At 33.6% G+C, this 126,270-nt stretch overlaps 6 protein-coding genes across 9 annotated transcripts; 3 read left to right on the forward strand and 3 right to left on the reverse strand.

The window, feature by feature from the left end:
* Positions 1–6,547: 6,547 nt before the first annotated feature.
* On the reverse strand, positions 6,548–41,369 carry RabGGTa (Rab geranylgeranyltransferase subunit alpha). 2 transcript variants are annotated; one of them, XM_023170130.2, is made up of 6 exons: positions 41,217–41,369; positions 40,918–41,153; positions 40,666–40,871; positions 40,242–40,473; positions 38,802–38,896; positions 6,548–6,969 (listed from the first exon to the last, which is right to left on the reverse strand). In XM_023170130.2, exons 1-6 carry the CDS (start codon positions 41,217–41,219, stop codon positions 6,785–6,787), a joined length of 957 nt encoding a protein of 318 aa, XP_023025898.2. In that variant the 5' UTR covers positions 41,220–41,369; the 3' UTR covers positions 6,548–6,784. The 2 variants fall into 2 exon arrangements, with proteins under 2 accessions (XP_023025898.2, XP_074029900.1); XM_074173799.1 differs by lacking the exon at positions 6,548–6,969 and adding an exon at positions 30,984–33,105.
* LOC141481731 (lipase 3-like) lies at positions 13,330–14,733 on the forward strand. The gene has a single exon (XM_074173798.1). It carries the CDS (start codon positions 13,393–13,395, stop codon positions 14,581–14,583), a length of 1,191 nt encoding a protein of 396 aa, XP_074029899.1. The 5' UTR covers positions 13,330–13,392; the 3' UTR covers positions 14,584–14,733.
* On the forward strand, positions 25,206–36,076 carry LOC111513894 (lipase 3). The gene is made up of 4 exons (XM_023170118.2): positions 25,206–25,471; positions 29,931–30,179; positions 30,962–31,294; positions 35,496–36,076. Exons 1-4 carry the CDS (start codon positions 25,276–25,278, stop codon positions 36,011–36,013), a joined length of 1,296 nt encoding a protein of 431 aa, XP_023025886.2. The 5' UTR covers positions 25,206–25,275; the 3' UTR covers positions 36,014–36,076.
* A 2,597-nt stretch (positions 41,370–43,966) lies between the features above and the next one.
* On the reverse strand, positions 43,967–46,636 carry CSN8 (COP9 signalosome subunit 8). The gene is made up of 4 exons (XM_023170139.2): positions 46,415–46,636; positions 46,292–46,362; positions 46,050–46,231; positions 43,967–44,491 (listed from the first exon to the last, which is right to left on the reverse strand). Exons 1-4 carry the CDS (start codon positions 46,469–46,471, stop codon positions 44,241–44,243), a joined length of 561 nt encoding a protein of 186 aa, XP_023025907.2. The 5' UTR covers positions 46,472–46,636; the 3' UTR covers positions 43,967–44,240.
* Positions 46,637–47,246: 610 nt separating this feature from the next.
* On the forward strand, positions 47,247–101,998 carry pcm (5'-3' exoribonuclease pacman). Of its 3 annotated transcripts, XM_074173800.1 has the most exons (25): positions 47,248–47,494; positions 47,551–47,991; positions 53,409–53,573; positions 57,261–57,428; positions 57,548–57,668; positions 60,022–60,182; positions 61,094–61,213; positions 61,274–61,392; positions 73,006–73,198; positions 73,340–73,513; positions 76,452–76,742; positions 76,816–76,979; positions 77,955–78,077; positions 79,014–79,290; positions 82,589–82,736; positions 82,793–83,081; positions 84,934–85,123; positions 85,555–85,858; positions 85,914–86,271; positions 88,705–89,068; positions 89,647–89,703; positions 89,916–90,077; positions 93,731–93,946; positions 98,959–99,258; positions 101,627–101,998. In XM_074173800.1, the coding sequence occupies exons 1-25, from the start codon at positions 47,420–47,422 to the stop codon at positions 101,711–101,713; spliced, it is 5,067 nt and encodes a 1,688-aa protein (XP_074029901.1). In that variant the 5' UTR covers positions 47,248–47,419; the 3' UTR covers positions 101,714–101,998. The 3 variants fall into 3 exon arrangements, with proteins under 3 accessions (XP_074029904.1, XP_074029903.1, XP_074029901.1); XM_074173803.1 differs by lacking the exon at positions 89,916–90,077 and having other exon boundaries at positions 47,247–47,494; XM_074173802.1 differs by lacking the exon at positions 89,647–89,703 and having other exon boundaries at positions 47,247–47,494.
* Positions 101,999–104,744: 2,746 nt separating this feature from the next.
* Positions 104,745–116,551, reverse strand: LOC111513844 (uncharacterized). Its single transcript, XM_023170069.2, has 7 exons — positions 114,740–116,551; positions 113,669–113,855; positions 112,101–112,307; positions 111,676–111,848; positions 108,191–108,354; positions 105,276–105,361; positions 104,745–105,184 (listed from the first exon to the last, which is right to left on the reverse strand). Exons 1-7 carry the CDS (start codon positions 116,401–116,403, stop codon positions 104,867–104,869), a joined length of 2,799 nt encoding a protein of 932 aa, XP_023025837.2. The 5' UTR covers positions 116,404–116,551; the 3' UTR covers positions 104,745–104,866.
* Positions 116,552–126,270: the final 9,719 nt, after the last annotated feature.

A 126,270-nucleotide genomic window follows, 5' to 3' on the forward strand; every position in this document is an offset into this window, starting at 1 on the left:
TCAATAAAGGTCATTATAAAAATTATTCCTCGTACGATTATCTACAAAAAATATCTCTTGCATTTTTCTGTACTAGACGGACTAGAGCGCTGATAAAGCGAGTAGAATGCACTCACATAGGGTATTGTGTACCGTGTACATATAAGGCGTCAACTCTATTGCTTTTTATCAATGTAATGAAGTTTCCTTGAAACTTCTACTCGGGTGTACATCGTGTTGTATGGAAAACAAATGATACATTCAATATTATCATTAACAAATATATTATTTATTTATCAAACAACTTTGGTCAAAATACTGTTGTCAATTTTTGTGGTTACTACGATACCAGTGAAAATATCAAAGCGATGGAACAACGAAGACTTTTCTACATCTTGTGAAGTGCACTTCAATAAATCGATGGAAGTTCCTATCAGTGAAGAAAAATTTTCATCTAATCGATTTAACAATCACATGATGATGCACGTCTTAATAGTGGAAAGAGCAATTGAAAAATCAATGAATAATACTACAATTATCGTTGGCAAAGACATAGATCTATTGGTACTTCTCATAACACGCACACAAATACTTGATCAACCTACATCCATACCAGGGAAAAACAATGTTGAAACAAAAATATTCTCGACTGAGAGCCTCAACAAGTATCCACACTGCAAGAAAAATTTTCTCTTTCTACATGCTATGACCGGATGTGACACAACTTCAACACTTTTTGAGAAACGAAAAATTAAAGTCATGAAGATGTTTGAAAAAAGACCCGATTTACACAATTCTGTAGAAATATTCCAACAAGAAAATTGCGCTTGAGATGCCCCTGTCAATGCTGAAATACATTTTCCACTAGCAATGTACGGTGCTCCAAAACTTCTTCATCAGCTCAACGGCATATTTATCGAGTCTATTATCAAATACAAACATGGCTAGGAAAAAAAATTGATACAGAACAGTGGGGTTGGGAGTTGAAAAATAATATATTACAACCAATAACAACTTTATTACCACCAGCACCCGATGATCTACTCAACACAATCTTTTGTAATTGTACAAAAGGTTGTGGCGGCAAATGTGGAAGTAAAAAAATTGGATCGAGATGTTCTAAAGATTGTGGACATTGTCGTAGTCGGTCATGCTTAAACGCAGAGTCCACTAGTGAAGAAAATGATGAAAATGTTGATTAAAATACAGCAATAAGTCCACTCGATGTTTTGTCGGCAACTATTGATGAAGTTGAAATTGAAGATATCGACGACGAATGAATATAAAAAAAAATTATATACAAACATTTTTTCCCTATTTTTCAATGTACAAATAAAAAATTATTGAGCATAGTCCGAAAACGGTTTACTTTACAGAAAAATGCAAGAGACATTTTTTGTAGATAATCGTATGAAGAATAATTTTATAATGACATTTATTGACTTTCGAGTCATAGGTCACGAGATATTCCCAAAAAATTTCTTTCAATATTTTGTAACATTCAAGTAAATGCATAGTATAGTATTAAAATTTCAAACAAATTTATTTGTTTAGATAGTGAACACATTTCTAATTCAGAAGATAACTTACGTTGTCCATGAGAGCTCAGCGTATTTTATGAATCTGATATTACAAATACGGTTGATGTAATTGCTGAATACCAATCTTTTTGTTTATTATTCAAATACCTTGTAGATAATCAAATCAATGTAAATACCGAAGAAATATTACCATTTCAAATGATCTGGAAAATGCATTTCCGAATGTAGCCAAACTCTATTGAATTTCTATCACCTTCGACACAAATAGTAAAACTGCTGAACGCACTTTCAGCGGATTGAAAAATATTAAAACCTATGTTAGATCCACAATAGGTGAACAAATGTTGAACGATTAGGCATTATTGAGCATTGAAACGGATTATTCAAAAAACATATATTTTTCTGTCGTATTGGACGAATATAAAAACATAAAAAAAGACGTTTACGTAAATTGTAAACAATGACTATTTTGAAGTCTGGGTTGATGGTTTATTATTAGTATCATATTGTTGTTTTGTTTTTGTATATGATGTATTCTATTTTATTATTGTAATATTTCTTTTTTTATAGTTTTGTGATATTATTTCGTGTCTTAATGGGAAATACAGTATTACTTTAAAAACCTCTGATTTTTTACTAAATCTTGGCGCCTAGTTATGGTGTGCCCCCCGCCCTGAAATTTTAGAATCGCCACTGTTCACCATGAAACATTGTCAACCACCTTCAAACAAACGAAGAGTACATGAAGTTCATATTGTAACGAATTAAATAATTAACTGTCTTAAACGAATTCATTTTTAACAATATTTCACTATCACAACTAATTTATATACAACACTTAGCAACTAACGCTTAATTTATCTTCACGGTTAGAATTCTTTCTTTAATCGCACGATTCACTTTCTAGATACCGACTCCCTCTCTGAGCGAGGACTCGACCTTTTATATTGGTAACGAACGTTGTAGATACCTCTAGCGGTTTCGGTACTCATCTATTCTTTTCGTGGCGATTCGTCGATCGCATTCCTTTCGCCGTGAGTCATATGTTTGGTGTCTGAGATAACGGTATAATTGTCGTGTAGAAAACATGGTGTGCTCAAATCCAAGAAACAAACGGACATTGTTTGGCCTTGGGACATGTCAAATTCAAAACACAAAAATCATAAAAATTGGTCCAGCCATTCTTGAGTTCTCTATTATTTTTATTATCATCATTATTTGTATTGATAAAATATATTATTTTAATGCTTATTATCCTACTCCCGATGGAGACAAATTCAAAAACACAACAATCCATATTTACTAACCTTTTGAACCCTGTCGAGTTTTAGGAGACTATCGAACAGCAATTCATTTTTATACAATGCATTTCTTTAATGTCCCCCCCATTTATTTTTTGAACGGGTCAACTCAAAAAATTTAAATTTGGGATAACGGAATTAAGGCATGAATACATTATTTTGATGGCGACTGGGCGCCATATGGGAAAAAAAATTAAATGGAGAGGGGGGTTCCTGACGAATACTTCACAACCATAGAATATGTAGTCAATATCTTCACCTACTACTAAATGGCGGAACATTTAGTAGTAGAACGGTATTTCTAGAAATATTCCTTTTTATCTGCCATATGGCAATTCCAACAAGCCGATAAGGTTTGTTAAGTTATTTTTTGTTTATAAAAACGACATCATTGTTCAGTTAGAATATTCTAATTTAGTTTTCGGTTTTACTAGTAGAAAGGTAACACGTCAACAATCTCTAAAATGGTCAATTATCGTCCATTGAAAAAAAAATTTGATCTATTTTTATTTACGGTGCGAAGCGTAACTTTCACGAAAGGATTTTCAATGAAAGTTTTCCGAATCGTCCTGTCTGTAGAAAATATTTGAGGGAACTTACATCCAAATTCACAACTACCGGTAGTGTACATAACAAAAAGCCCCCAGGTCATCCGTCCATTCCGGAAGAACACCAAGTACAAATACTTGGCGAGATAGTAGTAATTCCTGCACAGTCTACTTATTCCGTCGTGAATGTTTGTGAGGTGTCTAATTCTACTGTGTGGAGACTTTTGAATAGGAATAGGTATCATCCATACAAAATAAAATGGTACACCAATTAACTGAAGATGACCCCGAGCGAAGAACAGAATTCTGCGAAATCATGATGGAAACCATTGCAAAGCATCCTACCTATTTCCACAATATTTGTTTTAGTGACGAATGTACATTTTTTTTAAACGGCAATGTTCACAGACAAAATTGCCGTTATTGGAGTGACACAAACTCTTACGTTTTCCGGGATATTGTATTCCAACAAGATGGAGCACCACTGCATTACTTCAGACAAGTAAGAAACTATTTGGATACTACTTTTCCCGGTCGTTAGATGGCCGTCAAGGTCCTACAGAATGGCCAGCCCGCACGCCAGATTTGAAACCTCTGGACTTTTTTGTGGGGCTATTTGAAGCAAAAGGTTCGGCGTGAAATATCGGATAGGCTGTTCATATGTCAAAAAGTTCAAGACAACCATTTCGAACATCTTCTGAACTGACCTCAAGCTTATTACCTCATATTATGTAGTTAAATTTCAATGTATTCAGTCAATTATTAAAAGTTCCGCCATTTTATACTAGTTGAAGATATTGACATTATATTCTAGGGTTATGAAGCATTTGTCAGGAGCCCAGTTGCCAAGTTTCCTCTGTCAATTTCGCTTCAAAATAAATTATTCATACATTAATTTCATTATCCCAAATTTCAATTTTTTGAGTTGACCCGTTCAAAAAATAAAAGGGGTGGGACATTAAAGAAAGATATAAAAATTAGTACCTACTACAAACAGCGATTACATAGTGACGAAAAATAAATGTAAATCTAAATGGTGACTAGTCAATAGAGGAAGGAATATAGTGAATAAATACACAAACGAATCATCATGTTACCAAAACTTCAAGCATGTTAATCTTCACCGGAAAATATTTGTTATATATGTTTTTTGAGAGAGCTTCTGAATGTTGTTAGCGAGACACCAGCAGGTAATAGAGACAAACTTTTCATTTCATTATTTCAATGATATGAAATTACTGACACTCACAACACAAGAGATCGAACAATGATATCTGTAATTCTTTGTCATATGAAACAAGCAAAGATCACAATTACGTGTAGTTCGTTTAGGAATTCTGAATACTATGAGTTAGCAGTTCAGGAGAGATTATTTCCTTACATACTATTTTTAACAGAATCATTAAATCACATATTCCCACGAATTTCCGAAGAGAATTGCAAAGCATTTTGGTAGATGTAAGTTAACGAAGATAACGTTTTTGCAAAAATTTGTTGACACCAAATGAAAGTGTGTAATGAAATACTAAAAAAAATTCTTCTCTTTCTTTCTATTTCGAAAAATGAGAGCTCTGAATCACGAAAACAACGTATTCAAAAAACACACTTTAATGTGAGATTCACACATGAAAGTTTACGAAACCGCGACACGAGTTTCGCTATACGATAGAATCTTCGGGCGTCACAATAGTATTGTAACTCTTGAAGGTGCTATTGTATAGCGAAACACGTACCGTGGTTTTGTGAACTTTCAAGTGGAAACCTCGCATTGAAGTGCGTTTTTTGAATACGTTATAATGGATTTTCATCAAGTATCGGTTAGGTCTACAATATTTTTCAAGAAAACATAATTTATTTGGGAAAGAAAGGTTTTGTTTTTCTACTTCTCCATCTTCATAAAACAAATGTGGGACTCTTCCAAAGCAAGGAAGAAAGCAATCAAATTGAAAAAAATTACTGTATACATGATTCGTGCATGATTAGTTTACGCCAATAGCGTTTATTGAAAGAAATTCATCAGAACTTAATAATTTTAAACAGTTTTTCCGTATACCCTTCTGACATGGTTCTTATATATCCTTGGAGGCACACCACGTGAACTTTGATGTCGGCATTAGAGTCAGGTTTGACGGAAGTAATTTCAATGAAAATTGTGGAACCTTGTGAACAGCCGATGTAATTAATACACGCCATCAGTCCCAGTGGTCAATGCCAACTAAGATTCCAAAAGTCAGAGTCAGTATCAGGGTTGAGATATGTGTGATAGGGAGAGTGAATGTCACCCCTAGTGTTCATCATTCACAAGCCGCTTCCTTCGTATGAAAGATATATTCCGTTGATTTTTCCAGTCCAAAAATTGTAGTGTCAGATGATGAACAGAATAGGCCATGGGCGAAAAATGTAACTTCATAATGTAACTTCATTGTCTACTTTTTTACCTAGTTTACCATGTGGTATTCTGTGGACATACATTATATTTATAGCCATCAGAGGTGGTAACATGTGGCGTTCAACTCGTTATCCTAGTACTGTGATCATTTCCAAAAAAACTGCTACATAGAAATGAAACATACGAGCAAAAGTATTCAAAAACCTCGTGAAAAACCAAGTGCCACCATGGTTCAGTTGGGTAACAAAAACCCCTTTTCATACACTAGATACATAATATTCCCCATGAATTACAAACTCCTTCTGAAGAATGAATAAAAATTCCAAATGCATGAACATTATTTGCATTTATAATAGATCGCCTTGAAAAAAACATGCATCGAAACGAGCATACATAAATTATACCAATCAAGTAATTGCAGTTCGACAGACTGCAATAGTTATAATTGAATCAAATTGTTGAATCGTTTGGATTTCTGAGAATACTAGCGCCTGGTCTGCCTTTACAAGGATAGCAGAACATGCATACATACATTTTTGATTCTATAATAGTGTCACATAGGCTCGTCCATGAAAAAGGTTCCCGTTTCAACCTGAACGACGAGCTTTTGAATACAGAGGGGCTAAAAGTTTCACCTTCTAGTAAGTTCAATAACACTCCAGAACATTCTAGGGTATTCAAAAGCATTCCACAAAATTCCGGAACACTCTGGAATGTTGTGGAATATTCGATAATAGTCTGAAACATTCGTTCAATTCTTATAATGTCTAATGAAAATAAAAAATCATATCACATTAATGAAAGTATAATGAATTCGGTTCCAAAAACACAAGAACTCTAATAAGATTGAGGTTTAATCCCGAATCAACATTCATAATCACATATATGTAGATAAAAGTTAGCAATGTGCGAGATACCCTGTACATACAAATCAATAAAATCCATAAAACTACGGAAATTAAAAATCACATTTGCTTTAGCCACTTGGAGGATATAAAAATATGAGAGAAATCATTTTCATAGATGCTAACACTTTTGGTCTACTATCGTCTTGTTTTTCTCGTTGGCACTTTTCAGATAGTCCTCGTACTGACCCTTTCTCATAGGATCCAGTTTAGCCAACCTTTTGTAAAATTGGACTCTTCTATCGACGTAATCAGGATCATTGAGAACTAGGCTACCAGTTAGCCAACACTTGGCCATTATAACCCCTGCAACAGACATTAATTTAAGATTGCTTAACTATTTGAAGTACATGATAACCACAGAACAGTATAGACTGCTCTAAGAAAATGAAATCCGGGCTGATAAGCTGTAGTCCAATTGGACTTTTATCAAAAGTTTCGTCTGCTACTGCGGCAGGCATCATCATCAGTGGTATGTGTGTTATCTGTGAGGACGAAGTCATCGTACATGCCACTGCTTATACCGCGAAGTATCAGCAACTACTATCACTCAATGCACATACCACCGATGATGTCTGCCACAATAGCAAACGAAACGTTTTTGGTATAGTCGAAGTAAAGGATATTGTGAATTTTATGACTCTGAAGAGTCATAAAATTAAATTTGAAGTCATGTTACTGTGACGAATAGATATCGGCGAATGCGGGGATGGTTATCGCCGTCGTGTTTAGTTCAGGAACTAATCGCGATTTGAGTGTTGTAATAGTTCTTGACAACGCTGCCTATCAGCTCATCAAAATACCGAATAAAAATTTGAGGAAATGTGAAATACAAAGTTTTTTAATGGATAACAATTTGTATTTTGAAGATCACTATACCAAAACCCAACTACTTGAAGTTTTACAGACAAAAACACATGAAAAAGTGTATGTATGCCCTTGGGAGTATTGCTGAAAAGTATGGACACACCATACTGAGATTTCCCACCTACTTTTGTGTTTTCAATCCCATCGAGTTGATTTGGGGAAAATTGAAAATACGCATCATGCCTAACAATAATTTTCCAAAATTTGATAAGAATGTAATAGAGCTAATTAAAGAAGTATCTAATATTACCGAAGAAGACTGGCTGAAAAGGATTAATATTATTGAAGCGGAGCTGTTGGAAGGTAGGTTGCACTTTATCGTTTACTTGAACTATACTAAGTACATGTTATTTTATTTGGTCGTGACTCCGTCTGTGAAAGCCTATGTTTTTATATTATGAAGTGTATTTAGTAAATCTTGAGTCATAAAAATAAATTCAACTCTCTAGGCTCTCATTTTGTCAATGGAAATGGGGGTCGCGTTCCTTAACCTTTCTTAGCCCACGCACCCCTAGACAATCATATTTAAGTACAGCAAAAAATAACTTCTTCAAATGAGATGGTTGGTACTGCTTTTCTGTAACTACGAGTAACTTAGTCATAATCTCGAATTGGATTCCAATTGTGATATCATTCTGTACTTGTTTTTGATATACAGTGCATTCCATTTGAAACGAGCCACCCTAAATAACTTGGTACAATGATTTTCAGAAAAAATAAAAAAACACGTCAACAGCAGGACGACACATTTGATGTTACTTCCCTATCGCACTCCCAGAGCATATCACCAAGAACAGTTTATGAGCTGATTTTATATCATATTATAAACTGAACTTCGCCTTTTGCTTTGGGCCAAATTCATATCATATGTGTATTTTTTTTTTGTTCTATGTATGTAAGCAATAAAGTCGTTTATTATTATTATTATTATTATTATTATCAGAAGCTCCATAATGAGCAGATTCCAACAAAGTATAAAACATACGGTCTGAAGCTTATGGTTCGAGAGCTACAAATTATTTGAGCTGAAAACGAGCCACCCTGAATTACTTTTGAAACAATGATTTATAGGGAATCATAACCTCTGAAAATGTGTGTATCTTCCAATTAAGGTATAATATGGTACCGAAATCTGGTTTGGAGTTAGGTAATACGAGGTCCGGCTATTAAATAACGAGACTGGTTACGAAAAAGGGTTTTATTATGAAATTTATTCTAATGCTCCCCTTAAATATACTCTCCCCCCTCGCCATACACCTTTCCATACGTATTTTCCATTGACCGAAGCAGTGCTGGAAGTCTTCAGTCTTCTTTGGTGAGGACCTACAGGAGCTTTGCTGTTTTTTCAAATCGGGTCCCTTTCAAAGCAGATTTTATCTTCGGAAACAAAAAAAAGTCGCACGGTGCCAAATCTGGCGAGTACGTCGCGTGTTCGAGCACTGGAGTGCGTTTATCTGCCAAATACCGCTTCACAGATAGCAAGTTATGGGCAGGTGCGTTGTCCTGCAAAATCCACGAGTTATTCTACTACAACTTGGGCGAACTCGTTCTCGCAGTATTGCCAAAACTGACAAATAGTTAGTCTGGTTAATATTCTGATCCTCTGGAACCCATTCAGTCATCACGATACCGTTAATGTCGAAAAAAACGATCAACATTGCCTTGAATTTTGATTTGGACATTCTTGCTTTTTCATTCTGGGCGATTCAAGCGTCTTCCAATGCATTGATTGCCGCTTTGTTTCAATATCGTATTGAAAAATCCACGTTTCGTCGCAAGTAATAATGTTTTTCATCAGTCCGCGATCCTCTTCCAACCTTTCAAGGAAATCTGAGCAGACCTGTTGACGCAAGAGCTTTTGGTCAGGAGTCAGGTTTTTTGGTACCAACTTCGCACAGACTTTAGTCATGTGTAGTTCCTCGTGTAAAATTTTTCTAAGCGTTTCTTTATCGGCGTGTACAGCCTCGGCAATCATCCGGATACTCATTAGACGATCTGCACGCACAATTTGGTTGATTTTGGTCATTGTTTCCGGAGTTGAAACAGTGCGCTTACACCTCTCAAAAACACGCGCACGAGATACAGAATTGTCCCCATAAGCCTCTTGCAACAATGTACAAGACTCCTGTTTTTCGTCACACATGGTTTTCGGCACGTGAAAAAAACACGTTCGTCTGAAACCACTACTGCACAAATACTATAATAGTGACGAAAACGTGAATAGATTTCCAGATACCCAACGCACTACTCGTTTTTCCCCACCCCTCTAGGGGCGCAGTCTGGTTATTTAACAATCGTACCTCGTAGTTGGAGGCTTCACACACTTTAACGTAATCTCAATTACTTCAATACAGGGTGGTAAAAAATACAGTTTTTTTATTTGCTTGAAACAGTGACTGAAAGTTGATTATTTCAAATGGAACATCCTGTGTATTATTACAAATTCAGAAAGCTGAAATTTGATTTCATTCTATGTGTATCATGCGTATACCTAACTAGTCAAGTTTCGGAGCATGAGCATTTAATTGTGAAAATGTCCCTTCAGAATGGTATTCTCATTCAATATTTTGTGAGCAGGCCATGCTTACTATTTGACAGTAACGTTGTGACATTCTCCTAATAATATTGACTTCAGAAGTTTCAAATACCTCCAACACGATGGAAGAAAACTATTCAAACGAAGTTCTTAGTAATTTTTTATTATTTTTGGACAGTGCGATAAAATTATAAGCAGAACATATAGAAAGTAGTTCAACGAAAGGTATCCGAATCTACTCCTAATGAACTTCAAGAAATTAATGCGATTTTAGAACAATTTCAATACTGAAAACACGAAAAAACTTGAAAGTGAAAATATTGATATGAATAGTTATGAAAAAGTAATAAAATCAAGTGGAATATTTCAAAATATGTTCGAATCGCTGGCCGTTCACTTCCAAGCACTTGCAGTGATTCGGTATGTAGCTGAAGCAAACGGTTTTTAACCCAGATATAGTTGACAAGATAATTAGAAAATGCAAGTTTAGGGAAGCACTTCGTAAATCTTCGACTTTTCAAAAAGAGGAGAGTAATAACAAGTTTATAGTAATCCCATATGAACCCCAATACACGAGAGGGCTTCAACAGATATTCGATAAATTAAATATGAAAGTTGCATATAAAACTTCTTATAAATTGCAACAGCTTCTTGGTAATCCAAAAGATAGACTAGAAATCACAGAAAGGTCGGGGATTTACGAAATCAGTTGTCAAGATTGCAACAGCAAATACATCGGCCAGAGCCGACGAGCGATTAAAACCCGCTTCAAGGAGCATTTTTCACACATGAAATACGGCAGGATAGAAAAATCCAGTGTCGCCCAACATGCTCTAGACAAGGACCATAGAATTGGTGAAAACAATCTGAAACTGATTAAGCATGTGCATGACATCAGGCTACTCAATGCATGTGAGAGTCTAGAAATAGCAAAATGTAAGGACAGCATGAATGGCGATAGGGGACCCATCCCGTTCAGCCCGCTTTTCAATCTTCTGTTAGGAAGAGAATAATTACTAAGAACTTGCAGGTAGTTAATTACCGAGAAATTCAATATTGGACTACAGGTATACAATCTCAGGTAACAAATTTTAGTATATAAGGATTAACCAGACTAGACTAGGTATCAATTTTCTTCTCCTGAGGATGCTAACTTTGTTGGCGAAACGCGCGTCGAGTGCAAAAATATCAGTTTGGTGTTAGAGCAACTGATCTCGAAAAAAATTATTCAACTTTCACACCAAAGGTTCCAATCTCATCGTTAAAGTTTCTTGATACTTTCCAAGTTGATCCAAATGCATTGAAATTGTTCTGAATACGTATACATTTCTTGAGGTTCATTAGCTGTAGATTCGGATATACCTTTCGTTGAACTTTCTACATGTCCCGCTGATAATTTCATCACACTGTCCAAAAATAATAAACAAATCCATCGTTTTGAAGGTATGTGAAACTTCTGAAGTGAGAATGTCACAACGTTAGTGTCAAATAGTAATCATCGCCTGCTTACAAAATACCGAATGGGAATCCCATTCTGAAGGGACATTTTCACAAATAAATGCTCATAAGTTCGAAACTTGACTAGTTAGGTATATGCATGATATAAGTACATAGAAAGAAAGCAAATTTTAACAGCTCTCTGAATTTGTAATAATACACAGGGTTTGTTTGAAGGTGATTGACAATGTTTCATGATGAATTTCACGAGTTCGAACTTCCATTGTCTACTATATAAAATGATTTGAAATCCCTGAAACAATCACCCGAAGACGATTGTAGATACTAACAATCGAAACGTCGTGAACTAACGTGACTTGGAATCACTCAACTTTCTATTTTTATTATCTTTTTTCATTTCTTTATTTTCATTAATTTTTGTTGAATTGTTCTGTTTTACTTGTATTTTATTTCACTATTATTTCATTTCAGGTTTATTTTGCTTAATACAATTGTTATTTTCAGCTATTCATTTGTATTTCTTCTTTTTTAGTTGTTTCAGGGATTTCAAATCATTTTGTATAGTAGACAATGGAAGTCCGAACTAGTGAAATACACAGGGTGTTCCATTTAAAATAATCAACTTTCAGTCGCTTTTTTAAGCAAACGAAAAAACTGTATTTTTTACCACCCTGTATTGAAGTAACGGAGATTTTGCTGGAGTGTGGGAAGCCTCCATGTATCACCTACCTCCAAACCGAATTTCGGTATCATAGTATTCCTTACCTGAAAGATATCCGCATTTTTACAGGTCATGATTTCCAAAGAAAAAATTTGAGTGTAATTCATATTTCGGAAATGGTAACAGATAGGTATAGGAAAACATCAAGGAAATTTGTCGGGTAATTGTTGTACATTCCAAAAATAATATTATATACAGGGTGTTCCGTTTGAAAAATCAAAGTTGCTACTACTTAATAATGGAAGTGGCAACACCTAATTGTCGAAAATATTTTAGTTGGGTAGAGAATATCCGAATATGCTCCCATTGAATTTTTAAAGTGATCCAGTGTCTGGTTTACCAGAAACGTCTAATGTGCCATCCATCGTGAATTAGCCTGTATAAGTAAAGTAAAGAATATAGCCTTGAAAAAACTCACAGTTGACTTAGATACTTGTTTCTAATGAAACGTAAATTATTTTTATACAATGACTTGTCATGTTTTGCTACAAAAATCCATTTATTCAATTAAGTTTTGTCACTGTGCTATGGGTAATGTTATTTGAGAAGTGTAAGTTTGAAATATATACAGGGTGTTTCGAATTCGATCCTCACCAATGGGATTCGGAAACTATGAGAGATTCGAAGATGGGGCAAAGTTGCGCATCTATGTCGTTGAGAAAGTTCTGAAATTCCTAGTATACCCGAAGACATCCGGAAAAAACTGAAATTTCGGCTTTATTTTTCGAAGGCATTTCCACATTGCCACTGTTTCCCTTCTACATATTGGTGTTTTCAGATTTGATATCCGACGTTTCGTCTTCCGGCCACCATCATCAATTTTTTTTATGGGCGCTACATTGGATTCTTTCTGTTTTGAATAGAACCAGATTTTATCTTCTCAATGATGTATCTCAAGTTATCATTCTTTTTCGAAAGATTGGAGATTAGTGCGTATCAATATAAATAATCCCTATCGCTTAAAGATGATTGATTATCGATAGGTAAAACAATAAAACCATTGTTCGTCAACTTTGTATCAAATAGAGGATTTCTCAGATAATCCTACCATCCATCACATTTCTTGCCCAACATATAAGATGTTCACTTATGAAAGTTACGTACCATTATTGATAATATTTGAAAAACGGTAGTCGATATTATAGTGATGCATTTCCTAGGAGGCATATTATTCTCAGTACTTTACATTGAATTCGTAACATCATATTCAACCGAGTATGGAGATTCTATTCGAAGACAAACATTGCCGGAACTCGTAGCAAGTGAAGGTTATGCAGTGGAGAGTCATTACGTGCATACCCCCGATGGATACATTCTAAACGTCCATAGGATCCCACGCGGAAAAACTGGCAAGTCGAACAAGAAAGTAATATATTTGCAACATGGCATTCTTGATTCGTCGACCGGCTGGGTACTGCTTGGGCGCGACAGATCTCTTGGTTACATATTAGCAGACGAAGGATACGACGTTTGGATGGGGAACGTCAGAGGTAATGTTTATTCCCGAAACCACACCACGCTTAATCCTGACAAAGATTCCCAGTTCTGGCAGTTCAGCTGGCACGAAATGGGTACGATAGATCTACCAACGATTATAGATTATGTATTGAATCAAACGAGTGCCGATGGAATTTACTACTGCGGTCACTCCCAGGGAACTACTGTTTTTTACGTGATGGCCTCTTCCAGACCAGAATATAACGCCAAGATCAAGGCTCATGTGAGTTTGGCACCAATAGCATTCATGAAACACGTGACGAGTCCTTTGCTGAAAATTGCAGCATTCTGGGATACGCCTCTAGAGTTTTTGTTGAAACTTATTGGTATGAACGAGTTTCTACCTGCGGAAGGATTTATGAATATGATTGGCGAAAATATATGCTCCGAAGGTGTTGGAACTGTACTATGCGAAAACACCCTTTTCGGACTTTGTGGATTCAACCCGAAGCAAATGAATACCTCGCTGATACCTCTCATCATGACTTACACGCCTTCCGGGTCTTCTACGAAACAATTTCTCCATTACGCTCAGCTTATGAACTCTGGGAAATTCCGCCAATATGACTACGGATTATTTGACAATAAAAAAGTGTATGGCACTTTCGCACCTCCGAGTTACGATTTGAAGAAAATAACAGCTCCGACTTATTTGATTTGTGGTAAGAACGATTGGCTAGCAGAACCAAAAGATGTCGGCAGACTGGCCACCGAAATCGGAAACTGTCGAGGAAAATTTCTATTATCTGACAATATGTTCAATCATCTAGATTTTCTTTATGCAATGGACGCTCCAACAATTGTATATCCTAAAGTAATCAGTCTTTTCAGTCGACATTAGTGAATCTAGAATTATTTCAAAGGGCATACCTTCAAAGATTACTTTTTGAAATGTACTGTTCATGTTTCGTCCATATTTCTCCTATTTGGGTAATTATTCACAGATTCAAGAGATTGTGTGTAAATGAGGAAAATAAACACTTCTAAATAACTAATTTTTATTTTTCCTACGATGTCAATGTGAATCAACGAGGGTAATTTTTACAAAATCGATTTCAGCAACATCAGAGGACTCAGCTCAAATATAAACTCAATGAACCAACATCTGCAATCAAATGGTTCTCGTATTATTGCACTCACAGAAACCAGAGTCAGTGCTTCAACAAACCCCGTCAATTTTCTATATCCCGGCTGTGATTTACACTCCCGATTCAGATGTAACTTTGGAATACCTACCTATCTCTTTCTATCAGAAGCGATCTCTCCTGTCAACGAGAGGAAATGCTGGAACCCCAAAACTGTGATGTTATGTGGTTCAAAATAATATCACAGAAGATCACCAAATTCATATGCTACGTTTATCGACCATCTAGCGACACACAATATAGGGCATTTTTTTCTTCAATTGAAAACACCATTGACTTTCTGCAAATCAATCATCCCAGTGCCGAAATTTCCATATTCGATGACATCAGTGTTCACAATATTAAATGGCTCAAATTTTCAAATATCAACGACTAACAAGGTCGCGAAGCTGAGGCTTTTGCAATAAGCAGCGGACTTACTCAGATTATAAATGAGCCAACCAGGATTCCTAACCGTGATGGTGAATATGCTAGTCTTCTGGATCTATATCTATCAATCAATCCAGAAATTTACAGTCACCGTAAGGTCTCCATTGGGATGTTCTGTCCACAAACTCATTTCAGTGTTGAGTGAATTACCGATGAATTACCGATGAAAATCCATCAACTTGTGCTTCTGAAGTCACAGAAGTTATTCTATCATCCATGGATGCATATATTCCTTTTTCAATGAAACGACATTCTAATGGCAAACCTTGGTTCAACAAAAATTGCGAACATGCTGTCGCCTCAAAAAATCTCGCCTACCGGCAATAGCGCAATAATCCCAGTAGTTACCGAAAACCGAAATAGGTTTGTTAATGCTCACAACAGCTGCAAACTAAGGATAAATAAAAGCAAAGAACTGTTTGCTAACCCAACGGGTCTAGATCCTTCTGGTCGGTAGCTAAAACTGTTAATCAGAACTTTACAAATTCCACAATTCCACCATTAACACAAGCAGATAGTTCAATTGCAACACCACTCATTGAAAAAACAAATCTACTAGCTGAACAATTTGCGTTCCACTCCACAATCGATTTTCTGGGAAAGGCACTACCCACTATTCTCACACTATAGAATCCACAATGCCGGAAATTACTTTTCGACAGCGTCTAGTCAGGCGAATTTTGAAACAGCTCAATGCCAACAAGACGTCTAGCCCTGATGAAGTGCCCATCATCGTACCTAAAAAGTGCGCAAATGAACTCGCCCCACTATTTTGCAGACTTTTCAACCTGTCTTACAGGAAAGGGGTTTTTCCTTCTTGTTGGAAGATTGCTTACGTTCAGCCTATTCCCAAAAAGGGCAAAAAAACCTTCCAAATAACTATAGAGCAGTCGCTTTGCTATCAGTGATATCAAAAATCATGGAGAAAGTCGTAAACCAACATATCCTCAAATATTTGGAAATCTTCGACATCTTGAGCGATCATCAATATGGCTTTCGGAAACAGAGATCAGGCGACTCGACTTTCTACCGTATGTCACAGATATTTGGAATAACGCAATCGAGAAACATGACGAATCAAGAGCTGTTGCGCTTAATATTTCTAAGGCTTTTGACCGTGTGTGGCATGAGGGTTTGCTGGCCAAACTTCGATGCTATGGCTTGTCGGATCATTTTTGTGTATGGCTCTTCAGCTTCCTGATAGACCGTTCCCTGCAAGTGTCCGTCGATGGATATCTCTCGAATACTTTCACCATCAACACTGGTGTTCCCCAGGGATCTATATTATCTTCAATTTATAGGCATTTGGATTCCAGGACATCGGCTATGGAAGCACATCTTCACCGTCAGCAGGAGTTTGCATATCTTAATGAGGTTCTAGAAGTGATTTCGAATTGGAGTGAAAGTAACCAGGTTTAATTCAATGCTACAAAAATCTAGGCATCGGTTTTCTCTAGAAGATAAATGTCTCCGAACCGGATAAAATAATGTCAGGTCAGACAATTTCACTTTCTACTTCGATAAGTTTGTTGGGGAGTTAAAATGGACACCAATATGTCTTGGCACAGTCATGTCGCTGGAATTGCAAAGGCTGTTTCTCAAAAGCTTGGAACGCTGTTCCGAACCAGAAAACTGTACACACCTCAGCAACTTTTGATGCTTCATAAAGCTAGATCAAACCTTCTTTGGAGTATTATTCTCATGTATGGAGCTCTGCCCCCAAACATACCCTGGAGTTGCTGAATTTCATCCAGGAAAAAAACCATCCTCGCGCCTTATTGGAGACGGGAACATCACGTGCAACCTTGATAGCCTGGAACATCGGAGATGTTTCACGGGAAGTGTTCAAGACACTTAGCACATTTGATTCCACTAAGAGTGGTACATATCACAAATACGCGACGGACTGTGCACCTGTACACCTCGAACCCCACTGTTTAAGAACTCTTTCATTTGGAGAACTGTGTTTTTATGGAATAAACTTCCTGGGAACGTTTTTCCTAATGGTTTTAATCTCCAGCGATTTAAATCAAATGTAAATCGCTACTTTCGCACAGGCACCGCTCTGAGAACGCCTTAAGGAGTTTCCTGTGGCACTCATTTGGATATATTGATAAATATAGTTTGAAAAAACTAAAAAACACGCTTTTGCAGAACATCGAATTGAAAAGTTGAAAATATATTTTTTAAATAAGCTTAAAACAATAACGAACGCGCTTGATATACAAAAAATATCTCACATAGCGCCCACGCTTTTTTCACAATGACACTAGTATTTTTGTTCGTTATTGTTATAAGCTTTTTTTTTAATATTTTCAACTTTTTAGTTCGATGTTTTTTAAAAGCGAGTTTTTAAGTTTTTTTAAACTATATTTATTTTTCATTTTTTACTTTCGTATGCTATAAAAGCGTGTTTACATACATACATACATACATACATACATACAGGTGAAGCTAATAAAAGCGTAATAAAAAAGAAATCGATCCTGCTAATGCAAGGCGCACACATGACGTAAAGTTTCGTTGCAACTTCATCAATGAAAATAACAACAATGAAAACGTGAAATTGCAAAATGAGGACAATGTTGATTGAACGGATCATGTTCCAACAGATATTATAACTTCAAAAGTTATTTGTATTTCTGAAAGTAAATCTACAAAATCAGGTGCTTCCATGATTCGACCTACGAAACAAAAAAATTACCTAATAATTGTACGCAATAGTTCAGTTAGTCTTCACATGTGGATTGAAAGTCACTTTTAAAAATTCAACTGGATTAAATTTCGAATGCCGTTTAGAAAATTATAATTCTCACCTTTGGAAAAACCAATCAGTATTTATCAAACTGGTGAATAATAAAAATAAATTGAAACAACATTCGAATGTTACCTGGTATAAAATGTATGAAAACGAAAATTTTACAAATAGTATTTTTGTAATTTGTTTTCACTTGGTTTTTATAGTGACAACATTTGTAAAGATTTGATGGTCGCTAATTGAGAAAAAAGTTGGACTACTGAAATGCAATATGATTATAATTATCTTTGTCAATGCGACCTTATGATACACTGTTATGTTCATAACATTGATAAAATGAAATTGATTAAATTGTTCGAATCGAAATTATCAAAACTATAATGTCAAGTGACATCAGATAATATCTTGAATATAAATGAGCCGCAGCCGTAGAAGTAGCAAATGTTAATTTCGAGTATTCGTATATTCGTATATTTCCAGAAATGTTTTCAATGGCTCAAGTTGATCTTATTGAAATGATTAACACATATTCATTTCCTGAACATTATGCCTTATTCTAATAATAATGGCATTTTTTTCTAGTACCATAATCGAGATAGGTGGAAAACCAAAACCCAAACACAACGCATTCATGATTCAACACCAGACAGTGCTGTTTCGACCCGCTGTAGGTCTCATCAGTGGTGCAAGGCTGAAGCACAAATTCATTGCAGGACTCAACTGTTAAGAAACAAATCTGAGTAAATAAGGAATATAACATATTCCCTTACGATGACACCATTTATGGGATCTACAGAGAACTCAATCCTCGAATATCGAAGATAAACGAGGCTCCCCAAAGCGGTCAATTGCAAAGCCAAACTTCTTCATCCACAGCCGACGAGAATTGTCTTCTATCTTTCACTGCAAGGCAAAAAATTGAAAACCAGTGCCCAAACACAACGCATTTATGATTTAACATCAGACAGCTCTGTATCGACCCGCTATAGATCTCGTCAGTGATGCTTGGTTGAACAACAAATGCATTGCTGGACCTTAAAAATCAAGCCTGGATAAATGAGAATTATAACATCTCCCCTTCACAATTATGCCATCTCCATCCTCGAATATCGAGGCGGTCAGTTGCAAAGCCAAGTTTCAACATCGACGCCGACCGCCTAATTCTCTCTGCAGTTTTCACTGCTAGGCCTGATTTAATTATTGCACATATCTGTCGAATTAGTTCCAAAAAGAGTAGATGGACTTATCACAAATTCCATTTGAAATCGAGCAATTATCAGCGCCAGAAAGCGCAAAAATGCTTTGCATTACATATCTGAGAACCACACATGCATTTTCTACACAACGCAATGAATCCTTCAAGAAATGCTGAATATTTCGGCATTATTACACATCAGTGTAAAAAAGTAAGCTTTCGATATTCGCCACAGCACAGCACTGTTTGAGATATCGTTCAGCTTTTCTATCTACACTCATTACAATAGTCTTCCCACACACCTAAAAAAATTTAAACTGCCAATTTTCAAGCTACAAAAGCTATCATGCAACTAAAGTCTCGCATAAAATGCAAAAATTCAAGTCATTATGTAAGCATTATGAATTACCCCTCTTTTATTCTTTTTCTTTTCTTTGTTTTTTTTCTCTTACTACATAGGCGCTATAATTTTTTGTACATTATACTTTTGATGAAATTACTAAGTTTTTTTATATTGTAAAGGAGTTGAATGGAAGAGAAGGATTCGGCGTGTTGCACACGCTTGTCCCTGAATTCCGCTCCGGGACTTCACCAAACCCATTATATTTTTTCATGCTCTTTCTTTTTTTACCTTGGTAAATGAAAGATATTATTATTTTTTTTATATTCACTACACAGCAAACATGCGCAAGTGGGTAGTTGACTAATGAATGGATAATATGACTATTGAATAGGTAATGTGAATATAAAGATTCTGGGTGGGGTTCCATTAGAATCAATGTCGGAACATTTGGAAATTATGATTTCGAAATTATGTTTAAAGCATTGGTATGGTATATTGATGGATCCAAGATGAATTAAAGGGATGACATGGGAAATATTATGATGTTGCAGTGGGGGAAAATTTAGATTCTTCAAATCCTTAGGTTCAAACCCCAACCGACACTGTAAACTCTAAAGTCGTACACATTTTCAAGTTATCTTGGAATACCCTGTTGAACGGGCAATGGGCAGGGTCTTGGTCTATATCCATCGACATGACGCGGCCCTAAAAGTGCTAAATTACCTCCAACGACACTCTTACGGTATTTTTCGAGACACCGGTGTCTCGACCACCAGAGCAAGACGATATTTGTCGTGGAGTGTTCAGCTCCTTTCCGGAAAGAGGAGGAAAAACGGATAAAATATCGAGATTTTCTCTTCGAACTCCGCAGACTCTATTAAGACTACTCTGTCAAAATGGTTGTTCTGATTATTGGAGTCATTGGTGGAATGATGTCCTCTCTACTCTCGAATCTCAAAATCATAACGGCTTGCCGCACTAAGAAGGCCGTCATTCTTGGCTCACTGCGCTTACTCAGAGCACATGATTCTCGGGCCCACCTCGTGAGGTACGTGATTATTGCCTGATCAGTAATAATAATAAAAATAATAGCTTTATAGTCCAACGGTAACCCACAATACAAAATTATATTCGCAATGCTAAAAATTAAACAAAGAGAATTGAATGAAGAAAAAAACGATTACCTAAATTAAGTAAATATTCGCAACTCTAATAACGTTATGAATGGCGATCTGTCCTTGTTCATCTTTCACTGCCTGAACTACTGTGCATGCTGTTTTCGGCAAGTGCATTGGCTTGGGATGTGGGGGTTGAGCAAACCGGCCATCGGATGCCTGCTTCCACGTAGCCCCGCTGGATACGGGAATGGCAGAATCACTTGTGGTTCTGTTATTTCCTGACTGAATGGCATTCCAACGATGGCTTAATCCTTAGGTGTGTGTATCCGTGCCGAGAGGATGAATGACACTGAGCCTATCAGCTGTCTCTACGGAACCTTCGAGATGGCGCCCTCTCGTCGTAGCATCGCCTTGTCACGGTAATGCGGGGCTCTGCCGTGATTGATCTTCTTTCCCTAGCTACTCGTGGGACTTTTATGGACAGACTAAATGTATACATTCTTTCTGACGCTGAGTCTATAAAGGAGATGGATGTCGAGCTTACGACTCCAACTGACCTCCCTGTAAACTCAGATCATGAGCGAGTCTACAGAGGAGATGGATGTCGAGTTTACGACTCCAACTGACCTCCCTGTAAATTTAATTCAGGAGCGAGTCTACAGATGAGATGGATGTCGAGTTTACGACTCCAACTGACCTCCCTGTAAATTTAGTTCAGGACCGATAGCTGCGGCGTACGCAGAATCTGTCTTAGGTGGGGAAACAAACCCCCCATGAGCAGGTTAGCAAACGTTTGCGCTCAAGTGATGATTCACGAAAACCGGAGGTGAAAAAGCCCTGCACGACTGAATCTAAGGCATCGTCAGGTGTAGCTGACGTGCAAAAACCCTCATATGGGAAGGTTGTCGAGGGTATCAAGATGGGAATCTTGCAACTTGACTATCCGACTACCTCATTAACAGAGCATATACTTTGTGCCTGCCCAGCTGAGGACCGAATCAGGTCTTTAGAGTTCGGCAGAGCCGTACTCTTACCATCTGACCTGAAAGACCACTCACCATACAAACTAATTCTTCTGTGAGGGAACTCAAGCTATGCTCTGAAAATATTCGTTCTACAGAAAAAAACAATGAGGATAACGTTGGTGCGGACCTCAATGCTCACTGCAAGCCAATTTTCGAGAAATATGGCATCTTGCCTCTACTTTGCCTGTTTGTCCATTATGCCGTGATAAATATTCACAAAAACAGACATTGTTATTCGAACGTATCCGAATCTCATAATCATAATACGAGATCAACGAATATGTTCAAAATACATTTTTATCGACTTGACGTCCTTGGAACGGCAACTCCATTTGATATTGAGGTTCAGTGTGATTTTTAACAATTTTAGACAATTGTATAGTATATACTCTTTCTTTTTTATATACTTGTATTATAGGTATTTTTACTATTTGTCGTGTAGGATGAGCCTATGGAGGTATATGTATTTCATGTGTTTGTGTGATGTTCCTATTTATAGTGAAAGCATTGGTCTTTCTATTTATATTGTACATTACTTCAATTCTTGTTCCGAAAGGTGGAGCACTGACTTGCTACAAATGCATTGTATGGATATGTAACCGTGGCCAATAAAGTTCTATTATATTATATTATTTATATTATATTATATTATATTATATTATATTATATTATATTATATTATATTATATTATATTATATTATATTATATTATATTATATTATATTATATTATATTATATTATATTTATTATTATATTATATTATATATTATATTATATTGATCATTATATTTGTTCTTGCTCTGAGAGCAATGGACTGAGATCGTGAAACAGACCGTGGTACGTTAAATTTAATTTGTTCCAGAATTTTAGGACAGTCTACTCTCTCATTCACTAATCTGAATAAAAATATGGATGATGCACAATTTCTGCGATGTTCTAAACTGGCAAGTTCCAAACGTTCATATATTTCATCATTACTAATACCACTCTCAGGGTAAGAACCATCTATTCTTAATGAGGATCTAGAAGTGATTTCGAATTGGGGTGAAAGTAACCAGGTTCAATTCAATGCCACAAAAACTCAGGCATCGATTTTCTCTACGAAGATAAATGTCTCCGAACCGAATAATGTCACGACAGATAATTCCGCTTTCTGCTTCGATAAGTTTGGACACAAAAATGTCTTGGCACAATCATGTCGCTAGAATTGCAAAGGTTGCTGCTCAAAAGCTTGGAACACTGTTCCGAACCAACTCAGCAACTTTTGATGCTTTATAAAGCTCAGATCAGATCTTTTTTGAAGTTTTGTTTTCATATATAGAGCTCCGCTCCAAAGCATACCCTGAAGCTGCTGGATTCCATCCAGAAAAGAGTCATCCGCCTGATTGGAGACGCGAACATTACTTGCAACTTCGATAGTCTGGAACATCGAAGAAAGGTTGGAGATTTGTCTCTCTTCTATAGATACTTTCACAGGAAAGTATTCAAGTGACTTGGCACATTTAATTCCACCAAGAGCGGTACATAATAGAAATACGCGACGGACTGTGGCTTTCATCGTTTTGAGGTTCAACTCAGTACACCTCGAACTTCACTGTTTAGGAACGCCTTCATTTGGAGAACTGCATTTATGTGAAATAAACATATGTATGTGTAATACAAAAACGTCATAGCTTTAATATTATGCAGCGCATCTACTCTGCAAATTCCAATCTGTGAAGTCTTTCAACTCTACGGGTTCTATGGTGTTTTAAAAACAACATAACATTCCAGAAAGTTTAACTTAAGATTTGAAGAAGTTCAATGGATTTAGTAGTGTGTATGAAATACAGCAAAAACAAACTGAGATCATTGAAAGAAATAATATAAATTTATTTATATGTATGTCTCCAGGATACACAAGGGGGAGAATATAAGAAAATATTTTGTTGTTTAAAAGAAAGTTCACAAATCTTACGGAGGATGGAGTCTAAAATGTGTTTACTCAAGTCACACTTTATTGTGAGATTATCCCTGGACAGTACAAAACCGCAACACGTGTTTCGCTATACAATTGTTTCCTCAAGCGTTTTCATACTAGATCAGTATGAGTAACGCTTGAGGAAGCGTTATGGAGTTTCATCTAGTATCGGCCAGTTCCATCACGTATCTGAAGTGTTCAAGAAAGGAAAGACGATTATGATTTTTAGAACATTTACAATATTACAAATTGGATATGAACTATTTTTTATTGTATACAAGGTAGATCTCATATCTGTATCCAATAGCCATTTCAGGTGGATATCTCATTTTGAACTTGCTGATACCAGACGTATCAAAAATATTTGTAAAGCTATAAAATAGTTCAAACATTCGAATTTAAAAATAATAAAAAATAACTTGATAGGTAATTTTTAGAACCTCTGGTGTAGAATGAATTTATTCACCTCCTGATGGCGAAACGCGCGTCGAGAGAATATATTTTTTTAAATTGAAAGGGGTATATCTTTAGTAGAGATTAATTTTTGAGAAAGAAAAGATTTGGCTTTCTACTTCTTCATCTTTATACAAAAAAATTTGGGAATCTTCCAAAGAAACGAAGGAAGCAATCAATTTCAAAAAATTAACTATACAAAGATGTGAATATCATGCAGAAGAGTAACTTTCAGACACAAACTGGAAGAAAAGCCCTCATAAAACAGCTAATTTCATATAAACATTGAATTACACGAAAGAAAATACTTTCGAAACAAATACTTTTACATGAACGCTGAGTTATACAAAAAACACTTTTCTCTATCCAGTTTGTATTCCAAACATTCGTTATGGAATTGAATCAGATATCATTCACAGGATTGCTACACAATATTTTTGTTCTGATGTGAGAAAAGTAATTTTCCCAGATAAATGGAGAACAAATCTAGCAGTGGGCATCATGCAAAGTATATGTGTGGGATCCTTCAGATTCTATAACTACTTCAAAAGTGAAGTCATCAATTTTATGAATGAAATCTCACTATACTCTAAGAAACCTCTCTTATGATCAATGCCTTGAAATATTAATTTTTATAAGCAGTTATAATACTGAAAAGCATTCAAAACTGTGGCCTGAATAAAAAAATAACCTACTAGGTTAACTCTCATCGGGAAGTAGAAGAAAGGTGCGCAAGATGTGATTATTCTTTCTAAGTCAAATCGTCAGTCACAAACTAAGTAAAAGGTCCTAGAGGAACACTTCACTATGTTTACAAAAAGTATGACTATTTAGATCTGCCAACATCAAACTCGTCCAATTTTTGTAGAAAACTGTTTGGAAACTTTTATAGCAAGACAGTTAATTAAGAGAAAAATAATGTTTTTTACATAACAAATATCAGTCAAAACAAAGATATATCTATGCCAATTATAGATAGTTGAATTTTGATAAGAAGAATAAATAAAAATTATAATTTGTCCACTCAATTATTTAACGAAGTATAAATTGGGACATAGTTGCAAACTCGGCATTCTTTCCGAATCACTGTGAAACAGGGTGCAAAAATGCGGATTGCTTTGCTATTGTCTCTTGTGGCTATCTTAGCCGGTATTGGGTATGGTTCGGTGCTGAATTCTGCCACTGGAAACCTCCTAGATGCATCTTCAAAAGTATTGAACCCAGCCAAAAATATTCTGAACATCACCTCCAATATTTTGGACCCAAAGGACTCTAATTCTGACAAGAAACACATTGACAGAGGTGAGATATATTTGAGTGCACGAGTCGTCATCACTTTTCAAAAATTAAAAGCAGGTACCTACATATATAGTATGGTGAATAATCATTTTTACGATTCCATATAATTTCGTATTGTCCAAACGTCTATACACTTGAACTAGTGTTGTATGTCTTAGATATTTTTTAAATGAAATATACCATTATAAAACTCCATATATTTTTCAGCTCGAAAACGGTTACAAATTTGAATACCTTCAGCATAAGTATCATAAATTCGATTGTTACAGAAAAAAATACCAATCCAGAAAGACAACCCAAGACCTTTATACAAAGAAAGTAATTATTCATTAAACTCTTGTTGCTTTGTGAAGAGTTTATTGCAGGTAATTACTTTCTTCCTTACTTTGGAAGTTTCCCACATTTTTTTTTATAAAATGATGGTGAATGGAGTTGAAACATACTATAAAACAAGCATTTGCTAAAATATATTAAGGATATTAAGGATTCAATATCGATTAGTTTCTTCTTCACGATAGATTTAATTCTGAAAGATCTCAGATTTCAAAAATGGTGGATGTGGAAAATAATTCCATGAAAATCAAAAGATTAATAAATAAGTACTATTCAGATCATTCCCATATTGATTTCAATTTAAAAGATAGCTATTTCAGCAGTCTACCGGTGGCTCTTAAATTGTACAAATTTATTCATCTTTTGATTTTCTTCGAATTATTTTTCAGCATCTTTGCTGCAATAATGTTTCTCGATTTCATATCATTTATAGAAACACGTGGATTCGTTTTCCGATGGCATTCCCGTGTTAGGAATCACACGTTAAAAGGTAAGACCTCGTTAATCCTTAGCTCGCACAAGTTTCGACTTCTGAGGGTTGTCGTTCGTAGGGGTGCGACAGCTGGTTAACGGAAAAACAGATTTTGAAAACAGATTCCAGGATAGCTTCCTAAATTTCTGATACCGCAGTTGTCGGTTGATTAGTCAAACCACCAACACTGACATGAACACTTGGCAAGTTGACTTGGATATCACATCAATGAGTGGTTCCACTTATGTCTCGCTTGCGTTTAGGCAGTTATTTTTATCAAGTAGGTACTGTTCTTGGTTTTTCACATTTTGTCTTCAATCAAGGAGCGCCTGCCCGGTATTGACGATGCCCAATATGCTGAAACAGCTGTCTACCGATGGCTCTTAAATTGAAATCAATATGAGAATGCTCAAAATAGTACTCATCTATTTATCTTTTGATTTTCATGAAATTATTTTCCAGCAGCTTGACTGCATTAACTTTTCTTCTCGATTTCATATCATTTCTAGAAACATGTGGATTCGTTTTCCGATGGCATTCCAGGATAGCTTCCTAAATTTCTGCTACCGCAGTTGTTGGTTGATTGGTCAAACCACCAACACTGACTTAAACACTTGGCAAGTTGACTTGGATGTCACATCAATAGGTGGTCCCACTTATGTCTCGATTGCGTTTAGGCAGTTATTTTCATCAAGTAGGTACTGTTCTTGGTTTTTCACATTTTGTCTTCAATCGAGGACCACCTGCCCGGTACTGACGATGCCGAATAGGCTGAAACAGCTGTCTACCGGTGACTCTTAAATTGAAATTAATATGGGAATGCCCAGAATAGTACTTATCTATTTATCTTTTGATTTTCATGAAATTATTTTCTATTCATATCATACGAAATTTAAAAGTTCAATATCCTTGCAACAAACATGAAGTTTGTAATTCCCTAAAATATTAAAAATCCAAGTTAATTCACAAATATTCATGAATTTGAACAAATGTTATACTCAATTGATTTGGTTATGATTACTTTATGGAAGTGCTGATGGTGATTAGATAGATAGATAGATAGATATATTTATTTGATCATGTTATGTATAATATACATTTATGACAAGTCAGAAAAAAAAATAGGTGCAAGGTACAAAGTTTTCTATAAAATAAAATAAACAGTAAAAAATTTGTAACAAGTTTACAGGGTACATTATAACATATTCAAATTAAGTGTGGAGGTTCGGCGAGCATCTTCCTTGCGTCAAAAGTGTGTCTACGCACATGTTCTAAATATTCTGAAGTGGAATAAAAACAGTTTTTTTTTAAATATTTTTTATAACTTTTTTAAAACGAAACATTCATATTTTAATATTGGCAGGAAGTGCATTATACAATTTGAAATCATAGGAGTTTTTTTATGATTTCATCAGCCTGAAACGTTGAGGTCTAATATAATTGCTGTTACGTGTATCATGATTGTGTAAATTGGATTGCTTGAGAAACAAGGGGGCCCTTTTGTGAATATCTAATAGGCTTGAGTAAACATACAAAGAAGGCACCGACATAATTTCATGAGTGATGAATGATTCACGGAAAGAATCCCTAAAACCGATTCCAGCAAGAATTCTCAGAGCTTTTTTCTGTAATATAAAAATGCATTGGGCATCACTAGAATTTCCCCAAAGTAGAATACCGTAAGAAATGTGAGACTGTATGAGCGAGCAAAATACTATTTTCAACTTAGTGAAATTTGTTATTGGTTTCAGCTGTCTAAGTAAAAATAAGGCACTCGATAGCTTACTTTTCAAACTTGAAATGTGGCTTGACCAATTTAGCCTATTGTCCAGAGTAAAACCCAATAATTTGACACACTGGAATTCAGGTAATGACAGAGCAATAGAAACAATCATGTTTTGTGATTTTTCCTTATTCATCATGAGTTTGTTGACACTGAACCAGTGCTCCGCTTTTTCTTATATTTCCATAGACTTATCAACAAGAGCTGAATAATTCATAGAAGAGTATATGAAGGACGTATTGTCAGCAAATAGTACACTGTGACATGGCTTCATATAGTTGTAAAAATCATTGATGTAAATAACGAACAAAAGCGGGCCCCAAAAAAAATACAAATTGAGAATCATTAATGAAAAAAATAAAAAAATTACTTGGGAGGCCATGTTTCAGTATTTAGGCATAATTTTCAATTGTAAACAACTTTTCTCAATAACATTTTGCTGGTTGACTTGCAACCATTGAATTATCGAATATGCACCAACTTTTGGCAATGTTTGTGCTGAAGACTTCTGAGCCTTCAACATCTTCAACAAGACATCGTTCAGTGTCTTGTCTCCAATTATAAAAACACTAAGTTATTCCACTACATAGAGGGATATTAAAACACTGCTTTCAGAAAAAAAACGATTCAAATTATCGCAATATCCATGTTTTCCAGTTATTATTTGACTAACATTTCTATCAATAAATTTTATTTTATCGAATCAAGTGACATCGAAAAACCGATATGTCATACAGTGTCAAATGAGTTGAATAGGATTAGAAGTGCAAGTGAGGGGTTTTTGGGAAGTTAGATAGTACTCAAATAAGTCTTTGTTGTTTTATGATCTCATGAATACTCACTATTACTATTTGCTTGTTGATGAATTGAATTATCATCAATTTCACCATATATCTGTTATCAGCTATAATATCCCATGGACATTGATAACTAACGAAATAATTTTATCACAGTTTTCGAAAGCACGTTATTTGGTAACATCCCGACGCCGAAGGCGGAGGGATGTTACCTAAAATAACATGCTTGAGAAAGTTGTGATAAAATTATGAGTTATTTATCAATGTTCGAGGGATATTCGGTGAGAAAATTTTTTGCAATTCGAACAAAATTATTTATTGAACACACAGTTATTAAAAGAACAATTCGTATAATGATATAACTCCATAAATATTTTCCAAGTGTATTTTTTACTATTGACAGTATTTTTTGGTGTATTTTCTTCAATGATTTTGTCAATTGCCGCATCATTTTGAACACCAAAGCGAGGAAGTGACATTTTCGAAATAAATTGAATTACTGAAATGTCAAACAACTTTATTGTGTTGGTTGCTTAGCAATGTCATGACATAAGTGATAACTACCCGTGAAAACTATCCATGGGTAGTTATCAGTGTAATGATGGTTTCATTGGTTATTTCGACACACATGACTAGAAATAGACAAATTTGATAGGATAATTTTTTTGGCAAAAAATTTTCAACATAACGAATTATCAAATATTCCAAGTAAGAACCAATTTTCACGTAGATCATATTTTCAAATAAAAACATTACACTATGAGAAATCATAGAAAACGTCAAAAATGAATCAATATTTCAAATATATCATGAGAAATGGTAGATTTAGAAAACAAGAACCTCTCATATGTGGAGTATTCGATTCGAAATAAAGGAAAAAAAAATCGTAGATGTTAATTTTGTGACACTTTTTTTGAACTCAACTGTACATATCCTGATGCAAAAACAAAACATTTAAAAATGTATTTAACGTAGGTGTTCTGTCTGAAACGACATTTTTTTCTCACAAGACCAACTATATCATTTCACTAAATTGAAAAGAAATCTATGCATGCTATCATAAATATTTGTCAACAGTACCAGAAATGGTAGCAAAAAATGGATATCCTGTAGAAAGTCATTATGTCACAACATGGGATGGCTACATACTGAATCTTCACCGCATTCCTCACGGAAAAGGAAGCAAGAAAAATAATGGTAAAGTAGTTCTCCTTCAACATGGTCTTCTAGCATCATCGACCGATTGGGTTATTGCTGGTCCCGGAAAAGGACTTGGTTACATTCTAGCAGACGAAGGGTATGATGTATGGCTAGGCAACGCTAGAGGTGAGTGAGTGAGTGAAGTGTTCTTTTCCCTCACCAGAATTAAAATACTGTCTCTCGACGCGCATTTCGTTAACGAAGTTACCATCATCAGCATATGATTTTAAAATCAAGGCATTTAAATTTGTGTCATTAAACGCTTTCCTAGTGTGTTATTATATAGAGGTATCTCGATTCCTCATTAATATGTTAACTAATAAACAAGAGGTTCTTTGGAATGGAACCTTTGTCATTATTCATAGATATCGTTCCACAATTTTTTATTTCTAAACTTTTGAAGGTATCTGAAAGCCTGTTGTCAATCACCGGTTTCAGCAATTTCAAGCATTTCTCATTTATTCTGTAGCCCTTCTCTAAAGAATGTTGAGTGACATTAGACTTCTCTGATCTACGAAACCAAATGTGTTAAAAATATTGCCTGAAACGAGATATAAAATCAAACAAGTTGATACACAATTTTTTGACCAACCAAGCAAACAACATATTATAAAACTAAAATCAAGCAAAACAAATATAAACAGATCCATAAGAGTCTAGCAATACCCACAATTTCATTCTTCAGTTCTTGATGTCATCTCCCTTACAATTCTTCTTTACTTCTTTGCCCCATAATTTTTTAAATAACATCCTATATTTCAATAAATAAAGTAGGTATGGCTTTCAATATCTGTTGAATTTCACTTGATCATTGAAAGTTTTTTTGGAGCTGTTTTGCACAGTTCTTCAAAAAAATTCTTTCCATCACTCAAAATATTACTTATTTTATTCAAAATGTATATGTTCAGGTAACTTTTTTTCCCGCAACCACACAACTATGAATCCAGACAAGGAGTCTGAATTCTGGGACTTCAGTTGGCACGAAATAGGAATGAGAGATCTGCCAATGATGATCGACTACATCATTGACAAAACTGGCGTTGATGGAATTTACTATGCTGGACACTCCCAAGGAACCACTGCCTTCTACATAATGGCATCATCAAAACCAGAATACAACCAAAAAGTCAAAGTACACGTCAGTTTGGCTCCAATTGCTTTCATGAACCACATGACAAGTCCTCTAGTAAGAGTGATTGCTGCAGGGGAAAGGTCTATATCTGTGCTAATGGATTTAATAGGTGAATAAGATGCTTTAGATTTTTTCAATATTAGGTAAACTTTCAAGAGTCACCCTAAATTATTTATTATTTTCAAATGTAATGGAATTAGCCGATACTTGAAGAAAATCCATAACGTATTTAAGTAACACTTTGTGAGATTTTCACTAGACAGTTTACAAAATCGGAAACAACCACGTGACATAAGTCCATATCTTCAGAACCGGAAACAATTTGTGTCATTGCAAATGACGAGTGTATAACAAAATTCCACATTAGGTACTATTTTGTTTATTCTACATGTGAATAACATTGAGTCTGCAACCAAAATCAGTCATTATACTGCGTCAACTTTTTTTATTGGGAATGACATGTACGTGAACATTTATAAAACACAGATTGTTCGTATTTTGCTGTCGGCATGTCCAGCATATGCGGTCTCAGCCTATATCCATCGACATAACGCGGTCCTAAGAGTGCTTTATTGCCATCTACGGCACTTTTATAGTATTGTGGGGAATGAAAAGAACCGAATTGATTGTAACTATTCCTTCCTCTAATGTAGTACTTCTCAACCACCAGAGCAAAACGATATTCATCGTGGAGTTTTCAATGCAGACGGCTGTCATTTTTGGCTCATTGGACCATTCATTAATATATCTGCAGTTCACACAGATGGAATTTCACGAACATTTTAAAAGATTGGATTGACAATGCTTTTAATTGAATCAGGCAAACCGTTATGAATATCAATAGCATTGTATAAAAATTTTTGAAATACTGCGCTCTTGTGTATTGGGAGCATATATTTAAAGCTACATCTTGTTTCACTGTTATGTATATTCGACTCTACGAATTCGGATATCATATACGAGTATACCGGGTGATTCTCTAAGGTGGCTCTCCCCTATAACTTTTTTATTATTGGAGATAAAAAAACGAAATTTGGGGGTTGTGTATTATAGTTCAATTCACATTTTTTGTTTCATTTACTTGTTTTGCCGTTCTTCCGGTTTGACCGGAAATGATCCCAACTTTCGATTTTTAAATGGGACATCTTATATATTTTTACTTATTTCGATCGAGAATGACATTCTAAATCCAACAATACTTCACTTGTCAATATTTGACAAATAAAGTCATTATTATTCCAATTTTAATTTTTTGATCTAGAATGGCATGGATCGTGTGAATCGCTTCATTCTTGATCAAGTAACATGGAAAAACTACGACTTTGAGGCTTATGACTTCACAGTCTTTTTAAGAATTATTTCACAGTCGAAAATATGAATGTTTCCAGTTGACTTAATTTTTTCAAATGGAAAGGGTGTGGCTCGTTGGCTTTTTGGGAAAGATCATTTTCTTACGAATAATTTGATGCCACACACTTTCACTTTATTTTCTCTATTTTTCGGCTGCAAGAAACGATCATACCTAATAACAAATAATACGTATTCGGTATACTTATGCACTAAGTTCTGCAATAACAAGACCTATGTTAACGTTCCCATTGCATTGGAACCGAAATTTCTACAAGCTACGGCCATCCAAAAATTATATCAAATACAGCGATTGGCTTGTTTAAAAATCACAGGAGCCATGAGAACAACACCAACCGCGGCGATGGAATTAATTATGGATCTGACCCCTCTGGGCCTGTACGTTAAGGAGGTTGCGTTAATGGCCATGGTACGATTGCGCACGGTTGGTGTGAACCTCGAAATAGGAATGGGTCAATTGAGGCTGGGCCTATGGCGGGAAGCGTTTACTGCGCATCTTCTGCTGCAGACAACCAGTGATGCAACTGAACCCAGGTTTGTGTTTAATAAACCCTACAAAATACAAATAAAACATAACACAGAGTCAGATGCTACAAATGCAATACGCATATATACAGACGGCTCAAAAACCAAAGAAGGCTCAGGATGTGTAGTGTACTCCAGATCACTAAGCCTAAGGATTAAGTGGGGAATGAGAAAAAATACCAGCGTGGTCCAAACAGAACTGGCTGGTATCTCAATCACCACAAAAAAAATAACCAGGAAAGGAATTTCTGGTAAAAACATAACAATCTACACTGACAGCAGACAAGCCCTATTAGCCTTGAACAGACAACGTGTAACCTCAAGGCTAGTGTGTCACCAAGATTTAGCCAAAGCCTTGGTATATGATATCATTATCCTGAGGTGGGTTAAAGGGCACGACAGGAGTAAAGGTTATCGCATTGCCGACTCGTTAGCCAAGGAAGCGGCTGGACTAAGAATTTTAGGACCCAGTGGCACCTACGGCCTAATGACTTCGACAATTGTGGAACTAGCCAAATGTTACACCCATGCTCAATCCCTAAAGAGATGGGATTGAATCAAAGGATGCAATCTTGCCAGAATCACCTTGGGCGACCCTGGGAAGCTGGCGCCGAAGAAATATCTGGCGATGACCAGGAAAAATCTACGCTTAACAGTAGGTTATCTGATTTCTGACACCTATGTGTTCTGTCACCTAAGAAAACACCCCATAATATGGGGCTAGTGGACACACCTCCATAATATGGGGCTAGTAGACAAACCTCTATACAGGATGTGTAAACAGGAAGATGAGACTGTGAGGCATGTCCTATGCGAGTGCCCGAGTTATCGTCAATAAGAGAGTGTGTGTTCGGCGAGTCTTCGCCTACACCTGCCGATATAAAGGAGATGTCTCCCAGTGACCTGTCCACCTTCCTGGAAAGGACAGAATGGACGATGACCTAGGAGGACAACTCCCCAGGAAAATGTACAATGGGTCACATGTGGCCTAAGTGCTGTGGGTTTGCACTCACCCTCACTACTCTAGAGATACAGAGATATGTCAAAAAATGTAAATGGGACTATAATAAAAAAGTAATAGGGGTGAGCCACCTTAGAGAATCATCCGGTATAGGGACACCAGCTGACTTTATTTTGAAATTAAGACATAGCATTTGTAATATAAATCATTTTCACAGATTAATAAACCATTTTGATTCAATAAAACAAGTCGCTTATGTGATTAAATTTACGAATGTTATATCTAACAATATCTTCTGCACTAGTTCTGAAATCTTAGACTTAACTGATCTTGTGATGCACTGTTTGAAACCTTTGGTGTAGTAATGAATATTACTGGAGTTTTTTCCCAACACCAAACCGTTATTTTAACACCTCGCCACGTGTTTCGATTACCAAGTGATCATCTAGAAGAGGAAGATTAAACTGATCTTTGTTAGTGAGGACCGGTAAGTATATAACATTGCAAAAGGCAAAACTAGAATAAATTAACGAATTGCAATGTAGTAGTTTCATTTCTGTGTTCATAATGTGCTAATGCAGATATGAAGTTTCAAACATGGCAGATGATTTTTTCAATACATTGTTTATCTGGGAGTTGAATTTCAAATTCATGTCCAGGTAAAGTCCTCAATTTTTGCAGTGGGTCGAGGTTTTCAATACTTGATCATTTAAATTAATCTACGGTTCCGGACTATGAGCAACAGCATTATTTTTGTGATCAAACACAAGGATTTCTATTTTTGACTCATTTAAGAGAACTGAATGAGCCCTTGATATGGTAAAAATGAATCGCAGATCCAAACTGATTCTGTCGCACGCAACTTTGATATCAGTGATATTGGTGTTGAATTTTCTTGATGAATTCATTGAAAGGAATTACTGTCTACATTTGATATCTTACTCGATTTCCTGAAATTTTTTTTGGTTAATTTGAGATTGGTATAAATTAGAGTTCAAATACCCAATGCATTTTATGTTAAATAATAACAGTCATCACCATGCTACAAGAAATAAAAACCAGTTCCATGTGCCCATTGCTAAATCAAAAATAAAATATTCTGGACCATAATCCAAAAATGTTCAACAATATTAAGTGAATATGTGAAGGCATCAAAAAATATATAATTTAGAAAATATTACAAGCATACCTGTTAGGGAACTATTATAGACTATCAGATTTTTTAATAGTCATGCAAAGTTCTCTTTTTTTTTGTTAACTATTCATTTTAATTACATTTAAAATTTCTATATAGATTTGAATCGTCTATGTGGAAGTGAAGAACCATCATTTTTTGTTATTATTATAACTATTATTATGATAAAAAATGTATACTGTTTTGTTTATTCCTATGAAAGTGAATGATTAATATCAACAGAATAGAACAATGTGTAAACAAGAAATTACGATTTTTCAGGCAAAGATGAGTTTCTCCCTAAGAGTGGTTTCATGAGCATGTTGTCATCGGCAATTTGTTCTGGGGAGATAGGCGCCCTTTTATGCAGCAATGCATTGTTCGCCGTTTGCGGTTTCAGTCCGAAACAAATGAACGTCTCGCTGATACCGGAACTTGTGCAGCACTATCCTGCAGGAGTTGCAACTAAACAAGTTCTCCACTATGCACAGGAAATAAATTCTGGACGTTTTTGTCAGTACAATTTAGGTCTGATAGGAAATACTAGAAAATACGGCAGTATGGTACCACCTGATTATAACCTTGATGAAATTAAAACGCCAATTCACTTGATCTACAGTCAAAATGATTGGATGGCTGCTGTTACAGATGTCGAAAGGCTCGCTAAGGCCCTGGGTACTTGTTTGAAAGAGAAAATCTTGGTGACAGACCCCAAATGGAATCATTTAGATTTCACATTTGGTATTGATGCTCCCAGATTAGTTTACAAGAAGGTTCAAGAAATTTTCGAAAAATACTAAAAAAAAAAAATGTCAAAACTATCCTTTTCTGAAAAATAAAGTTGTCTTATCAAAACAACAAAACTGTTTTTATTGGTACTTAAGTTACACTTGAACTCAATTGTAACCATTGAAACGTAGAATTGTATTTTCATTGTGAGGTAAGGAAGTGTAGGTGTTAACTAAAACAAAAGTATAAGGATTCCTTGATGACGCACATTCTACAATATAGTAGTACATTGTCTTCTAATACTTTAATTTGTGGTAAAATAGTTCTGGGATCTGTATCTGTAGAGTAGGGAGGATGACTGTAAGCCCACAGCACTTAGGCCCATGTGATCCATTGTACATCCTCCTGAGGAGTTGTCCTCCTAGATCATCATCCATCCTGTCCTTTCCAGAAAGATGGACAGGTCAATGGAAGACATCTCCTTTATATCGACAGGTGTAGGCCAAGACTCGCCGAACACACACTCTCTTATTGACGATAACTCCGGACACTCGCATAGGACATGCCTGACAGTCTCATCTTTCTGTTCACACATCCTGCGTAGAGGTGTGTTCACTAGCCCCATATTATGGAGGTGTTTCCTTAGTTGACAATGGCCAGTCAGAATTCCTACTGTAAAGCGTAGATTTTTCCTGGTCATCGCTACATATTTCTTCGGCACCCGCTTCCCAGGGTCGCCCAAGGTGATCCTGGCAAGATTGCATCCTTTGATTCCATCCCATCTCTTTGGGGATTGAGCATGGTTGTGACATTTGGCTATTTCCGCAATTGTCGAAGTAATTAGGCTGTAGGTGCCACTGGGTCCTAAAATCCTTAGTCCAGCCGCTTCCTTGACTAAAGAGTCGGCAATGCGATTACCTTTTCTCCTGTCGTGCCCCTCAACCCACCTCTGGATAATGTTATTATCTACCGAGGCTTTGGCTAAATCTTGGTGACACTCTAGTACTAGCCCTGAGGTTACACATTGTCTGTTCAAGGCTAATAGGGCTTGTCTGCTGTCAGTGCAGATTGTTATGTTTTTGCGAGAAATTCCTTTCCTGGTTATTTCTTTTGCAGCCATTGAGATACCAGCCAGTTCTGTTATAGTTTTGGGATATTCAAAGAGCAGTAGACCCCAAGGGATCAGTGAAATAGCCTTCAGCATTACCTGATATAACATAACACACACAAACACTTACAAACTGTGAGTAATTTTATAAAAGGGGTTCCAATGATATAAATTACAAAACAATGGACCGGTTACAAAATCTTATGCATCATTATTATGAAGGCCACAGAATAGAAATGATTTTAGTTATGGTTGAAAACATTTTTCATTGTATTAAAACACATCTTGTGCTTATTTTCGTGAAATGATTGCTAACAAAGAATCATATAATTTCTAAGATTGTAAAGTGAGAATGCAATAAAAAGAAGAGGCATAGTAAATTTTCCTGGTACTCTGTTATAACAAATACGAAATTTTAATTGATAGGCCCTTCATGATAATCAATTCAATCCATCAAAACATAAATTAGAAAATTTATGAGTTCAATACAGTGGAGACCAGTTGATATTAAACTGAATATTTTTTAAGGTCCAGTTGTACAAGTTGAGTCCAGGTTCAGTTGAACCTCACTAACTTAGAAACTGGCTTAAATTTTGCAATCTGTTGTACAATTGAATGTTGAATGGAGTTTAACAAAAACGAAGATCTGAATAATTTTTTACTAAGAAGAAAGGATCAGATTACATCAGATTACATGTACATATTGTACCTCAGCTTTTTCTTGCATATTTATAGAATATAGTTCATTCCAAAAGTTTGAAATGTTTTCACCTGGAGCTTATAGCTATTATGTGATCTTGGAATCTTTCTATAACTAACTTCTTGTTAGTTTGTTAAGAGTTACTGTTTGGGAAATCTGACAATATTACTCTTATATAGAAACTGGTAAATTGTTGTTATACTGCAGTCTTAGTTATTTTTGTATATGTGCAGCTGGGAGAAACTTTCCATCCGCACAGAAAGGCAATGTAAAAATAGAATTATTCCGTATTTCACAGACCTCTCTCTAGCATTTCTAATGATATTCATGACTTGGATGAAGTCTTCAATCATTGGTTATTTCTATCAAACCCATATTTCAGAATGATTCAGAAAAAAATAATGAATTGCAACTTCAAATATAAAAGCCACTAAGCCCAGATGTATATTTCGGGGTTATTTAGATTACGTTCCTCTACTGATTTAAGCTTCAGATATCGATGATTAGGTAAATCTCCACTTATTTGGTGAAACGAACCAGATTCACCAGTGAACATGCATTTTACAATTTTTAATTTTAATTGAACCAAGCTAAAAATTTGAATCACACTTAAACTGTGATTGTACCAGTGGGCCTCAGAGTGATAAGTAAAAATAACACATATAGTTTATCTACTCTGAATGGAATAGCTTTGGCAACACTAGAATGAGTAAGTGAAAAAAAGTAACATCCAAATTTAGAAAAGTCAAAAATATATGAGTAACTCAAAGAAAGATAAAAGAGCAAATTTCAATGTATGGTTTCGCCATCCACTTTGAATTAAAAAAACTATTCCATTTCCAAGTCATTCATATTCAAATTGAGACTCCATTATATATTCGATTTGTGAAAGACGGATGATACTGATGGTAGTGCGAAAAATTTGCAACATAATTTCGAATAAATCAAGAGGAAAACATTGAACTATCAAGTATTGTTTCTCGAAAAATGATTAACCTCAGCAGTTCATATAGCTAGAAGCACAACTTAATAAATGAAAATTCATACTCACATTTACAATCCGGTTCTAATTCCTCCAACTGCTCCAAAGAATCCAAAAGTTCTTCACGACTTTGTTTTTTAATTGTGGGATGACTTAAAATCCACCTGATACACAAAAAACTATTTCAATAAAATTTTTCAACAACTTTGTTGTTTCATAATTTCATGATTTGTATTACTATCTTCTTTAATATATTTTTACTCTCTTATCTGAATAAAATTGTTTATTTTACTTTGACACAAGGCATTGACTTGAACAAATTAAGAGTTGTTGTCGAGTAATCAGCCAAAGACAATTGTAGATACTGACAATTAAGACTTCACCTTAAAAACTACATTATGAATATATTATTCATAATAAATTATATTTTATACTTTATTGATATCAGTAATTTATTTTATATTTTTTCCAACTCATTTTGGATTGAGAGGAGAGAGATTGATTAAACAATACAAAGGGATAGCCACTAAAGTTCTTCCACTTTTATTTACTATTTTATAACCTTATATACTATAATATAATTGCATTCAACAATATATTGTATTGAAAAACAAAATAGTGGTAGGTAAAAAGAAAATATTATAAAATACATTAAATATAGTATGTTCAAATAGAAAACGATGTTAATTTTGGATTTTAGAAGAATTTTTCAGAATGACATAATTTTTTAATTGACCTGACATTTGTAAGCTGATATCAAGGAATTTGAAGATTACAGAGAAAATATTTAGGGTGCCTTGTTTTAAAGCAGTGGTTCAAATGTCTTTGTGCAGAAAATATTGGAGTTGTTTTGTTAAAAATAAATATGCTGAATAGAAAAATAAAAAAACTTTTATATAAAAAGAAGTTACCAGAACATCCACTTTTTGATGGCCTATAGAGTTTTATTTTCAATTTTCTATGTACCTCAGGCAATTACACAGCATACTGCAACACTTGGCACAAATACAACGATTCACATATGTCACTAATTGCAACAAAAATGAAATGTAAGCAATATGCATAATTCAACAAGTTACTGACTAATTGGACTCTTCAGTGATTTCGGGTGAATTTTTCAGCAGATTCTCTATTGATTTGACTTTGTTCATTTTTCAAAAGACAGTATTGAAGTGGGTGTTTTAGGTAATAGATCAATTGTTTTTTTAATAAAATGTTTGATACTCGTTTAGCAAAATTATTTTGATAATGAAAAGAGGAAGGATATCAAGAAGTTTTTGTAGATAAATATAGTTTATAACAATTTAAATTCAACGTAAAACATCACAATCAGCATTAAACTTCCTTTTTGTGCATCTCCACAAAAAAGCAGTTCTAGTGAGAAAGATGAACAGTTTTTCCATACAGGCATTTGGATTTGCTACTCAGAGTATTGATTTAATGGAGAAAAGTAATATTAACAATAAGCCCCCTCTGAAAAGTTCACTCCGTCAACTACAAATTCCATACCTTAGGTAAAACCAAGCACTACTATCTGCTGGGTCAGTAAAGACAGCATTTTGAACAAGATTTAGTTCAAAACCTACACTTTCCTCATCTAGTTTCCTCAAAATGCTGCGATAATGCCAAGACGAATAATTAGAGAAGTTGGCATTCAGGCAATCAGTAGAAAATTGCAGCTCATCTGTCAAAGTGATGCCTATTTTGTTTACAAGAAGTCGTCTGTAGTCCCAACAGTGAACTAAAAATAATAATTCTAAAGACAAGTGTTTTTGTACAGTAAAAATGAAAAGTTATTACGAAAATGTCTTCTTTATGAAATATGATAGTTTAACACTTCAAACTTTTTTGCAGACAAAATTCCTCAACATGCTGCAGATACAAACTTTGCTTTCATGAATCACAATCATTGAAAATAGACTAGAATTCTTACAGTTTCTATCATCCATTGAAAGGTATTTTGAACAAAGATTGAACTCATTTTCCCAATTCGGTTTCGGATGGTGAATCAGTACCCAATATCGGTGGTGCCAAGCACCATATGACTTTGGATTAGATATAAGGCACTGTTCGGTAAGACTGATTTCATTCTCTAAAAATTTTATCAACTTTTCTTCTCCATCGACCTCATCTTTGTCACTGAAAGATATGCATTTAATAAGAATTTACCTAGTCTAGACATTACCTTTTCTCAATTTCCATTAGAATTACTTCTTTTCTATAGTTCCACAGGGTATAAATGTCAGGGTTACTAGCCAATAATTGAGTACAAAGGGAAAAGCTGCTAGGTACATAAGAATTCTTTTCTCGAGTTTCTAAAATTTGTGACATCCCCATTTGATATGCTGCTAGTTTTTTCTGCTGCTCTTTTTGTTTCAGAGCTTTCTGCTCCTCTGAAGTACGAACTTTAATGCGACCGTGCTGAAAGAAACAAAATTTATTTCGTCTATGAGAAAATGTAAAATGATTCATAAGGATACTTACCATATTATTTTTTTTATATTTCTATATGTAAATAATGAAAATAAAATTTTGTTATACTCTAACCTAAAAATCATTGACATGTGACATCATGTTTATGCTGACAAAAGACAATAGAGAGGCCTTTTCCATCCTTACATTGAAGGCATCATAACTTTGTTTGTTTACGGAAAGTAAGTTGGACCATAAAACAGTGGCGGTTGGTTTAGTTGATAATCGGTGGGATATTATATAATTATAAAATAAATTATTTTAGGTGAAAATGTATTCTGTTCAAATAGTTCCTTCAGGAAATCTGATTTATTATTAATGATTATAGAAATGGGGCCAGTTTTTCTACCACCTACTGAATTTTTATTCATGTATGGCTTTATAATGAAGCGCGTGGTTACTGGGTTAAAATTAAATTATTTCAAATGAACTAATTCATAATAAAGATAAATATCAATTTCAAAAGTAATGAACTTTGCTTCATAAAATTAGATGAAGAAATTTGTTATTCATTCTCCGATTTGATAAACAAGCAGTACGGTTTGTGAGGTCCGATATAAAGAATTTTCGATTAGAAATCATGGACATTTAGAATTACGATTGAGGTTTGATATTATTATGTGATTTCATTCAAAATTGGTATCTAGGGGTCTTTGTGGACCGATATTAGGAAAGGGGATATTTTTGATGTTTTTAATGATCATTTTTTCATCTTATTCTTATAAATAAAGTTTTTGAAACTAGGTTCATATTATTCCATTATTTGACATGTTTCAACCAAAAAGGGGTTGAAAAATGACAACCGTCATTTCTTATTGAATATTGTCTGTATGCAACGCGAGAGCCTCGTGCAGATAAAGAAAAATCAAAACGGAAATCATATTCTTTGTGTGACGTAAGTTAGTTGTTAAGTGAGCAGTAACAGATTTAACACCGGTTGCACAAGAATAACTATTTAGTATACAAACGAAACATTGAGCAGAAAGCTTTTTAATATGTTGATCACAGAATGAATATGACCTATGGCACACATATGAAAAACATATTTTTCATTTTTGAATACAGTTTTACATTAATTATTTTTCGTAATTATACAATTCGTCAGCATGAATTATTGAAAAAAAATAATGTCGGTCCACAAAGACCCCTAGATACCAATTTTGAATGAAATCACATAATAATATTATAACTCAATCGTAATTATAAATATTCATGATTTCTAATCGAAAATTATTTGTATCGGACCTCACAAACCGTACCGCTTGTTCATCAAATCTGAGAATAAATCACAAATTTCTTCATCTGATTATATGAAGAAAAGTACATTACTTTTGAGATTGACATTATTTATCATTGTTATGAATTAGTTCATTTGAAATAATTTAATTTTAACCCAGTAAATCACGCGCTTTATTATAAAGCTATACACAAATAAAAATCTAGTAGGTAGTAGAAAAACTGGCCTCATTTTTATACTTATTAATAATAAATAAGTTTTCCTGCAGAAACTATATGTACAGAATACTTTCACCTGAAATGATTCATTTTATAAATATATAATATACCTCCGATTATCAACTAAACCAACCGCCACTGTTTTATGGTCCAACTTACTTCAAATGTAAACAAACTCTCAACCTCTCATTACCCGCCACCCCCCTCGCCCAAAGTTGTACAGAAAAGGATAGCACGATACGCGTTTCAAAATACATGTATTGTATTGGTATAGGCATGGCAACTCTATGTCATATTATTACTCTGAGGCTGGAAACCATCGACATAATCTTATAGGTTATGTCGGTGCTGAAAACTCATTGAATCATTGAAAGTGACAATGACATGGAACACTCTTTGTCATTATCGCATACTGCAGACCTTCAATCACCAATTTCAGAATAAAAAAGTTCTATTTTACCAAAATTGCCCCTTTTTGGAATAACATTTCAAATTATATCAGCGCATCACTAGAGTTTTTATTATTGTTTGTTGTCAACATAACTCCAATTATTGAAACTCCAGCTATCCACAGTTCTCCAATTATTCGAAAAAAAAAAAAAAGAAGTTAAACTCTTCAGAGACAATTATCTTGCAAACGATGTCGAATAAGAGAGTTTTCTGATTATGAAGAAATGTTTGAATAGTAATTTTTACACTATACATGCCTATATCCAATATACTGTGGTCCAACTTTTGAAGTTAACAGTAATAAAATGATGTTCCAAATACCACATTGGTCAGTTCCTTTTTTTTTCAAACTCTAAAAACTTTTTCAGATGTTCTTTTAAAATAAAGTTTATTTTGGTCAAATCCGATTATCCAGATATCTGATTTATTTAGACTAGGGTTGATCCCAATTGGAGTTCTACTTCATCAGGAAAGAATAGTTAAGTAGCAAAATTTCGAAAATTTTACTTAGCTTTGTTATAGGAGATTGTACCTACATGTTTGTTTATTCTCACAAATATGTAAAACTTGCCAACTGAGATTTTTTAAATGAAACGTTACACAAACTACAAACATGGAATCAATTGCCCAAGACACATTCTATATGAAAAAATAGTTTCAATGGTCCACGTACATTTGACAATATCTCATTCTTTTCTAGTTTAATTTTGTAACCAATAGAACCATCAAAAACATTAGTTTTGTAGTGTTATTCAGTTTCATAAACAATTATGTAACAGTATACAATTTGCTGTAAATGATACAATATAAGGGATTGACATGTGAATAAAGGTAAACAGGTCCATAAAAAAAAGATGTCACTTACAAGTTTTTATTAGGGGACAAAAGATCTGAACATTTTTTTGAGTGGCCATAACTCTGAAAGTGTGCCAAGGTGCCAAGTTCTGACTTCAGACAGACACCTGATCAAATTGAATGTTGGTTAATTATTGAATATGAACTGATTTTCTTCATGAGCTTATTTAAACTGAATCAAACACTGAAACTTTGAATCGGAAGATATAGGTGCTAGTGCTACAAATAACACTACCCACTAATGAAAGATGAAAAATCACAGCTTGCACTTTTAATTCAATTCTCCAGGAATGACACAAAGTCTGTTAATTTATATAGTTGGTCTTCACTGCTAGTTTGTCCAATATGTTCAATGGCAAGCCCTATAGGGTGAATCATTTTTGTATCTGGTTCGAATGTCCAGCCCCGTTCTTTACAAGCCGGAATACAAACATCATGAGGTAGACCAGTCATTGCAGAAAATGTATCCAGGGTTATGGAAGAGTAAGCTTGGGAAATTAGATTGACTGCTCTAGTCCTCACAACATCTGAAATATTTAAAACAACTAGTGAAAAGAATGAAATATATAAAATTAGAAGAGTCCGTTCATATAAATCACAAGTGAAGACAGAATAATATCAGTCAAAAAAAATAATAGAAGGGAGCAAGATGCAGAGAGTAAGTATATATTCGTGATAACGGCTCATGCTAGTTAGAAAAAAATTGTTAAACTGATCTTCATCAGCTGATCATGAATCTGATATTAAAACATGGAGCTCTGGTCTGCTTGGAGAACTACTGCTACTGAAATGTCAAAAAATCAAATATTTCAGGTTATATCTTTTCCAGCAAACTACATCATAATTGTTTATAAAACTGAATGAAACTTCAATAATAGAATTTTCCATTGATTCTGAGTTAGTGTTACATTTTCTTATTCATCATATAGAATGTATCTTCCACTATCAATTCTGTTTCTACAAGAAAATAAAAATTTTGAAACATTCATCTCTCCCAACATACCTACACAATAGGTTCTGGTAAATGCCTACCGGAAAACAACTACTTTCCCGGCTAATACCACGTTGGATATTGAATTATATCTGACAGACATTTATGCAAGATACCTCACATAGAGTAGAATATAGAGTTTTATTTAAAAATGTTATGTATAAATACATTTATGGCAGGTCACAGTACACAAAAAAATATTGCGATAAAAATGAAATGTTAAACACAAAAGAAATATATAAAAATAACACAATAAAATTATTTGAAAATAATTATTGACTGATCAAATAATCATTTGATGCTAAAAAATGTGTCTGTCAGATATAACTCAATATCCAACGTGGTATTAGCCGGAGAAGTGGTTGTTTTTCGACAGGCATTTACCAGAACCTACTGTATGAGGTATCTCGGGAAATGAAAGTTTTGTGAAACATTTAGTTTCTTGTACATATGTATCTCTACTTGATACAGTTTTCATGATTTTGATCCATGTTTGTAGTTTGAGCAGTGTTTCATTTAAAACAAACAGATTTAACAAGTTGTATTATTAGGAGTTTTCTAAATTTGACAACATAATTTCCATTTTGAAACAAGACACATGAATCACATTTATGCTTGGCTTAAGTAAAACACGAATATGTGTGAACTATTTTCCTCCAAAAATGTTCAATAAATTATCAGACTCCTATAAAGACTTCAACCTGAATAAATTCAAATGAAGTGCTTGAAAAGGAAATGTTATTTTTTTTTGTAATTAGGTTGTTTCTTATCGATGTATCTTTTTGACTTAACTTTTGTGACATTGTCAACAAATGATAAAAATTGTAGTGAAGTCATAATATCATTCAGAGCATAATTCCAAAAAAGGTTATTCTTGCAAATTAGCAGCAGCAGCAACAGTTAGTTCCTGAAATAATCGATTTTCTAACAGTTTTGTCTTTGAAGTGGCTGAAAGTAGACTAGGTCGCCAACTTCTAACGGGAGATTCAGGATCACTAAACAAAATTACAGGGGTCTAATATACAATACAAGCGAACGTCTACAACAAATATCTATCAAAAAATTACATTGTCAAATTATCAAAAAGTATTTACCCTGTAACAGTTTCATAATGTCAGTCACCGTTTCTGACCAAGTAACAGCGTTTATAGCTTTGTATATTGAAGGAAAGTCTCGTTTCCACATACTCTGTCCTACAGCCCAAATATGTCCCAGTTCAGGATTTAAATTTTTGGTAACCTGTGGTATTCTTTTCCACAAATACTTGGCATTACATCTGAAAAAACGAACATACTTTGATACTCACATGCATGAGAGATATGTAATAACTACTCACAGATCATTTTGATACAAATAAATTGCCAGAAGTTGCCCATAAACTTGTGGAGAGGGAATAGTATTGGGGGCCTAGAATATTTTGTTTATAAATGAGTGGTTATTTTTTGTTTTCATTCATTACCTCAAATTCTTGTCTCTCCAAGTCTTGTGCTAATTTGTCAAGATCTTTTACAACCATTTTCGATATGGCAGAGACTACAGCTAGGGTTTTTTCTTTTTCTAAGTGAAATTATCAATAGTGATAGCAATAATCTGACTTGACAACATAAACTCGGACCACCACTTATTTAACTATGCTCTGACCATATACCATAGGTAGGTAAATGAATATGCTGAAGCTCGGACAATCAATCATAGACATGATAATTTATATGGACTGGGCGTGACGTCACCTTCACATATATTCCACTTGCGGAACACACAACGTCTTGGTCACTGCGTCACATCATGTGACAAAGCAAATCCCAAAATTTCACATGGAAATTACATTATTACATTGAGCATTTTGTTTGTAAACGACTACGTCCATGACGAAGTCGAGATCGGTGTGTTGATCCACGAATGCAGCGTGAAAGTGCTTTTTGAATCAACTGGACGTTATAATCATTCAGCGAAAAAAAGCGTTTTTATTTCATCCTGAAATCAGGGATAAAACGGTTTTAATCGTTGAAAGCTGTTGGACGGAAGAACTACATAATAATATAATACTTTGATCACGGACAAGCTTTTAGTTTACTTCCAGAGGATCACTATATACAAACTTTCTATTCAGATATTTGTTAGATTTTAAAACAAATTCTCAATTTCCAGGCAATAGCTGTCAAACACTGAACTAAAAATAATAATTAAGATCAATCGTTCAATGCTGTCAAAAATCCTGGTTAGGCCATGGTTAGTAACGGTTAGGAAATTGATTTTTTTGGAACACATGCAGCGAACCTTTTGTTTTACTGCGTTGGTCAACTTGCTTAGGGACTATTTTTAGACGAGTAAACACTTTTTGATAACACCAGTAAATAGTAAATACTTCTGGGTTTTTGAGATTTGTGTTTACTACGAAGGTGAACTTTTAAAAAATAGCTGCTAATTATTTACCCCAAGTTTTCAAATTCATACCAGTTTAAAAATGGGTGTTCCAAAATTTTTTCGTTACATTAGTGAAAGGTATCCATGTTTGAGTGAGTTGGTGAAGGAATACCAGGTGAATTAACCTGCAATGATGTTTATTCACTTCTCTCATAACCAATTTTCTTTAAGATTCCTGAGTTTGATAATTTATATTTGGATATGAATGGCATCATTCACATGTGCTCCCATCCCGATGATGGAAATCCACATTTCCGTATAACAGAAGAAAAGATCTTCAAAGACATATTTCATTACATAGAAGTTTTATTTCGAATGATAAAGCCTCAAAAGCTGTTTTTTATGGCTGTGGATGGAGTTGCGCCTAGGGCCAAAATGAATCAACAAAGAGGTCGTAGATTTAGATCAGCTAAAGATGCTGAAAAACAAGAAAATGATGCTCTTAAAAAAGGTGAAGTACTACCCGAGGAAGCCCGATTTGACTCAAACTGTATCACACCTGGAACTGTGTTCATGGCAAGATTACAGGAACAATTAAAATATTTTGTAGTTGAGAAAATTTCCAATGATCCTTCATGGCAGAAATGTAAAGTAATCTTATCAGGACATGAGGTAGGTTTTGATAATTGATCACCAAGTAACCAACAGTAACCTAAATGATAGCAAGTATGTTGAAGCAGTTTTCCCAATCCCAAACAGGGTCTTAGAAACAATAGATTGGTGCATACTTCTTTGAAAATCAAAGAAGTATGGAACTGATGGCGTGGGTTATGTTTGGTTTAATTATTTCCTGAAAGATATAAAACAGAGTAGGTAACACTGATTATCCCTCATAATATTTCAAAAACTGTAAGGGTATTACCTCAAGGAAGTGTATTTGGTTCCCTTTTTGATCTTTATTCCTAAATAATATAAATCTATACTCACCGTTAATTTATCAACCTATTAGCATATAGAATAGAACACATCCAGGCTCAATACAGATATTTATCATCACTTCCAAGTCCAATTATCATGTTCATGTGGTCTCTTACCTTTCATTTCACCCGGTGTATGCCACTGCTGCGCTAATTACAATTGCTGCCAATTTCCCTTCATGAGGAAGGGAGGGGTTAATTTTAATTTATCAATTTTTGCTCATTTAAAAAAATCATGCAATACTGAAACTTTCCATTTGGAATGCTGAAACGAACCAGTCTAACTGTGAGGAATTGTGCAATTGTGAAAATGGTCAGTAGTATGTATTTTATAAAAAAAAGAGTGAAAGTGGCTTGCCGTTTCAGTGTTGTTTTTATGTTTTATACCCGTGTATTATGTTTTTTTAAGCAGCTGAAGCTGTTCTTTTTTTATTATCCCATAGCAAAGCTTCGATTATTTTGCCATTATTGTGGCACTAAATCATCGGCACTGCATTGGGCATTTGCTGGTATGCCCTATGGCCAGTCCATCGCTGGTGAGAACAAACTTCAGAAGTAGCAGAAACACTGTATTTTTGGAAAGTTTCTTTCACTTTTAAAAACTACACGTCACGATTTGATCACCACAGACTTTATTTGAAAAAATATAATCACAACATGTTTCGCTAGCACAGTAGCTTTTTCAATTTGATGAATTACCCAAACCATTAAAAGTATCACCAAGTTTCATCGAGACCGAACTGTTGAGACATTTACAAAGCATAGTAGAAGAAATGGACCCATTTACTGACCAGCACTATCGTCAGACCTCACTCCTCTAGATTTTTATCTATGCGGATATTTCGAAGGAGAGGTCTATCGAGAGAAACCAACAAATCAACTTTAATTGAAGTTCAAAGGGAAATTGTTGGTAGACTACATTTATGCATCGCTCAAAATGGAAGATTGTTCGAACATGAATTGCAAACTTGTGTGTTTCAAAATTTTTTGATTTCATTTTGTTACTCGTTTCATCCAGAACTGAATAAAAAAACGTTATTGCTTCTATTTAGTGGCTTTTTCATAATTTCTTCAAGAATTGGATTAGATACATTTTCCATGAATATAAACTAGTCAATCCTTACAGTCTCTGAAAGTTCATAGTGTGGATGGCTGTATGTACAAGGTGTTCCATTTGAAAAAAAATGTCAAAAAAGTGATCCCGAATTTTGTTTACCTCTGTATGGAAAAAGTGTCGTTCGGTAAACTTATGAAAACGAAATGAAAATACACTATCTTCAAGGATATTCAGTTGAAAATTTTCCTCTATCCATTTGATTGAATAGGTGATATTTGATGTTGAATGGATTCATTTTTTGACATAAATTTCACTATAACGTCTAAACCACTCAGGATGAACCCAAACATCCCTATATTTTTGAGAAGCATTCTGTCCAAGAAATCGAATTGGATAAAAATTTTGAAATTGAAATAATCTTTATTGAAATTGAAATCTTCATTGAAATAGGAAACCTAATATACATATCTATGAGTGTAATGATAACACTAGCATAATGAAATATAAAAAAAAATGAATGTAAAAAATTTTAAATTTACACAATTTGAGATTTAAACTAGCATGTAGCCAGACAATGAACATTACATATAAAGATTTCAGTATCATATGTAAAGTAACATTTAAATAGATAATGAAATATAGGTACATATATACATTAAATTATTATTAAAACAGTTATATTTGGTTTCATTACATATACAAGTACCCTAGTGAACAATTAAAAACAATAGATGATAGCCAATAATGTCTCAAATAATTCTACATAACTATACAATTTGTATTCTATTACTTTTTTTTTAATTCTTCAAGTGCTCTTTTAAAAATCTTTTAAAATGGATTTTTTTTTATTTCTTCCGGTAATTCATTGAACTCGTGGAAGCCCTCATAAAATAACGAATGTATGGTACTTCCGAATGCCGTCTGTTTATATGTACCTATATTATTGGAATTTTTTTTTTGGGAAAGAAAATTTTTGGCTTTCTACTACTCCATCTTGATACAAAAAAAAAGAGGGAATCTTCCAAAGAAAGAAAGGAAATAATCAATTTGAAAATAAGTAACTCTATACATGGATGTGTAGATCATGCAAAGAAGTAACTTTCAGACACAAACTTGTATTATAATTATGAATGTTTTTATTGAATTTGATGTTATCTTTAAAATAGTCTGGTGCCATTCCATTTACAATTTTGTATAGTAGAGTCATTGTAAATTAGTAGAGTCTGCTTTCAACTGATAACCAAATCAAACAATCAAGCATACTTTTTATGGGAGTACGGCGATTTGTTTTCAAGATTACTCTCATTCATCGAATTTGTAGTTTTTGTAGCATATTTAATTTATTGAGGTTGAATAAAAATAATAATGACGCACAATAATCAAAGTGTGGTTGAATAATGGTGTTATAAACTGTTACTTTGGACTGCATTGACAAATTTTGTGCTATTCTACTGAAAAAATATAGTTTTTTCGATATCTTCTTATGTATATATTCAAAGTGATTGTCAAAATTTAAAAAATTATCCAGTTGAAAACCAAGGTATTTGACTGATGACACAACTTCAATTTTTTCGTTATTGATATTCTGGTTTATACCATCGATATCTAGAGAACTGTATTTATATTTCGTGGTGAATATCATTTCTTTTGTTTTTGTTATGTTTAACTTCAATTTGTTAGTGCATAAATACTCATTTACCGTTCCTAAAATCCTATCCATTTTATGAATAGCTTTATCTAAATTAATATCTCGACACATAAGCAACATAAGCACATAAGCAAATAGGTTTATGAACTCAGATTCAATAAATACTTAAATATCGTTCAAATATAAAACAAAGAGAAGTGGGCCCAGAACGCTACTTTGGGGAACATCTACATCAATGTCTTTTTCATTTAATAGTGCATCTGTAAAAGGGACTTTCTGTTTTCTATTGTTTTAATAATCACTGAACCATTCTAACACCTTTCTATCAATCCCATACTGAGCTAATTTAAACAACATAATTTCTCTATCAATTGTCTCAAAAGCTCTTTTTAGGTCTAAAAATTCAGCAATATCATATTTCTGGCTATCCAAGTTAGTTTTAATATTGTGTATTGTGAGCTGTAATGCTGTTTCACATGAGAAGTTTTTACGGAAACCCGATTGATTATCTATCAAAATTGAATTTTTAGTGACGTGATGTAATAACTGATCATATACAGCAACTTCCAGATTTTTTTCAATTGGGGGCAAAGTATTAATGGGTCGAAATTCACTGGTTTTATTGGAGTTTGCTATTTTTGGAATAGGAATAACAGTACTGATATTCAATTTATATGGTATTTTTCCTGTATATAGAGATGTATTAATTAAGTTTAGAATAATATGACCGATGGTTTCAAAGACCTCTTTGATCATTTTACAGTTCAGCATTTCATAAATGGAGAATTTATTGTCTAAGTTACTATTTTCCGCAAATCTCTCATAGAGAGCAATTCCAAGTTTTCGAATTTACAATATCGATGTACTGCACATAAATGTTCACAAATACTTTAACAAATACACACTTTAACTCGCCTCTGGTAGGGTATTTCTTACCCACTTGTATTAACAGATGTGGCTAATTGCAAGCAATTTACGGCTTAGTCACAATACGCTGAATCAGTTTTAGATTCCTATAATTCAATTTTCACTAACTTGAAACTTAAAACTAATTTTTATTGTCACACAGTTGTTCACGGTATTTTCACTGTCGTTTTGGTAAGAAATTTGAAAATTTTCTTCCGTAAAAATATATATGAGTTTGGTATGTCACACATTTATTGGACACTGTATATTAGTTATAATCATTAAAACATATCTTTCGTTAATCTCTACAACTTTTTGCCGAAACATTTTTTTAATATCTAATAGGGAAGCACCCAACTGTTGTTGATACACCCTGAATTTAGATAAATTATTTTTATCTTATTGGTATGTTCAAAAATTATAATAATAATTTTATTTAGATAAATTTAAAATCATAAGATGAGAATCAAAACTGAATATTAGGAATTACCTACTTCAATAAATAAATGTTATTTGAATAATCAATAGTGACGTTCAACTTCTCTGAGCTTTTGAAACTTATCTTATGAAAATGAGGAATTTATGTAAAAGCTTGTAAACATATATTTGCACTCTATCCTGATAAAGAAATATTGGAATTTTCAATAACTAAATTCCTTTTGAAAAAGTTTTGAAATTTTGTGTGTATCGTCCGCGACAGTCTACTATCAGATCCTCACTAAATTGTGGAAAATGTACCATAAAATCAGCCACCAAATAAAGTAATCGGCTTCGTCAAGAAGCTGGAGGGTAGAATAGATCAAGACCAATTTGATCTTCCTCTTGAAGATGATCACTTGGTGATCGAAACACGTGTGGAAGTGTTAAAATAACGGTTTGGTGTTGGGAAAAACACCAGTAATATTCATTACTACACCAAAGTTTCCAAACAGTGCATCACAAGTTCAAGTAAAAAGTATTGTTGAAAAGATCAGTGTTCAATTGAAACCTCAAGTGCCTACATCTGATTTTGAAAGAGTATATTTATTTATTTTTTAATGAGAAAGGGATAGTTTCATTTCAGTACTGTTATTTTGTATCATATAAGTAATTGGAAATGTCTTCTGATATTGAAAAAGTGGTTAATAGATATTGTAATGTAGAGCTGATAGTTGTTTCAGTATATCTTCTACTGTAAAAATGATTCGAATTTAATTAACATTATTTCTTCATCCACGCATTCATTTCATTTTGAAACTTTTATGTATGCAGTTCTTTAAGCTTACCCTTCAAGAATTGTAATGGTCATTAGGTCTAAGTATTCTTGCAACTGGACATTTCAATTTCCTGTCAAAAATTTAAAATTCATAGCTGGAAAGTTTGAAGTAAATCATTATAATTCATCTGAATTTGACAATTGTTTACTCATAGAACAGACCACCATAGTTGTTCATTTATTTTTATTTCAGGTGTACCTATATATAAATTCGATATAATGTTTTTTGAATTGTTTTTTCTTCAGACTCCAGGTGAGGGAGAACATAAGATAATGGACTACATTAGATATATGAGAGCACAACCAGGATATGATCCAAACACTAGGCACTGTCTTTATGGTCTTGATGCTGATTTGATAATGCTGGGGTTGTGTACCCATGAACCACATTTCAGTTTATTGAGAGAAGAGGTAAGGGCCTATTCATTCATTTCTTTGGTTAGTTACATCATATACAAACATAGATACAGAGATATTTATAAACAAGTCTCAGTGAGACGAATATAAGTATTCCATAACCCTATTTTATGATATTTTTAAAATTGCTGTTGGATCTAGAAATACACCAGAATATCCGAAAAAGTTCATAATATGTTTTTGACTTCATCTTCTTTAATCTTTATAAGAATTTTTAAAAAGTTCTTAAGAATTTTTTTTTGAATTCAGTATTTCTGAAAACTTGTAATTTTTTTGTAGTTCTTGATTGCTGACATATATTAACATAATAATTACATCTTTCTACAGTCTGATGATTCTTAATGAATATTTAATTTGTTCAACCACTGTATAGGATAATCTCATTTTGAGTGACAGTAGAACTGTAAATTTAAAACAATTCAACTCCTCCTCTATTTCTTATTTTTCATTTGATATGTTGAATATTATTTGAAAAATTAGGCATGGTTCCACCAATGACTTTAATACCAATCAACTTTCTTAAATTGTTTCAAAGTGCTGAATTGCAATTGATATTTAAACTGCCACTTTCCACTGCCTAACACCTGATAATTATGATGATGTTGAATATCAAGATCAGAAGAATAGGCTGTATGCCTTTTCATTTTCATGAAAACAAATAATCTTTCAATACTTGTTCGCATATTAAATATTTTCCGAAGTCAACAGTTTTATGAGTGATAGAAACGATAGAAATTCAAACACACAACCATATATCCCAAAAACGTATGATATTTGAACACTAAATAAACCAATACGATGATGATGATGATATACTTTATTGTGCATGAAATAAATCATGGTTACAAAGCTTGTGGTAGTGTACAGTGTACACTACCAAATAAAACACAGTGCAAACACCAATATTCTCCACATCTATAACGGTCTATAAAACTATAATCCGACCTCACTTTGAATATTGTCTTAAGTTTACTGTCATTACTAGATGTATTACTGTTTCACAAACTGTTGTATTTAGCACTAGCAGATGTTCATTCATTTAATCAAATAATTATGTAATAGGATTTCTGTTTCAAATAAAGATTATTATATAAAATAATTGTATAAAAGTCTCAATTGTATAAAAATATTTATAACAAAATTAAAAGATTGATAGAATGAGCATACCACTAGAAATTTTTTAAATTCAATGTGGGATTCTATTTTTTTTTATTTCGCCAGGTATGTTATCAAATATTATATATGAACGGGTCAACTCAAAAAATTGAAATTTGGGATAATGAAATTAATGCATGAATACTTTATTTTGAAGTGAAATTGACAGATGAAACTTTCAAGATGGCGACTGGGGGCCATCTGGGGAAAAAAATTGAGTAGAAAGGGAAGTCTTGTGACACATAATTTTGAAGCTCCTGACGAATACTTCACAATCCTAGAATATGAAGTTGATATCTTCACCTACTACAAAATGGCGGAACATTTAATAATTTCCTGAAGACAAACACTTTGATATCGATTTTTCTAGAAAAATTTTTTTTTGTCTGCCATATGGCAATTCCAACAACTCAATAAGGTTTGTTGAGTTATTTTTTGTTTATAAAAACGACAAAAAATGTCAGTACGACAATGAACATCATTGTTTAGTTAGAATATTATCATTTAATTTTCGGTTTTACTAGTAGAAAGGTACCACGTCAACAATCTCTAAAATAGTCAATTCTCGTTCATTGGAAAAAAAAATTGAAGCGATTTTTATTTACGGTGCGACGAAAGGATTTTCAATGAACGTTTTACGAATCGTCCTATCTGTAGAAAATATTTGAGGGAACTTGTATCCAAATTCACAACTACCGGTAGTGTACATAACAAAAAGCCCCCAGGTCATCCGTCCATTCCGGAAGAACACCAGGTGCAAATAATTGGTGAGATGGTAGTAAATGCTGAATAGTCTATTTATTCCGTCGCGAATGTTTGTGAGGTGTCTCCTTCTACTGTGCTGGGACTTTTGAAGAGGAATAGGTATCATCCATACAAAATTAAAATGGTACACCAATAAACTGAAGATGACCCTAATCGAAGAACAGAATTCTGTGCAATCATGACGGAAACCATTGCAGGCATCCTACCTATCTCCACAATATTTGTTTTAGTGACGAATGTACATTTTTGTAAACGGCAATGTTCACAGACAAAATTGCCGTTATTGGAGTGACACCAACATTCACGTTTTCCGGGAAACACATACCCAATATACAGAAAAAATTAATATTTGGGCAGGAATATTGGGAAACCATATTGTAGGACCTCTATTTATTGATTAAAATTTAACAGGGGAACTGTATTTGAATATGCTGGAAACTACTGTTGACCCTCTCATCACTAAAATCGTCGAAGCGAATCCTAATGAATTCGATATGGACATTGTATTCCAACAAGATGCAGCACCACCACATTATGGGGCTATTTGAAGCAAAAGGTGTACGAAACTGAACTTGCTTCAATATTGGATATACGGCAGAGAATAATAAATATTTGTAGAGATATTGACGTTACTGTGTTCGAAAATGTTCAGCGTGAAATATCGGATAGGCTGTTCATATGTTAAGAAGTTCAAACCATTTCGAGAATCTTCTGCACTGACCTCAAGCTCATTACCTCATATTATGTAGTTGAATGTCAATGTATTCAGGCAATTATTAAAAGTTCCGCCATTTTGTAGTAGTTGAAGATATTGACATTATATTTTAGGGTTGTAAAGCATTTGTCAGGAGCTTCAAAAAGATGTGCCTCAAGACCCCCCTTTCCATTTAATTTTTTTCCCAGATGGCGCCCAGTCGCCATCTTGAAAGTTTCATCTATTAATTTGACTTCAAAATAAAGTATTCATGCATTAATTTCATTATCCCAAATTTCAATATTTTGAGTTGACCCGTTCATAAAATGAAAGGGATGGGGGCATTAAAGAAATGCACTGCATATCTTATAGCAAAACGTACGATAAGATATATGTGTTTATTTGTGGCAATGTGAAAATGCTGTTAAAAAATAGCTGCTGCAACTACCCCAAAATGGATTACCAGACATCAGGTTAAAACCCTAATATTAATATCATTTGACCGCATAGCACTTTTTTCGCAATGTTGTTAGATGTTCATAGAGTTTAGGCTCGAATTTGACTTTGTTGTCAATGTGGATTGTTTTTTTTAGTATTAGAGGAAAGATAATTCTATACACGCTAGTTTAATACTTTTTCGTATTCTAATTCTAAACCTACCTAATATATATATCTGAATATAAATTAAGGAAAGAACCGGATCCAGAACCGAACACTAGAACCCACAAATCGTGACTTATGATTGTTTGCGTAATGCGAAACATGCTAGCCTCCTTATCTTGGACACACTGTCTATAAACTGTTAGCATTTCTTCTCTCCCATTTTTTACAATCTTGTTGGAGGATTTCTATTCATAGGAGTTGGCAAGTGCTTGTTTTGAAATAACTATTTTGTACTTCAACGGTATTCACAAGATGGAGCAAAGAGCTGACACTAATTCAATATGGTAGTCTACCGGCAAAGGTTGAATAGCTTCAGAAGTTCAAAAGACCCAAAAGTTTTCAAAATATTTCTTAAAATCCTGTATCGACATGTGAAGTCAATTTATAATTTTCTTTAATTCCAGGTGAAATTTGGAAAAAAATCTACAAAACGAATGAGTGTTCCAGAAGAAATTACGTTTTACCTTCTACACTTATCTCTAATGAGGGAATACCTGGAATTAGAATTTGCCCCTTTGAAAAACAAGTTGAGAGGATTCGATTATGATTTTGAAAAAATTATCGACGATTGGGTATGTTTATGAAAAAAACAAAAATTTAGTCACAAATATATTGTTTCATTTTATTTAATTAGAAAAACTTTGCGGACTAAAATTCACCATGAAAATCACTGCACATGAATTTCTTTTAGGTTTTGATGGGATTTTTGGTTGGAAATGACTTCATTCCACACTTGCCAAACTTACATATAGCAAATGGAGCTTTGCCTGTTTTATATAAAGCATACATGGACATATTACCGTCTTTGAATGGTAAGTATGTTCTTCATGTGTTGTAACTTGTAACCATTCCTTTTTTATTCAAGTAACCCTTTTAAGCACTTCTGACTCGATCCATTTCTTATCTAGTGTGTGTAACTCGTAACCACTTCTGATTTTATTGATATATTCTAACTGTAACATTGTTTCCAACAATGATATGTTGGTCAATAATTTTCATCAAACCTCCTCTCATTCCTTTCAAATAATGTAAATTCATCGAATGTATATTCAGAACCATAATCATATCGGAATTGCTAAGAATAAAAAAAAATATTAACGATAATCAGGATACAACGAATAGTTTTTGATCAAACTGTTTGAGCAAAAAATATCATTGAGTTTAAGGTTATTATGGAGGTGATTTTTATGTTAGACTAATTGGCAGTTCCAGTAAATGGAACAAGGAATGATACGGTCTTTATTTCTAAAAATTTTGATCAACTGTTCATCTGTTGCTATTTAAAACCGCAAATGGGTCTAATTAACAAAGAGTTAGGTACAAAATCCAATTACATAGAAAGCTAGGACTATGTATTACATGAAAAGATTTTATATATTATTACAGAAAAGTTACTTAACTTTCTGACATTATCTACTAATACGTTATTCAGAAATTTAGTTGCAAAGTAAGAAAAACATTCCTAAAATGTGTACGTAATATGATATGGTATGGTGAATGTATGGTTTCTTTAGTTGAAAGAATTATTATTGCACCATGTGGGGATTATACTGTAAAAATAATTAGAAGTTTACTAATCATTAATTCACATAATGGTCACATAAGAATGATGCACACAAATCTCATGCAAGCATTTTACATAAACTTCAGTTTTTATTTATTGTAAGTCTGTTGGGAAGTTGTAATAATTATCTGCAATTCCCAAGGTGAGGATAAATTAATGATTGCATTTGTTTCAGTTTTGTATTTCGAGATAGCTGGAACTGGAATTTATATAAGAATATCAATTTGAAAGGGCATATTATTCAAAGGAGATAGAGTTATCAATATACATGTCCAATTTTTTCTTCTGAACTGAACCGATACATTATAGAGATAAAGATGAAAATTTGTTAATATGCATAACCAAAAATTAGATCATTGATATGTCCCTAGAACTTGTGGTATCATTGAAATATTTCAAAAGAATCGTGTGTATGTTAGCTGTTTCCAAATATGATTTAATTTGTTTTGTTTTTATTCTTTGAGAATAAAGATAGAAGGTGTATTGGACATATGTCATTGAAACATTTTGGAAGTAAGTAAATGTTATCCATTTTCCATAACTCACACCTTTCAACCAATCACAGTTCATCAGAGTCATAACTTACTACTACCTTCGAGGCCAACCATAGATGACCAAATTCATAATTTTTCAGTTGTTTTTTCAACTACTTTCAATCATAAGTAAGCCTTAAGAGTTCACCAACTCAAATTTGGTCATTGGGCAGTTTGTTTTGAAATATGGAGTTTATAACTAAAAACAAGAATACAAATGTGTACTCTGAAATTAAAATGTGTGAATTTCATCAGACATTTTTAATGTAGCAAAGAAACTCACATTTCTGAAAAGTTCGTCACTCGATAACAAAAAAAGAGGGTTGTACTTGTGATGCACTGTTTGGAACCTTTAGTGTAGTAATGAATACTACTGGAGTTTTTCCCAACACCAAACTGTTATTTTAACATCTCAACACATGTTTCGATCACCAAGTGATCATTTTCAAGATCAAGATCTCAATCTTTGATTTTCCTCTTGAAGATGTGATCACTTGGTGATCTAAACACGTGTCGAGGTATTGAAATAATGGTTTGGTGTTGGGAAAAAACTCCAGTAATATTTAAAAAAAAAATGATTCAAAACTCATTTATGTTATTATATCATATTATATCTGTAAGAACTTGCATAGAGTAGGTGTTGAATTCTGAGCTTATTTATTGTAGTTAGGAATCACGTGTTAAGAATCACACGTTAAAAGGTAAGACCTCATTAGGCCTTATCTCGCACAAGTTTCTCAACTTCTGAGAGTTGTCGTTCATATGAGGGCGACAGCTGATTAACGAAAAAACATATTTTTTTTAAACAGATTTAATTCACACCAACTGCAGTTTTTTTTAATTTTTTCATCCACACAGTTTCCAAACTGTTTCAAATTGAATCAAATATGAAAAATTAAAAATATTTTTCAATACTTTTTTCATTGTTTTTTGTTATCATAAATGAATCTTTCTATGCCAAAAATAAATTACTGGCGAAAAATGACCTTCGGCTCGCGTCGATATACTAATTCTTCTGTTCAATTCAAATTTATAATATATTCAACTAAATTTTTTATGTTGTTCTAGGGTACATAAATGAAGCTGGTGCTTTGAATTTGGAAAGATTTGAATTATTCATGGAGAAACTCGGACAGTTAGATCTAGATAATTTTGAAGAAATAAGGGATGATTTGCTCTACATGGAAGAGAAAACTGGCAGAAAATACAAGGGACATTCCAAAGTCTCGGTGATTATTACTTTTTGTTTTTAATAATCATTATGCATTATGTATTTTTGGTTCTCTATTTTAGATCAATGAGATTCTATGATCGATGATTTCATTCATTATTTCACAGTTTTTAATGGTAATAATAATATTTTGAACCTTGTGAAATAATATATTCATCAACAGATTGATACAAATTCATTTTCGTTGGTTGTTAGCATTATACTTATTACAAACTAGTCAAACATAATCAAATAATCAGGAAGTTGAAATTATATAACCTTCAAAAATCATACACACATGTCAATACAGTTATAAATTAACCCATCCCATAATCTTTTCCATCTAGGCTCAGGAATAGAACATTCCTGTAACCTTCGAAACCCCTTTACTGTGTTTTAGTTTAGCATTTACTACTCTCATTGTAAGTCAGAAAACTCGATTCATTTTTGTGGTTCATTAAATTCTTATGAGTAATGGAGAAAAGGGTTGTTCACATACTCTTCAGAGGTCGCTTGGTATCTCAGGAGCTTCATTGAGGATACCTGATAATCCAGGAACCATTCATCCTTTGGCACAAGTCACATAACACCATTGTATTAGACTCCCTTTCTAGTTGCCTCTTTCAACAGGCCATGCCACCTCTTTTCTTCAGGCTTGAGACTGGCTTTATGGGCGGTGTACTTACCTGTAGTTCTCACTGTCTGCCAAGGCAGAGTTGTGATATTTTATTTATTAATGCATAATAAAATGTTTCGTATATCAAAGTCGATTTCCTATTTTGGGAAATCACTTTTCATATTTTAAAAATTGTTTGAATTGCCATAAGGGTCACATTTCTTTTTCATTTTGAATACAGCGTTGTAATTTTACACTTGATTGTTTTTCATATGTATATTCACATTTACATGACTGAACATATCTTTTTCCAGACAAATCTGAATGGGGAAGAGCTTGAAGATGAAAATGAAAGCAACGAACCTTCAGAATCTCTCGAATCAGAACATCCCAGAGATAGTGGTTTGGCAGCTTTAATAAAAGAAACTGAAACAGTGAGTTAGAATCTGAAATGTCAGGTGTTTATTTCAAAATATTGCTTCAATATTTTACAGTTTGCCATTTCTGATGAAGATGAGGAAACTGAAACGAGTCAGTCTGAAGAAGATGAAGCTTTCATCAATTACAAAAGAGAATATTACAGAAATAAATTGGAATACAAGCAAGTTACACCGTAAGTTAATCTATATATTATAATTGTATTATGATTATGTTTACAAAAAGTAGTGGATTTTATCCCAACACCAAACCGTTATTTTTAACACCTTAACACGTGTTTCGATCACCAGGTGATCATCTCCAAGAGGAAGATTAAACTAAATATACATACAATATTGTCCTTATTTATACCATAGTTATCTCTGCTAGGTAACAGTGTCTTAATTGTCTTAAATTAATTTTACAATGTTGCCTTATCTACTAGTCTTGTATTAATTCTATGATGTGGCCTTATCTAATAGCCAGGAAAATCTGACGATAAAAATGTTATTTCAACAAGCTATATAGTATATTATTAGATATTGGTCCACCATCGTTATTCATAATATTATTTATTTCTACATTTATTCTAGAAACAATATGTCTTAATGAACTAAAGTCTATGGAATGAATGTTGCAAAATATGATGGGTGACTGCTGATTTTTCTGGTCTTCCATATTATAGGTGTGCTAAGTGGGGTATTGGATATTATAAGGAAGAAAAAGTTCAGGTTAAGAAAGAACGAAATCTCGACTTTTAGAAACGATGAAAGCCAAGATAAATATATCTGAGTTCCATACCACCAATACACAATGATTTTTGGAAATATTTTTGAGGTATGAAGGTGGTATTTAAAACAAGTCATACACTACAGAGCCTTTTAGAAAATCCAAAGTCTGGAGTTTACGTGTAAGGAATCACACGTTAAAAGGTAAGACCTCGTTAGTCCTTAGCTCGCACAAGTTTCTCAACTTCTGAGAGTTGTCGTTCGTATGGGCGCGACAGCTGATTAACGGAAAAACAGATTTTAAACAGATTGAACAGAAATGTAAGGACTACGATGCAAAATATTATGGACAGACAAAAAAATCTATCAAAATAATATATAAAAAACACATAGCACGCCTAAAATATGGAAGACCAGAAAAATTAGCAGTCGCTCATCACATTTTGCAACAAAACCATTCCATAGACTTTAGTTCATTAAGATTAGTTAGACAAGTTAACAACACCAGGCATCTAGATGCTTACAAGAGTGTAGAAAGAAGTAAACATAATAATATTATGAATAACAGTGGTTGACCAATACCTAATAGTATATAGCTTGTTAAAATAATATTTGAATTATCTCATTCACCCTCCCAGAGCCGTTCCCACGTGAGTATATTTGGATAAAAAGTAGCCATTACTTCTGAATAATGCTTTGTAATATGCTTTGTGTAATAATAATGCTTTGTAAATAAGAATCATTATAACAATCGTTTCAGTACTTTCACTGTGTATCGATTACAGTTGACATTCAGAGTCGTTGCAAATTAACTAAATTTATCCATAGCAAAAATTCTAAATACATTTTTTCCATTCAATGTTTATTTCGCGAAAATGAGCTCTGTGTTATTTATACAAGGAAGAACGGTGGGAATCATCTAGAACACTCTTTGTAAGAAGAGGAATTTTGAGAGTAACATATATTTTTATTATGAAATCTGTGTACTTGATCTGAAAGAAATACAATCAAGAAGAATCTCCTGGTTCTTCAAACTGCAATACGCGACAAATATAAAAAAAAATTTTCTTTCTGCCCCTGAACAAAACTTCACCACTTCATGAAAGCAGAAGTTACATAATCACCTCATATAAAATACTGAGGGAATTTGTTAGAAGCTCTTCAGAAAAAATCGTAGGTGTTATAGCCTACTAGAATTTTACAATGAAACTCTGCTGTGATAAATGTTATGTATCTTTGTTATATTCAAATTATGTGCTTGGGAATTTTCTATTATTATACATTTTGATTTTTCTCAGTTTGTCAATAAGAACTTGATGTTTTGGGGCAATAATGTATATCTAGCTATTTATTTAACTGTAGTCCTGATCAAAATTTAAAAATACGATATTAAAAAAACAAAAATTGTATAACATAAAAGCATAATCAAAATATAAAGTAAAAACGAAACAATATTATATATTGTTCCAATAAACATATACATATGAACTAAAATCAAGCAAATGGTTTTTTTGGACCTAATAGCAATTGGCGTACAGCTGAGAATATTTCCATTTCTTAACACTCAAGTGATTGGAGAGAAAAAAAAACAGAATTAGTTGAAAGAAACAGTATTAAAAAATCTCATTGCTGTCTATTCACTTTTAAATTAACTAAGGATACAATTTCATCACAGTACTTTTCCTTCAGTATAGAGGACTGGATCCTCTGGAAGAAAAAAATATTAACAGCAGCGTTGGAAGCTCCAACCGAGCAACGTCTAAATTGGTAGCAAATTGCCAAAAACGACTCTCCTCAATAGGAAGACTTAACAAATTGTCTCTGGTCTGGATTCCTGGCCACACTGGCCTGGAAGGCAATGAGGCTGCTGACTCCCTAACGAAGGAGGGTGCTGCAGTAGCTTTATCGGGTCAGAACCTGTCATTGGCATCGCTTTAGGGTTTGCCAAATAAACATTGAACACCTGGATGGCAAAAAGACTTCTGGCAAAATCTTCCAGGATTGGGTCACTCCAAGGCGTCATTCACCCTTCGAAGCTTTAAACCAGTTGTTGGTATACAGTAGGGATGAACTACGATCTCTAACAGACCTCCTCACAAGTCACTGTGAGGAGGCCTGTTACCACCACCCTTGCAGGTTGCGGTGGAGGTCGAATAGACCCACTCACTTTTGACCTAACCTAACATTACCTACTTTTTATCCTAATATAATCACAGAATCGGAATCTACACTGGAGAATTATTTGTATTCTGTAGTTCACATGGAAATAATTGCGGGCAAAATCTATTGTATACAAAGAAAATCTGCAACAACTGCAGTAATAATAAAATTTCGACTGTTTATCAAATATATAACCCGTTTACTTGAACTATATTTCATGATCTAAAAAACACAACTCTGAATTGCACCCTTGCAAATCTTTGATCTGCCTCTTTTCCATTTTTTGTAGATGACATGTGTTTCAAGAAATTCGACTTTCAATTCATAATAAGTATTCTATAATCTGTTCACAAATGAGAGAGACTACAGCAGTATATCTATATATATATTTTAGTGCCATAGGCATACTGCATTCAAATTATTTACTCTCAATGAATTGAATAAATGAATTTATATGACGAAAATACAATATTTATTCTTGAAAAATATCATTCATTAAAAACAAAATAACAAATCTACTATGACAAATGTTCAAATGAAATCAAATCAAAATATGCTTTATTACCCAAGATATAAACATCTTATTGGCAAAGTCTAGTAAAGTAAAACATGTATAAGGGACAATTAACAAATATAAACTATAAAATAATGCTTAAACACCGGAGCAGAGTATATGGACAGAACAATATTAAGTCCAGCTGAACAGCTACAAATATAAGTACATGAATTTATGAATATTAAGTAAACGTAAATATATAATTCTACATAATGAACATTGATAGCCATTTTGTGTTGGTTTCAATAACTTGTTTACACAAAGCTACATGTCAATTATTCGATAGAGCCTTGGTAGAATTCGTCCACACTATAATAGGGCCTCCCAACAAGGTATTCTTTCACTTTCTTTCTGAATTTCTTTCCATTATATATTCGCCTTAAATTAATGGGAAGGTGGTTAAATAACTTCTTGCTATTGAAAATAATAGAATTTTGTGTAAGGGCTAGAGAAGGTGTGGGAAGGGAAACGGAGTAAGACTGACGTGTACTATAAGTTGCGGTGTTCCCAAATTGATTTTTATATTTTTTGTGGATAAGACACACTGTTTCCAAAATAAAAAGACATACTAAGGTCAGAATTTTTTGCTTCACAAATAATGGGCGGCATGAATCCCTGTAGCTAGCCTTGCATAAATATCTGATGGCTCTTTTTTGTAGAGGGAATACCATATTGAAACGAAATTTTGCACAATTTCCCCAGAAACAAATTCCATAACGTAAATAGGATTCAATTTGTGCAAAATAAACTGATCTTGTGATAGTAGTGTCCAACTCTCTTGCAACAACTCTCACTGCATGACATCCTGCTGCTAGTCTTTTACATAAGTAGTCGACATGGAAATCAAATTTTAGATTTTCATCAATGAAGAGCCCTAAAAATTTGTTTTTCTCCAAATTTTCAATTTTTACATTTTCCAAGTGTACTTCCCCTATGTTACATCTAAACGTGATCACCTTTGTTTTATCGATGTTCAATGATAAGAAATTGGAATCACACCACTCTTTAACCGTTCTTATGTCGACGATAATTTGATCAAGTATTGCTATGCCAGAGGATAGTGGTGGCGTCATGGAAACATGTGAATTTACCACTTATGTTAACATGGACCAAGTCATTGACATAAATGAGAAACAACACCGGTCCCAAAACGGAACCTTGTGGAACCCCACTGTCAATGAAGCGTTCCTCTGATGAAATTCCATCTAATAGAACATTCTGCCGCCGATGAGAAAGGTACGTCTCAAACCAAAGTAATGCCGATCCTCTAAATCCGTAAACTTCCAGCTTGCGAAGAAGCAGCATGTGGTCTACACAATCGAAGGCTTTGGTTAGGTCACAAAACATGGCCGCCGCAGATTCTCTGTCATTCAGATTGGTGTACAGGTTTTCCATGAGTGAAAATATGGCGTCTTGTGTACCTTTTGAAGACTGAAAGCCAAATTGGAATAAATTTATCACCTTGTTTTTCTCGAGGAAGGATATTACTCGTTTTTTTACCAGTTTTTCTATAATTTTAGACAAGACGGGTAGCAAAGCAATTGGCCTAAAATTAGCTGGGTTGTCAAGATCGCCTCCTTTATGTAGAGGAATGATTGTGGCAATTTTCAGACACGATGGGAACATACCTTTAGAGAATGAGAAATTTATTGCCTCCGCCAACACACTCAAAGCCCTTTCAGGAAGAGTTATCAGAATTTTTAAGGAAATGGCATCCCACCCCACCGAATTTTTATTTTTGATTTCACCAAACATTTCTTTTATTTCATAGATATCCGTAGGTGCGAAGAAGAAAGTAGAAGTTACTGTAATATTCTTCAAGTACGACATTGGGTCGTTTTTCACAATGATTTTTTCAGCTAGTTTAGTTGCCACAGAACAATAAAATGAGTTCAATTCATCTGAGTTAAGAGTTGGTTTTATTGACTCGGTCATATGCTTTCCTCTCAATTCATTGATAATATTCCATGTTTCTTTTTGTTTATTCTTGGAGTGTTCAATTCTGTTGAAGTAATACATATTTTTGGCATTTTTAATTACTTTTCTATATATATTCCTATACTTACTAAAATAGTTCCTGAAATCAGTATTATCGATATTTCCATGTTTTCGAATGTGATGCAGTGCTCGCATATTTTTTGCAGATACTTTTATACCTTTTGTAATCCAAGGTTTTTTGGTTTTGTTTTTTAAATTTCGAATGGGAAATGCACAATTGAAATTCACAGATAGTAATTTATGGAATTCACTCAGGGGGTCCTCAAAATGTAGGACGTTATTCCAGTCAGACTCTTCACAAAGTTGGGCAAACTTATTATAGTTGTGTTTACTGAAAAGTCTTCCTCGTCGTAAATACTTTTTGTTGACGTTTCTCTCGAATGATAAATTACACAAAATGGCTTCATGGTCCGATAAACCAGAATTTACAACCATACATTCAATGGCATTAATATTTGTACATAAATAATCAATAATCGTGGAAGAGAAATTAGAGATTCTTGTAGGGGTGTCTACGTGCATATGAAGGTTAAACGATGTCAATAAGTTAAGCAATAACTTAGTATTTGTAGATGTTGTATCAGAAAAGTTTATATTAAAATCACCTGTAAGAAGTAAGGATGCATATAAGGAAAGCTGATCTAGAAGAACCTCCAATCCCTTCAAAAAATTTGTTACATTAGATGTAGGGGGTCTGTATACACATATTACAAAAAGATTTAATTCAGCAAATCTTATAATTGAGAATTCAAACTCTCTTTCTATAATTAAATGATCCAATTCGTCAACCTTGAAGAAATTAGAACTTAAATAAGGCAAGGGTGCCTCCACCAATTGAGTTAAAGCGACAATATTTTGAAATCAAGCTATACTGAGGTAGAAATATTGGTTCTTCCAGTTTCAACCAATGTTCAGTTAAAAGAATTATATCCGGATATTCATATTCAGCTAACAATAATAATAGTTCATCAGTCTTGTGTCTTAATGATTGAATGTTTAAGGACAATACTCTGATCCTCGTTTCCTTGCTGCGCCTAAAAAAGAAGGGTCCTCAGAAGTTCTTGCAGACCTCATTTCTTGTACTGTTGATATTGTGGAAAGACGAAACTGATATGGTGCCTCGTTTTCGCACGTGAATCCTACTTCTAGTGAGGATGACATTGGTTCGATTTTATTTAACCCAAAATAGTTTTCCATATGAGCTTTTATTGCTTTTGATAGGAAGTATGTACCTTTATTATTGAGACTTGTTTCATAGCCCCTTCGAATGAAGTTTGATTTTCGGAGAATACTGTTGCATTCATGGAAATGTCTTTGGAGATTGTCTTGATGCAGTGCTTTTAATAAGGCTAGATTGTTATAATAGACACATTCATTCAAGTAGCTGTTGAGTTTGTAATTATAAGGCTCTGAAATTATGATGGTGTTGGTGTTTTTTAGATTATTGAGTAAATTGTTTTTGATGTTTTGAGTTAACTTTTTGGGTCATAAGATTACCAAATCACATTTTGTAAAATGTTTTGTGTTTTTTATAGCTGTTTCAGCCAGTGCTGCGTCAGGTGCATTGGGCTTTAATATTGCCTGGGTGAGGTAGTTTCCTTGCATTTGCCTATTCAGAGCAATTGCTAGATTTCTACCATAGGATCCTGATACAATTAGTATTTTCCCTTTATCTGATTTAACATCATCATTATGAAGGTGATTTATATTAACCTGATTATTTTGTTTATTGTTAATTAAAGTTTCCATTTTTTCATTAGAGATGTAATTATTTTCACCCATCATGTTACTCATCCCGAAAATTTCACTCGCCATCCTCGTTGATTTGCTACTGGAGTTTTCGGCATGTAGAATGCACTTTTCATTTTTTAGTTCAGTAATTTCCCTAAGATTAACTTCTCTTTCTTGTGAGAGGCACTCAATGGAAATCATCATATTATTTTTGATCTGAGATAATTCTTCAATTTCCAGTTGGAATCCAGCTATTTGTTTCGTCATTTTATCCAAGTCTTCTTGAAATCTTCTATTTTCCTGTTCAATGAGCAGCTTTTTATTCTTCAATTCAGCTAGGATACAGTCTTTTTCCCTCAGTTTCTTTATTAGATCCTCTTCTACACTTATTGCTTCGTCATGAAAATCTGAAGAAGCTCGTTTTAATTTCTGAATATGATTTTCTTTTTCTTTATTATCATTTTTTATTTTGTTCAGCTCTTCAGATAAACTATTAATACTTTTCTCCGACTCTAATTCCATTATCTCAATTGTGGCATCTCTTTCCTCTACCTGCCTTTTTAAATTTTGGATAGCTTCCTCCATAGCACTAACCCGTTCTTCCTCTGTATGCTTCTTTTTGGCACATTCTTTTGAGCAAAGTAATTTCGAACCTTCGATTAATGTATACTTTTTCATCTGGTCGATACAGCTTGCGTGGAACATATTGAAGCACTGGATACAGCAGACATTTTGACACTCTTTGTTCTTGCAGCATTTGAAGTTTGATGTCATTGAGAACTAGTCCTTATCCTCTTAATACCGAAAGCGTCAATGTTTCAACTTGCCTACAGGCACTGTACAAAGTCTTTCTTGCAGCACTTGAATTTACGCTCCAGTTGTGTAAATTTGTACGCCACTGGCAGATGTTTACAATTACTTTAAAGTCAATAAAAATATATCCTATGTCCGCACTTTTTATAGACAATAAATACTCACTTATCAGCGTTTTTTTTGCACACACTTTGATTTAGGTGGATCCACCTTATGCACAAAATCTATAATAACTGATCCATGAAGGATTAAATCACTTTTGATTTTCTTGCAATAGGTTCACTGCTCAATATACTTTTTTTTGATATACAACATGAGATAATAAAGTATATTGTTACTAGTAAAAACTCGCAGATTTGTGGAGCACTTGTTGCTCGGCTTCTCTCAGTACTGTCAAATATGTCCAGTAGTAACCAAGACATTCTCTAACAAATTGGTATTTAGTTGAAGGGGATTGAAGGCGGTATAAATATATATTCCTTTGAATTATACTGTCAACAGACACATCGCACCCGTCAATAAGACCGACTTGGCTTTTTAACAGGGTTATTCGTGATATTCTTCAGTTTACTCCGAGAGCGCGTTGAATAAACAGCTATACAACATGGAAGCTAGTTGTTTGGGAATCGTGAAGAGTCCGAAATTGTCACCATTAAATATAAATGAAAAAACAATTGTTATGAATGTATATAATTCTTTAAGAATACAATATCTGCCCGAAATGAAAAGTAAGGAGGAAGTAGTGCAAAAATGCGCGAGTATGACCGGTGTCAATAGATCGACAATTTTTAGAATTCTCAAGGAAAACAACAACTTTTTCGAGCCGAAAGTATCCACTGGTAGAAAGTGTTTGGTTATCGATGAAGAAGTGAAGAATTCTATTAGGAGAACAGTACACTCTTTTGGAATAAAAAACGAAATACCTACATTAAATAAAGTTTTGTCAGTTATTCGTGAAGACAGTTTTTTCCTGATATAAGAAGAACTCTTTCTATCTTGGAAAGCAAGATAGAAAGAGTATGTTAATAGAAAAATCAGAGATTGTAGAATGGAGAAGAAACTATTTGAGGGAAATAAAGAAAGCCAGAGCACTAGGTGAATCTATTTTTCATTTGGATGAAACATGGATCAATGAGGGTCATACTGTCTCGAAGGTTTGGCAAGATCATAACATCAAAAGTGGAAGACAAGCCTTTATGGAAGGTTGGTCCACTGGTTTGAAAATTACAGTTGGAAAAGGTCGTCGTCTTATCATCACTCACATAGGCAGCAGTGAAGGATTCGTGAAAGATGGATTGATGGTGTTTGAATCGAAGAAAAATGGGGATTATCATCAAGAAATGGATCTCACAGTATTCGAAGAATGGTTTAAAAACATACTTGTGAACCTTCCGCAGGGATCCGTAATAGTAATGGATAATGCAAGTTATCACAGTAAGCGAGTCAAGAAGCTGCCGACGTCGTGTTGGAAGAAAGCAGATATTACTGAGTGGTTACAAATAAAAGCTATTCCTTTTGAATTGACCATGTTAAAAGCGGAGCTCCTCAACTTGGCTAAACGTCATAAGTCAAAATTTGTCAGGTATGTCACCGATGAGATGGCGAAGACTAAAGGAATGTCGATTCTTCGGTTTCCGCCTTATCACTGTGAATTGAATCCAATAGAGTTGGTTTGGACTCAAGTTAAAGGATTCATTGCAAGGAATAATGAGACCTTCAAGCTGTGTGAAGTAAAGAAATACCTATACAGTGCTCTGGAAACAGTCGACCGAAAAGCTTGAGAAAAATGTATCAACAAAACAATCAGAATCGAAGCAGAGATGTGGGATCTGGATGATCGCATAGACTCATTATCAGAAAAAATTATTCCAGTAGTCATCAATTCTAATAAAATTGATTTATCCAGTGAAGAATCACTCAACGAATCCTTGTAGACTGTTTTCAGATTAAAATTTTCGCAATGTCTTATTTGAAGTAAGTATTCCCATTAAATCTATAAAATTGTTTCTGAATCAACTATAAAGTCCAATAAGGAATATGAATCTTCATTTCCAAACCAACAAGAATATATAAAGTGTATCTCTCAGTGCAGCCACACTTTTCTACTTCCTGAAAATGTCAAAGTCGAAGCCGAAACGTCGAACAGCGCAAAATTTTGAACGCGGTTCGACTCGAAGGCAGATGTTCAAATTTCTAACCGCGGAAATATATTCTATTTGTATACTTATCTGGTGATATTTCGAATACTTTATCCATCTTTATTATCATACCGACGATCAATTTGATATTATCAGTGTCAATGATAATAATAATATCAAATTCATTTACATCAAGAGACGAATCATAACTATAAATTATAATGTTTTGATTCAAATAGGTTGGATGAAGAAAATGGATAGAGTCTTTCAAACGTCACCAGATGATACATATTTCTTTTAATATGCAAAATTTTTCAAATTCAAGTTAATGACAAATTTGATTTTTTTTTCAAAAAGCTAATTTATCAAATGCAGTAACTTTTTGCCCTTTCTACATTTGTAAATTCAATATTCTGATTATTTTATAGATCTGTAGAAGGTAACAATTCTGAATAATAAAAAACTATTTCAAATATAAATGACTATTTAATATTACAATGATAAAAATAAAAACAACAACAATAAAAATTAATTGGCGCTCCGGGCCGACTTCATTAATTCCAGTGTCCCTCCCAAAATAAAATATTTAAACAAAATTAGTTTTCACCATATTTAAATGATCTCATCATACAGAAAATATCAATGGAAAATTTATATTAATACTCCCAGTCCGACGCCTATTAATATTATCTCAAACGTAATATCAGAAAAAATATCGAGCGGTTCTTTTGGCGGTATTTTCGCATTCTTTGTCGGTGTTTTCGAACTATATATTAATGCATTTTTATCATGTGGTCTCTCCAATAGACCTCTTTTTAACACGGTTTTATTAGCTTCACCTGTTTGTATGTATGTTTGTTTGTTTGTAACTCTCCTTTTCATTTCATATTTATTCCCGTTTTAATGCTCGGGATCTGTATTTGACAAAATTATCGACATTATTGCTTGATCTATTCGCGGACAGATCGCTGTACGTAGCCTCTTTGATATAATTCGAACCCACTTTACATGTATTTCTTCATTTGAAAAAAGTATTTTTTTTATAACACGCGCGCCTGCTGCCGTCCTTGGACTTGGTAGCTAACTTTCAGGCTCCTCTGGAATCGGAAAATATAGATGGTATTTTTTCTAAACAGTATACGGCTGATTGATCCCAAAGTTTAGATAAAATAAATATAGTTTAAAAAGTATAAAAAAACACGCTTTCATAGCATACGAAACTAAAAAATAAAAAATAAATATAGTTTGAAAAAACTAAAAATACGCTATTAAAGAACATCGAACTAAAAAGTTGAAAATATTTTTTTTTTAATAAGCTTAAAACAGTAACGAAGGAAAATACTAGTATTATTGTGAAAAAAGCGTGGGTGCTTTGTGCCATTTTTTTTTATATCAAGCGCCCGTCGCTTTTTTCACAATAATACTAATATGTTTCGTTCATTGTTTCAATCCCATTTAAAAAAGGTATTTTTAACTTTTTAGTTTGATGTTCTTTAAAAGCGTCTTTTTTAGATTTATTCAAACTATATTCATTGAGTTTGTTTTAATCTACTTTCATAAACTAAAATTCATTGTATATGTGACACTTATATTAGTCAAGTCATGTTAATATTGTATTATATTCAGCTATAATTGATAAAAATTTGAATGACTACTACTATAGGGAAATAATTATTTTCTTTCAGAGAAGTCATGAGAGACCAAGCCGAGGGGTATGTGAGAGCCATACAATGGAATTTGAATTACTATTATAATGGTTGCTGTTCTTGGTCATGGTATTATCCACATCATTATGCCCCTTACATATCAGACATAAAGGGATTCTCTAATTTGAAAATAGAGTTCGACCTAGGCAAACCTTTCTTGCCTTATGAACAAGTGAGGAAATGAAGTTTCTATATTTTCCTACAGTCATTTCTTTATTCCATAATATTATTATTTCATTAAACTTTTCATAAACGAATTGAATCAGTTTTATGGAGATATGATTTTTCCAGTACTAATCTCACCTTTTTTTAGCTACTGGGTGTTCTTCCAACTGCTAGCAAAAACCTCCTTCCTCGTTGTTATCATGAGCTGATGACAGAAGAAAATTCACTAATAAAGAAATATTATCCTGATGATTTCCAGACTGATTTGAATGGAAAGAAGCAAGACTGGGAGGCAGTTGTATTGGTGCCTTTTATCGATGAGGTAAATTGAAAATTAATGAATTAGTCATCAACCAAAATATATTCAGTCACTCCAAAATTGTCCATGAAATTTTTATGATTCAGATAGTTCATGTATTTTATCGGTTTTAAATTCATGGTATAAACAGGAAAATACAAGAAGCATTTTCACAAATGTCTTCTGTCAGGAAATTTGCACAAATGTCTGTTGGGTGTAATTCAAAGCTTTCATGATATTAGCTAGAAAATGTGTTGTTTAGTCATCAGACTTATTTTGAAAACAAATAAGGAATACATGTACCCATCATAAATGGTTTAAAAGCATGGCTAACAATGGAATGAAAGGTGTTGATTTATTTGCAGGACATTTCTCTGGTGTCTTTAGTAACATTAAATGAGGTAATCATGTTCTTAACTTTACGAACCAAGTTGAAATCAATTATATAGAATATGGCTATTTGACTATGGAGTTAATAGCAATAGCAATTCTAACTACTCCTGTTATCCGGATGGCATAACATTTTCTCAAAGAAAAGTATCTGTACAATTAATTATCTCCTGTACATTCTGTCCAATACTTCCCTAATAATTGAAGGCATAGCAAAAACATTATCTTTGAAGAGAGGCATGGGTTTTGTAAAGGAAAATTAACTGTTATCAACCTTCTGGTTTATCAAAAAATATTTTGGTTACTTTTCAAAAGCATAGTGAAGTACATCATAACTAAAAAATAATCTAAGTCAGTTGTCTATCCGGTGTATGAACCTGAATATTAGTAAATGTTCTTGTTTCCATTTAATCATCCTTAATCGTTTAATTTTATTTTGGTTGCAAAGTTACAAATAATAATTTTTCCTAGTCTCCAATTCATATGTCAATAACTCCACAACTCCAAATTCGAAATAGTAAAAGTTGTTTAAAGAATTGAAATACCTTTCAAGCATTATTGTTATTGTTATTGAATGTCGAACACTTGGTGTCCTAATTATGAAGCCTATATCAGTTTATTTGAGTGTGTAAAAAATAAATTTCTCGAATTACAACTTTCAGTTGAAACTAACAAATTTTTCTGATATTTGATTTATTATAAATCTGCCCACCCTTCACACTTAGATCTTTTCTCTTTGTTTAAATCCCTTCTGGTTCAGTTTGCTGCCCAGAGCCAAGAACAAATTATACATATTTCAGCCCTCGTTCTCATATGTAACGTTTAGCTAATTATGTAAATCTGAATGTTTTTGACACTTCAACTGAAATGTTTTAGAAGAATTGAAGGTAATCTCTGGTTTGATGTTTTGATTTACATTTAGCTTTCAAGTGAACTATGTTTTTGATTTATATTTTTATTATCATTTCTTGTTTCACAAATGAATCTAATCATCTAAAAGAACAATTCGTTCAGGCCAGTCTCAATTCCCTACACAGTAGGTTAATGAACTGACACCTATCAGAAAACAACTACTCCCCTGGCTAATACCACGAAGGGCGTTGAATTATATCCGACAGGTGTCAGTGCAGGATTCTTCACAGAAGTTATTCCTGCATATGCTGTTGGCGATACAACTGCTGCAATAGATTTTCAATTATTTGAACACACTTGCAGACTGGTTTCGGGCTGTTTGGCCACTCGTCAATGCAAGGTAGTGTATATCATCAACATAAAGTCAATGATTTTCGATAATTGAAAATCAAATTCCTTCAGAGTATCAATCCTCGAACTAAGCTGAAGCATACAACAAATGACAGGTTTGTCGTCGCCTCATCTGCCTGTGAACGAGGCAACCAACTGCATATCCAAAATTTGCCCAATTCCTCGTATAAGGAAAGAAAACTTTTCACATATAGTCAGTGGGCATACTTGAAGACTGGCTATAAATCAAATCATCTAAAAAGAACAATTCGTTCAGGCCAGTCTCAACTCCCTACACAGTAGGTTAATGGACTGACACCTATCAGAAAACAACAACTCCCCTGGCTAATACCACAAAGGGCGTTGAATTGTATCCGACAGGTATCAGTGCAGGATTCTTCACAGAAGTTATTCCTGCATATGCTGTTAGCGATACAACTGCCGCAACAGATTTTCAATTATTGGAACACACTTGCAGACCGGTTTCGGGCTGTTTGGCCACTCGTCAGTGGCTTTATGTTGATGATATACACTACCTTGCACTTCGTGGTATTAGCCAGGGGAGAAGTTGTTTTCTGATAGGTGTTAGTTCAATAACCTACTATGTAGGGAGTTGAGACTGGCCTGAACGAATTGTTCGTTAGATGATTTGATTTGTAGCCAGTCTTGAAGTATGCCCACTGAGTATATGTGAAAAGATTTCTTTCCTTATACGAACAATTGGTCAAATTTTGGATATGCAGTTGGTTACCTCGTTCACAGGCAGATGGGGCGACGACAAACCTGTTGTTTGTTGTATGCTTCAGCTTAGTTCGAGGATTGATACTCTGAAGGAATTTGATTTTCAATTATCGGAAATCATCGACTTTATGTTGATGATATACACTACCTTGCACTGACGAGTGGCCAAACAGCCCAAAACCGGTCTGCAAGTGTGTTCCAATAATTGAAAATCTAATGCAGCAGTTGTATCGCCAACAGCATATGCAGGAATAACTTCAGTGAAGAATCCTGTACCGACACCTGAGGAATATAAACCAACGCCCCTCGTGGTATTAGCCAGGGGAGTAGTTATTTTCTGATAGGTGTCAGTCCATTAACCTACTGTATAGGTCGTTGAGACTGGCCTGAACGAATTGTTCTTTTAGATGATTTGATTTATAGCCAGTCTTCAAGTATGATCACTGACTATATGTGACAAATGAATATGTTTCGGTTCAATAACTACTTGAAACTATCGTGACATTTACGTGACAGAAACCTTCATTGGGCGACAAATCTTAAAACTAGTGAGATGCAACATTCTCTACAATTACTTTAATTTTTCTAGAATCTCCTGCTTGAAGCTATGAGTTACTGTAATGATAAGCTTACCACTGAAGAAAAGAATAGGAACTCCCATGGGCCGATGCTGATCTATATGTATACTCCAAGAGATCAAGGACGTTATGCCGCTCCCGATTATTTTCCTGAACTTCCTCATAATTACACTGAAGTCAAAAAAATGTTGTACAGTGACATCAGAATTCCCAAAGAGAAATTGGTGAAGGGTGCATATCCCGGTGTCAAGATGAATGTTTTTTATCCGGGATTCCCAACTATGAAACATTTGAAATACAAGGTTCAACTTTTTTTATCATGATAGATGCTGGTTACAAAGATCCGTTTCATTTATTGAAATATTCTAATTACAGGGAGAATTGATGGCAGCAAATGTGAAAGTGTTTGAAACTCCAAGCAGACATGAAAATATGATAATCTCCATAATTCCAAATCAAAAGTTTGCTAGTGATGCAATCCCAGTGGATCTTCTGGGAACTACAATCTTTGTGGGTTGGCCACATCTTGTAGAAGCTAAGTAAGTAGCCTTCTGTTTCAATCCAAGGTAACTTGAAAAAGCGTGTCCTTTTCACCTGTGAACAACCTGATATGTGTGTATATTTGAATAATAAAAGTTGAGTTTTGATATGAGTTGAAGTTGTAGAATACAAAAAATATGTGATTTATTCTTCTTGAAATTCTTTGTGATTGAAACGTGTGTTGTTAGCTTCTAAAATTATTTCAAGTGAAAAAATTAGGTGAAGCTAAAAATATAAATCAACAACTCTGAAATCTAACTGTTTTGGAATTTTGTAATGACTTATTTCTTTTAGCCGTATTTCTTTGACTAAATTGGTCTTGAAATTTATAGATAGGAAATCCTTTTGGTTGATCAACAGGTTTGAATATAGGTACCAATGTTTGTTCTTGAGATTTATATGAAAATGTATAATTCAATGTAGAATATCTTGGGTAAAATATTGGAGGTTTATCATTGAATTATTATGATATATTTGTGGTCATAAATCAATTGAATTTTTTTAAATCTTCTCAGAATTTTTCACAGAGAACATTGTAGGAATGGAATCTTCACTTGAAAACTCCTCTTGTCCAAACGAATTGATTGTCGGTTTTTTCAATTATTGTCTGTAATGTAATGTTTCAATAAGAACCCCTTCTGTCCCGGTTCAAGATAGCATTCCAAACCTGGTAGAATGATCAAAATTCAAATTATTTCAAAACTAAGGTTAGTAGTAGTAACAACATGATTATCATTCACAAAATTCACTGTGTTGCACTGCATATGCTTTTATCTACGGGTAAAGTGCCAAATTATTTAGAAAAAATCACTTATGAAAAATGGGTACCCTGTTTTTGGAAATATTTTAATTATTTCGATATTGATTTTTTCAAAAGAATAGATTTTTTAATTCAAAATTGATTTATTTATTCTCTCTGAAATGCATCTGAAGTGAAAAGATTGTTCTGCTCAATATTTGCATATAAATTTTAGGGTAATCATGATTTCCAATGCCAAAAGAAAGTTCATAAGTATGGGTGGACCTGGTGAATATAATGCAGAAGATCAACCGTCATTAAATCAATTTAGTCAGGAAATTCAAGGAATTACAGAATAGTGAGTATTGATTAATTAGAACAAGGGAACAATTCGTGGTAATTGGTTCTATCATGTCAATTAATATGTTATCTACTTTTCTCAAATGCCAGATGATTGTAAATGAAATAATTATTTCATGGTGTCGACAGCGGAGTTCCAGATGTAATATTTCAGCAACGTATTTGTGTCAAGACGTATTGTTATTAATTTCAACACCCAGCAAATTAATCGATGCTTAAGCGAAATTGTGTGCCTTGACATTGTTATGCTACAACAACAACATTGCAACAAAAGCCATAGAAAAATCAAATCTACTAGCTGAACAATTTGCGTCCCACTCCGCAGTCGATTTTCTGGGAAAAGCACGTCCCACTATTCTCACACTAGAATCCACAATGCTGGAAATTAATTTTCGACGTCTATTCAGGCGAATTTTGAAACAGCTCAATATCAACAAGGCCCTGGTCCTGATGAGGTGCCCGTCATCGTACTTAAAAAGTGCGCAAATGAACTCGCACCAGTATTTTGCAGACTTTTCAACCTATCATACAAGGAAAGGGTGTTTCCTTCTTATTAGAAGACTATTCAGGCACTTATTTATCGATGAATTAACTGACGATTCTATTTCTTCCCTGATTTCTCGCATGATAACCATTTTTTTCACGTTTTTCTTAACACGTTATTTTCAGTGCTCTTTCATTTATTATGATATTTCCAAAGAATATTTACTAGAATTTAAACTATTATGTAAAGTGCACTATTCTGTTCTGTCTGTTTTTCCGTTAATCAGCTGTCGCCCCCATACGAACGACAACTCTAAGAAGTTGAGAAACTTGTGCGAGCTAAGGACTAACGAGGTCTTATCTTTTAACGTGTGATTCCTAACACTATTTGTATTGTTGAACTAGTTGCTATAACCGGCATAATTTATGGTCATCAATCTGTAATTTTCAGCTACCGAAGGCGTTTGGGCATAAATTTTGGGGAAACCAAAGTTCTGGTTCATGTGCAGGTCATGATAGGTCGAAAATATATTTTCTCTCCAAACGGTAGAATAACCTTGGAGAAACAATTTGCCACAAACCTATCGCATTACCCTTTGCAAACCATTGTATTCAATATATCTGCATATGATTCACACCAATCGATTTTCAAAGATGTTGAAGAAATCTTCCGCAAAGGCAGCATTTGTTATTCAATCACAAACCCACATTATGGATCACAGGGAGTGGTGAGTTTTGTTTAATGAACCTTTTTCCTGAAGTACAAAAAATCACTCACTAGCAGCGCTAGTAGTTCGGTAGGGACAAATACTGCCTATTCCTCATATAAGCATATGGTAAAGTACAATTTAAAAAGAATGTTTTTAACAGAAAAATTTGTTCCTGGAGCAAAACTAAAATTTGCAACTGTAAAGGTTAACAATGTTGTAACATTAAAACGTTGGCTTGCATGCCGAAATTTAAAAGTGACTGGAAAAAAGTGAATTAATAAACAGGTTAGTTAGTTAGTTAGTTAGTATCTAGTAAAAGAATAGCGGTAGATTCAAACTGTAATAAAAGAAACTTGAAATAATTATGAATTTCAGATTTATTTCCGAGTGAAATATGAATCAAATATAGATGGTAATTGTTGGTAACAATGAAGCAATTTACGGTTGGTAGTGTGACTTTCCCAGTCTGTCGAATGTCATCTATGTATAAGTTTAATCAAGTTGTAAAAGTTCATGTAGAGCGTTGTGCTAAAGATTAGCATAATATAATTTTGGAAAATACTGATCCAAGTTTTATTCCAGCCATCATTCACTTAAACTTCAAACACTTAACAGTAATGAAATAAATTCAATTAAATACAATAAATGAATATAATTTAATAAACGATTGAGGTTATATCTCATTCTAATCAATGATAATTAACTATGAAAAATTTACTATTCATTTCACGTTTAGAGCATACATACGAATATTTATTTATTTTTTGCATTGTTTTTTGCACTCGAAGCATATCCATTTCTTACATCTGACCTCATTGATATGAGGTTTTATAAATGGTATAAAAACACGTTTTCTTCCGGATATCGATTATCCGACATACAATTTGCAAAACAGCAATGCTTTGTTGGCATTATACTAGCACAAAATAATTTTTTATATAAGATTTATATTTTTAAATAATCAATTAATATTACGTAAATAACACTGTTTTTACATGTGAATAGTTTATATTTGACCCTACTACTAGTGCTGCCTCTCGTGCCTGTCCTATCGATTTCAATTTTCAGAATTTAGTGATTCTTCATTCTTTTTTATTTTTATAGTCGAAAAGAAAGACAAGTGAAAAGAATAAAATTGTGTGAAAGAAGGATATAAACACTTTTTGAAAACATCTGTTTATTTTTTGAAAAAAAAATTTCTTGATTAAATTATCTATTTACTCATATACGAAGTATGATAAAAATATAACGTGAACTTCTGTTTTCTGAAAAAATATTTTTTCATTTATCTACGTTCATATTGTCGCTATCAAAGTAGTTCTTGAAAAAAAAATGTGAAAATCTGTTTTTCACACAGTATTGTTTTTGTCTAAAAATTGAATGAATGAATGAATGATTTATTGGTTGGAAAATTTTAATACACAAACATAATATACATAATATTTCATGTTATATAGACACACATAGTAAGGATATAATACACATAAATACATAATATATACCGAGTCACTTACTATCTATTCTATTGTGATACCTTTCATATAATCAGTCAAATCTTTTTTGAATTGAAACAGGTTTTTATTATTCTTCACATTTTGGGGAAGTTTGTTATATTCAATGAGGCCTTGATATAATAAAATTTTCATGGAGTTTGATAAACTACATCGTGGCAGGTGAAAATTGTCATTTTGTCTAGTAGTGTAATTGTGAGTGGAATTTCTATAAATGATAAATTCTTCGAAATAAGAAGGTAGCATATGATTGGTTATCTTAAAAATAAATATCATTGCTGACCTATAATATCTTTCACAAATAGACATCCACTGTAATGCACTGAGCATAAAGCATATACTTGCATAACGATTACATCCAAGAACCACCCTCATTCCTCTGTTCTGTAACTTTTGCAGAGACATAATTTTATTTTGGTCAAAACTGTAGAACAGCGTACTGCAATAATCATATTATTATTATTATTATTGTATTATGTATTATTGTATTATATACGGTTATTTTCGCATTTGTAGAAAGGTGTTTCGAAATTCTAGTGAAGAAATATAGTTTTTTTGAAATCTTTTTAGTCATATAGTTATAGTGTGCACCAAAAGACATACTGTTGTCCAACATAAAACCTAAATATTTGAATTCTTTCACAAATTCAAGTTTCTGACCATCAGCATACAGGGAAAGAGTATTTATATTTATTTGTTTATATTTGTAAGAATCATAGCTTTCGTTTTTGAAGTATTTAATTTCATTTCATTTGCCAAAAAATAATTCTCAATTTGATTTAGAGATGAGTTCATCTTTTCTATAGCTACTTTCAGGTCTTTATGTGCTATAGATAGTAACGTGTCGTCAGCAAATAAGTTGATAAAGTCACTAGTGTGGTATGTGTTTATGTCGTTTATGTAAATCAAAAACAACAAGGGCCCCAGTACACTTCCCTGGGGCACTCCGAACTTTGTAGTGACTGGAATGGATAATTCACTTTCAATCTTTGTGACTTGTTGTCGATCATTTAAATAATCTTTAAACCAATTTTGCACAACCCCTTCAATCCCAATTAATTCTAATTTTTTTAAAAGGATATTCCTATCAATTGTCTCGAATGCTCTTTGTAAATCAAAAAAAACTGCAACAACGTATTCTCCCTTATCAATTGATTGTATCCACTTGGTAACAGTCAGTTGTAGAGCGGTTTCACAGGAGAAATTCTTTCGAAATCCAGATTGGTTTGTTATTAGGATATTGTTCTTGTTAATATATTTCATTAGTTGTATACAGCCATTTCCAACAATTTCTCCAAGAACAAGAACAAGCAATGAAGAGTGAGCAGGTGAATAATAAATCCAGTAGTTTTTTTCGGATTCCTTCACGCAAATCATCAGTGACTTCTCTGATTGTGATTCGGCGATCGGTCATAACACCGATCGTTCATCTTGAAAACGCTTATACTAATGTCAAACTCTTGTTTTACTCATAGCGGTCTCAATAAAGGCCTTTGATTATATTTCATTTTTATGCGAAATTTGATACAGCTACTATGAGCTCTTAGAAACACGTATAACCTTAGCAGCTGCCACACAAAATAAACAATGAATGCAGTTGAAAATTTAATCATACTCCAAAGACATGTATGCCAACATAATCATAAAAAAATTGACCATCGGACTCTCCAAACCAGTAAAATTTTAAAATTCCCGTTATTTTCTAAACATACCTCATATTTCAATTTTAATTGGAATCATGCTGAACATTTCCAAATATGATGAATCAAGATCTAAATAATTCAATAATATTTTAACGATTTCAGGTAAAAGATATCATACAAACAGACAAAAGCTGTAGGGTGAAAATAGTACTGTCAGTACTAGAAGAACCAAACTTCAGCAAAATAACAGAACTGTATAATAAAATGTCCAGAAGTTACAAGACTTCCTACGGTATTGCAAGTCAATTGGGTAAGTTCCATTTTCTGGTTATTTGATTTTCACCTGAACATGCCTTTCACTTTCAGCCATTTCCAATAATGTTTTCTCAAGAATTACTGGCTCAGTATTCATTTCACTTAAGAATAATTCAGGAGAAATGAAGCATACTAATATAGGTTTGGATTTAAAAATGAATAAAAAGAATAAGGAGATTCCTGGATATACTAAGAAAATTGGTAATACTTGGTATTATACAGAGAAATCCGGAGAACTAGTAAAATCCTATGCCAACCAGTTTCCAGAAGTTTTCTTCCATTTATCTAACAATCCCTCATTTGACAATATCAATGTAGAGAAGATTTTTGGTGACGACTAGTAAGTGCATTAATCTGCAATTGAACATTAAACTTTCTTTTATTATTATATTAAGAGCAGATAGTTGTTGGTTCACAGGTGGATCAACCTGCCTAGGAACCTATGCGACTGTATTTCAAGCGGAAATTTACGCTATTGAATTCTGTGGGAATAGATTGGAAGAATCTAACCTCATACACAATTATTAAAAATATTCTCGGACAGTCAAGCGGCGTTGGAAGCTCTTGGCTCCTACCGAGCAATGTCCAAATGGGGAATGTTCCTCCTGACGAAAATCAAGTAGTTTTCATAAAAGAGCTCTAAAACAACGCATTTTAAACTTATCATTTCAACCTTTTTCTTTAAAAAAATATTTAAATACTTAAAAAGAGGAATGAAATAATGCATTCAACATTTAAAGGAATTCGTTTCCATTTCACCATTTGGCAACATCGGTTATAGCTAATAAAGGACAATGAATCTGTTACCTGTATGAGACAAACAAAGATGACATATTTCAGAGGCGCGCTGTTCTGTTTACTTATGTTCCAAGTTCCGAGACATTCTGTGACATATGACATTTTGTGCACCTAACCTATCTTCCTCTATATAAATAAATAACAAAACAATTGTTGTTTATGTGGCTTGAACTATAACTTATATTTTGCCTTAATTGTTGATTTATAAAGATAATTTTCCTTTTTAAAAGTAGAATATCTTGGTACGTATAAATTATTTCAACTTGATATAGGCGCTGTTGCCAATATGTGAATTAGAAACAAATCCCTTTAAAAATTAAAACCCAACACTTGAAACATCAATTTGAATACTTTTCGAAGTGAATTTGAAAAACTCATGAATTAAACTCAACTTCATTTTGTTCAAACTTGCATTTGCTGTAATAACCCAAATTGAGGAATATTTCCCATTGGTAGCATATAGACTTGTGCACATCGCCAATTGAAGTAATCTAATGCAGAGTACTCTAAATTGTTGGCTGACACTGGAAGCCACAGCATTCTGGGAATGACCTCTGACATTATGCCTCCAACTGTCAACTACGAACTGCCTTATACAGTACTTTTCCCGAGTAGATGGATTAAAAACACCTTCAGGCTCTGGTGCAGCTGTTTTCAGTTGCAGACTCAGGACAGAGATATCAACCTGCCTAGGGACCTGTGCGACTGTATTTCAGGTGGAAATCTATGTTATTGAATTGTGTGCGGAGATATTGGTAGAATCCAACTTCACTCATAAGTCAATAAAAACTTTTCTGACAGTTAAGCGGCGTTGGAAGCTCTTGGCTCCTACCGAGCAACGTTTAAGTTGGTAGCAAATTGCCAAAAACGACTCTCCTTGATAGGAAGACTTAACAGATTGTCTCTGGTTTGGATTCTCGGCCATACTGGCCTGGAAGACAATGAGACTGTTGTCTCCCTTGCAAAGGAGGGTGCTGCAAGTGGCTTCATCGAACCAGAACCTGTGATTGGCATCGCTTTAGGTTTTGCCAAACAAAAGTTCAACACATGGATGGCAAGAAGATTTGAAGACTTCCGGCAAAGATAAAACAGTTTTATCTTCCTCTTGAAGATGATCACTTGGTGATCGAAACACGTGTCGAGGTGTAAAAATAACGATTTGGTGTTGGGAAAAAACTCCAGTAATATTTAAAAAATATTATTGTTACAATTTAACGTTTTTATTTATGTATGTATATATGAATGCCCATAATAAAGAATATATTTTTATTCACATAATTCTTTATGAAACCACATCATGACAGATAATTTTTGATTGATTTTGATACTTACAATAATCAAGAAATACCTGAATGACAATTTAATAGGACACTTGACATAATCATTAATTTTAGTGAAAACAAACTGAAAGAATTACAATGTTGGTTGAAGTCTCTTCCAATACACACAATTGAAAGGCAAACATGTGGTAGTTCAGTAATAGAACCGGAAGTTGTAGAGGAAATTGAAAAAATCGTGGATAATTTCAAAGTGGGTAACGTGAAGAAGCTAACAATGACTATGAAACCCAATTTTTTGTACAAGGTAAGACGTGGTGATCTATTTTTATAAACAAGATAGTTTAAGTAAATTGCAAATCATTTCAAAGAAATTGTTCTGATAATAAATATTGTTAGGACCATTATGAAGTATGAAAATCGTATCTTTCTGAAATTATAGTAATATAACAGTATTAAACATTCATGTTTCTTGGGATTAATAATACAAAAGCTTATAATTATTTAATGATATAGATATAGAAATAAAATACTTTGTCTAATTTCCACTTAATGTATTGATATTAATACATTAAGTAAGTGGAAATTAGACAAAGTATTTTATTTCTATATCTATATCATTTAATTGAAGATGAATTTCCACAAAATAAATAAGTCATCAATATCACAAACTCATAATTTTTATTATTAATAACTTCTCAAAAGTGAGAAACTCTATATTCACACTTGCTTTTCCAGCCTGAAATACAGAGTGGCACATTGCTACCTGATCCAAAGATGAATGTTAAGATCCTAGATCGAATAGTTAATGTCAGAATGGGCTTCACGGTACCTTTTGGCCTCAAGGGTACCGTTATAGGGATACAAGTGGCTAACACTGGATCCGAACGAGATATTATGTATGATGTTGTATTTGACAAACCTTTCAAGGATGGTATGAAATTGAACTGTTCGGAGGATAGAGGATATAGGGTACCAAAAACATCATTCATCAATATTTCATACGGCCAGAGGTTGTTGGTGGAGAAAACTGGAGAAACAGGTTATTTTTAATCCTCCATTCAGCAGTTTTTTGGTAATGTATATTGATTTTTCAGATGAGCTAATATCTAAGGCACAGGCAATACATTCTGGTAATGAGAATGCAAGAGAGCAACCTTCATTACAACAGCAGTGGTTACCTCCTCAACTACAAACGTATGCTGAACCACCACCAAACCAAACCAATTTCAATCAGTCCAACTCGGCTTTTGCTCACTTTACAGGTGCCGTGCAACAAAAAATGCAACCTACCAATCATCAGCAACAGTATGAATCTATTCCAGATAAAAAATACAATAGCAAGCCATTACAGAGCAACAATACAAAAGAAAACACGGAGATCTTAAGGCAAGAATCTCATCAAGAAAAGAGCTGTCGAAAGCTTGAAGAAACTAAATGTGAAAATAAAAATAGGTGAGTCCAAAAATAGAAGTCATATTCAGTGACAAATGATGTTTTCCCAAACATTAAAGTTTCAAATGCTTTTGTCAAACTCAGCATTTCAGGAAAATTAGATTAACAATCATGATTGTTTATTAATTTCATTTAGAAAATCGTAATATGCATACATGGGTGGATCTAATAAACATTTATCAATTCCCAAGAAACTACAATGGTTTATACAAGGAATGTATACAAGAAACATTCATTTATGCTCACTTCTTATCACTTATTGGTTGTGATGTTATCAATCCAGTGGCTTTTTTGTACTCATTCATGTATTCTATTTTATCTTAAGTTACTGGCTTCAGAAAAATGGATTTTGGATAACTCATTCTTCTAATTTTCGCACTACTGATGGAAGTAATCATTGAATCTGTCACAAATTTCAATATTGCTATTTATCATGATTGAGTTGATGATCGTCCATGTTGGCTTTGGTTTTGATTTGATTATCATGAAACTGTTTTCTCCTCAATAGTAATAGTAAATATAAATATAAAGAAATTCATTTCACGTTCTGGAATACATTCCAAAAATATCAGAAGCAAATAATGTTGGAGCTAAAAATTATCGTTTACTGTATTCCTCAGGTATTGAAAAAACCTCTAAGACAGAAAGATTCACATATATATATATATATATATATATATATATATATATATATATATATATATATATATATATTTTCCTTACATCTCGCTGAAACTATCAGCGAGATGTAAGGAAAAAATATTAATAAAAGAAAGGCAAAAATAAGCCAATCAATTACAATCTTTTCACAGTCTTTTTAAATGATTCCAAAGAAGAATCAAAAAGTTCTGAATCCACATTGTGTTTGCAAGTCTCAATATTTTACCCCTAGCCTCATTCTGTCCATAGTTGGTACGATGAAAGGGTACTATAAAGATTTCTGTATTTCTTGTTTTCTTAGGATTCACATTTGAGCTCGTTATCTAGAATTACACCCAAATCCTTACATTTAACTTTTAGTTTGGCACCAACCATCAATACTATTCCAGTCATTTTGGAGAAGAGGTGCATCTTCAAGACATTTCACTTCACAAAAACTTTCACTGAAAAAGACAAATTAAATGGCTAGTGAACCATTTGGGCATGTTACCATGATGCGGAATGCTCATGATTCATCATCAAACAAATTATGTAACTTCATTCCTCTGTATGTAGTTACTTATTCAGTTTACTGTAAAAATCAATATGAATTGTTCAAATCTTGCTTGAGAAAGCTATCATTCGGCAAAACACATGTTACAGTTTTGTAACACTTTCATAGTGAAAATCACAGTAAAGTAGATATTAGTAAGTTTTGATATTGATTTTCATGAAGTATTGGCCAGCTTCATACATGTTCCATAACATAAAAAGCTGTGTTTCCACAAATCTGTGTGAATTTACCGCAGGTCAATGAATTAGTGAATTAGAGAAAAACGGAATATGATAAGGAGTATACAAGAAGTCGAAGGAAATACCGTCAGGACCTAAAGAAAAATTTTTATTTCATTTCACAAGTAGCATTTTCGTGCTGTCAAGTTTTATAATGTCATTATCTAATTTTGAAGTGCTTTTTAGATTTTAGTCATTAGATATCGAATTAAATTGAAGTTGTGCAATTTCGCTGTTCTTATAAAAGCAACAAAATAGTAATTTATGAAAATGTGTGACAAAAGCAGACGTCAACCAATTCCATCACATATCAGCCAATCCCATGACATACAGTCAGATACAAAATTTTAATTAATCAATAGTAACACTTTTACAGTATTATTTTTTTTTGATGATACAAGTGAACATGTAATAAATATAATGGTTTAATTGGCATTGAAAGGAATATAATGAGGTACATGTAAGTAGTCTATTGAAAATATCTTATGGAAAAAAGGAATTGCTAAAATACTTAGGGATCATAAATGATCGTCATTTTAAGTTGAAAATGTCAAGCATTAGTAAACCTTGCACAAATAATTAAGCAAAAATAAAAATCATAATTGAAACTCCTAGAAGATTTTTGATTAAAATTGTATACAAGGTGAATTGTAAATGAACACATTTGTTATTAACTGCAAATGGGGTTCTTATACATAAAAAATATGACTTCATAAGATATTTGATAAAATTGGCTGATATTTGATGAACATCTACAATACTTTGTTGTGAGATTTTCATTTACCAGTTTAGAAAACTGCGAAACCTGTTTCATTATACAATAGCTTCCTCGGACGTGTTCCAATACTAACTTAGTATTTTAAACGTTTGAAGAAGCTATTGTGTCGCAGTTTTGTAAACGGTTTTAGAGAAAATCTCACAATTTATTGCTATTTGAATCCTTCATGAGGCATCGTTTATTAAATACTTGTTTGTGATGTACTGTTTTTCGTTAATATTTAGGCAGCAGCAGCAAGTTTACACTTGGCAAACAGCTTCTGATCAGTTGTCTAATTCACAACAGCAAATTTATCCTTCTCAAACAACTTCGAACCAATTTCTTGCTACCCAAAAGGAGAGTTCTACAAGGAGGCATGATTCTAAGCAGTGGCAAAACAAACCTTACCAAAATGTTACCAAACATAGTACCGTTCAGCAGCATAATAGTAACAAATATAATCAGAGTCAACTGTATCAGATTTGTGGGAATGACAGACAACCCCAGAGTTCAAATCAAGTAATTTCATTAGGAAACGACTGTTTCATGCCGGTTTTCAAAAATGGTGGTAAATTCGGAGGATTGCAAGAAAAAGAACAAAATAAAATGGTATGTTTCAATAGTTGAATGATTTTACTTATTTGATTCTATTGGTTCAATTTCAAGAGTGTGAAATATTCGGAGTAGTAAAAATGAATATTAGTTTTGGCTTCACTGTTTTAAATTTTGACTGAAATTTTATTCTTTATCTCCATACTTTTTGGGTAATTTTGTGTATCATCTTGCACGATCTACAATAAAATTCTTATATAATCAATTTCTGGAAATTGAAAAAAGTAATAATAAAACTTTTAATAAGGAGAAATCAAATCATTTAAAAAAAAATTTTAAAAGGTACCAATACTATTTATCGATGGGATATCGTTTCTACTGGCAGTCTAACCAAAACTATACACTTATTATACAAAATTATTAATCGTAACACTGTTATTTGGGTAATTTTAGTCTTTTGTAATAGTTTATTGAATTTAAAAGTTGGAGAAAAAGAATAAAAATCAGCTGAACTATTAATTATCTTCAACATAATTATTACAAGCTTTTATTTAACTTGCAATGTTTTTTGTTGCTAATTGCAATAACCTAATTTTGAAGAAAATGTACATTTTGACCAACCAATTTTTTTTCAGTTGCCAATAAATGTTCAGGAATCTCAAGAAGGGCATATGAAGGAGGAGCCAAGAAGGGTATGCAATATTATCTTATTTTTGGAAAAAAAGATTTTGGTTTTCTACTTCTCTATCTCTATAAAAAAATGTGGGCATTAATTTCAAAAAGATGTATAAAGATGGATAAGTAGGAAATCAAAACCTTTCTTTCCCAAAAATCATTCTCCCCTAAAAATATACTTCTTTCTGTTTATCTTTTCTTCTAGCTTTGAACTAACTAATTTTTTCAGACACAAACAGTCAACACAAATATCTTGCAAAAACTTTTGAAAATCGGTGAAAACCCAAAACCCGTCGATAAAAGGGTGGATAAAAATGAGAAATTGCCCCCAAACCCCAATATTGATGACAAAAATGTAATCACTTCACAAATACCTATTGGAACATTCATGGTAAGGTTTTCGATTATGATTCATTGATGCTTTATATATCACCCTACGCTCCTGCATTGAGAAAAGGTTATTTGATATTTTTTAAATGTATTAGTGTATATATTTATTTTCCACAAACAGCACATGTTTATAGATGGGAAATTTGATTGATAATTTTTCACATATAGTCGGTGGGAACACTTGAAGACTGGATATAAATCAAATCATCTAAAGGAACAATTTGTTCAGGACAGTATCAACTCCCTACACTGTAGGTAATGGACTGACACCCATCAGAAAACAACTACTGCATTAGATTTTCAATTATTGGAACACACTTGCAGACCGGTTTCGGGCTGTTTGGCCACTCGTCAGTGCAAAGTAGTGTATATCATCAACATAAAGTCGATGATTTCCGCTAATTGAAAATCGAATTCCTTCAGAGTATCATTCCTCGAACTAGGCTTAAGCGGACAACAAATAACAGGTTTGTCATCGCCCCATCTGCCTGTGAACGAGGTAACCAACCGCATATCCGAAATTTGTCCAATTCCTCGTATAAGGAAAGAAAACTATTCACTTATAGTCGGTGGGTATACTTGAAGACTGGCTATAAATCAAATCATCCAAAGGACCAATTCGTTCAGGCCAGTCTCAAATCCCTACACTGTAGGTTAATGGACTGGCCTAAACGAATTGTTCCTTTAGATGATTGGATTTATAGCCAGTCTTCAAGTACGCCCACCGACTATATATGAAAAGTTTTCTTTCCTTATACGAGGAATTGGGCAAATTTCGGATAGGCGGTTGGTTACCTCTTTTCCAGGCAGATGGATCGATGACAAACCCATTGTTTGTTGTCCGCTTCAGCCTAGTTCGAGGAGTGATACTCTGAAGGAATTCGATTTTCAACAATCGGAAATCATCGACTTTATGTTGATGATAGACACTACCTTGCACTGACGAGTGGCCAAACAGCCCGAAACTGGTCTGCAAGTGTGTTCCAATAATTGAAAATCTATTGCGGCAGTTGTGTCGCCAACAGCATATGCAGGAATAACTTTAGTGAAGAATCCTGCACTGACACCTGAGGGATATAATTCAACGCCCTTCTTGGTATTAGCCAGGGAAATAGTTGTTTTCTGATGGGTGTCAGTATATTAACCTACAGTGTAGGGAGTTGAGACTGGCTTGAACGAATTGTTCCTTTAGATGATTTGATTGGTAATTGACAGATGTATTGCAAATGCAAGTTCACATCATCAAGAGATAATCTAAAATAATTCCTAAAACACTAACTCGTCCAATTTTTATTCAACAGGATATCCGCACTTTCGGTTATTTAGGTATCAATAATTTAGTCCAAATTGCCCGACATGTCCTTAATGATGGATGAAGCTTCGTCCTGCTTTGCGAAGGGAAGTCGTCTCCGTGATTGGCATATGGGCTTGGCGCATCGCCAGTATCAATCCGATGTTGAACTAAATCCTTTTGACCAATGATTTTGCCTCTCACAAACAAATCGTTCTTTCCCTCTACGAATCTCGTGCATAGTTCTTCTTCAGACAGATGGCTCCACACGTCTTTCTGAATGAGTCGATGAGTTCCTTTGCAGGTTGTTGAGCGCACTGCAACTTTCTCAATCGATTCACAGGTGCCTATTACTTGCCCTTTCTTAAGAGTCATCCTAACACTGGCTCAATTAATTTTTCTGAACTCCGGCACTCTCGTTGGGGTGATCTCGAACACCAGTCTCTTCTTTCCTCGGATCTTGAACGTGATCAACAGCCCCGCCTTGAATGTCTCTCTCTGCTTCAGTTATAGCATTCAGGTTGCCTTCTATTCATCAAATATTTGTATACCTGCCATGTATCGATATGTTCCTTCATCATCCTTTTCGATAATGGCCCCCACTAGAACGTTTCTAGGGCATAAATGGCTTCATTCAATTTTTCATTACGTGCTATCCTCACCGACTGCTGCAAATCTGTGTCACGAACCCCGTCGATAAAACTATGGACACTAATCCAGTGGGTGATGTTATCGTGTTCTTCTGGATAGGCGAGCCCCAAACTCCTGCAGACTCTCGGATGGACCTTGAGTTCTCACCTTCAGTTGAGCTTGGTGGACTTGTTAAAGGGGTGCTCACTACCATACCTGACTTTCAAAGCTGATACGACTGCTTCATAATCCTTCTGCTTCTTCACGGAAATATTTTGCAGAATTTTGAAGGCCTTTCCTTATAGTGCCAGTATAAGAGTTATTGCTTTCTCATCATTTTTCCATACATTATTTACCGCAGCGGCCTCCGCGTTAAATTGACCATGAAAATTCGTCATCAAAGGTTGGAGTTTTAGTAGAACTACTGCTAGAAAGGAGAGATGTTGTTTCCGTTTTGCATTTTTCCACAGCAATCCTCTTCAGCTCCTGTGATTCTTTCCGAAGTTCCCGGAAAACCTCTTCAAAATTTTTTGTTGACTCCTTCAAGCTCCTCTTCAAATGTCCTTTCAACCCCTTCAAGCTCCTGATCGACTGCTTTTGTTTCCTGAAATACTTTTTCGAATTATTCCTGAATGAATTCCTCTACCTCCCCTTTACTTACTCGAGAATATTTTCAATCTTCAAATAAATGAAGGTGCATTGTCTTTTTCTTGTTTCTCCTCATTAATTTACGATCTTCCTCTCTGTCTCTATTTTGTTTTTCCTAAATAATTACCAATAATTTACGATTTTCCTCTCTGTCTCGGAACCACGAAAAGAATCGTTGAAATGCGTTTGACTGAGCATCAAAGAGGTTGCCGCTATGGTCAAACAGATGAATCGGCACTTGCAGAACAGGCTCTCTCAGAAGGCAGCCATGACATTGCCTTCGAACGCACGCAAGCTCTTGATAAAACAAGAGGATACTATCGGCTATGCAGAGAGGCCATATGAATAAGTAAACATAAGAATAATTTCAAACATAAGAAAGAAAGCTTAGAGATCAATATACTGGATACTGGCCCTTCATAATACAAAGAATCTGCTAATAATTAAAGAAGTGTCAGACCTATCAGGTAGGTACAAGAGCAGTCTGCCGTCCGACACCTAGTCCCAAATTATAAGTACAAACGCACTACGACCATTTTCAGTTTGCGCATCGCCTTTGATAATGTCTGCCGCAGTAGCAGGCGAAAGGTTTAAAAACCTGCAGACCATGCCTAATGAACATGAAAACATCGGAAAATTTGTTTTGGCCTTTTTTATTTTCACAAATTCCTTATAATTCTGATTTATTTATTTCTTTGTGTGTGGCTCTATAAACATCATTTGTTAATTTTATCAAATGTTAAACTTTATAATAAATGATTGAAAGAAAATAGTATTTATGAACCGAAATCTAGCTGTATAAGTGTACCAGAAAAAACTTCTCAAAAAGAATAGTAATTGAAGAAAGGTTTTCTTAATCTTGTGTATACTTATTCTTCTTTAAATAATCGTCAGAGTATATTCATCACATATTATTATGATTGAATAATGAAAGATTTTTGGGGTGAGCAAAATTAAAAATTTTTAAAGAACATTGAAGAGTATATCTCAGAATTTAAAGAAATATGTGATTTCAATCTTGCTATCCCTTTCATATTTTATATTTTATGAAACATGTATTGTGGTTGATATAATAATTCTTTCAGACTGATGCCGATACTCCTGCAAGTATCAAACTTTTGACTTATTATCAAACAAACTCTTTGGGTTTGCCTCGATATCAATATTTTACTACCCATGACAAATTGACCCAAGCACAGATAACTTTGGCTGATGGGAAAGTAATCGTCGGAACACCTGCTCCTACTAAAGAAATAGCCAGCGAGAATGTTGCCAGTGATGTTTTGCGCTTCCTAAGTACCGTAAGTATTACATATTGAGAATGGAAATGGATAAATCGTATTTTAGAACGTGGATGGATACATTGAATATACTTACTGGACAAATTCATCTGACATTAATAATCTCCTATATCAAAAAAAATTCACAACTCACACCAGTTTATCCCAGTAAATGTTTGAAATAATCAACATTCACTTTATGACAATCACAAAGTTTGTTTACAACTTCATTTCCTACATTATGGAATGTTTATAGGGTGATACCCTATGTATACTTTGGATTTCACACCACACAAAAAAATGTATTATATCAGGTTATCTAGTGGGTCATTCTAAGAAACCATGTTTGACTAATAACCGGTTTGGGTAATTGTTATTTAGCCACTTCTAGCTGAAATGTAATATCATTTCAAAAGTCATTTGGGTTTGTCATTTACCAAAATCGGTGGATAGGTAAACAATATGATCACCTGTTACAACGCTCCTAGATGTTTGAGAAAATACGTGACATCTGAAGTTTTTTTTGGTACCTTGGGAGCTGCTGCTTGGGAGCTGCTGACTTGTCCATTTAGTCCAAGTCTCCAGAAAACATTGCAGCCTCTTGGGCACATCTGAAGTGTACACTACACAACTATAGTTCATTTCAGAACTCATGGATAGAATAAGATGTGCCTGTCTGACCTTGATATCTTGTTTCATTCAATAGTTAAGAGGAGGGGGACTATTCACGTTCTCATTGACACCCAGTAGCAGCTGGTAATTATTATGTGATAACCCAATATTTTATTTAATATATGAAAGAACGTGGAAAGGGTCGATTCACAATCAAACTGAAACATTATATCATAGTATTACTACCTAGTCTCAGATCACTACAGATTTTTGAATGGAAGGCACAAAATGCAATTGAGAATTAAAAGATGAAAATATACATATGTTCTACTAAATTTTGTCAAAATAGGGTCTTTCAGTCGCATATAATTTTTTGTATTTTTTCATATATTTTGATAGTGCTTGTCATCCACAATACAATGGCAAGAATTTCAAATCGAAAACATTTGCCGCTATTAAGATACATGACTTAAAAACTGTGTGTCTATCAAAAACTCGAGTGATGTCACGATATATATGCGATTACTGGTACTGCGTTTGAACTATTAAGAAGCGAAGCTTTCAATGTTTGATACTTAAATAAAGATGTATTCAGTTCAGGAAGATTTTATTAAGGTAGGCATAAGTAATTTACCACAGGTGGACTTATTTATGGTTATGAAACATTTCAATATGAAAAAGGACTTTCATTAGTAGTGAAAGAGAGGGGTCAAAGTTCAGAGATGAGTTTGATGATAAATTAGAAATAATTGTTCTTGAGATCAGTGTGCACAAAAGTAGGAGATTTGAATGCACAGACAAAGATACAGCGATCAGTTACACATTGATTCACAACACAACAAAAAAATATTTTTTGAATGTTTCCTACACTAAATTAGTCAATTTCTACTAATTTTGGGGTGATAAAAACGAAAATAACAATGAAAAATTTTTATTAGCTCTGGTTTTTGAGATACACAGTACTTAATCTTAAAGAGTAGTTATACTATACGTGAAAAGTGAAAGTACATAAAACAATATTGTTATGTTTCTTTTAGAATATTTTAAGTACAAAATTAATAAAAAAAAACATTATTCTTAGTGTTTTGACAAATAAAAGAAGTTTGTACCACCAAATTTCAATTAAGTCCATCCGATTCATTGTAAGATCGCTGTCGTTCAGCTTGTCTTTTATAAAACACTTCTGGAACATCCCTACACACAGACCAGCAGTAGTCTGCAAGCATTGCTTCATTCCAACGGCCCTGATATCTCTGTTCCATTAAGGCAATGTCTTGTTGGAATCTTTCTCCATGTTCGTCACTCACAGCTCCACAGTTTTGTGGGAAGAAATTAAGATGAGAGTGAAGAAAATGAATTTTTAAGGACATGTTGCATCCAAGTTGGTGGTAAGCTTGAAGAAGCTCTTTAACCAATACTGTGAAGTTATCATCTCTTTTGTTACCTAAAAACCCATGTACAGCCCCCTTAAAGGCTTCCCAGGCTCTTTTTTCATTTCCTGTTAAAATCATGTCAAAAGCAGGATCATTTACGATTTCACGGATTTGAGGCCCAATAAAGATGCCTTCCTTGACTTTAGCATCACTCAACCTGGGAAACTTTGCTCTCAAGTACTTAAAAGCTTGTCCTTCCTGGTCCATGGCCTTCACAAAGTTTTTCATTAGTCCCAACTTAATATGTAATGGGGGAAGGAGAACATCTTTAGGATCTACAAGAGGCTCGTAAACTACATTTTTCTCATTAGGGTTTAGGTCTCGTGTAGGCCAGTTCATTTTTTTATAGTGAGATTTTCTATCCCGACTGTCCCACAGACACAAAAAACAACAGTACTTGGTGAACCCTAATTGCATTCCTAGGAGTATAGCAATGACTTTCAGATCACCACAGATGTGCCACTTGTGTTGTTCATATTTGATTGATTGGAGAAGTGTTTTCATATTTATATACGTTTCCTTCATGTGAACTGCATGACCTATAAGAATAGAGGGTAGCTGATTTCCATTATGCAGAAGTACAGCTTTTAAGCTTAGTTTTGAAGAGTCTATAAACAGTCTCCATTCAGATGGAGTGTGATCCAAATTCAAGCAGTCCATCAAACCATTAACATCAGAACAAACTACGAGGTTTTCTTTTTTCTCAAAAAAAGGAAGCAAATCTTTTTGACGCTGTCTGTACTGAGATATTTTCACATCATGTTTTAGAAGATTCCACTGTTGTAGTCTTGACCCTAACAGCTCAGCCTTTTCCTTAGACAAGCGAAGATCTCTTATAAGGTCACTCAACTCTGCTTGACTAATTCTGTGCGGATCACTAGACCTATCGCTTACCTCAAAATCAGGGTCATAGGATGTAGAAGGATGGGTTGCTCCTTCTAAACAGTCTTCATCACCTTCCTCTAAAATTTCATAGTTTTGGGGTGGAGAAGGGACTGGCAAATTGTCTGAGTGTGGTACAGGCCGAAGAGCAGATGGGAGATTAGGGTATTTAACCGTTCCTCTATTCTTCATAGATAAACCTTGCTTAATGGGAGGAGTTAAGCAGAAATAACAGTCGTCTGTATGATTGGTATGCTCACGCCAAACCATAGGTACTGCAAAAGCCATTGCCCGGTTTTTAATTTTCAGCCACTCTCGCAATATGACGGAACAAGAATTACAACATTTATGAGGAGCCCATGATTTATCTTGGTCCCCAACTTTCACACCAAAATAATGTTCATAGGCTGTCTTAACGATAGGTGTCATTTTACGTTTCTGAGCCTTAAATGTTATTTCACCACATATATAGCAAAAGCTATCGACAGAATCCACACACTTTCGAGGCATTTCAGATCAGCACTTAAATTAATTTAAAAATCAACTTCACACGATAATTTCAATAGCAACCATTTGCGTACAATTGACAAACTCACATAGGTTATGTTTACTACTTAAGAACAGCTGATGAGAGGGGTGTTATGTAAACAAACATGTGTACCAACTGTTGGTGATGAAATATTTCATTTGTTGAAAACTCAATATACATATATATAATATAATGATACTATATCTTGAAAACAAGAGCTAATATATAATTTTTATGGTCACTTTCGGTTTTAACACGTGGAAATACATTAAAATCATCTAATTTCAATCCCGAAACAAAAACTTTGTTGTGTTGTGTTATGTGTATTGATTTGAAAAAAAAACAGTAAATCAGTTTCGGAGATTTCCAATGATATTGTTTATTTACCTATTAATGAATGTTTACAAGGACACACTGTTGAGAGAAATAGAAATTTTGAATATCAGACATATTTCTGCTTTCAGTGTTGCTGAATTATCGATTGATTAAGTAATTTTGCAAAAACTGAGTTTGAAGCCAAGTCCAACAGATCCATATCAAATTTTAAACATTTTTATAATAATAATAATGTTTATTTTAGAAAATGCCACAATTATTTGTATAAAAAATTATTACAATATTTAATAAAATGACGTCACAAACAATTAAATTTCAAAACTGATGTTTTAAAAAATCCTCAACACAATAGGGTAATAATAGTTTTGATTTTTGATTATTATTTTCTTCCAGTTCAATGTTGTAATCACCTGCTATAAAGATTAATTCATTATCACTTGTGATTTTCCTTAACAAATATTCAAATTTATCAAAAAATATACTCATTGAACCTCCACAAGGTCTATATAAAGATACAACTATCATTTTTTTATCAGAAAGGGAAACTTCAATACCTGAATATTCGAAATTTGCTTCAACTGACAGTTTAGATGTATCCATTGAACTTTTATAGTTTATCCCATTTTTACAATATATAGCACTTTCCCCATGTCTGTTTTCTGTACGACAAAATGATACAGCTAGATTGAATTTTTCTATTCCAATACATTCCAGTTGGGGAGTTGATTTCCAATGCTCAGTAATACATAAAAAATGGCAGTCACTATTGTTCGCCAAGAAATGTTCTATTTTCTCCACACTGTTTCCTATGGATTGCATGTTTTGGTGCATAAGATCAATATCTCTAAAATTGTGTTGAAGCTGTGAAGAGCTTTCTTCAATATTTGATTTTTTTATTAAAAATCCTCTGCACTAGTGCTGTACTGATTGAAAGTACGAAAGTTGAACCTACGAAATGCTCCTGATTTGGGCCATACTGCAGGGTTGTAAATACTATCTTTGAATTCATAATCAATCCTGAACATGAAACATTTGTTCTGACTCTCTTCTGTGGGAAGTTCTTTTACTGTTATTTCTGCACCTTTAAAAAAATCTTGGGCTTTTATATGATTTTCAATTTTTTCAGGAGTAACATACCTTCTCACTCTGTATAAGTTCAGCCATATTTTTCTAGGGACTCCAAAACATTTACTAAACGACAATTTTTTGCTCTCCAAACAATACAGATATTATTCTTGCAGGAAAAACAGGCACAAGGTGAAAACATTATTCCTTCACCTCCCGAAACCTGGGTGCGCCAAGAAAACGATCGACATGTAGGACAGAAAAAGAAAACCACTTTGAATAACCCAATGAGTGATAGTAAGCCTTCACAGAAAAACAGCAGTGAAACTACAGCAGTGCTGAATAATTCCTTTGTTCCCTTGCAAGCGGTGAAGAGTCATATAATTAAAACAAAACAGATGGAGGAGAGTGTCAAGGAAAATATAAGAACACAAAAAAATGTTGCTGGCATTAGTAATGAGGAAAGGAATGTAAAGGTTGGTTTAGAAATTAAAATTTCTGTCATATTCATAAACCTTTTACAATATTCTTTGTACCGTGCAAAATATGTAAAATAAGCCTGAAAACTTTTATAAAATTAATTTCTCATCATAAAAACCTGAAATATTAGTAGGAAGAGTAATGATAGAACGTTCTACAAATAAATTATGTAGTCTTCCTATCCACGTGCAATTTTTTTATACACAAACTATTTTTCTTGTTACCCTAGTAATGAATACATAGCTTTGTTATTCTTATGGATATACGTTAATTTTTGTCCTGTGAGCTAAATAGCCAAATGTGGATTATGCAATAAAATATCGTTAGGTTTTTGTCTGGCCTTTTTCATCCAATGAGGCCATTTGTAATAACCCGTCCTGCCATCTCGTTTTGAAAGACAGTATGTTGATACAAACAACTTTCAGAATTTAAAAAAAGTGGCATCATACTTGCTCTGCGATTTTTTTGTGTATGATGATTGCGACCAATTTCCAATGAGAATGGTTGTTATTCGATTCATTTCAAGCCCTTTTAAAAAGTTGTCTAGTTCATAATATACGCAGCATGCACTGTAGTTGACCAATTTATTTCCGATTATTGGTTCTCAGTATCTGGAAAATTTTAACATTGATATAATTTTTATCTGTGCTGGATATGGTAGAGAAATGCCTAACACAAGTTACGTGAATCGCCACGTCTACTTAGTGTACTAATCGATTGTTTGTTTATAATAGATGGTTAAAGGTGTACCCTGTACAAAGTATTACTGAAGTAAAATATGGGGCATTACTGAAACACACTATGAGGTTTTGAAACTTAACATATCATACATTCAATACTTCCAACTTAATCCACTTGAGTAGCGATATACTTACATAATTTTTCAATAATATAAAAATTGTTCTATTTTTTGTCTTAAACAGTCTACAAATGTTTACAACATGGAGGAACTAGAATGTGGTAGTACTTCTAAAAATTGAGAAATCTAAACTTTTACTAGGCTGAGACACAGGAACCTGTAGCTCCAGAATAAATAAATATTTTGTCAGAAAGTTAAGCGTCATGAAATGGTCTGAAGTTTTTACATGTAACTCTCCAAACAACTGAACAACTGCTATAAAAAAAATTAAGTAACGTTTCTGTGTATATACGTAGACAGTCGTATTTTTTGCTGGCTCAGAGCTGTTGTGGGATTTCCAAAAAGCCACCTGAACAAGAAATTCCAATGGCAAGAACATAATGAAACAAGTTATTATGAAATAAAGTACGAAAAAAGGCAGGTTATTATCAAAGAAAGCTCAAAGCCTCTATGGCTTGATAAGGTTCACTTTTGGTAACTCTATTTCTTACAGAACAGAGTTAGGTTAGGTTCACTTTGTGAAAATGTATGAAAAATTCTGTCATAATGTTGACTGTTTCCTTATTTAAGGCTCATAAATAGCCGTAAGTGTGGGTGCATTTAACTAAATGCAGGTAGGTTTCATTCTTGACTGTTTTTACATTAAAACATGAAGAAATCTATATTTATTTGGACTTGCTGGCAGATCCCATAGTTTCTGGGGTGTGGCTTTTTTGTGATAGGAGGACACTTTCTGAAAATAATGAGATTTGGCTAAAAATAATCTCAGAAAATGGTATCTAGGAAACTAATCTTGACAAAATCTCAGTATTCCATACCTCGAATAGAGCAAGGTTAGACTGAAAGATATTGTTGGTTTTTGTAGTGACAAGAGAAATACTTCCATTATCCAACCTTGTCTTTCTACTTCTATTATATTATATAGAAAATGTTGATCAAAAGAACATCAATAAATTTCATTAGTAGTTGTTAAGTGAATATTTGATATTAAATCATCAACTGAATAAATGTTAGAAATTAAAAAAAAATAACAGTATAAAATTTTCAAAAATCATGAAAGAATGGTCATTCAAACAGTACAGAAGATTTTCCATTGAAATTTGTTGAGATATTCTACCAGTTTTTGAACGCTCCCAATTTTGTATATACACAGAAGTGAAAACTATAAATTGTATTTTCCAAAGAGTATAATCTTTCTACAAAAAATTATTTAAAATTTTTATGACATTGATTGCACAACTTGGTTTAGTCCACTTTCAAAGAGTAAATTTCTGCTTCTTCAACATACTGCATAACTGCAGTATGCGAAAAGAGCCCCTGAAGTGAACAACTCATGAAATTGAACAATGACGTGTTATTTAGGACGGTTAGGAACTATTAAATATAGCAGATGATTGACTCCCTTTCAATGTGACATTTTTACATGTCATTTGGTAAAGAATAACAAGAATATGTTGGAAAGTTTCCTTAATGAAATGTATTAGTAACTTTATTTTTAATTTCAGGAACCAACTTTGGCAGAAATGAAAAAGAATAAGCCAAAAAAGCAGAGAAAAACGAGAATCGCTGCTAATTTTCTAAACAAGAAATGAACTGATACTATTACGAAAGATCTGACAATTCAAATTTAAATGATAACACATTTGTATTTGTTTATCTTTTATGTGAATTTTTCAAAATAAGAACTAAATGGATAATTTTATTTATGAGAAATGTGGAAGAGAGATGTTCAAAACTATTTCTATCTTTTCTGCTCTTTCTCTTCTCAATGATTTACTGAACTTACTGTATTGTTTTATAGAAAAGATTATATTTTGTTGAAAGTAACTGTGATGATTGCAGTTTAGTAATATACAAAAAAATTTATAAATTTTCAACATTTTGTTATATTTTTCTTTTCAGTTTTGTGAGATTATCAGTTTCACAACCATGGTAAGTAATTAGCTTAAACATTTTTCAAATCCACAGTATCTATTCAAGATTTATTCTTACTATTTATTTTCAAAAAATAGATATAAAACATCCAATTACAAGACATGTATGCATTATACACTGAATTATGCATAGTTAAATATGGCTTCATTTTCAACAGTTTTAGTATAACGGTTTTAATAAGCAATCGTTAAGAAAAATATAAGAAGTTTGAAAGTGCAAACTCAGTATGCACTTCCTCTTGGGCTAAACCATCGAGTTTAGCCCAGGAGGAGGAATAATTGAGGGCAGAAAATTGTTGGTTTGTAGAAAAATCAGAAACACCTTCAGTTTCTGGTACAGGTGTATACAGTCGAATCCCAGGAAAGAGTTATCAGCCTGCATAGGATCTACCGGTTTGTGTGTGAAGATATTGACAGAAACCAATCTCATATGCTCTTGCCTCTCAAGGAGAAACATCTGAGTTGGTAGTGAACTCCCAAAAAGACTCTACAAACTGCCTCTGGATTCCACGCTACAATCACCTGGAAGGTAACAAAGTTGCAGACTCCCATTTAAGGGAGGGCACTGCATGAGGTTTCATCGGACCAGAATGTGTCGTCGGCTTTGGTTTAGAATTTGACAAACAATAATGAACACCTTGACCTCACAAAGAGTTTCAAACTGCTGGCAATACCTTCCAGGGCATTTATTCACCCTTCAAAGTATGTTATCAAACAATTGTAAGACTACTGCAGGAATGAAGTACGTTGCCTAAAAGATCTATTAACAATTCTGTTATCCGAATCATCATAAGAAGAGACTTGGACAGTGCATGTTGTTTCTGTTTAGAAAATGATGAAACAGCAGAACACTGGTTTTTGAATTGAAACTTTCACGCAAGAAAAAAAATTCAAACGGCCTGACAATCCGATGCTACACACTTGATGAAGAAACGTTGCAATCAATGCATTGGTTTGTTCTACTTAGCGACTTTTTTTAAAGATCAAGGACATATTTTTGTTTTGTATAGTCTTTAGATAGATAGATACTCACATTTTATATGATGGAATTGGCTGATACTTCATAAAAATCCATAACAACATATTCAAGTATTGAGAGGTTTCAACTAGACAGTTTACAAAACCGCAGCACATATACTATAAATGAATATAAATCAAAGAAATTATTCAGACCGAAACTTTACAATCAATTACCCGCGAAAATGAAAGCCATTTCCGCTAAATATACATTCAACAAGAAGGTTAATCCATGTACTTTCTCAAAGCTAGGATCAAAGATTCATTAACTAGTTTATCCTTTCACGAATTGAACCAGGCAATGCAAATTATACCCAAAAATATATTATCTATCTCTTCTTCTTTTTGCTAAGTCAGATCCAATATCCAGCAAGAAATTCTTTCATATTTCTTGTAATTCATGATTTATTCTCATTTATTCTTATCAATTGATAGTTTATTTATTAGGTATTTATTCTTCATTCTTAATTTTTTGTGCAAATCATACTAAAATTATACATTCAGTCTACTGATTCCTGTCTTGTCTTTCACACTATTCATTTTATTTTATTTATAGGGAGATGTTATGTCTATAAATCCCATTGTTCATTAAGATTTTCATATTGGTTTTTTCAAGTCAAAACAAAACTAGTACTAATGCTGAATGGTGTAATCAGTGATGATATTCATAAACAATGATGATCTGTTTTTTTTTAAACGGCATCACTGAGCATAAAGTAATATTCAGAAGGGAGCGTTACACAATCAATTGAAAATGTTCAATAATTTATTGTTATCTTCACCTTTTATAACATAATAAATATTCAGGACATCAGCATTAATAGTACAAGATGTATTAGTGGAGATAGTCAAATATTTCTCCAATAATGTTTAATTTCAACATACTGTGAGAGAATTGAATGGAACTTGCCGATACTTGATGAAAATCCATATTAAAAAACTAATCAATACAGTTTATTTATTGATTTTCACTATTAAAGGGTTTTACAAAAACCGCGACACGTGTTTCGCTATACAATAGCTTCTTCAAGCATAACTGAGTTATGCGTGTGTCGCGGTTTTTGTAAAACCCTTATAGTGAAAATCATACAATAAACTGTATTGATTAGTTTTTTTTTATACTGTGAGAGATTGAAAGGGGAGATTTAAAAAATATGAAGCGGATTGTTTTTACTATAAAAGGAATTTCCAATGAAGTGCTGATGAATATTGTAACCATAGGTAATATTTTGTGATAAAATATATGGATTTTTAATGAGGCAAAAGGTTATTTATGTATCATTGCCCTGAAAAATTATGTAGGTCGTATATACCAATGTGTGATCATAAATCCGATGCCTAAAAAAAAGAAAAATTTCATGGTCATGGCCTTAAACAAATCCAAAATCGCTGTAATTATGTTCTGATGATGAGGCCGATATAATTGATAAACCGGTCGTCATGAATATTTTAGTTCTAGTGTGTTTGAAAATTAAATTTGTCAATTCAATTTTAAGCTACATCTTAGAGTATGTCTTATGAATGACGACCTTTTGAGAAGTTCCAATGAGAACCTGGATAGATTTTTTCCTGTTAACATCGGCTTGGTTAACAAGAAGAGTGTTGGGAAAAGTGCACTTTGTGCTTGAAAGGCGTTTTTGTTGAAGTTCCTGCCAATTTAAAAATGACTTGATAAACTTTAAAGAATATACATTTTTATTAAGAAAATCGTCAATCTTCATTTCATTGTAGAGTCCAAATGAAACAAATGCACAATTCACAACAAGAATATAATAACAGTGATGAGATTTACTATCAATCTATTTCTATCGGTTCATCCTTGATTTCAGTAATTTCGCTGATCCCTGACTTTCTCATTCTTTCTTCTAACTGTTCAATTTTTGTCTTCAACTCTTCTGTCATTATGAGATGGGATTCCTTTAACCGTTCATTTTCACAATCTAAATTTTTAATGTGATAATTGGCCTTCTGTAACAACTCTGTAAGTTCTTCATTGCGAAAAATCAACTGAATATTTGTGGTCTTTTCAGAATTGTATGACTCCGTAATTTTTGTTAAAATTTCATCCATCTCATTGATTTTTTCTGAGTATCTTGCTCTATTTGTTTTCCACTGAAAATTATAAAATATTTTTTAATTTCATCATCATAACGATTAAAAATTTGATAGTGTATATCAGCAATGCAAATATTTTCACACTCACATGGTTGAAAATTATTTTGGTTATCAAATTGGGCTCATGTATTTCACTCCTGGGGGCCATGAATTCTTGAAGTTTTTCACATTTTGCTAGAAGAAAGATGAATCGTAAACACAAACATATATTTAAAAAATTTATTGGGTTCTTGGAATGATAACTAATACTTATTTGATAGATCACATTTCAAAACTGCGAGCTTTTGAAGAACAAGCATTACTTTTTTTCCAAGAATTATAATCAAACAATGTTTTATGTGAGTAGACTAGACAATGGATTGTAGTATACTCAACTCATTTATTCCAAAATGTTGAACTAGGGAATATATTTTTGATTTTATCATTAGTATGAGGTCCTTGTGTTATCAATATTACTAGTAAATATTTCAGCCTTATATAAGAGCTTTTCAAATCTAGGAACCAACTTGATAGTTGAAATTTTTCCTCACCCACAGTATTGTGTTTCAGTCTTTGACACTGGCCAATTCAAAATTAATTTATCAAGAAATATCTTGAAATATTTCATACCCTCTGAAGTAAAAAGATGTGTAGTTTGAAGGAAGAAACTGGTTATTCACACTGAATGATTGTAATGAAATTTAGATTTTTGAATGATATTTTATCAATTTAACTGGAGTTATACAATTTCTAGTATTCATAATAGAAATATCTTCAACATTGTTATTTTATTAACTCAGTTTTAGAAATATATCTTTATATCTTGGAATATTAACAATTCATTCATAAGTATGGGACGGCTAATACCTTCCAACTCAGTGTACAGGGTAAAAATTGAAAAAAAAACACCATTCTTTCAGTTTTTCCCTGTCGATAAAATTTTAGTAGTCGTTGGACTGTTTTTTCTGTAGACAGTTTGCCTTAATGCCAAACATAAATATGGTAAGAGCTATTATAGTTTCAGTCTCCTAATTCCCTCTTCAAAGTTAATCAAAGATTCCATACACAATAATGATGATAAATTATTCCATCACATACCATTAGTAGTAAGGTCTGCAAACTTGAGCATCCTACAATTTTAAAAGGCATTGAAGAATTTGCTAGCTGATACAACGAGTATATTAGCAATACTGTTGAATACTATGAGTATTTTATCATATTGATTCTTAGTCATGACTATCTTTTTTTTCATTCCTAAATTTTTTCTTTACACGAATTACGTCAGCGAATTGACAAATTCAGTTGGGCACGTGAAATATTACACGTGAGAGCAAAAGTTATGCAATAATCCTCCCACATGTGCAGATCGTTACCGTTTGTCGTTTGTCGGCCATGATACAAAGTTTGAAAAAAGGTTATTTCATAAAGAATGTTTGGAATACAAACTGAATAAAGAAAAAGTGTTTTTTTCTACAGTAGTAATTCTTTCAAAAGTATTTTTCATTCAGTTTGTGTGAAAATTACTTCTGTGTATGATCTACACATCTTTTGAAATTAATTGCTTCCTTCCTTTCTTTGGAAGATTCCTCCTTTTTTTTGTATAAAGATGGAGAAGTGGAAATACAAAACTTTTATTTCCCAAAAATTAATTTGTCCTGAAAATATACCCCCTTCAGTTGAAGTTATAGAAAAATTTTCAGCTTTTTATAATGATATTACCAGTGACTTGGTCTTTGCTTGGAAAAACGATTTGATTTTGGTGTCTGTTGAGTATACACATCTCCATCTGTCACCTCACTAATTGTCTCTGAGTAGTAGGTATATCTTTTCTATTCAGTTAAGCTTGTTTTACGATATCTGTATTATTTTGAGAATGCAATTGTATTTAATAGTCATTTTGATTTTCATCTGGTACATCAATCCCGTTTTTCCTTCTTCCAAATTTCTTTGTGCTTTTACTCTACTTTCACCTGTAGTACCTGCATGTACTTTTTTTGAAGTAGGTAATGGTCCACGTGAGATCTCTGTTGAATTTTGTTTTCAATTTATTATTTGCAAGTCGATCTGCTTTTTCCATAAACTCTAGTAGTTTCAGAAAGTTCTGTTATTATTTCATAATTGCCTGTGATAGTTGACGTTTTGTCAAGTATTTTCTTTCATTCGGAAATTGTTTTATTTGAAATTGTATTCTGCTGTGATATGTAACTCAGCATCGATTAAGTTACACCGGTATAATTAATATGATAAATTTCTAGGAGAGGTTCATCTGTCTTGAGTGGTCCATGATTTGCCCATCCTAATTTTAATTGGGAACAAATTGGATGGTTCAATCTAGGCTGAATGAATTAGGTATTCAGGTACAATTGGACCACGGCTGTTTCCCAATGATAACATCAAATTTGCTTTCAGATTATCTCAGATTATGTAATGGGATATGGTGAAAATATTTTCATTAAATTACTTCGGATCCCATGAACAATTCAAATTTACTCTTTTTTGTGGGGAAATCGTTCTGAACAGTAAAGTATTGTTTTTATATTCATAATGAATGATGTGTACCATGTTTCTGTGTTTCTCAACTATTAGTGTACATCAATTAAAACAAACTTTTTCAGTATCTGATAAGGTATATAAATGACATACACTTGACATACACCTTCCATTCTCACGTTTGGAAATGGCTCTGAACATCATCACTTTTATTTTCCACCCGTGCTAGGAATCGCACGCTAAAAATTGATACCTCGTTAATTCTTAGCTCGCACAAGTTTATACTTTTGAGGGTTGTCGTTCGTATGGAGCAACATCTGCTTAACGAAAAAACATATTTTTTCAACACATCACGGATTTTATTAAGATTTTCCAGTATCAACAACTAGTTTTAAAATTGTATCCTCACATTGTTATTAGTTTGGAATATTTTTTTCAGAACTAATGACAATATTTCAGTTCAATATATTTTAGTTACTAATTTCAAAATTTTTAATTTATTGAAATAACGAAAAAATAATTTCATTAACAAACCACTTATTTTGATATAAAGTTCCTCGAAATTTTCCTTCTCCTCCTTAAGTTTTTCATAGTTTCTGGAAAGGTGTTGAATTTTTTCTGTTAATTCTTCTGCAAATTTTGTTTGATTTGAGAGCTCCATGATTTCGGTATGATCTTTTTTAAGTTTCGCCATCATCCTGAAAAAAATTACCATAAGACTGGTATAATTCCTGTTATAAATGTGAAATTAGGTATTTTCAAACACTCAATATCATGTACGGTAATCTTTTTTAATGGAACATATATACAGGTCGGACATAAAAAGCCCCCACCTTCTAACAGGACTTGATGTTAAAAACAAAGTTTACGAGAAAGGCTTCATTTTTAATAAGTACTTTTTGATGAAAAAACAATATCGTGAAGACCTCACTCATCACCGAGAGGGCGCTATCAACTTTTTTTCCAAATGGAAATGGTTCCTCATTTTTGGTATTCGAATTCTCTATACCTACACCACTGGTTAATTCTTTGAAGTCTTTCCTGCAGTTTTATATTCGCATCATGATTTTGAAGAAAAACAATATTAAAATTTCAATAAAGATGTTATTAAAAACTCAAGTTTATCTCGATAAATGTTCAAAAAGTCCATCATTCACTTTCTCTGTTCATAAATTTATTTCTTACATGATGTTTCTGGTATAATTTCCTTGCAAGCACTTCTTATTCTAAAGAGAAAAACATCCAGGCTGGTAGACCCGAAAGTTATATTTTGAAGTCTCAGCAACAACTGAGCAAGTGAAATCTCTTTTCGAAAGTGGGGACCGTCTCTAAATCAATAATTACAAACGAACATTACAAATCTTTCGCAAATGTTATTGCAACGTTTATTAATGTAGAAAAGAGAAATGAAACTTTCTATGTTTTTTACCACTTTTATTTGTAACTAACGTTACTGCAGTTTCGTCCTCTAAACAGCAATAAACTGCAGTAACGTTAGTTACAAATAAGTGGTAAAAACATAGAAAGTTTCATTTCTCTTTTCTTCATTTTGATTTCCTACCACGTAGTAATGGCTACATTCATCAATTTTTTGTTAATGTGTTGATGAAAACATTCCTATATTGGGTATTTTTGGTGACCACCGTAAAGCCTTCGATACTTTGTGCGTAGTAAGTCCATGAATGTATACAAGAGCATTGGTTTTAAAGAAACCAAATCCAAATTATTCAATAGTTACTTGTCGGATAGGAAACAACAAGTTGAAACTGTAAATAGTTCAGCTCAGAAGAAGATATTAGATTTAGTGTTTCTAGGGGAACGGTTTTAGGCCATTTGCTGTTCACAATTAACAAAGACGCCCAAATATTTTGCTGATGATACAGTTGTATTAAAACAAAACAGATTCTTGGGAAAATCTAAAATCAAAAGCTGAAAAACATATATTTATATTGGTTTAATGATCGTCTACCCTCTGTAAACCCTTTTTGTTCTTCATTTCCTATCCTCAATACTTGCCAGACTACAAAACACTAGATATTGTGGAGATTGACACAACCCCAACTCTTTCATGAAAACCATACATGAAATATCTTGGAATTTCCAAGTAAACAACGTTGTGAAAATGTTAGATGAATATCAAATGAGAACTCTCTATTCTTCTCTAGCTAAAAGTCATTTGCGATATGATATATTAGCATGGGGGCTACTACTACTAGGTATATAAATTACCTAGACTTTAATCCTAGTTACGCCAATGCACCCAGTATACATAATATGTATATTGTAACGAATCTGAATCCGGCCCTGACCGATATCCCAGCCAGCGAATAAACACATGACTCACCACGAAAAGTATAGATGAGTACCGAAACCACTAGAGAAATCTAGAGCCATCGTTACCGATATAAAAGGCCGACTTCTCGTCCAGAAACAGCAGTCTGTATTCAGAAAGCGAATCAAGCAGTTAAACAAAGAATTCGAATAGTGAAGATACATTAAGCGTTAGTTGCTAAGTGTTGAATATAAATTAGTTGTGATAGTGAAATATTGTTAGAAATGAATTTGTTTAAGATAGTTAAATTCTTTAATTCGTTACAATATTATGCTAACTGTCAAATATCCATTTATGACTACTTCTTCAAGTTATCTCTAAAAACATAATCTTGAACTGATTTTAATGTTTCAAATATGTTTCTGAAGTTATTGACTTTTCTTAAGGCAGAGTATCCTTAGGAGGAATACAGTAAGATTTTCACAACAGGTTTTACCTGTCACACCTGTTATGAAGAAATGTTTACTTTAAACTGAACTACTAAGTTTTAGTGTAGATTTTATTCAAGTTTCAAATAGTTCCATTCAATTTTGGAAAAAAGTAATGATCGTTAATAAGGAAATTAGAAATCAATTAAATGCGAAAAATTGAGTATAGTCTATACGAAGACATTCCGAACAGATAAATGAAAGACTAATGTATCGGGTCTGGTTATGTGGTAGGTTTTATCATATAAAACCTACCACATAAAAATAATGATTAGACCTCGTGAATTATACCACGCCGCCCATGCCATACAAAGAAAATGCCGACGTTCGGTAACTATTTATTGACTATTGACTTCGTATATACAATAATTATCTATAATCAATTATTACTAATATAGTCTTTATATATAAACTATCTGGAATTCTAAAAATAAATTTCAGTGATGCAGTACAAAATTCTTTCTCGAAAAATGTTATTGAGTCTTCCCATTTTGATTAATTTCAATACCACAAATAATATGTTCTAAGTGACTGAATCTGACCTATGTGGAAATTATTTCACCATCCGTGAGTTTATTTATGAATTCGCGGATATTTTAAAGGAATGCAATAGCTATCAATTGAATTTGTTTAGGTTTACAAAAAACGGTTCAGTTGAAATAGCTCAATCCATTGAAAACACTTTTCTCTCACCAGAACAAAATTACTAGATGACTAAAACAGTTTAAGTCATCTTCTGATTTTTTTCTGGTAAGGGAAAGTGTTTTCAATAGTTACATTTCTTGCAAAGGTTTCAAGTTCTACTTACCAAAGAAAATATCTCACTTACTTCCTGTTGACTATGCAACAGATGATCTTTATTATGAGACTGCCCTTCTGTGTATGAGGCAACTGAATTTTTTGAAGGTTGTGACCAGGCAACAGAATCATAAATGTGAGCTGTCCTTGTTGACACATAATCGACCTCAAAATAGTATATTACAACACAATTTCGTTCATCTCGCAACAAAATATTACAGTCTCGTTTCAAATTGTTCAAGATCGATCACAATCAATGTCTATTAATTTTCAAAATGAAAAAGCGTTTGAAGCAAATTTCCATATTCAGAATTCACCAAATCTTCAACATAACCAATATCTACTACCTTTTTCAGAATTACTTTCTGAACAGATTATGAACATTTATTGGGATAAATTGGAGTGAGCTCCAAGTGAGTGAGGGGAATTTTTACGTCTGCACAACTCTTTTCACTACTCACACATTCATTTCTTCCATCATACTCCTCAGATTAGTCTCACGCTTCATGATTGCATTATGGTAAATGAAGTCATGGCGTTGTTTGGCTTCAAAATTTTCCAATTTTCTGGTAAATTCATGTTTTTCGGATTCGCTGTTTTGAAGTTTTTCCTTCAGTATTTCAATTTCTGCCACCTACAAAAAATAATGATGCTTGCTTCCTCTCGTTTTTCAGTAATACTTCATTTGTTTTTCATCTATCACACCAGATTCAAAAGAAAATGTTGAATTTTCTATTCAGCAATTTTGTAATTGATTTGATTAAATTTTATCCCATTGAAAAACTAGAGATTTTGATTTCCTCCGAATCGTTTGATTTCAATTTATTTTTTAGTTGTTTGAGAATAAGCCTGCATTGCCAAGTTATAATGGAATTCATTAACTTACGGTCATTTTATGTTGCATTTGAAGAGTCATAAGAGAGTCGCGTTTCTCTAGCAACTCCTTTTCCTGATTTCCAGATTTATTCATCAGTAGATTCAGATTGAATGTTTTCTCTTCATGAAGTGTATTTACTGTATCATAAGCCTTCTTCAATTCCTTTATTTCAAAATTTGCTGATTCCAAATCATTTCTCAGTTGCTTTACTTCTTCCTGTGGAATTGAAATCAATCACTATCACATAAAATGGAATTGGAAAGCCTTTGTTTATTCAGTTACGAAAAAAATCTCCAACGGTCTTGGTGATTCTGAATTTTTAACTGAATGAAAATAAGAAAATGATTATTTTTGGTACCATAACCTGTAAAAGCAACAACAATTTGAAAGAAACAGATATCTGGAAGAGTTGTCGGATTATTTCCTCCAAACCCATAAAATGATAAAAAAATTTAAGGCTAGGTCTCCAAAACAGAGTTTTCTAGCGATATAACGCTTCTTCTCGACAGCGATGAAACTAACAACCATGTTCCTAATTATTTTCGAATCATACGAAACTTTCGGAGCCTAATTATGCATAATTCTCACAATTTCAATCAATGTCAGTGTCCTAATCAAATTGAACCAATGGAGTCGAATATTTAAATATAATTGTAACTAAATACCTATTGAAACTTTTCTTAAATGCTTCTACAGGAATTCACAGGTTTGATTTGATATTGTGATTATGACAATAACTACATCTCTACTGAGACAACTTGAATGAAAATGTAGGTAAATCGAATAAAACTCACCAATACTCTCAGATACAAGGGACTGAAATAAAAAATGAATTGCCACACTTAACTAATTCACATAATCTCACGAAAATAAGACAACATTCCTTCAATGCAAACTCTTCCAGTAATTTATATATGATACCTATACATAAATATCATAATCGAAACATATTCGTATAAGACATTTTTTATCAAAATTCTGAATATCAGTGAAGTCGAAAATAAAAGAATATTCCTACGCGACTTACGGATAGGCTATTGTTAATAAATACGAGGTTATTCATCTACGTACTTTGTTCATATATTCAAACATTGAACTTTCAAACAAATGAGAATTGACATTTTTCCTTATATCGATGCATTCAGCAAAGAATATTTCAGGAAATCATTTTTGAAAATAGGTATCACTAAACCTAAAAATTTTATTCATTTTTCTCAAATTATTTGCCGAATAACAAACTTCTCGTTAAAAAATTCCAATTTATTGAAATCATTTTGGAGACTTCTGATATAAATTTTACACCAAAATATGTCTGGAATATTGGCAACACCCAGTACTTATATGTTAATTTTTTGGATGGCATGAATACTCTGCATATGATTCTGAAGAATACAGAGCTTCAAAAATAAATTATATTTTCAATAAACAATAAACAGTGCCTTCAACGGTCAATATAAAAAAAACTGAAAACAAATTATATTTTTAACGTAGAGAAATTCTGGTAAGTAGCCCTAATATTCATCAAATGATATCTTTCAGAGTAAATAACTATGAATTCATGGAGTTTCTTTACTCACCCTCTTGATATAAAGCTCTGTTTTGAACTCCCGAAGACACTTTTCCATATCTACGTAATCAAATGCGAATTCTTGATCCCTGAAATTTTTCTTGAGCTCTTCCACAGCATGTTTGAGGTTTGAATTCATCTTAATACAAAATAACGCCTTGTTTATCTCACCTACATACGGGAAGAAATGCAGAGAAATGTCAAATCAACATTTGTTTTCATGGCCTGCTAAAAAACAAAGGATGGGTGTATCGTTCGAATGCGTTTAGAACTTGAGATTGGCATCCTCCAGTGAAAATGTCTAGGTAGATACAATTGGACGTTCACAACATATTGTTTCCTAAAATTTCTCGTACATAGAATATAGCTTTGGTTGTGCTTAATATAAATATATCGCACATCTTCCTCTGTAATAACTTTGTCTAGACGGGCATTACTTGTATTGTTGAGGATATGTTTTATGGGAAATAAGGTAAGGTACAATCTGCGATCCATTTCTAATAGCAATATCAAGAGGAGTTTCATTGAAATTATCTCTGATGTATGTAATTACCCCTAAACTAATTAGTATTTTTGCAACACGAATGCTGTTGTTCAAGATTGCAACATGTAATGCAGTGCGGCCATTCGAATCCGTCGTATTCAAATTCAATCGTTTTTTCCATAAGTAGTGAACGGTGTCACACGAATCAAATTCAGCAGCTGTATGGATTAACGACCTACCCTCCTGATCTGTCACAGATACATCGAATCCTTTGCCTATTAGAAATTGTAAAATGTCTGTTTTATTGCTACGAATTGCATAAAACAAAACATTCTTTCCGTTTTGGTCTCTGCTGTCCTGGACACCTTTCACATCTATTAAGTATCTTGTTATCTCCAACGCACCTCTCTTAGCAGCTCGGTGTAGCAGCGTACAACCACGATTATCTTTTGCTTCGGCATCACAACCATGGTCAATTAAAAATTTAACAAGATGCAAGTCGATGTGGTTTGACGAAGAAAAAGCTGAATGAAGAGCATTTTCACCTTCGTAATTTCTAGCATTAACTAATGCTCCTTGTGTAATCAAATATTCTACTATATCAAAGCGACCTTTTTCCGTTGCCAAATGGAGCGGCGATACTCCGTTATTATCCTTAGCATTGACGTTGCATCCGCATTCAAATAAAAATTAATTAATTTCAATGAATTTCGAGTAGATATAGCATAATGCAGAACACTTTTGCCATTATCGTCTCGGCAATCTGTCATTCCTTTCTCTCCAAATAGGTATTCAATTATTTCAATGGATCCTTTTTCAGCTGCTCGATGAAGTACAGTAACTCCTTCATTGTCTTTATAATGGATATTGCAGCCACGTTCAACTATAAATTTGACTAAGTCTACAGTTCCACTTCCTAATATAGCAAAATGAATTAAAGTTTGACCTTGATTATCTCTTTTGTGGATGTTACATTTCTTATCGATCAAGAAATTAATCATTTCAATAGATCTACTTTTAGCGACAACATGCAGAATAGTAATACCATTATTATCTGAAACATTGATGTCAATTCCTTGGTCAACTAAAAACTCGACTACGTGAATCGAATCATTTTTCGCAGCGTAATGAAGAGCAGTTCGACCTGAGTTGTCTCTTCTTTGTATATCTACATTTTTCCCAATGAGATATTTCACTAACTTGAGCGAATCTTCTTCTGCAGCACAGTGTAATAATGTTACTCCATTGTTATCTGCTACATTAATATCACATCCCTGGTCAACTAAGAACTGAGCGACTGCAGGACTATGATGTGACATAGCTGGAAATAACGCTGTTCTACCATAACAGTCTCTAACATTTGTATCAGCACCAAGAGAGACTAAATATTGTGTAGTGGCTAGTGTTTTTGATTCATCATTTTCATTTGACACAGTTGCAAAGTGAAGAGCCGTTTGACGCCTATTGGTTTTTTTATTGAGATTGCACCCATTTTTTACTAAGATTCTGATGACATTTATGCTATTATGAAGCGCTGCAGTATGCAAGGCAGTCCAGCTGTCAAAATTGTTGGCATTCAAATCAGTTCCATTCTTTAAAGAAAACTGAGCTAATTCGACAGAGTCGACCACGGACGCAAAGTGTAGTAGAGAATTTCCAAAATTGTCAGTAGCCCCGATATCAGCTTTATTTGCCAGCAAAAACTTTACAACTTCAACTTGATTTTTCACTGCCGCCAAATGCAAGGCTGTTCGACCTAGATTGTCTTCCTTATTCACGTCTATTTCCAAGCCCACCAAGAATTCCACAACCGGCAAATGTTCAACTGCATGATGAATTGCAGTCCTTTCAAATTTATCCCGGACTTCTAAAACAACTTTGCTGAAACTGTTTTTTTCAAAAATTATTTTCAGGGTTTGAAAACAGCCTTCTTCGGACAAACATTTGAAGTTTATTATTTTATCACTGAATGCCATATCCCTAATTGTATGCCTGAATGCTGAAAAAATATTTTCGGGTAGTTTTGCATCTTTCAGCAGGTATTCCAAAAAACAACGAATTATTACACATTCTTCAGCTGCGAATATTTTTTCCAAAACGTAGGAAATAAACTCTTCAGAGTTATTTCCATTTATTAATTCATTTGTTATACTCAAAGCAACAAAATATTCCGCAAACGTCTGGTGTATGAAAATTATTTTATCTTGTAATTTATGTAGTATACCTATTTTCATTATATTTTCATAAGCTATTTTAGTCATTGTAATATCTCGATAAACTCTGAACAGTTGACATTTTTTTCATCAACTAATTCATTCAAAGCTAGTTTTTGATGCATTCTTAATGAAATGTCGAATTCTTTATTACACAGTCCTTCTGTTATGGTATTTCCCTGGGTATTGCACTTATCTTCAATGAAAATTTTCCTTTTTTTATCCAGAAAAGTAGAATATAACAGTCCCATATCAATTTTTTTGACAAATGAAACCTCTTGCTCAGATTCGATAGACTCCTTACACCAGGTCTTGAAAATATCTGCAATCATTATTGTTTGCAATGGAATACTCGTCAAGCTCCAGTTTTGGGAATCAATAGATTGATAGAGGTTTTTCAATAAAACTTTCGCACATTCTGTACACTTTTTTATGTCATCACTTTCAAGTTGAAGTGAAGTTTTCCAAAAATTACAAAGTAAACGAACTTGATCCTTTTCTGATAGTGGTTTCAAACCGAGCGCCTTAGTTTCAAAGAGTTTTTCCAATCGATTTTTCAAGTGAAGTCTGGTTGTTACGACAAGAGTTTTGATATTGTCCCGTTTAAGTGTTGCATTGAGGAAAGTCAATACAATTTCAGTGTATTCTGGACTGATTTCGTCCACAGCATCAACCATTAATATTATTTTATGTCTCAGTTGAAAAAGTTTTTCTTGAAAAGTATTTATTGGAATTTTTATAAAATCTTCCAACTTCAGAAACGAGTTCTTGGATTTGTTGAATTCCGCGAGAGTCCCGGTGTGGAGATTCAAGTTGATTCTCAGTACAAAATCGTTTGTATTTTGTTCTGCTAGATTGTGTAGTCTTGTCAAAATTGTGCTTTTTCCCATCCCCGCTATATCAGATATCAAAATGAATTTCCTCTCTCCATTGGCAATATCCAATGCCAACTTTCCTTCAGGTATTGCCTCAGTTTCATAAATTAAATCTCGTTCTATATATAAAGGAGTTATACCTAAGAAATCAATAACAACGGGTTCAATTTCAATTTGTTCGTTTGCAGCAAACTTTACTAGTTGTATGTCATCAAAAACTTCATTGGCAGTATCTGGAGCAGAGTCGAGTAACGCAGAAGTTTTAATTTTATTTCCTTGAAATTTGCAATCAGCCTGAAGAAAGGCCTGTTTAGACGAATCCTCTAAGTCATTGAAGTTAGCTGTAAAGTTCATTTCAGTAACGTCTTCATGATCTGAAAATTGTTTCGAAAAAAAGAAAACTTTTTTGAATGTAAAGCGTTTTTGAAGATTTTGAATATAATCCGTTATTTCGTTAAATTGGTCATCAGTCAATTCATTTGCGACAATAATTAGCAATATATATCGGGATAATGCAAATATATCCAGCAGTTTCATCATTATAAAACTACCGGAATCATTCTTGATGGGCTCCATTATTAATATATTATCTTGGTTATATTTAAACAATAACTCCTGGTACAATCTCGCCATCTTCAAATATATATCATCACCTACAGTTACATGCAATATTTGACTATCTGGTAGATTTAATGGATCGAATTTGATTTTGCAGCTTTTCAGTTTTTCAGCATACTTTTGGTTAACATATTCGAAAAGGAATGCTTTGACATGTGATTTCTTCAAATAAATTCCCTTCGGTTCCATAAACCATCTATTCATTTCTTGAATGAAATGTTGGGTAGAAAAATCCATTTTGAATTCTTCACCTAGATTTTTCATTAGATTGGTTATGTGTTGAAAAAGAGATTGGTCATCATTTGAAATATAATGAAACTTGTCTACAAACTCGGGTATTTTTTCTGCTATATCTAGCGGTATGTCGCTATAATTAACATGCTTAGCGTATTCTTCAATGCACGTCTGAAGCTTGGTAATTATCAATTTCAGTTTGTAACACTTTCCAATTGAAAGAATAGTATTTTCATTTTGTTCCACCAAATACTTTGAAATCTTTATATTGGTATTTGTACAAACAAAGTAGAGTGCATTAGTAAACTTTCTTGCCAACTTCAAATAGGATATAAAATATTTGGCGAAACTGAAATCGCCATTTCTACTGAGAGAAAAAATGTCATTTTCGGATATTACGTCTTTTTCTTTATGTTTGCACTGCATCAAAACATCTCCTTCCGACTTCTGGTACACTACATCATCAAATTTATCACAGTCCTTATTTTCAGTTGATAATTCAAATTCAGTATTAGTATGGAGGCCTTCTAAAGCGAATAGGGCAAGAATATTAACTTGAAAGTCGAATCCTTTCTGTCCTCCTCCCCCTTTTCCTTTCTTATACTTTTTTTCCGAAGAAATCAAAACAGCTTCCATTTCATTACTATGACTTGTTCTCGTTTCGTACTGTTACGATAATAACAGATCTGCAAGAAAATATTTAGATTAGTACGAAATTGTTGAAGGGCCAAACAGCTTTTTTATTTGATAATCAGCAGTTCAAACTGTCGATTATCTATAATCGAAAGTTCAAACTGTTGATTGAACTGTCGATTATTTATAATATTTGCCAATTGTTCAAAGTCAACCCTGAATCTTACATGATGACTGTTTCTTTTGAAAATATCTATTGTGAACTACTATCCAAAATTTACAAAACATACATTATACCAGGGGTCGGCAACCTTTTGAGTCGGAAGAGTCAAAAATTACATTTTACAAAATTTCAAAGTTTTTAAAGAACCAGAAAAATGTTCTTACCTACAATAAATGGCACTTGCATAAATAAAGGTTTTTGATAAAAAAAACTAATCTATCCATTCATAAGAAAAATATCTATTTATTCATACATAAGTAGTGTTATTTCACAGGAAATTAGATAATATATATGGTATTATCAGACAATCACTTATTATTTAAGTAACACACATTAAAACAAACATTTACTCACAACACTAACTTGTATTTCAATAACAAAGAATTGGGCGAACAAATTCAATGGGAGCGTTGGATTTGCATGGTTTTAAAAAATTCGGATAAATGTGGCACATAACTTGTTGTTGAGTTTCAAACACGACTCTAAATTTTCATTTGTTAGTTAGCTTCTTACTTCACTTTTAATCATATTCATGCAAGAGAACACTTGCTCTCACGAACATGTCGATCCGAAGATAGTCAGCACTCTAAATACCAACTTCTTCACCTCACTGTAGCAATCTGGAAGACTATCACTTGCGTCGAATATAACTGTCTCACTCGCGGCATTTTTTAAAGCTGTCCACTTTTGCTGCGTTACGTAATACATTTCTGAATTTCCAACTTGCTTTTCAACTCTGTTAATTTTCCACTCCACAAAGCTTTACTTTCAGAATCGATCAATTGCATTTCTAGAGATCCAGTATCAACTCCAAATTACTCAATGTGGAATTCGTTACTATTTGTGTGGAGAGGATTTACTATGAATGCTAGAGTGATTTTGTTGGTTTTGAATTGCTGAAATCTGTCAGCAAATTCAACTTTAATTTTTTATAACTGTGCTGAAGTAATTCGTGTCAATAGTTGCACTGGTTTTATGGCGATATTGCCTCAGAAATTGAAAATGACGTAATTTACCGCTCTGAATATCTTCAGCAAAAATAATCAATTTTTCTTCGAAACAAACCAATTCTTCAACTAAAACAAAGGCTGGGTTTTCCTTTCCTTGCAGTTTTAGATTCAGCTCATTTAATTTCGTTCACTGAGGATGCACAAATCAAAACGTTTCAACACCTTACCTTTGGAAAATAATCGCACTTTATTGTCGGAATACTTAGTCTCCATTTTGTTTAAGAGTTTTTCAAACTGACTATGGTAGAGTGCTTTTTATTACCAAATTCATGACCTCAATTATTTCAGCAGGATATATTTCGGCACAAAGAAGCGCTTCTTGGTGTATTATGCAGTGAAACGAAAGAGTTTCGTGGTTTATTTTGCTCTGAAAAATCGTTGTTGTCCCTTTAGCGATAGAAATTGTGCCTAATTCTCGTTGATCGATTCAGAACGATTTTTCAATGTTTTTTTTATAAAATAAATAATATTGCATATGGAACTGAAATGCCGCAGCTCACATCCAAAGAGCCGCATGTGGCCCCCTGTATTAAATCAATCGTCGAGTATGCCAGTTTGGAATCCTTACTTTGCCAAGACATGTATGTGCTTGAGCATATTCAAAGGCGTATCACCAAGTTTTCCTCACGAATCCATGACTTACCATGTAAACGTTGGGTCGCCTTCAATTACTCAAATTAACTTCTTTTTCCTACCGTCGATTACGAGGTAATCTTATTGAAACATTCAAAATTCTTCACGGACACTACTCAGTGAATTTTAGACTTTTTTGTGCGGAGTAATGATGAAAGACTGAAAGGACATCCATTTAAAATAGTGAAACAAAGATTCCTAATACGATGTCGCCAATATTTCCTGTGCAATCGTGCTCTCTTCCAGTGGAACGGCCTGCCTGATCATATACTCTGTGTTACAACAAATAATGCTTTCTAAAATACTCTGGACAATTACTGGAATTGTAAAATTACTTTCAATTTCGATTTTTTTGTAATAGTCTTTTCTATTATCTGTTCTGAATTTAATATGTTCGAATGGCTGTGTCGCCTAACATTAATTCAGTAATAATAATATTTCTTGTCATTCTTGGCCCACTACTCTTGTTCAGGGTACATGATTCTTGGACCCAATGATCACTTACCTACCCCAGGGTGTGGTGAGTTTTCGTTGGTTGATACTGCTGGCGCGCCCTCCGAATGTATCGGGGATTCGGGGGATAGGGCCTGACCAGCAGAAACTTCGCTTTCCTCAGGTCGAGTGGCCTGAAGTCGGTAGCTGGGGTGTTCATCATTGTCTGCCAGGATGGTGTTTTCAACACCTTAGTCTACCGCAGTCGCGTGATGGGTATGGAGGATCCTGACACAAGGTGCACTTGCTGTCAGCATGTCCAGCATATGCGGTCTCAACATATATCAATCGACATAACGCGGCCCTAAGAATGATTTATTACCACCTACGGAACTCATACGGTATTGACGAGACACCGGTGTTGCCTTATGCTCTGGGGAAATTGAATCCGTTGTGGGGAACGAGAAGTGTCGAATTTATTGAGACTATTCGTTCCCCACCCTCCGCCTCATACAAGCTAATAAGCCTGATATAACCCTTTTCGACCACCAGAGCAAGACGATATTTGTCGTGGAATTTTCATCTCCTGGAGAGAGACGATTATCGTCCGAAAAGAGGAGAAAAAACTGATAACATATCGAGACTCTATCTCTGAAACCTTTTTCATGGATGGGGGATAACACAACATATAACTTCCTTGATAGTCCCATAATGATTTGGGATGTTCCCGAACGTTTCACATTATTCCTGAACATTTCACGATATTCTAGAATGTTCAGGGGTTTTCTGGAATGTTGTAGAACGCTTCCGAATGTTTCGGAAGGAGAAACTTCCAGCCCTCAAAAAGCACGACCTTCAGGCAAAAACGGGTACCTTTTTCATGAACAAACCAATGTGACACTATAAAGGCACATATTTCACTTATATTGACCACTCATCCTCACTGCTAGACAGACATTCAAAGTTTCGCAGTGAGACACTTGCCTTATCGGCTCTTCAGTAGAAAAAAAAACACTCAATTCGTTCATAATTACGACTTTTTGTCACGAAATCGCTTGAATCCACCAATATGTCATCAATGACAGTACGTAAATAACATTCATTCGTTTATTTGAATTAATCCCAGCTATAGGAATCTTGTTCATATTGTGTAGGAATCCTGTGAATGATATCTGATTCGATCCCATTACGAATGTTTGGAATATAAACGGAATAGAGAAAATTGTTTTTCGTATAATTCAGCGTTCATATAAAAGTATTTGTTTCGAATTCAATGTTTATATGAAAATAGATGTTTCAAAAGGGTTTCTCCAGTTCGTGTCTGAAAGTTCTTCTTTGCATGATCTACACACCTTTGTATAGAGTTAATTTTGGAATTTGATTGCTTTCTTCCTTTCTTTGGAAAATTCCCGTATCAAGATGGAGAAGTAGAAGGTCAAAAACTTTATTTCCCAAAAAATAATTTCTCCTAAAAATGTACCCTTTCAATTTAAAAAGGAACATATGTTCTGCTATCTATGCGAGTCGGGTCTTAGTTGTAGATATTTCAATATGTCTAATTGCCTCTGACAAACTAATGTTTCTACATGTTGACTGATTACTTACTATTTTTCAAGAACTTCCTTTGAGAACAAATAAGATCACTCGTCGAAATACTCTGTAACAAAATTGGCACACTGTTCCGTGTAGACAATCAATGCCTATTGAAAACGAAACCAAAAAGTTTGATTTTTATTATTGAAGATTATCTAGATCTAGAGGATTACTTTTCAGAGGCCACATTTGGGAATTTTTATTTGACACGCCTTTCCGAATGATGATTAGATACTTGATAATATAAAAGATGGAATTCTATGAAGTATATTCATATAACTCTATCTAATCTACTACGAGTAAAATATCCGATGTGAGAGTAATAACGTACTTAATGAAAGCAAAGTTTCACTATTTCAAGTCCCTGATAACTTTACATATAGCAAATAAATGATATTCATAATAAACGTAATGTAATATCAAAATGTTATTTTATAAAAAAAACTAAATCGATTTCTTTTCATCTTTTCAGGCGATACGGGTTTGAAAGTCAAATGCCTCTGTTTTGAAAATAATCATAGAAATTAATAATTTTTATTCAATAATACGAAATTAATAATGACAATTCTTGTTATTAGACATGATAGGTAAGTCAAAAGTCGAAACTTGTGCGAGCTGAAGACAAACGAGGTCTTACTTTTTAACGTGTGATTCCTAACATGGGTTGAACGATAGGAAGTGAAAATAGATCGTCCGGCCTTTCGGTTTGAACCACCGGTTCGCACATCAGTCGACTGACTGAGTGGAGCTGACCGTCCTTCCTAATCCTAATAATCGAAAGAGAATATTAGTTAAACATATTGTGAATTTTTTTTTTCTGATTGATTCGGCCGTTACTTGATGAAGATCCATAGTAATTTCAAAAACTACACCTTAACGATTTGATCTCCACAAACTTTATTTGAAAAACTGATTTGTACATCAAATTATCCTTATATTACTATTTATATACTACAAGTAACCATAATTGAGACTACCTCTAAGAAATTACCTGAACCTCTACATAACGTACCTGTTCAATTATGATTACCTAAAGCATATTGACTCACATCTACATCAATAATAATTCTTTCTCGGTTTTTAAGAAAACAAGTTCAATAATGGTGATCTATTCAAATCCAGTTGGTCATTCATTAGAATGTTTGAATTTTAAAGTTTATTGATTTCCATTGCTTCCAAATGATTCAGTTTCAAATCTTCATTTTCTATGTGCAAAATTTCGAACTCTTCATCAAAGATGTGATTTTCTTCTAGAAGATGATTTGAATATGTTGAATTTGTTTTCTTATTTACATAGCTCGTATGATGTTCCTGGATTCGATTCCTAAATGTCCTGCCAGTTTGACCAATATATACCTTAGGGCACGTTCCACACTTTAATTTATATACTCCTGATTTCTCGAATTTGGATGTTTTGTCTTTATTATTCTTAACTAACTTTCCCAACGTATTACTTGTTCTATATGCAATTTTAATACTTACCTAATATCTTCAAGCAAATTGCGGTAAACAATGGGTTTAAAGCCGAATTAATAAACAAAATACTTGCCAAGAAAGTCTACACAAAAGCGATTCGAGACGTTTTTCCCATTGATAAGGTAGATAATCAAAATTATAGAGCTTTAACGTATTTTGGACAACCAACGGATAAAGTGGCTTCATTTTTGAGGAATCGAGATATTAAAATTGCAAGAACAAGTAATACGTTGGGAAAGTTAGTTAAAAATAGTAAAACATTACAATAGTATACAGGGGGACACATTTTGACATATTCACATTTGATGTTACTTCCTCTATCGCACCCCCAGAGCATATTACCAATTTTTTTCGATGGATCATCCTATATTGTTTCGCATTATCAGATGCTCCATGATGAGCAAATTTCAACAAAGTATAAAATTCATGGTCTGAAGCTTATGGTTCGGGAGCTACAAATTATTTGAGTTGAAAACGAGCCACCCTGTATAACTTCTGAAACAATGATTTGCAGGAAAAATAAAAAATCACAGCCACATTTTCATATATTCGTTCTAGAGACAAATATGAAAGCAATAATATCAGAAAAAGATATTTTTTATTAATTCTCTAATCAAAATCTGATGAATGGACAATGAAAATAAAATTTTTTCTGAAGTAAATGTTCAAAAACGTATGCACCAACTTCCATACAATGGTAAAAACGAGCTTTCATTGCCGCCCTCACATGGTTGAGAATCTCGGGAGTTATTTCTCTGCAATGCCTCATAATATTCTTTCTCAAATCTTCTAATGTTGTTGATTCTATCTCATACACTTTAGACTTCAGATGACCACATAGCAAAATATCTTCGAGAGTGAGATACGGAGACCTTGGTGGCCATTCTATAGGCCATTCTATAGGACCTCTTCTGCCAATCCAGCGATCAGGAAAATGATCATCCAAAAAAAAAGGTCCTATGATGTGGTCACCTTAAATTCCTGCGCAAACATTCAATTTTTGAGGTCGTTGGGTATGAACTTGACGGTATAAATGAGAATTAGTATCACTCCAATATCGAAAATTTTGCCGATTCACCTCTCCATTCAAACTAAACATACATTCATCCGAAAAACAAATTTTATATAAAAGATTCTAAAGAAAGTTGATCCGTTCAGTAAGACATTCACAAAAATCGATACGTCTATCGAAATCATCTTTGTTAAATTCATGAACTAGTCTAATCTTATATGGGTGAAATTTGTACTTATGAAGAATCCTGAAAACATTTGTACAACTGATTCCTGATTCTCAAGATAACTTAGTAAAAGATTGCGAATTTTTCATTAGTCCAACGTGCCCCAAAACTGCAGTACGAATAGTTTCATCGTTGACAACTTCTGAACGGTTAACAGATCCAATTTCCTGCCTTTGTCAGTATAGCACCGTGCGTGGTGTTCCAAAAAACGCAGTACTACACGTTTCCAGAGTGGATAAAACAATATCTACGGAATCACTAACAGAACTACGGAAACTACATTTCTCGGAAGTCTTGTGGAAGAGCTTACCTCTAAATATCCTGGGCAGTATTCTAGTTTCAAAGTGACAATCTCAGAAGAGAACTTCAGAAAAGCAATGAAACCTGAAATGTGGCCGTATGGAGCTTGTATCAGACGTTTTTTATTCAGGAGGGGGAGTCCGACAACAAACATGTAACATTTGGTCCAAGCCTATTTCTCGTGTGAATTACCAAAAAATCAATAATTTAATCGTAGATATAACAAATTTCAATGTAAATTTCATATGCCTAACTGAAACTTGGTTTAAAAAAGATTACGCTGAATCATTTCATATAGAGAACTTTTCTTTGAGTACTTACTTCTGTAGGACCAATACCACATGTGGGGGAGTTGCTATATATACCAACAACAAATTGAATGTCAAAGATATGATATTGAATGATTTCTGTGTTGAAAAAGATTTCGAAATATGTGGTATGACTTGTAAAATAGAATCAAAATTCACAATTGTACTTTGCTGCTATAGGTCACCAATGGGAAATCTACTAACATTTTTTTCAAATATCTGTGATGTCATGAATGCAATTTATAAGCCGAACTCTGATATCTTTGTATGCGGTGATTTTAATTTAGATTGTTATGATGGAGAAAATAGAGATTTCGCAAAACTTTACGATATTTTCACCAC

This window comes from Leptinotarsa decemlineata, unplaced genomic scaffold (genome assembly GCF_025532065.1).
Source record: "Leptinotarsa decemlineata unplaced genomic scaffold, Ldec_3_MD MMD2_tig00000505_RagTag_RagTag, whole genome shotgun sequence".
Lineage (NCBI taxonomy): Eukaryota > Metazoa > Arthropoda > Insecta > Coleoptera > Chrysomelidae > Leptinotarsa > Leptinotarsa decemlineata.

Excerpts from the sequence above, each read along its gene's own strand:
- LOC141481731 (XM_074173798.1), top strand. The coding sequence starts at position 13,393 with ATGCATTTCCTAGGAGGCATATTATTCTCAGTACTTTACATTGAATTC.
- LOC111513894 (XM_023170118.2), top strand. The coding sequence starts at position 25,276 with ATGCGGATTGCTTTGCTATTGTCTCTTGTGGCTATCTTAGCCGGTATT. Across the intron at positions 25,472-29,930 it reads CAAGAAACACATTGACAGAG|TACCAGAAATGGTAGCAAAA; the intron begins GTGAGATATATT and ends ATTTGTCAACAG. Across the intron at positions 31,295-35,495 it reads TGTGCTAATGGATTTAATAG|GCAAAGATGAGTTTCTCCCT; the intron begins GTGAATAAGATG and ends ACGATTTTTCAG.
- RabGGTa (XM_023170130.2), bottom strand. Across the intron at positions 40,872-40,917 it reads CTAATGGAAATTGAGAAAAG|TGACAAAGATGAGGTCGATG; the intron begins GTAATGTCTAGA and ends CATATCTTTCAG. Across the intron at positions 6,970-38,801 it reads ATTAGAACCGGATTGTAAAT|GGGTTATAATGGCCAAGTGT; the intron begins GTGAGTATGAAT and ends TGTCTGTTGCAG.
- CSN8 (XM_023170139.2), bottom strand. The coding sequence starts at position 46,471 with ATGGTTGTAAAAGATCTTGACAAATTAGCACAAGACTTGGAGAGACAA. Across the intron at positions 46,363-46,414 it reads TGGAGAGACAAGAATTTGAG|GCCCCCAATACTATTCCCTC; the intron begins GTAATGAATGAA and ends AAAATATTCTAG. Across the intron at positions 46,232-46,291 it reads TATTTGTATCAAAATGATCT|ATGTAATGCCAAGTATTTGT; the intron begins GTGAGTAGTTAT and ends TCGTTTTTTCAG.
- pcm (XM_074173800.1), top strand. The coding sequence starts at position 47,420 with ATGGGTGTTCCAAAATTTTTTCGTTACATTAGTGAAAGGTATCCATGT. Across the intron at positions 53,574-57,260 it reads TCAGTTTATTGAGAGAAGAG|GTGAAATTTGGAAAAAAATC; the intron begins GTAAGGGCCTAT and ends CTTTAATTCCAG. Across the intron at positions 83,082-84,933 it reads AAGATTTTTGGTGACGACTA|TGAAAACAAACTGAAAGAAT; the intron begins GTAAGTGCATTA and ends CATTAATTTTAG.
- LOC111513844 (XM_023170069.2), bottom strand. The coding sequence starts at position 116,403 with ATGACTAAAATAGCTTATGAAAATATAATGAAAATAGGTATACTACAT. Across the intron at positions 111,849-112,100 it reads AAATGCAACATAAAATGACC|GTGGCAGAAATTGAAATACT; the intron begins GTAAGTTAATGA and ends TATTTTTTGTAG. Across the intron at positions 105,185-105,275 it reads CCAAAATAATTTTCAACCAT|TGGAAAACAAATAGAGCAAG; the intron begins GTGAGTGTGAAA and ends TATAATTTTCAG.